Source organism: Diabrotica undecimpunctata, chromosome 1, assembly GCF_040954645.1.
Source record: "Diabrotica undecimpunctata isolate CICGRU chromosome 1, icDiaUnde3, whole genome shotgun sequence".
In the NCBI taxonomy this organism is placed as follows: domain Eukaryota; kingdom Metazoa; phylum Arthropoda; class Insecta; order Coleoptera; family Chrysomelidae; genus Diabrotica; species Diabrotica undecimpunctata.
In genome coordinates this window covers 20,627,384-20,751,863 of record NC_092803.1, presented here as the reverse complement: position 1 = coordinate 20,751,863, position 124,480 = coordinate 20,627,384, and the positions used below count along the sequence as shown (strand labels likewise).

Below are 124,480 nucleotides of genomic sequence, written 5' to 3'. Positions count from 1 at the left end.
ACATTTGTGATATGTCAACATATAATGTGTTTCCCTATATTTTTTAATGAGAATAGTGATATATTTTTACATATACCTTTATTCACAATCATATTTTACCAATAACTTTTGATATATTTGCACTTGTATCACTATTCACAAATATTAATCATAAAATTATATAGGGAAGACTATTATAACTAGACTTATTTCAGTTTTCTCTATAATTTTTTTTCCTGTCTGGCAGATGGAGGCAAAACAAATAGTACTAGAATATTTATAACATTTTTCACTATATTAACTGATATTAAATCACTGGGCCTGCGTAGCGCAAGCGGTAGGATGCTTGACTCGCAAGCCGGTGGTCCGGGGTTCGAATCCCACCGTCGGCAAGAACATCTAGACATTTTAAAAATGTCTATAGGCCCCAGGTCGACTCAGCCTGAATAAAAATGAGTACCTTGGGTAAAACCAGGGGTAATAATAGACGGTTGAAGCGTAGCACTGGCCATGTTACCTTCCTTGTATACCGTAGGCCCTAGATATAGCAGACTACCCTGCTATACTCCCAAAGCCGCGACAGCGGTATAAAACGGGAGACTATTATATTTAAATGATATTAAAAATACTTATATCATGTAACGCAAACAAATAACACCTGCTTGCCTATTAAATTGACTTATATCACTTCACCCTATCAAAGATACATGCATTTGAAAGTGGTATCTATGTTTAACTCATTTTTTACATTTTTCGACTTATATCACTTTTCCCCAACACCCGCCAATTGTTTACTATTAATATTATTATCATTATGTACGTATTATTTGTTTTATATATTGTATTTGTAAATTACATATTTATTATTGTAAAAAGGAAAAACACTTTTAAATAAATAAAAGAACATTTAACAAATTGTTTTACTTAACATTCATCTGAAGAGAACGATCTAAGAATTTTCTTCTTTATAAAATTATATGGATCGACGGTAGAGATGATGGGTACATGAAATAGGATATTCATTGCTGGTTCGTTAATTTTGAAACGGCATTCGATTGATATGCCATGAAAGAGGTAAAGGGCGTATTCTTAGAAGACTAGTTTCACATTTTAAATACGAAACGTTTTAATTGTTTAAAAATCAGATAAAGTATAAATAAATTTTCTAGGTTATAACTATAACTATCATGTGGATATAGAAAAGGTTAATGCGAGTGAATAATAAAAGTAAAATGTAATAGCAGGTCTCGCAAAACAGAAAAATAGAAAACAAAATAGGTATATCGTTGGAAGGCAATCGTAAATACGTATTTCTGACTATTATTCGTCTTCAGTACGGTGCAGCGAAGATAGAAAAGGAGCATGTTAATTTGGGAAATGTTGTCCATCAACATCCAATCATTTATAAACTCTTTTAATCAGATTTTCATTAGTAGATCTTGATATTGATTCTCCATCTATTCGTTAAGAACTTGAAGGACTTTATTTATCATAGCTTCCTTAGTAGTGACAGGTTCAGAGAACACTTTATTTTTAAAATATCCCCAAATATAGTAATCTAACGGTGACAATGGGATTGTAGTGGCCAGAGAAACGGATCTTTATCTATCGCTAAATATTTCATCAAGCAATGTGTCGACTCCTCGAATATTGTGAGCCGGTGTCCAATCTTGTTGAAGCCAAGCCTCGTTAGCCTCAATATGATGTAAAGCGCGCAGAGTTGGTACAATTACTTGCCGTAAAATGTTGCAGTGACCCTCTCCGTTTAAATTTTCGTCATAAATCATGAAAGCGAATATCTTATTATTTTTCACAGCACAAAAAAACATTGGAGAAAAGGACGCTTGAAATTGACTATTCCACGAGAGCTGAGGATTTTTGTGACTCCAGAAGCACAGAATAATAAACAATCAGAATGCCCACTCTGCTTGAAAAAATAAGTACGCGCATCTCGTTCGCGCAGACGGAATCAGCCATGTTTTAGTGGGAACCAGTGCTGTTCAGTGACATTTTATCTGTTGTGCATAGACAAATTAACCGGGTTTAATTTATTTACGTCAAATAAAATTTTAAACATTTCCATTTACCATTCATCGTTTTCATAGAGTAACTGTAAATAACTGAAAGAAAGTGTGTGAAGATGTTATCAAGATTGAAGATAAGTATTTGGAAAGTGAACGTCGCATAGATGTAATTACCGAAGAATTAAGGATAGATTTAAATGATTCTAGTGATGACGACACTGCATCTGATTATTAAAGTGAATAATATAATTTAACATTACGATGTACCTACGTGAATATAAGTTTTCCAAACTGTCCTGTATGTATGTATTATTTTTTTTACTTTAATACAATCATTTCGTATATTTTTCTATACAACTTTGTGACGTCTAAGTGAGTAATAATATAAATAATAAAGGTTTTACAAGTTAAAACAATCTTTGTAATTAATATTTATTAATACTGTAATACGTATCTATGGTTTCACATAGACAATATTATGTATGTGACATATTATAATATGTATTAAAATGTATATTGCCAAAACTATAATCTAATATCATTGTTTAATAAATTTGTGTACCTATCCTTAACAATTTGATTTAAATTTTGGAACGCCACTGCTTTGTTTAGTGAGGCTTTACTGTTCCTAGAAATTTCCGCCATTACAGTTAAAACATACTCTAACTTTACCTGAACGTTCTCTATACTTTTACCCATGTTATTCCTTATAAAAGAATTCTTTTCTTATTAACCTGTGGTGATATGATTTTTAATTTATTGCCGTAGAACAATTTTCTGTTTGCATAGGACTTTTCATCGTGAAAATATTTATCTGTTACGGTTTGTATTTTGAACCGTTTCTTTTAAAGCACATTCATTCCCGTTTGACCACTTTTACGATTTAATAGCTATACTGGATGTATGTTATCTACTTTTCTAATAGCCTTGGTGAATAGCATTTAGTAGTGTTTATTTTTCTAGAAATTAATAACATTTTTATATTCAAATGTATCAAAGACTCTCAACAGAGATAATACTTTTTAGTAGAGAACAATTTTAAATGATGAATAAAAAATCTCACTATAAACAATCATTCTTAATCACCCTTAAAGAATAGAGGATAATTTTGGAAATAACAAAGGTTAAATAATTATCAAAAATATAAAATTTATTTTATATCTACAAAAAATCAGGTCCAGGATTGTTAAATTTCTTTTTCCCGGGACTCCTCTTTGTGCGTCTTCATGTGTTTGTTCAGGTATGACTTCTCTAGAAAACCCTTGTCGCAGAATGTACATACATGACTGTGGTCTCCCTAGTGAACTTTCTCGTGCACCTCTAGATTATATTGGCTATTGATAGTCCGCGCACAGAAGCTACGCATATGCTTTTTCACCGCTGTGGATCAGGACGTGATTGTTCATCACAGAGCGGTGGTAAAACTGCTTAGGGCAATCGAGGCAGTGATAGGTTTGGATCCTTTGCGCGTTCTGTGTTTATGCATGTGCCTAAAAAGGAAATAACAAAAGGTATATTTTACAAAAGTTATTGTAAGCTTTTTTATAATTTTCAGAGATTTTCATCCAGAAGAGCGTACAATGTACAATAGTGGCCAAAATTCTAGACACTTTACAAAAATTATTGTTTTTTCAGCAACACGCGATTTTTCGAGGTCATCGGGGAATATATGCAACGAAGGAGCTGATGCACTTGCCAGAGGAACATCAGCTACAAAATACTTCGGTCCAGAATGGGCTGTGGGAGTGCCAAAAAGCATCGTCCGTTACTGGAAAACAGCAACATAACTGTCACTGAGAAAATATAGCCGGTCAAACACATGGCAAGATGTGCTAATAGGATTTAAGTACTGCGACAAACAAGCAGGAATCAGCTCAGAGTCATGACAGACTTTCTTATTGGACATGCACCGGTTAAGGAACATATGCACACAATGGGACTGTATCATGGAGACTTAAGCTGCAGACTTTGTAGCAGAGAACCTGAAACAGTCAACCGTATCTTGCATCACTGCAAGACATTGGATCGCAAGCGGCAAACACTTTCTGGGGACAATAAAATGACTCCAAATTTATATGATACCCATCCACTGGACCCGTATAAGCTGATACAGGTTTCCATAATCCTGAAATGGGTATCAAAGGAATCGAATATGTACAATAAGCCAATTGGCTGCAGAACGACCTGTTTATAACAGACGGCTTCCAAGGAAAAAATAATAGCTAACGGCCGTTATTTGATTTATTTTTAGATGGTTTATCCTCATAAAATGGGCGTTAAATATTAAATAGAAGCATAAAACGATACAATCACCCAGAATAGATAATCTTCTAGCTGAACTATATAAAGAAGGTGGTCACGATACCATAATAGACTCCGACAAACTTTAGTTTGGGAATATGACTCATAACTCGACGATGCGCAGTGATTCTTGTTTACTAGTGTTACCATGGAAACGGCCAGTGTCGTAGTTATGTATCGCAGAGAGTGCGTGTTGGATATTTTATTATTTTATTTTAGATTAGTGCTTAGTATGTTGTTAGTGGCAAATAGCGAATTAATAAGTGATTTAGTGTATTTATAGTGTGTTAAGTTTAGTTATTAATAATAGTTATTTAACAATATGGCTTCTAAAAAGATAGGAACAAAAAGGCTGAGATTAAATAGCCAAGAAAAGGCAATAATTTATAACGTTATGTACTAAATTTATGGAACAAGAGGCGGCACATTTCGAAGCAACCGAAAACCTGTTAGTAACTTCGTGAAAATGAAAAAGATTTTATGCAGCAAAGATCTGACATTGTCACTCAGAATAAGGCTAATTATATGCTATGTACACAGTGTACTCTACTATGGAACTGAATCATGGACATTAAACCGGAATACAATAAATCGACTTAACGCGTTTGAAATGTGGACATTTAGAAGATTGTTCAGGATTCCACGGGTAGATAGAGTCACGAATACAGAAGTGTTAAGGAGAATAAGAAAGAGGGAAATGGAAAATACAATAAAAGAAAGGAAATTGCAATATCTCGGACATGTGATGAGAGGCGAAAGATACAACATGGCACTTAAAGAAGAAGAAAAAGCAATATGGAAGGCGAGAGCAGTCAAAGTAAACGATGCCCAAATTCTTCGATGGAAGAAAAAACTATTATATACATCGTGTACTGTGGACTCCGTGAAATGTTGATCAAAGATGTAGTTACCTGTGTACAGGTGGATACACATATGCGAGCAGAACTGTTCGCGAACCGTTTGTGAACGCTATATTCGTTAATTTGTACGACGGGACGAACCGCTTGCGAGCTGTTCGTTGCTCGTCAGTAACCACGGCCTGTCGGTTTTTGGGACGAACACAAAGAATGTTCGCAGTTAAATTTGGACGCTGTTCGAGACTATAAATTGTTTCTGCTAAGTTTGCGATGAGATCATTCGGTTAAACAAAATGCCGCCTACCGTGTAAACAAAATACCGAAATACTTAGAATAACGAAGTAAATTAATTCTCAGTTTGTTATTAGATACTTAGGGTATTGGATAGTAATGAACATACAAACATATTTTCAACGAACTGTTCGCGAATAGCTCACGAGCAGTTCGCGAACAGTTTGGCTCTCACATGTGTACCCATCTTAAGGATTTAACTAAAGTACAGAATAAATAACAATCAGAATGCCCACTCTCAGATGTCGCCTTTGAAGTTTGTCAGCACGCGATCGCCATATTTTAAACGGAAACATAGACTCGAATTGAGAAATTTGTGACAAGCTACGACAGAACTGTAATTTAAATTTTTCGAGATTAATAATTTAGTACATTTGAAATAATTTAATATATTCTTCAACTAAACGTACGAATAAAATAGTGCATATTATGTCTATAGTTGCCGTAAATAAATTAAACCTGGTTAATTTTTCTATGCACACAAGATACAATGTCACTGAACAGCACTAGTTCCGACTAAAACATGGCTGATTCCGTCTGCGCGTACTTATTTTTTCAAGCACAGTGGGCATTCTGATTGTTTATTATTCTGTGGCAATAATGACTACGAAAATAAATTTGGAAAGTGTGTGGCACCCTTGGTACAACTGCTTGACACTTTTCCAAATCAATTTAAAAGTTTTAATAATTTAGTACATTTGAAATAATTTAATCTATTCCTCAACTAAAAGTACGAATAAAATAGTGCATATTATGTGTATAGTTGCCGTAAATAAATTAAACCGGGTTAATTTTTCTATGCACACCAGATAAAATGTCACTGAACAGCACTGGTTCCGTTTAAAACATGGCTGATTCCGTCTGCGCGAACGAGATGCGCGTACTTATTTTTTCAAGCAGAGTGGGCATTCTGATTGTTTATTATTCTGTGACTTAAGTCTCGACGTGAGCGGCAAACAGAATTCTAAAAAATTTTAAACAAACTGAAAGTAAATCGAATAATGTGTCTCTTGAAAACATTAAAATCAGAGGTAGAAAAAGCATCCAGCTTTAAGATGACACCAAATATGCTATTCGCAGGTAATTCCACGCTTTCTTTTTTCGGAACGAAATCCTTAAAGAAAGTTTAAGTCGAAATAAATTCCGATAATTCAATACCCAAAATATCACGGCGTGTTTAATTGCGAACATTAGGGCAAATGAATAATGAATATAAAAGAAATAATCATACTCACATGTGAATGTTCCAAACGTAAGACCCACATATATTGGACACATGTTTGATCCTAAGGGTGCTTCGACACCTTATGGGTATTTATATCCATAACGGTAACATTACATTTCTTGTAATAGCCGGGCGTGTTCTTAGTCCGAACCAATATGTGTAGTCCGAGTTTCCACCGTCTCAAACAACTTCTGACAGTACCTACATCTATAAGAACCGGGATTCTTGCAAATGTAGCTCTTAAGGCTTTTTGATCTCATTACGGTTTGGTGGCAATATGTGCATCTTAAAGGAAAAAAAACGAGGGTTGGAGAAGGACTATTAAAGAGGGAGGACTTAAGGTTAACCGATCGAAAACGGAGTATACATATATGGTTGGGAGAAATAGGAATGGTTGGGGATATTGACTTGCTTGGAGCCGAATACAATCTCAAAAAAGCTTGAAATGCTTTACAAAGACTGTAATGGTTTGGTCGTGTAGAATTGAAAATTATGTGGGACGAAAAATAGATATGTTAGAAGTTGATGGAAGGAGAAAGAAGGCCCGATGGATAGAAATGAGTGAATTATATATTTAATAATAGAATAAGGACATCATGTTTAAAGCAATTCACTTTACCACCAATATGAAGAGTATAGAAATACCATGAAAAACGTAGAATCATAATAATAATAAGGTACTGGATATCTGCAGGGTTTCCAATAGGCACGTGATGTATTTAGGATGGAAGAAAACAGGGTTCCAAAAAAACTGTTGAATGCAAAAGTGTAGAGGAATAGATCACCTGCATGTAGATGGCGCTGGCGTCAGGGTTTGGTATTAAAACATAACCTTATTTTTATTCTGCCATTTATTTACATTGTTTGGTACTCGTTTCCTAGTTGGTATGCAATTTTGTGAATGATTTAAGTTTTAGTAAGTCATTTAGGACATTCTAATTATTTGGACGTAAAAATGACGTTGCAGGGTTCAAAAGCCGCAGTCAGAGTAGATGGAGAACTGACTCCCCTGTTTAACATCAACATGGGAGTAAGACAGGGAGATGCCCTATCAACCATGCTATTCAACCTAGTTCTTGAGGCAGTCATCAGAAAAACCAATATAACCGGCCATATAAACACCAAATCAGTACAAATTACTGCATATGCAGACGATGTAGCCATCATTAATAGGAATAAGCCACGACTAATGGAAGTGTTCAAACAAATTGATCTCCTGAAGCAAGAAAAAGAGGTCTCAAAATAAACGAAGCAAAAACGAAGTATATGACAGTCAAAAGAATAACTGACAATGAAAATAATATCACAATAGACAACTATACTATCGAACGAGTGGATGCCTTTACATATCTCGGCACAGAAATCAATCAGAAGAACCTCGTAAGTAGCGAAATTAATGCACGTATTTCCAGCGGGTATCGTAAAAGAATTATGACATCGAAATTATTAGATAAAAGAACCAAAAGGACTATCTACAGAACACTGATTAGACCCGTAGTAACCTATGGATGTGAAACTTGGGTAATGACGAAAAAAGATGAAGCCCAACTCAGGACATTCGAGAGAAAAATACTGAGGAAAGTATATGGCCCGGTACAAGAGGAAGATGGCACATGGAGAATCAGGAGAAACGACGAGGTTAATGAGTTAAATGAAGGTTATGACATTGTAAGATTTGTGAAAAGTCAAAGACTGTCATGGCTGGGACATGTGCAGAGACAAAACGATGCAAAAACAACAAAGAAAATGTTACAATGGAAGCCCATAGGAAGGCGAAAAAAAGGAAGGCCCAGAACGAGATGGTTGGATGACGTGGAAGACGACCTGAAAACAATGAACATAAGACAATGGAGAAGAAGGACACAAGAGAGATCTGAATGGAAGGACATAGCCAGACAGGCAAAGACCCATCCAGGGTTATGATGCCAAAAGAAGAAGAAGAAGAAGAATTATTTGGACACTTTTACTAAAACTGTACAGTATGCCTTACAATTGTTGTGTGCCACAACGCAATTCAGTTTCCAATAAAACTGACAATATTCCCTCGAATAAAGTTTTACAAAAACGATAGTTGATCGCTATCAGGTCTGAAAAAAGTATCAGCAATCACACAAAAATCTGTTCCAGGCACTTTTCAAATTAAAGTTATACCATTACAAGTATGAGATAGTTAAAAAAATACTTATCCCAATTTCCTATATTGTCATTGTCTTATTTTTCTAGGACAATGGAGGATCCTTAAAAAGGATGCAGTACCTTCAGTAAATTTACCAAAAAAAAAGTTGGAGACTCCAGTGAAGGACTCTGGGAGAACAAAAGGAAACAAAGGGGGCAAACAGAAACATAATTATTACAAACAGTTAATCATACACAAAAGTGGGGTTCAATAGACACCTGCTAATGAAAATACATCAGATAGTTCAAAAACATGTATTATAACTGTGATAACATGGAATAGAAGTCAATTAATTTCTTATGACTTTTTGTCAGAAGAAACATTTTACTGGTTTTTCAAAAAAATTGTTTACATTTTTTGCTGAAGAGTTTGGAAAATCATACATTAAAATTCATAGTGGAAAATGAACTGTTAATAACGCTTATGAAATATAGACTTAATTTGTTTTATTCTACATTGAAGCATTTTTTGCTGTAGACACTCGAACTGTCCAAAAAATATTTGTTAAGTGAACCAAGCATCTTTACACTTGTTTAAAAAAATTAACTTTTGGAACATTGCAACAACTCAGAAGACCAGTACAAAATTATTCTGGACCATACTGAAATTGCAATAGATCGAAGTAATGCTCTATTATATAACAGACAACATATTCTATATATTATGGAACCAATACCTTTAAAATACCAATAGCATGATCTGAAAAAGGTGAAATTATATATGTATCTGATGTTTATGGAGGCAGTATTTCAGACAGAAAAATTATACAGTAGAAGGTATAATTTTAGGACTTATTGAAGAAGGAGAATTTATTTTAGCGGACAGGGGTTTTGATATATCAGATCTTTTAGAGAAAAAAGGAATATATTTAATTATACCTTCATTTAAAAAAGGTGTCCAGTTAACAGAAGAAGAAATAATAAAAACAAGCGCCATTGTCAATCATAGAATAATTGTTGAAAATATAGGATTGACAAAAAAACATAGAATACTGAAAGATAGAACTTCTTCCAAGTTATTCCGATATATGAATGAAATAATTTATAACTGTGTGATTTATAATTTTAAAAATAGAATAAGTAACACTTTGTTAAAATTATTTTTCTGTCTATAGATCTATCTATATTGATCAATTAAGTTCCTGGTGGGACAGCATTTTTTTATTAGTTTTACATATAATATTTGTGATTTGTTACTATTTATCAACTATAATTGGTTTTAAACTTGGAAAATATAAGACTTCAACAGTTTTTTTTAAACCCCGGCGTAAGCGCCCCTTACGGATATTTTTTAACTGCCTTACGGCATGTGATCTATAGACCTAATGGAAGACCGAAAAAGCGATGGGAGGATGATGTGGATGAGGACGTAAGAAATCTGCTTGGCAGTGGATCGTGGAAAAGGATTTCTACAGGCAGTAACGAATTAAGAGGTCGGATGAGGGAGAGCCATAGGATGGAGGAATATCTGCACATTGACAAGAAAATGGCAGATAGAAAAGAAGGGCTATGATTGATGACGATGGGCTTAAGACCGCCACATCTGAAGCAGTCCAATCCAAGATCTGAGTTATTTTGACATTACTTACTTGTAGGCAGGATCATCATTATGAACCACTATATGTGACACATAGAACTTTTCTTCTTAAAAACTCTACCACACTTGTAATAGGTGTGGTACATTGGCAGCAACATGATGGTTCAAATGAACGATATATTCAGCGGCTTTCAACTTCTTCTGGCAGATGTAGCAGATATGCAATATTTCTCCCTCGCCTCCCAACAAACCCTTATCAGTACTAGGAGAGGCTTGGTATTTAGTTTTAAGTATGTATTTAGGACCGCCTAAGTACTTTTGCAACTCCTCGTGGCCTCTGATATGAGGAAGAAAGTCAGCTAAAGTTAGATCTGTGTAGCAGATGGGGCACATGTGGCTAATATGACTTTTGAATTTTCGTGTTTCTGAACATCTTGGAGAATTGGGTCTATTAGGAGCTTCTCCGGTGCTAATGTCTGTTTGTAGTAAAAGTGGTTTCACTTTCGATACACACATTATACTTGGGTCAGATTCAAGAGGATCATCATCAGAAACCACATCTTCCTTGATACGGTCTACCAACTCCCAATTAATTTCTTCGGAACCCTGCAGATCATTTAAAGTTTCTTCAAATAGATCTTCTTCCACTTTGCACTCCAGTAAAATATTGATTTCAGTATTATCTCTCTCAATAATGTTGTGTTCGTTGATTGCTTGTTTTTCTAGATGACCAGTAGAATGCAACTGTAAGAAGGAATTGGCCTTTTCGAAGGCATATCGAATTGTAGCTATGAAAATTATTTGATTTTTGCAGGTTTCACAAATTTGATTCGGAACATTGTCAGAGACTGCAAGCTGAAAATAAGAAGATGTAATAACAATACAATCTCATCTAATACTTATTTTACTTAGTTTATGTAATTTACTATCTCATACTAAAATTCGTATGGAACTGAAAATTAAATCTATATTAAAATAGATCATGCAATAAGAGCAATAATAGTATGCTTCAGAAGTTACAACCTTCAGAACAAGAACAATAGAAGAAAAATAACATACAGGTCTTTTGATCGATAATTTAATCCTGCTTTATTTTTATTTATGTAAAAGATTATGCTTCGAAATAATTAACTATACTCTAGATTCAATATAATTGTCAGTTTATAATTTCAAAAGCATACACTAACACAGAGAGCTTTACGACAGAGACGAGAGCATTTTAATGGTGGCGTGTAAATTTCTTAGGAAATAATTACAAATACCACTCCCATTAAAACCTCCAATAAATATACAGCCAATCAAATACATATTCGAAAGGCAACAAGTCTCAGAAAACTATATTAGGGAGATTATAAGAAAACTAAAAAAGTAAAATCTCCAGGCTGCCACTGCTTTAGTGTGAATATTATTAGAGAGTTTTCAGAAGGGCTGCTACCGATTTTAACTAAATTAATTAACTTCTCTTTTCTCACTGGATTAATCCCAAACTCTATGAAAATGACGATATTGGTACCATTGTATAAAGGAGAGGACTCAAAGCAATCTGGAAGTTATCGGTCAATATCTCTTATCAGTCCTGTCAAAGATCTTGGAATCATGTGTAAATAACCAAATTGTACAATTCTTTGATTCATCCAGTTACTGGTTTAACAGGCAATATGGTTTTAGACATGATTCAAGCATAGTCTCAGCTGCTACTGACTTAATTACAGATATATACAACAAATTAGACAAAGGGTTAAGTTGTGTATTTGTATCATTGGATTTGCAAAAAGCTTTCGATACAATTGACCACGACATATTTATTTTAGTGCTTGCAATATGGGATAACTGGAATGGCTTTAGTTTGGTTGAAGGTCTATTTGAGTGACAGAACACAAAAAGTACTATGTAACCATGTGCTAAGCGCAGCAGAAGACATTGCATGTTGAGTTCCTCAAGGGTCTATATTGGGTCAACACTTTTCCTAATTTATATGAATTCAATATCTAATTTACCGCTTCAGTCCATGTTTATGTTGTATCTGTATGCTGATGACACTGGTCTAATGTAAGCCAATAAAGATTAAAACATAATGTAGAAAAGGGCTTAATAGAGATAGATGAGTGGCTTAAGTATCACAAACTCTCACTTCTCTCTCACTCTTCACTCATTGAATAAGTGTAGTTATATGATAATTTCAAATGTAGATGTACAGTTGGTTCCTAAAAAAACTGATACGACTCTTAGTAAGATTTGATCATTTTGAGCAGTGTATTTGATTGGTAAATATGACAGATATGACAGATAAATAATAAAATAAACAAACAAACAACAAACAACTGATACCATATGTTAATTTATAAATTGTAATAATTATTAAGGTCTAAATTTTGATATTATTTTGTGTTCAATTTTTTCACATGCGAAAAACAATGTCATTTTTTCGCTGTATTACTAGCTACCATTCTACTACAATTTTATAAGTATTTCCCGTTCTCCAACCCTTCCTACTCACATTTTAACCCCACTCCATTAGAAATACAGATAGTTGTAAGATAGCAAAGAAGAAAGACACTCTCTTCCCTGTTGTCTTTCGATGACCTTTTACCACATATCCTAATTTATTTGAACCAGCCCTATGTAATATAGTCCTCATTAACTAAAATTATATTCATAATTTCACATAATGTACACCCTTTTTGTACATTTTGAATTCCTGAATTTTATAAAGAGTATATAAATGATAGTTTTAACATAAAATAGGGTTAGTGTTATTATTTTTATTATTATTAAGGAATAAAACAAACGACAATAACTTAACTCAACAATATATTAGAGCAAGAATGGTAATCAAATTAAAAGATAACTGGAGAAGCAGCAAAACATTTTAACATAAGCAGAACCATAGTTTTTCTATTAATAAAAAATGGAGGGAACAAGAAACTCTCGAAAGAAAGCGAGGGTTTGAAAGACCAAAACTATACTAAATTTAGATACCTATGTAAAAATAATATTAATATTTTGTAATATCTGCATCAGCATTGATAACAGCTTGTAGTCTTCGGGTCCATCTGCGTGAAAGGAACTATGAAATTGTCTTCTTCAGAGAGCTTTTCCCAAAACCTGTTGTATACCGTGCCACAGCTGTTCAGCATTTTGAGGTATACAATTACGCCGATACAACCGTTTTATAATAAATCCCCACACATTCTCGATTGGGTTTAAATCTGGACTATAGCTGGGCCATGGTAAGGTTTCGATGTTGTTCTTCTGCATCCACCGGTTTATTATATTTGCAGTGTGAACAGGACAATTATCTTGTTGGAGGATAAAATTATTTTCTAGATACAATTGTTCTACACTGGGAAACATGATGTTTTCTAGAATTTTCAGATAAGTCTGCCCAACAAACCTGCCATCAATACGCCATACCATTCCCATTCCTCTAGATGAAATCCATCTCCATACATTGGCGCTAAAATGACTAACTGCTGGATATCTGTCAACATATAGAGGATTAATATTACACTGTCCCAAAAATCTTGATTTTGTAGGTGATGGTTTAAAGCAAATATGTCTACATTGCTTCTGTTGTGGTGTAAGAGCTTGTTTTTTTTTTTTTGGTGCAGTTCGGTACCTAAGACGCGATGATCTAATTCTGCTTTAAGTTGTTGTCTTTTTTCCCGAGAACTGTGATATCATCATCATCATCTTGGTGCTACAGCCCTTAGAGGGCCTCGACCTTCTCAAGCTTTCTACGCCATTCTATTCTGTCCTTCGCTTGCATTTTCCAGTTACCGACTCCGATCTTCTCGGCATCTTGTGTTACCCCGTCCATCCACCTTAGCTTTGGTCTACCCCGTCTTCTCATTCCTACGGGTTGCGCTGTTAGAATCTTTTTTATCATGTTTGACTCAGGGGCCCGGGCTACATGTCCTGCCCACTGCAGGCGGTTTCGCTTAATTATAGTGGTAATATCTTTACCACCAAACGTATGCTTGTAGATATTCTGCAGTTCAAAGTTATATCTACGCCTCCATACTCCGTTTTCACAGACCGCTCCGAATATCTTGCGTGGCACCTTTCTTTCAAAAATGGATAGAGCGGATTCATCTGTTTTCGTTAGCGTCCATGCCTCTGATCCATATGTGAGAACGGGGACTATCAGTGTTCTATACAGCCTTATACGAGTTTTTTGAGACAGACGTTTGGTAGCTAAGTACTTTGATAGACCATGATAACACCTGTTTGCAATTATTATTCGCCTTTTTATTTCCTCAGATGTGTTATTATTGGGGTTAACCGATGTCCCTAGATATATGAACTCTTTGACTGCTTCGAAGTTTTGGTCATTGATGATTAAATTTGTGTCAACATTTCCAGCTCTTGTGTTTGTGTTAGTCGCCATGAATTTGGTTTTATTTTGATTTATCTGTAACCCCATTCGTTCTGCTGCTGCTACTAGCTCGGTTAGGATTTCCGCAGTTCTCGCCCTAGTTCTTGTTATAATGTCCACGTCATCTGCATATGCTAGAATTTGGACTGATCTATTAAATAGTGTTCCCCTGCTATCTAAATTAGCGTCTCGTACAACTTTTTCTAAGGCGACATTAAAAAGCTGACACGCCAGCGCATCTCCCTGCCTTAACCCCCTATGTATTTGAAATGGGGTTGACGAGTCGTTTTGAATTTTAACTGCTGATAGCATCTTCGCCATTGTCACTTTTATCAAACATATGAGTTTTTTTGGAATTCCCAACTCATTCATAGCGTTGTAAAGACTTGGTCTTAAGACACTGTCATATGCCGCTTTAAAATCGACAAAAATATGATACATATCTATGTTAAACTCTTGCGCTTTTTCGAGGATCTGTCGTAGTGTAAAGATCTGGTTAATGGTTGAACGTCCACGCCTGAATCCCGCCTGATATTCTCCTAGAAACATTTCAGTATAAGGCTTTAATCTCTCGTGCAAAATATTTGACAATATCTTGTATGCTGTATTTAGGAGAGTAATTCCGCGGTAATTATTGCATTCCAGTTGGTTTCCCTTTTTGTGTAACGGGCAAATTAAGCCTAAGCTCCATTCTTCAGGCATTTGCTCCTCAGACCAAATTCTACAAACAATTTCTCGCATCACCTTGGTGAGCTGCTCTCCACCGTGCTTAAATAACTCTGCTGGGATGCCATCGCTACCTGGGGACCTATGGTTCCTTAGTTTTTCTATAGATATTTTCACTTCATCTACCGAGGGGGGTTCCACGAGTTCCTCATTTCGATATTCCAGCTCTATATTGTTAGTAGGTTCCCCTTCCAGCAACTCTCGAAAGTGCTCTACCCATCGTAAAAGGATATCCTCTTTGTTGGTAAGTAATTTACCTTCCTTATCATTACAATAGTTGATTCTTGGTTTGAATTCTTTTCTAATACTATTTATTTGATGATAGAACTTTCTTGTTTCTCCTTGACTCATATGGCTTTCGAGCCGTTCTAATATGTCATTTTCCGAGTCTCGTTTCTTTTTTCGGTGTATGCGTTTTTCCTCTCTCCTTAAGTTTTTGTATCTATCTATTGTTGTTCTAGTTTTTCGTTGTTGCATGGTCCTAAATGCCTCGTTCTTCTCATCTGTTATTTTTTTGCAGTCTTGTCGAACCAGTCGTTTCTTTCTTGGGTTCGGGATATTCCCAATGTGCTTTCGGCTGCTAATTTCAGAGCCTCCTTGCAGTTGTTCCACATTTCCGTGCTTGATTGGTCGACTGCCCAGGTGTGTTCTAGGGTTTCTTTTATATGTGACTGGAACTGTTTCTCTTTGTTTTCATTTTTTAGCATATGTAAATTATATTTTACTTGTCTAGTGCCCCTTTCTTTCTTGGCATTGGAAATTCTTTGTCGTAACTTGGCCCTTACCATAAAATGGAGTCAATATTTGCGCCTCTGTAACTTCTTACGTCCATTAGGTTTGTAAAGTGCCTTCTGTCAATTATAACATGGTCAATTTGATTTGTGGTGCGTCCATTTGGTGATATCCAAGTTGCTTTATGGATATTCTTATGATTAAAACATGTACTTCCCACAATTAAATCTTTGGAAGCTGCCATACTAATAAGCCTTAAACCATTGTCATTAGTAACGTCGTGAAGGCTGTGTTTACCAATATAATCTTGGTAGCATATCTCTTTTCCTATCTGGGCGTTCATGTCTCCAATGATTATTTTAATATCATTTTTGGCACAGTTATCATATGCTCTTTCGAGATCTTCGTAGAATAGATCTTTAATTTCTTCGTCTTTTTCCTCGGTTGGCGCGTGCACGTTGATCAGGCATATGTTGAAAAATTTTCCTTTTATTCGAAGGATGCATAACCGATCATTTATGGCTTTAAAACCAATAATAAAATTTTTGATTTTCTTTGATACTAGGAACGCGGTTCCGAACTCATGTCGGTTCGGGTTGCAGCTGTAATATATATCATGTTCTTTTTTCTGCATAATGCCGGTTCCTTTCCATCTCATTTCTTGAATGGCTGCAATGTCTATTCTATATTTTAGGAGTTGATCTTGCAGCAGCTTCAGTCCCGCTGTCCTATACAGCGTTCTTACATTCCAAGTACTGATCTTTAAATCATTGTCCTTAGTTCGGTGCGTGGGTCGTCGTCTTGAATTCAGTCCGGCTTTTCTATCTCGAGATTTCGTAATAGGTTTTTATGGGATGAGGGAGTTAGCCTCATGCCCAACCCCCTTTTCGGAGGACCATTTCTCCCTTCCTCGTCAGCCCTGACCCCACCTTCCACTGGGGTTGGTTACCCAGTCTCCAGTAGGGTTGCTCAGGTTTACCGGGGTTCACCCGTGTGATCCGGATCACACTTCTCGGAGGTGAGGATAGGAATTGAGTAGGAGAGGCTAGAGGCGTTATCTGGAAGCAACGCCTTATGATGCGCATCACTACTCCATTAAAACCCCGAGAACTGTGATATAATTCTGTCTTTTCTCGACAGTTTTCGTATCTTCAAAAGGATTCTCTCTGAACCCCTGAGAGCCACAAAATGTCAATAATATTAATTCCTAAGTTATTCATAATTATCCTATAGAAAAAAGTATACTTGCTTCAAACCTGTTTGATAAAATTTGGCATCACGGTTAGTCATAAGAACCTGTACTGTAAAGTCAAGGTGGGACAGACATTAGAAAGTAATAATTGTAAAGACTCTTCAGTGAGAAAAACTATGCAATGTGTTTTTAGTTACTTTTCTGTTTTCTAATAAAATGGGAATAAATTTCTAGTTCATTAGTCTATGAGAGCAGCCCAGGATAGAATCCAATTCAAAGAAATAGTTGCTCGTAATGAGAAAACGACTAGTGATAGATGTTTTTGTACTATATTACTCAAACTTAAACTAAAAAATCGATTTTTAAAAATCTTATTTCAATAAATAATACGAAATACTTACTGGAGTAGACAATATTGACTCGAGAACTTTCGATATCACTATCTCAGTTGCTTGTGCACTTGGTAAAGTAATCTTATCGTTAATATGCGTCAGATTATTAGATTTTAATAAGCAAGTTGCTTGTGAACTTGGTAAAGTAATCTTGTCGTTAATATGGGTTAAATTTTTGGATTTTAATAAGCAAGTTCGGCATAAGTCTTTAATATCTCTCAAATCTATAATGTCCTTCGGTTGTCTATCTAGCAAAAAAGAGAATATGTGTTAAAAAATAAGAGAATTAAATTTAAATATTTGGTTAAAAAAAATTACTACCAAAAAATTACCAATACCACAAGTAAACATAATAAAATTATTCTCAAAACAGCAATATTATTAAATTTACTTACTTGTTCCTGTATTATCCGTTAGAGAAGGTAAACCAGCAGGCTGTTTCTGTAATGTTTTTAACTTCTCCTTAAGATTTTTATTTTCCTGGCTCAATCTATTACAATGTCCTTCTATAGCATCGCTTTGAATGATTGGTATATTTAGACCATTTAGCACTAGTGCTTTCAAAGGTCGAGGTTTATAAGATCTATGTTCTGGTGTGTTTGGTTCAATCTCAATCTCGATATTTGAATCATCCCGTGAAAGTTCGGATATTAGATCTAAGTTTCGTTCGATCTCTTGGTCTTCAACTGAGGTATCTAAAAAATAAGTTTTCTTTACATCATCATCATCTTTGGCTCGACAATCCTCCGTGGATCCTGGACTGCTCTAAGATTAATCGCCTTTCTGTTCTCTTTTATAAAAATTAAAATTTGAATATCTAATAATGGGAAAGATAAACCGGCAAATTTTTAACTAAATATCACATCTTGTTAGATCACTTACAAGACGACTAAGTGTATATAGGGATAAGTAGACCCCTCATTGTTGATAACAGACTTCTCACGAGAGTCCATGAGCAATATGAGTTTAGAGCATATTTAAAAATATCAAACTATTTTTTAATGTAATACTGGCTTGAAAAAGGAAAAAAAAGCAGTTGTTACGTGGTTTTAATTATGCGGCTCAGGCAAGTCAAGATATACGCTTGGCAATGAACGTGTTAAACGATTAGACGTTCAGAAATGTAGGAAGAGCTCCGATTTTGGGTCCCTGCTGATTCTAGCAGACATAAGAGTTTGGAATATCCTGGGCCCAGAAACGCTGAAGGTAATTTAGTATCACGAATAAATGCTATCATTTTCAATTTATAAGTCGTGTATGTTCGTTTAGTACACCTTTGTAGGCCTGGCACCGTTGTCGGCTTTTCAATATTCCGATTTTTTTTATATATTAAATTTTTTACATCAAACATACATTTTAACCTCAGGAGGTAAAATTACTGTATTTGGTATCATTGTAGAGCCAGTAGATGTTGCCGGTGTTAATACTTAAAATAATATTTCGATGCATAAAAATATCGATCGGTTTGGGTCAAGTTCAAATAACGACATTAAAACTACCTACCGGCTAGGGGTCAAGAGGTTTTTTATCTTCGTTCAGTTGTTATATTTATTCAACCTAGATTTTTTTTCCAGAGAATTTTGCCGGGGAACATTATTATTTCAATTTACAATCTGTTTAATCGAAGCTATCAGTGAATAGTTTGAGATAAATATTACGTTTACATGGGATTAAGTCACAATTATTAGTTGTGATTGTGATGAGAATCGCATTTTTAATTAATTAATGTTTGACATTTTGATTTCCATTCCGGAAATCGTTCTCAAAAAAACGTTTTTTGTACAAAATGTGTATACACATTTTTACATAATTTGTAAAATATACAAGGTTAAAAGTAGTGGAAATCGAAACGTTAATTAAAAATGTAATTTATTTTGTATTTAACCTCAATCAAGTAAGATATAAACAACAAACAATTATTAAATTGTATTTTACATGTTTTGAATAATTTTAGCTCTCATCTGATGAGCCAATGAAAATTGGCGAAATATAATGAACTGTTGAACAGAGTACACTTGGCTTTCAATCAGCTGTATACCCAATTAACCTCAACCCCCTTTATATATATATATATATATATATATATATATGTATATATATATATATATGTATATATATATATATATATATATATATATATATATATATATATATATATATACCTCTACCTTTTAAAGGCTCTAAAATCTCTCTTGTATAGACACAAAAATTACCTTGGATTAAATCTTTAAGCGATGCATCTATAGTCCCTTGTGTTTGTAAACTTGAAACCAACTTAATTAGCTTCGTTATTTTCTGATCCTTGCGCCTGATTGTTTGCTGTAAATCTTTAATTTTTTGTCTTAAACTGTCGCATGTCTCTGGAAGTGCAATGGAAACAGTTTGCAGACCAACACTGGCAGAAGCAACTGGCACTTTCAGCAAATTACTTTCTGGTATTTTCCTATATTCCTCATTATCTAAAACAAAAGATGTAATTTTTTATTTAACTTTAAGTTACCTATCTATGTATGTATCTATTTACATTGTTTAGTTCTATATATTTTAAATATTAAGGTTAGACACGGTTCAAACAACACACTACTAAACTACATCTCCATTAATCTACATCTCCACCCGCTGGATCTTTGCACAAGTGTGACCTTATTCACGAATTATATTTTATATTGTTACGAAAGTTCCATAAGGAAATAAAGTTATTTTAAACAAGTGTAACATTGGTAACAGCGGTGGGATCAAAGACATAAATTTAGTAATTGTTAATGATAAATACAAGATCTACTGATTTTGATAAAGAAATGGATACCGGACCCCTCGCATGGTTTTTAAAATGGAAGAAAAAAAGGAGATGCGTAGGCAAGAGAAAAAGGTTAGGCTAGAAGAGGAAGAGAAACTAAGAGAAAGAGGAAAGAGGTGAAGCGTAGGTAGTTATAGGGAGTTAAAGGAGTAACAAGAAGAGAGGCATAGCAAAGTAGAGGTAGAACTCATGAATGGCTTATCCCAAATTCACGAAAATTTTCAGTTAGAGGTAAGTTCAATTACTAGTAGAATAGATAAATTATAAGAACAACAGAACGATGTGAAAACTGATTTAGAAAATAATATGAAACAACAGCAAAACGATTTAAAAAAATTTATTTAGAAAGAAAAATAGTTGAGTTAGAAAGAAAAATTAATACTCTAGCTTCTTTATCTAATATTGTTTCAGTAACTAATGTTGAATCTGAACATGCATCTTCCATAGTTGAACCAGGCACAAGTAGACCTAGCAAAATTTTAAGTCCCCCCACATTCGATAGTCAAACAGCACGGAAAACTTATCGTTTTATATTCGAAGCTGCAGCTAGAGCAAATAGCTGAACTGATAAAGAAATGGCAGCCTCCTTGGTAGTGTCGCTTTGAGGACAGGCAATTTCTCGTTGAAGCTTTAGATAAAAGATATGGCAAGTATCATCTAAAGCAGATGTTCCAAAGTGAACTGAAAGTTCGATATCAAAAGCATAACAAAAGCCTGCAATAATTTGAAGCCGATATTAAAAGATTATTGCATCTGATGTAGCCTCAGGCACCTATAGATTTTCTGGAACAAATTGGTATACAGGCATTTATAATAGACTAAAAGATGTTGACATGTAACAAACTTTCCGATTACAACATCACAAAACGCTAGATGAAGCACTAATCTCAGTCCATGCCCAAGCGACGAAAAGCATTTCCAGATCTAGCCCAAAATTAAACGATATATGATTTCGAGAAAATGAAGGAGCCACGACAGTAGATAACCAACAGTCTATTTTATCTCAGATGTTGAGCATACTACAGAATCTTCAACAAAAATGTTAATATCAAAACAGAATAGGGCATTTCCAATGGAGTCAGTCCCAGGCCGCCCAGATCGACATTTGGAATCCCATCACATAGTCCTACTAGACATACTAGTAAATATAGGTCTCTAAGCAGAACAAGAGGAAGGCCCCGTAAAAGATGGATAGACGACGTAGAGAGGGATCTTAAAACCATGAACATCAGGCAGTGGCGAAGGAAAGTATCCGACAGGGCAGAATGGAAGAACATTGTTAAGCAGGCCAAGACTCACAAAGGGTTGTAGCGCCATTAGAAGAAGAAGATAGGTCTCTAAGAAATCGATTTCCCACAAGTGACCAGAGAAGTGAAAAAGATACTCTGGAATCAGAAGCTGCACATTTGATGGAGCAACTAGCAATTAGTGAAAGTGAAACAGAAAAGTTAAGAGAACAGTTGAAAATTTTGCAGAATAAACAATTAAAAGAATTCCAAGACGCCTCGAACGAAGGACCACACTTTCCAGAGGACCACACTTAAACAGGAGGAAGATAATGATCAGACCCTGGCAAAATTCCCTAGAAAACCTTAAAAAGAGTAAAGAAAGATAATGACTTAAAAGTCATACGAGAATGGCTTAAAAATTGAGTAAAACCTATTTGGCAGTTAATAACCAAATACAGTGGAACTATAAAGGCGTACTGGGCTCAGTGGGAATCTGTATCTTTCCAATGGACTATTATATCGGAAGGGGAAAGTCCCGATTGAGTATGTACAGTTCAGCAAGTGATACTGCCAAAATCACACATTCAAAATGTGTCACAAGAACTTCATAGCAGTCTTTCGGGAGGACATTTTGGAGTTAAAAGAACACTTGTTAGGGTTCGAAAGAGATTTTACTGGTTTAGGAAATGCGATTTATGTAATGGTAGAAAAAGCCCTAGAACAAGAAGTCGTGGTCAATTGGCACAATAAATTTTCGGAGAGCCTTGTGAACAACTTGCAGTGGATTTCTCGGTCCACTTTCGACAAAACTTTTTTCGAAATTTTCAAAAACTTGTTACCTAATGTGTATCACAATTTCTATTATTTTTTAATTGTCTAAAAAAAGGGAATCTATAATGGAAATTGAACCCTGGTCAATAGACCAACTCTAACCGTTTTAGCAACTCTACACACAATAATTGTTTTCGGCCAGAATGTAACTTTTAGTTTAGTAAAATATTGTAGTTGAGTTATTTTTATTATTAGTTTGATTTATAATTAAAATGGCCACTAATTAATGTTTTTCACTAGCAACGACCTTAATTTATTCAATCATTTGTTCTCACATGGGAAATAAAATCTAAAATAAAATGTTTTTCGATGTCATACATATAATTATACTTAAGTAAACTAGACACATATAAGAACTAGCTTTATCTCATTCTATCTCACAACTTCCATCTATTTTGCTGGGTCTTAACACAACACACTCATCACTATATATATATATATATATATATATATATATATATATATATATATATATATATATATATATATATATATATATATATATATATATATAACATAAGAGAATTCAATTTTAATATTTGGTGAACAAAGACACAAATGTGGATTACTACTAAAAAATTACCCAATAACACAAGTAAAAATAATAAAATTATCCTCAAAACAGCAATATTCTTAAATTTACTTACTTGATCCTGTATTATCTGTAAGAGACGGTAAACCAGCAAGCTTTAACTTCTCCTTAAGATTCATATTTTCCTGGGCCAATCTATTACAACATTCTTCTAGAGCATCAAATTTAATTATCGGTATACTTAGATCTTTAAGCACTAGAGCTTTCACAGGCTGAGGTTTATAAGATCTATGTTCTGGCACGTTTGGTTCAATCTCAATCTCGATATTTGAATTAATCTGTTTAAGTTTGGCTATTAGGCTTATGTTTGTTTCGATCTCTTGGTCTTCAACTGAGGTATCTAAAAAATAGTTTTATTTTACAAAATTTACAATTTGAATATCTAATAAGGGAAAAGATAAATCCGTGAATTTGTATAAAAAAAATATAGCACATTGTACTTCATCTATCTATTTGCCTGGTAGGATAACTATGCCACCTATGAAAGAAATCTGAACTACCAACATCTGACATTTTAATCTTATTTTGTTCTTGAAACGATATGATTTATTACTAATTTATTCTACAAATTGATGATTAAAATATCTTTACTCGGAAATTTTACTACTTCATCAGTAATTAACTTTTCGAAAAATTTCTAAAAATATAGGTTACTGTAATTATAAGGTAAGAGTTAAGCTAAATGTATGTCATTTAGCTTAACACTTATCAAAAACAAAAGCATCCTAAACTCGTTAAATAAAAATTTTTAAATTGAACTTAGGTTGTTTTAGTAAAGAAATTTTAGGTTTCAAAACAAAAGTATTTATTACTAAACAATTTTAATATTATACAGTTTATTTTGTAAATTTGTAAAAATTTTTCTTAGTTGCTTAGTCAGATGAGTTGGACACATAATATGAATGCCTGACAACATGATTGCTAAAAAGATAACTACAGGAACACCTATAGGAAGAAGAAGCAGAGGCCGACCGCGAATTAGGTGGTTGAGACCGACTTAGGGATACTAGAGATCAGAAGATGACAGCACATTGCCAGAAACCAAACAGAATGACAACTAATCTTAGAGCACGCCAGGATCCACAGAGGATTGTCCAGCCAGATGATGAATACCAAGCTATATATTTGGTTAAAGTGGATGAACTACTACAGATGAACTGAATAACCATAAGCTAGGAAACTTACTTATTGTATTACCAACAAGGACCTCCTGAGTAGTTATTGCAGTATCAACAGGTTGACTTTTTACCAAAGTATTGAAAGCCTGGACATTCGTCTCCTCCTCTTTTTGGACATCACTCGTCTTCCTTAACTTTTTTGGTTTTGGCTGATAATACTCTGGAAACGCACGAAATACTGATGGTACAGCATTAGGTTTCAATTGGCTCTTATAGGATCCAGGCCTAAAATAATACAAAAAACATACAACTGACACATAATTAAATTGTGCAACCTTATATTATAATTTGGTACTAAAAATAGTTTACCAAGAGGGTACGAAGTCTACGAAACTGAAAGTTGTATCAATGCATTCGGCAGCACTTACTGATTAATGTTTTCGCGGAGATTGCGTAAACACGAGAGTTTACAACTTCCCACGCTTTTTCTGCTCTGCATTATATTCCTTAATAGTTCGTATTTTTCACCTCTATGATGTGCCCAAGTATTCCATCTTCCTGATTTTTATGGAATTTAAAACATCGCATTTTTCCTAGTTATTCGGAAACTTGTGCATTTGTTTAATGATTAGTGTATTGTATTGATTAATGTACAATGCTTTTATTGGAAGGTTCACTTTTATGTATTTTCTTTTTAAAATATGAAGCTGCCGCCACGAAACAACAAGAAATGTGTGACGTCACAATGAGAGTGGTTTTTAATATCCCCTGCGCTTGGAATATAATTGATTTACAATTGCCCATAAAAAGTAATTTTAATAGATTAATAGAGTTTCCATTTAACTATTTCGGATTTATTGAAATATAGGTGTTTTATTCTTTTGATTAAAAAAAATAATAAATAATACAAGGAACAAAAATAAATATGTAAAATAAATTTGTGAATTTTTGTATTCTTCGCTTTTTAACACTAGAAAGTTAACCTTTGTAAATTTTACGAACTTGATTTGTCTTATTTGGCGCCAGTGTCAAGGAGGTGATCGAGGATTTCTCTAGTTGCACATTAATACATGAAAATAATTTATCATTAATATCTGCAATAAAATCGCAAAACTAATAAAACACAAGGTTTTAAATTACATTTTTTTCTTATTTCTCTATCTCATTGAAGTGTTTCTTAATTCCAAAGTACATTCGAGATCAAAAGAATAGATGTTTGATTTTATTGTAACATTCATTTTTCTCAGATAGAATAGAATAGAAAAAGCTTTATTCTCAGGATTCACAAGTTACACACAAATATAAATTGTCAATAGAGAGAATGGTGTCAATTGCAATTTATAATGGTTGCTGTAACAACCTACACTTATAATAAAAGTAATATTAAAATATAATAATAATAACAGCGAGATCTTCACCAGAAAAGCATTTTCTTCCCTCATACTCAAATTTTACTTTCTGTTTGATAGCCATGAACGTGAATGAATAACCTAACCTAACCTGGCCCTCTAATACCATATCTGTAAAGCTTTTCCATTAGTATGTTGTGATTTAAAGTATCAAATGCCTTTGATAAATCTAATAATATGCCCATGGATATATCTTTGTTTTCATAACCCTCATTTATCTTTGTTATAAAATCATAAATGGCAGTCTCTATAGATTTTCCCTTAAGGTACCCATGTTGTGAATGGCATAACCGTCCCCGTTGATTGAATAACCCAAATAGATCAGCAACGCATATGGAGAGAAACGTGCAACCCAAAAAATTAAAATTTCATCAAGAATCAGCGACTCTAGTGGATATTTCGGGAAACAACTAGTTACGAATTTGCGCTCATACGAGAATGATCGTAGAAAGAGGTGACGTTACCTCCCCTATCGTTCCCTACCACAACCAATTTACGGCAGTACTTACGAAGTGTAATGAGTCAGAGAACTAAACAAACACCATACCAGCGTTATCTGTATTATGATTTCTAAGAAATATGTCTGTGAAGCATTTAGCAATTCGCGAACAGTTTGAATTTATTTTGTCAATATTATATTTTGTATACAGATACGATAAAGATCGAACTGCAATGAAAATTATTTGATATGTAATTTAGAATGTTAACAATTATAAAAACAAGGGGTGCCCGATCTAATTTTGTTGTGACTATAATTAATTAATAATTAAATAATAACTTTTTTTATAAAGAAAATTTTGCGGACACATAATATTTTAGATTCATTCAAAACAAAAAAAGGCTTTTTTTTGCTTATTTTTCTCTTAAGCTGATCTTTTTAAGTTATAAACAATTTAAAACTGAAAAAATAACAAGGGATGATGATCTTCAAGGCTTAGAATCATAAGTTTCACTTCATTTTTGAAATTTTAAAGTATCTAAATTCAAGCTCAACATTATTTTATCAGGTCTTGATAAGTATTTTGGACTTTCATTTGAAATCATTGTTTTTTACTTGTTAATGTAGCCCAGCCCGATCGCCTGTCTTTCCACAAGGAACCTTTCTCATTACCAATTAAAAAATATTTGCAAAAATGCAAAACATGGCAAACATTCTTATCTTGACTTAATAGAAAAAATTTCGAAAGTTTCTACTTGATGATTACAAAATTAATATTTTTGCTTGTGTTTTTGAGCCTTAAAAATCGAAATCTTTCGTTTTTTTCTTTTTAGTTTTAAATTATTTAAAACTCGAAAACAATCAACTTCAGAGAACAATTACAAAAGACCTTTTTTGTTTCGAATGATAAAAAAACCTAACATAATACCTGCCCAAGCCTGATTTTTATTATACTTATAAAAAAAGTTATTGTTAATAATTTTTAATTAATTATATTCAAAACAAAATTATCTCAGGTACACCTCGTTTCTCATAATTTTGTTAACATACTGAATTACATATCAAATAATTTTTAGTCATTAAAAATAATGGTGCAGTTCTATATTATATCGGATCCTATACTAATCCAGTAAAATAAGGCATAAAAGGGGGCAAACCTCGGAATGAAAGATAATAAGCTGAAAATTTGCATACGTCTTTATTTTGATGGTATAAAACTTACCTCAAAAGTCTCATATAATCACGTGTCCGCGACTTAAGATATTAAAGGTCAAAGGTCACGAAAATGAGTTTTCTGCAAATATCTCGTTTCCCTTACACTTTATGACATTTAAGGTGGTAAGAAAAATTGTAGAACGGCAAATTCTCTTCAATTTTTATCTCAAGTACTTTTATGTACCTTCAACCCTTCTTAAGATAGAGCGAAAAGAGTGGGGGACCGCTTACCTGTTTATACGGTAACGGTATAGACATGCTTATCGACAAATTAAAAGCTGTTAATATCACTACAAAACAAGCCAGAGATGATGCTGATGTTCTCATTGTAGAAACAGCTATTGCAGAGTCTGAACATGTAGGAAAAACTTCCGTCATTGTAGGAGAAGATATTGACTTGCTAGTTATCTTGATAGGACGAGCTCAATCACATCAACAAGAAATTTTTTTTAAAAAAATTGGTAAGGGTAATGCGGAGACAAAATTATATTCATCGAAAAGTTTTGATAAATACCCTCATTCTAAGAAACACATCTTATTTTTACACGCGTTTAGTGGATGTGATACGACTTCTGCGATTTATACGATTATCAGTCACCTCAACTATTTCAACAAAAAAACTGCTCTGTACAAGAATTATTTTAAAATGGAGTACGTATTTTCTTAGCAGCGTATAATGCTCCAACATCAGAAGACGATATAGACTCTTTTCGATACACCCAGTTCATCAAATCAACAAGACTCAACAAACCAGTGCAGTTATCAAGTCTTCCACCTTCAAGTGCAGCAGCTGGTCAGCATATCATTCGTGTCTATTATCAGACCCAAATTTGGTTGGGAAATGATTTAGAACCCCAAGAATTCGGCTGGGTAATGCAAAATGAATTTCTGGAACCAATAACAACATTATTACCGCCAGCACCAGAAGAACTGCTGAATACAATATTTTGCAATTGCAAGAAAAGTTGTGGTTCTAATTGCGGATGCAGGAAATCAGGATTGCAATGTACTTTAATTTGTGGGCAGTGTAATGGACAATCATGTCTAAACGCTTCATCAACTTCAGATGATTTCAATGAAGAAAGTGAATATGCACCTGATATTCTTGAATATTTTTATTCTGATACTTTAATAAACGAGAATGATGATGATGAATCCGATATTGAGCAGTCAGAGGAAGTAGAAGAAGAAGAAGAAGACGATGAAGAAGAAAATTAATACAAAAATATTAACCATACATAATAAAAGAATATATATTATATTTGTAACTTTAATAAATCGATTATTGGATTAATAAATAAATATATAATTTAAAAAAATAATAAATATGATTTTTTCAGTATTTAATTAAATATAAAAATGATTATTGTTGAATTCTGCACTTGATGATGATGATGATGAATCCGATATTGAGCAGTCAGAGGAAGAAGAAGAAGACGATGAAGAAGAAAATTAATACAAAAATATTAACCATACATAATAAATCTTGATTTTTAACGGGAAATTTAAATAACACTACACCGTCTTTTCTCGATAGATTACAATTTTTATACACACAACGTGTCGTTGTAATTTTAGAGGAATTCATTTTTCACCAAACAAATAAATCGACTAGAACACAAACAAATTACGAAACAAATTCAAAATGCACAGTTTGCAAGTATGATTATGTTAAGGAATTAAAGTGGGAGACCAATATTTACGTTGAGCATTAAGGGGAAATATTATGAAGAGAAGAAATCTTTTATGTTTAACCGTAGTGTAATTTTCTCTCCCGAAAATAGATGGCGAAAGTGTTTTTGAGAACAGAAAAGTTGCTACGTTTAATTTGTGTACGGCTGCGGATCTATTTAGATTATTCAATCAACGCCGTCCCTCACTATAGAAAAAACTGAGAAGCCTGACACACATGACTGTTTCAAAAACCTTAGAGAATTATGGTAAGAGGCTTATTGGACAATAATTTTCTAGTAAAGGACATCACCTTTTTCATACACTGGCTTTACTACAGCTATTTTTAAGTTGTCTGGAAATATCCCATTTATGAAGATACTGTTTATTATATGACATAATGGTATAGCTAACTCATATGCACACAGTTTTATTATATTTGTAGGTATCCCATCATAACCTGAAGTGAATTTATTTTTCAATTTTCTAATTAATTCAGTTACTTCATTTATAGTTACTGGCGATAGAAAAAATGAGTTTTTGTTAAACTGTATTTTGGTCCTGAATTCTATTTTTGGTATATTTTCTAAAAGATGTGTAGCAGTATTTAAAAAATATTCATCAAAATTATTACTTACCATGACTGATAGAATTTACCTGTATGTTTTGTTTAACGATTTTTCATAGAATTATTGACTTATTTTGACTATCATATATTTCTTGCCCATACTGCATTTTTTCGTGAATCCACAAGTATTTTATTATACTGACGTTTTGTTTGTTTGTACTCATCTTTTTAATGGTCATCTGCTCTACTTAACATTAGCAAAAGGTGTAAGCAACTTTTATATTGATTTATTTCATTTGGTTTCATATTTTTCTTCTGGAAAGCATTGGTCAAATAATAAAGAAATGATTTTAATAAATACAACCCATTGCTTTTCTATATCCCAATTTGGTACTGAAAAAAGCTCCTCCCAGTCTTTACCTTAAGGCATTTGCCTAAAATTGTCTTTACTGTATGAATCAAAAATTCTTTTCCTAATTTTTATTTGAAAGTTATTTTTTGACCAAGATGATCAGAAATATGAGTATCTAATACTTCTGCTACATAAAGTTCACAGTTTGTAAAAATGTTATTAATTCACGTTTTTGTAGCTCTACATATGCGAGTATATTCAGAAACTGATGGCAATATGTTAGATGTTTGAAATAAATGGAGAAAGTCTGCTCTATCTTTAGTTTTACTCCTCAAATCTATATTAAAATCACCTGCAATAAAAATTAGATAGCTCTCACCTGAAATATACATTAAAACATTTTCTAGAATATCTAAAAATTCCTGCACACAAGACTTTGGAGTACGATATATACAAAAAATTAAAATTTTGCAATTTAAAAAACACACTTGCTACACATGAACATTCAAAAACATGTGTTTTTGCCTTAGCACTTACATCTTTTCTTATCCTCCATGATAAGCTTTCTTTTATATAGATTGCTGTGCCCCATGTTTGCCTTCATCTCTACAGAAGACAGAAACTAATTTGAATCCCATAAAATTGTAATTTTGTAATTGGATATTGGATTTCCAATGTTCACTTAAACAAACTGTGATGCACTCATTATCTTGGATTGTATCCATACAATTTCCCACTGATAAGTCAATCAGTCTTTGTAAATAATTTCAGTTCAGATCAAATTCCAATTCAATAATAACCGAAGTTCAGATCCATTGAAATTATTAAATATAATATTTGGCTCATGCATTTTTGCCACCAATTCTTCTGGAGATTTCCCTAGGCTGCCATTGAATACTTCCAATCCAATCAGATCCATGTGTAAGTAGAAATATCCATAGTTTCATGTAGATCTAATTTTTTGCATATATAACCACTGACATATTCCAGTGTATCATACTGCAATTGGTTTAATTCTTCAGCTTCAGATAAAGTCCCTTCACTCCTTCCAAACTATAGTTTTTTAAACAGTAGCGAAATTCCACTGCATCAGGATGGTGATGTAATCCAGCAGCCCTCCTTATGTTGCCAAAAAAATTTTCAATACATCTTAATTTAGGTTGTACATAAGGATGTCTTATATTAAATTTGGTTTTTATATTGTCAAATAAAATTGTTTAGGCATTTTTAATTTGAATTACTCCTAAAAGTAACAACAGAATTTAATTTGATCACAAAAAGATAATATTTATATTGATTATTTGCTCTAAAACTTATTTTCAAAGAATTTAATAGTATTATATTTTCATTCAGGCCACTGATCATAGCAAAATATAAAACATTTTACATACCCAACTGATTTTGTAGTTTCTGTTATATCAGTTTTTCGTTCTGGACACACTGAGTTCCCACCTTGTTCTGCAGCTGTAGAACTAAAAAATAAATGTTAGGATATTACTTTCATGCCATAATACTTAAAAAAGATTTAGCATACAATAATAAATGTGTACCTAGATTGTGTAAGTATCTGTTCCACAATCTTCTTTGACTCCCTTTTGGAAAACCGTTCCTGTCTTTTCAGTTGATTTATGGATAAACTTTTTGATCGTGGCAAATAAAGAGAAGGAACAGCATCACGCTTCAGCTTGGGTCCCTTCTTTGATTCATATTGCAGCAATTCTTGTTGCAAATTTCTTTCAAAGCTTTCTGGCTTAAAGTGTTTGGAACAAATCCTTGAGGTTTTAGTATTAAATTTGCCTTCGCGGCAACAAGCAATAACCCACAGTTTTTCCACTACTGAGTCCTTGGGAAAACCATAAAAGCTAACAGATTTATCGACACGTTTTGTCGTCTGATTATCACTTGAACAACCAAATACTGCACAACGCATTTTACTTATATAGTCTATTTCTAGTGAAAGTCTCTAAAAAACACAGGAGTATGAATATGGTTGAGTATTAAGTACTGACTCAATAATAATTAAACATACCTTATTTTTTATAACTTCTAAAACACAAAGCTTGTATTATGAAATCGCAGAGTTCAAAATATTCTTAATAATAATTCCTTCACACTAAAAGGCTACAAATCAACTTAACACAAAAACATCTATCTACAAAGACACCAACCAAAAGATAAAAAGTCAATACAATAAAATTACCGTTATAAACAATGTATTACAACGGCAGCCACTCTCATTATGACGCCAAAACTGTCAATGTCAAGTCAATAGACGATGACCCGGTCGTAGGCGTGCGCAATGTCAACATAATTTTTTGTTTACTAACCCATAGATAAAGAATATATATTACTGAATACTAACCTAAATATCCAAATAAAAGAATGGGTACATCAGAGTTGCCGATTTGTACATAATTATCAGATTTTAACATAATTTTTATTGCATTCTGATAATAAATATTTTTTTAACATAATTGATAATTTTAACATAATTTTATGCGTATGCCTGTGAGAATCATCTCGATAATTTGGACATAATACATTGGCCTTTGGCCTATTATATATAAGATTTAAAATCAAAATAAAAGCTGACAATAATTTCCTGTATTTAGAATTGCCTAACATAACTCTGATTCTTATATGTAGCTCGGGAAAGTACAGTATTTAGTCTTTAGTTTAGTATTTACAAGTCTTATTTGAAAGATCCCTACATGGTGCAGGTAAGGGTCACGGTCCGTGGACATATAGGCCGTATATGCCCCCAACCCAAGCTAGAGGGAAATACATTTTTAAAACAAATGCAAATAAATGTTAACTAAAACTAAGAATCTACAATAAAAGTGTTAATTAGTCTTAGAACTAAGAATCTGTAAAAGAAAGTTATTAGTTATCACACCTAAGACTAAGCAAAAAAAGGAAAAATGGAAAGTTCCAAAAATTTAGAAAAAGGTGAAATTTCTACTAAGTCGATTTTGTCCAAGTCCAAAAGGGTAAATAAAATGTTAGAAAATTATTCTTATAGAATATATAAGTTATTTTTTATACCAAAATATTTAGTAGGTAGGTAATTATGTTCATCAATCTGCTCTAGCAGAGATAAATCCAGAAAATTCAAAGCAATTTCTAAATTTACTAAATATATACCTCGGTGTAGAAGTTATTCAAAATATTGGAAAACTCAGTTAAGAGAAGAAAACTGACTTTTATACTAGGTGTCGACAATTTTTAATTGTGAGTTGCTTAGAAATTAAAAAACGATTTGATTTTAGAAGTCCCTTATTATTACATATTGCAACTTTTATATGTGCATTTCCTAGAATTGTAAATAATAATGACCATGAATTAATACAAAAGATTGACGATGAATGGCGATTGTATTGTCAATCTTTTGCAGAAATTCCAGAGAATATTAAAAAAGAATTTAAAATAGGATCGCTATTTTTGGTTGTTTTATTACGTTTTTTATAGCCATTCACGTCTGGTGCTTTTTCATCAATATTTTTTTTGAGTAGTATGTAAGCAATTCCACTTCGTAAAGCTTTCCATTTTTTAGTATAATAATGCTAAAATGCTTTAGCAAGTTTTATTTCTTGTTTTTTAATTATTTTCTAACAATTCTATTTGTTTAGCTTGTCTTGACTCTTCTTTTATACCAAAGTTTACGACTTCTTGCTTACTTCTTTGAAATATTCTATCAATGTCTGTTGTCCTGTTTTGAGGATTTGTCCATCCTGTCCTATTAGCCTTGGTGCCTCCTAATTTCCTATAACTCACTCAGATTGCTCTTTTTGATATTTCACTACGATTTGCAAATTATTTTATAGGGGGTCCTTTATCGTTTCTGGCATTTTTTATCTTGAAGGTTGTATTATTTTTCGACTTTCTTTTTCTTCCCTATTGTTTGTTATTAATTTTAGTTTTATCTTCTTGAGGTTTGAATTCTTCCTCATTTTGTTTGCAGCGACGGTTTGTTTTTATCCCTTTGCATCCAATTATGTTCTCAGCCATTTTGAATGTGTTCCATATGTCTTATATGCTATGTTGTCTATATTCGAGAAGACTGCCTATGTAATTTTTCAGACACTTCTATAATTTACCTACTTTCCTTCATCCGAAAGTTTTGTTATATCTTAACTTTGTCCATTTTCTTTTATTACTTTTAATTATTTTTTTAGAACTATTTAATTGTCGTTAGTAGAAATCACTTTTCGAAAACCGTGTTATTCTTCTATAAATATGTTTTTGACTTTTTCAAAATTTATGACATATATGTAACCTGTACACCTGTAATATAGACCTACTTAAGTCTAGATCTTTCATAGTCTGTTTTGTCGTTCCTGTCCATTGCCAATTTGCTGCTCTAATCTTCCATACATGTTTTAAATATTTAAATGTTTTAACATAAATAATCTCTTTACACTGTAGTGTAGGTTGTATAATTGGCAACGATTTTTACCAACAAGCTATTTAATCATTGTATTTGTTTGGGCCCAACATATTGAAGAAAAAACATAAATACATGTATAGGTTTAACAAACTCGTAAAAAAACAGATTTATTTGTACAAAAATAGATTGTTATAAACAAAATCATTTCATTAAGTCATAATTAACAAGAAGGCGATTTCTTTCTTTTGGAGCACAATAGAAAAAACAAAACTCACATTTTGATCTTTAGTTTTGGTAAATCATAAAAGTATTCATCTACTATCTTGGTAGTGACTTCTTCCAATGTCTTGGGCTTCCAGTTGGGTTTCTGGTCTTTGTCAATTAACAAAGCTCTGACACCTTCATAGAAATCATTGTTTTTCAAGAAGGTCAAACACATATTGTATTCCATGTGAAGACAGTCGTCGAGGTTATAGTGTTGCCCTAATTCCAACATTTTTAAAGACACTTTAAGACTAGTAGGAGACATTTTTCTTAAAAGTGCTAAAGTTTCTTGAGCCCATTTGCTGTCATCCCTTTCCAATTTAGCTACGATCTCCTCCATACTAGGAGCTGAGAAATAATCATCTATTTTTTCTATGACTTGTTCTAATGAAAATGGTGGTATATCCTTCTTGGAAAACTTGTTTAGAGTATTTTGTATATCCGCATCAGTTGTACAGCTATTTAACAAGGCTTCTTCTAACTGAGGAAGATCTTTACTATCACAAATATGAGTAGCAATTCCTGCTTTAAGTATATCAGATCCCTTTAATCTTTGGCCTGTTAGTGCTAGATACCATCCCAACTTGCCTGAGAGTCTAGGTAGGAAATGTGATCCCCCAACATCTGAAAAATAAAGAGAATTTGATTTAGTACATAAACCTTGGAAATTATGGAAAATAAATTGCTTGACAAAATTACTAGAACATTTTTTTTTAGGAAACTATACCTTTATAATATAAATTCAAACAGTTTTAATAGGCAAATATTTAATAAAATCTCGAAATAGGTTCTAAATATCTTAAGTTATTGTTAATGACAGCCAGTAAGTTCCTAAAATAAAGCAAATCAAAATGAAGGAAGTTCAGGAAGTTAAAAACTGGATAACAAAGATAACAAAAAATAATTATTCACTATTATTTATAAACAAGGAACTTCACAACATTGACGAAAGAAAACAACAAAACTATTGACAAATTCGATAAGTTGTTTGCATTAGCTATCCATCCATCGAGATCAATCCAATCCTGTATTCTAATTTAAGTCATAGATTCATTTTAAAGCTCTATGGTTAACATTTTAATTTTTAGCAAGTACCAAGACATAAAACCATTAAACATTTAAACAATGTGTGCAGAATATAACAAACAATAAGACATACAGACACAGGCATTAGTCAGTCATAAAACTATTGACAGGGATTCAGAAAGTTTATCAATATCTCAAAACACCCAATCAATTTTATACTTAAAGAAAAGCTTCCGCATTTAAACAGGATGTGTATTTTGGCACATATTTGAAAACTAAAAGCAATTAGAAGAAAACAGTTCCTACTGTTACTGCATAGCCAATAATCTTTACCATAGTCGCGATAAAGCATCAGGAAGAAATAATTCCAGACCTCTGCTTATAAGTGCGCTAAATAATTTATCATTAAACTTATTATAATGGTAGCCAATAGGCCCCATCTATATCAAGAAGCAACTAGAATAATATCACATACCTAAACATCTCTACTCTATCTATAAGATTATACCTATTCAGTTTTCATGCATTCCATTGGGGTTACATAAATAGTATATGTGATGATAATTAAATAATTTTGCATATGTCAAAATTATACAGTGTAAAATCTGTTGTAAAAAATTTAATTGAATAATATGCAAAAATATTGTAATGAAAGTTAACCAACTTACACTCTCCACTCTTTATATTCTCTCGAATAGTATTTTATAACAATATCTAGAACTGGCTGAACAATCTATGAACAAGTAAATCACCTCACTGGCAAGGACTATATCAATATTAAGATTCTTTAACCCTCATATTATTATTTATTATTATCTGACATATGTTTTTTTTTTTCATTTTTGAGTTATTACATTGGATGTAGTTAAGCAGAAAACGTCCAACCCACAAATTGTTAAAAATGAGTTCTTTACACCAGGGACCATATAATTTCTTACTTTATAATATGCAGAAACCGTCCAAGTGAAAACATACATACTATTTTAATAATCGTCGAAGTTCTAACCCACAAACTGGGTTAACTGAGATTTTCATTGATAATAACAAATCCAAGTGGGTTGAATTTTTTCTAAAAAATGTATGTCGATATAAGTAATCGTGTTAAAAGAGTGGTTAAAACATGCTAAGTGGGTTCGGTCACTTTAATGCTCCATGAGAGAACAAAACTACTGTGCATTTTTTTGTGTTGAAAACATCCAAGTGAATTGGATGTTTTCTACTTATAAATTTCGGTGTACTTGTTAAAAATAAGAGTGTAATCAGAAATCGTTGAAACCACTTGGTATCATTTTACATTTACTATTTCATTAATATGTTAAAAGTAGTTTGAATCTTCGATTTCGGTTGATAATAAAATTTTATTATGGGAATGTGCCCTGTTAATGTTTAAAACGTGCCTTGAGCATGTAAACACTGGAATTTGGTAGATAAAAATTAATTTATTATAGGTACTCATCTTAAACATAGTAATCACTTCCCTTTAGTTTTAACTAAATGTACATGTAAATGTATTGATAAACATTTCTTTTTATTCAGTTTTGTCTGATTTTTCTGACTGTTCGGGTTTAAAAACAGTCAAACGGGTAAACATCATTCAGAGGATAAAATTAACAATACTAAAAGCTATTTGCATCTAATTCCTTCAGACGCTAAACCATTTTATGAAAATGTTATAGGTGCGTTGATGGATTTAATGTTCCAGTTCTAGATTTTGAGGTCGATACCCACAATAATTCAAACTTTTTTTAAATTTACAAGCAAAACATTATAATTTTGTTTCTTTGGATCATTAAAAATTTTATAAAAATATGACATTATTTATTTATTTGAAAGATTCCAACCCACATAAGTATGTTTTATCGAAATTTTTTTCCGATTTTTGTTTTTTGTTAAAAACGTTCAACCAAAAATTTTCAAAATATCTTCGTTTAAACTTACATTAAAAAAAAATACAAACGAGGTGCCTACGAGATGAATATCATTATCTTAAAATCATTGCCAGTCTAATAAATTATGCATAGTTTAGTTAGGGCACATTAAAAACTTTTAAACTCAATTTCCCAACAATCACTTTTTTTGGGTTGGACGTTTTCTGCTTAACTACGTCCAATTAGTCCAGGATATGACAGTTTCCTGCTCAAAATTTTGATAGTAAGTCGGAAATAGCTCAAAGATCAAAATCTACCCTATACCAATATGTGCTTCTCCTCTGGGGCTATTTAATGTATAAAAAACCATGGTAGTTACTCAAATATGAATTTTAATGTAAAAATGTTCTGTAGAGTTTTTTTTTTCGAAAAGTCAATATGCACATAAAATAATTTAATTTTATATAAAAGTTTACTGAAGACTGGATAAATGATGACTTGAAAAACTTAAGTATAGACAACCTCAGAAAAAATGTTTGTTTCATGTGGGTGAAGCAAATCCCAGGTAATGAAAAAGTATATTTGTTAACCAAAGATGTAGTGGGTCTAGAATATTAAAAATTATACAAATGGGATATAATAACATCTAGAATAGAAAATTTAAAACAGAACTAGGAAACTGAATGCTAATCATTTTATAATAATAACCAGAAGACTTATTGCAACAAATCCTTACATAAACTATAGAATAGAGATGTGTAGTTCACCATCGAAATAGTTCAAATGAACGATTCTTTCAACTGAACTAATTGAACTAGTTCATTAATTTTCATAGAACTAGTTCACTGCAAACGATTTGCATTATAAATTGTGTCTCAACTTTTAAAGAAGAAAATAATGAATGAATGAGATCATATATTTATTATTTTGTGAATGGGATGGACTGACTAGTTTAAAAAAAGAAGTGCCGATTAGCCTCAGATAACAGATCATAATTCTTATGAACGTGACAATAACATAAACAGTCTTATCTTAATATCATAATAGTTCGGAGTTCAGATCTTATGCCCATGCATTGGCTTGAACATTGACATGCTGTGTTGTTTCTTGTATTGTAATTTTGAAATAACAATTTTAAGTCGTGGTTAAAATGATTGATGCATCTACATAAAATATAATTTTATGTTAAAGTGAGAATGAAAATGTGTTATTTAATGTTTCTAGAAAATTCACTGATTTTTTTTGTAAGGTTCTTTTAGAAATAACCTAATATAGATACTTATGAGTTTATATATACGTAAATATAAAAATAAATCATACGTGAACCATATTTATATTTAAAACAGTTAATAAAAAACAAGTCTTTAATAATTTTTTGCAAATAAAAAAAATGTTATTTGCAAAACATTGGAGAAATAAATTTAAAACATTTAAACCTAAACATATGATCGAAAGAAATGGTTCCGAATCCGAACTACTTGTACGGTAGTGAAAGAGTGAAAGACTGACTGAAAACCGAAGAAAACGCGCGGCCGGCGCCGAGCTTGTGTGATGATAAGACGAGACATCTGGCAACCAGTTATGTTAGGGTTGGATTTCGATTTCGGTCCTACAAATAGTTCTTTCGCGAACTAGTTCATGTTTGTGAAATAGTTCTCTTGAACTAGTTCGTCTAAAAGAACTAATAAGCACACCTCTACTATAGAAACACACTCTTCAAATGTACCAAAGGCAAATTATAAGTATTTCAATATATTACTAGGATGTAAATTTACACAGAAGGGCAGCCGCTGATACAACAGGCAACATATATTGATATAACATATAACAGGCAACCTGTTTTTGTGTTATATAATATACATTTGGCTGTTTTGTTTGTTTTTAGTAGTCACTATGATCCACTATTTAGTGTAAATATTAACCTAATTGTTTTCTGTGAATAGGGTTAAATACAAAATCGATCAGATAGAGAAAAGAAAGAAGAGATAACCTTATTAGTTACATTAACACCATCACAGCTAGCACATCAAATCACTATTTAAGACAATTACATTTTCATTCATGACACTACAAAGATCCTAAACATTATAGATGTTAATATCCTTACCTGGGAAAAATCCAATCTGTGTTTCTGGCATGGCAAATAGTGACCTTTCTGTAGCTATCCTATATCTGCCATGTACTGACAAACCAACTCCTCCACCCATGACGATCCCATCGATAAACGCAATATACGGAATTTTATAGGAACCGATTAAAGCATTCGTAGAATACTCAGTCTTGAAGAAGGTTTGTCCTAAGGTTTTTTCTCCTTTTAGACCAGCCTCAGCCACAGCTCTTACATCACCGCCGGCACAAAATGATTTCTCTCCCGTACTTTTGATTAACACTAAAGACTTCTTGCTCTCCCAATTTTTTAATACTGGTTTGATGGTCTCTATCATGGATAGGTTGAGAGCGTTCAACGCTTTGGGCCTGTTAAGCACTAGAACACCTTTGTCGTTCACTTCTTGCACGATAACCTCACTTGTTTGAGACGACATACTTCGGTTTATTGAGTTCAATAGGAACTTTAAGCTTCTTATAAGAGAACGAGGTTGTTTAATCATAGTAATCAAACTTATGAGTGTGAGACAAGTAGACGTTTATTTTGAGTGCACTTAACAACGACCTTGGATTTTGGATTGAGTGAATTACCTCACTGTTAAAAAGCGTTTTTAAAGGAAGTATTATATTATAATTAGATGAGAAATTAATAACCTAGTCGTTTAGTGTTATCTTTATCTACATATTTTTTTATGATTTTTTTGACGTATTATGACGTTTTATAGTTTTTTGAATTGACCTTTGAACTACTAAAATAAACGTCACGACAGATATCAGATATATTTCCCTCCGAAGTTAGCAAAAAGAGATTCAAATATCATTGACGTACGTAGTATTTTTTCGATGTAATGAAATCTTTGAGCATAATTATATTTTTTTATGATTACAAATAGCAATTATATGAACACGAGAGTTTCACAATAGCATATATTTTATGCTATATTTTAATGTGTTTATTCTGTCAATTGCAACACTTTTTAACCCATTTAAATAATACAAATTGTATAAAATGGTTCTGAAAATTATAATTTATGATATCATAAAATTATATTTTATAATTGTTTTTTGACGTTTCTACCTCTAATCCGGAAATCGTTTTCAAGTAAGGAGAATAATCTTTTTTAAAAACGATTTCCTGAATTTCAAGTTCAAACGTCAAATAACAATTATAAAATGTAATTTTCATTACAATGAATTGTGGCTTAACCCATATAAACATATATTTAACAAATATATAACCAAAGAATATAGACGCATAATATAATTACACCATAGTATCAAAAAGAAATACACGGTTATTCGGGTGACGTCACGACGCCATTTTTGTTGGTTATGGTTATATCCTAAAATATTTCAACCTTTTTGATGCAAGAGAAATTCGAAAAGGAAATTGAAATAAAGTAATTACTATTATACAAGGTATGTTTCAATTATCCAACTCTCAATGTGCCTTTATATTGAGTAGCTTATTCATAACATGATATCGCATTTCAGTCCTATAGTTTTTTTTCTGGTCCTACCGTAAATCATAACCAATTAATATTTTAAGCAAAAGCGTTAAGATACGTAACTAGAAATACCATTATTTTTATAGAATCCACTTTAAAAATCATTTAGGATAGTTTCATTCAATTCTACAAACACATTTAGTTGATAATTAAATAAACATTGAAAAATAGTTAAATTTATCTTTAACTGTTTTAGGAAAAGGTTTGAACTAATTATGCCTGGAACTATTTGTGCTGTTTCGACTTGCAAAGAATATCATAAATCTTTAAAAGATCAAGGCCTCAAACTCCATTCATTTCCCAAAGACTCCACAATAAGAGAACAATGGTTCAAATTTTGCAAAAGACGTGGAAGATGGAATCCTACTAAAAGTAGAATATGTTCTCGCCATTTCAAAGATGAGGACTTTGTAAAAGGTGTAAACATCTAATACTAATGTCTGCTTCATATCTACTTTAGTCAAGTTTGGAATTACGAAACTGATATTTATGATATACATATTTTAGGTACACACAAGGGTAAATTGAAAAGAACTGCAGTACCAACAATTAGATGCCCCAGTATAAGCCAGCATACATCTAATATATTAAGAAAAGTAAATAATGAGTACATATATAACTCATGTAAAAAAAGTAAATATATAATATTTATTTTAATTTATCTCATTCTGTAGATTAAATTTGGTACTGTATTTCTAAGTATATAACTCTATTGTCATAATGCTTGTACTACAGTCCTTAGATGGCTTCAGTAATTAGTACATCATTGTCTTAAATTTATGTAGCTAGTCAGCTCTAACCATTGCCAGTTCGTTCCACCCTAGAAGGTTGCTCTGCTGTGATCTTGCTAGATGTCCTGCTCATCTTAGCTTTCCTATTTTTATGATTACATCTTTACAACCAGATATCTGTTTGTATTTGTGGTATATCTCATAGTTGTGCATTCTCCTTCAAATATTGTTTTGACAGATGCCACTGAATATTCCTGTCAGGATTCTTCATTTAAATATGAGTAAGAGGTTTCCATATGTCTTGGATCTTGCCCATATTTTCAATCCATATGTAAGCACTGGCAGTATAAGGGTTTTATATATTGTTATTCTTGTTTTCGGGCTAAGTTTTTATCAGTAAGTATGTACACAAAAAACATGTTTACTTGAATGGATATGCCGAAGTAGAAGGTTGTTCATGCCATTGAATAATTCATACAGATTTCATAAATATTTTCTACTTATTCATCTTCATCCAATTTTCTTGTTTGCTCCATAAATTAGATAACCTTCATGTTTCGTTTAATCCAAGACATTTTAATTTAAAAACAACCAACTGTGGCATAGGCAAAATCTCTTATAGATTACCTGTCATTAGATTAATAAATATTTGTTAACCCCCATTTTTTACCTTATGACAAATAAAATTGTTATTTGAATTTTTCCCAGAGTTAGTTTGGGTTTTGTAAGAAAACATGCAAAATGGAAGATCAAATCTAGCCATGTACAAAATTGACATGTTGGAAACATTGATAGGTGGAAAGACAATTAGATTGATGTTATCTACACTATTTCTCTAAGGGCTTTTCTCTAAAGTGTAGAATCTACTGTTTCTTTGTGTACAATTACTTAAGGACCACCCTGTATATATATATATATATATATATATATATATATATATATATATATATATATATATATATATATATATATATATATATATATATAAGAATTAAGGATCCAGCAGAAGAGAAAAAGCCTATTACAAAAGCCATTCTAATATATGTAAAGGGTTCAACAGAGAAAATAGGGAGAGTGCTAAGAAAACAGAAAATAGAAACGATATTTTAATACCGACAGAAATCAAATCTCAACCATCTTACCATCCGCCAAAACAAAAATATTGTTAGAAAATCAAGGAGTATACGAGATTCCATGTAGGGACTGTGACAAATTGTACATTGAATAAACCAACCAAAGAATCAATGTTAGACGAGACGAACATCGAAAGGAGAGAAAAAACGTCGTCCCTTGCCCAACATGTCTCAAACACAGGACATACAATAAATCTGAACCAAACGATGATGCTAGCTAACATTGAAATTAAAAGAAAACGCGAAATCAGAGAATCAATAGAAATAGAAAAAAATCCCAACAGTCTAAACCAAAGACTTGATGCTCAAAGGGTTCCAACAACATGGAAAGCGGTATTAAAGAAAAAGTCTAAAATATACCTACCTACACACTGACAGGTCAATCATAAGAAGCCTTGCAGCTATAAAAAGTAATCGTATCGACCAGGAGAGTCAGTTAACTTCAAGCATCAGCGAGAAGCGCTACTACCTGATTTGACAATGGCAAGTGCGACCTTGCCGAAACGTCGTCATAATAATGGTTTTTATCAATCAACGCGGAGTCAAACCCGCAGAACTACAGAAAGCACGAAACTCCCGCGAAAATTTCAAGTGTAACATTATATATATATATATATATATATATATATATATATATATATATATATATATATATATATATATATATATATATATATATATATATATATATATATACTTGCACTTAAAAATTTCAAATTTCAAATTGGCACGTATAAGCCGCACTCGCTGTTCCTAGATGCAAGTTGGTTTTTTCTTTCCCAGAACATACGACATGGTCCTTTGTTTGCTATTGACTTTTGAATGTACTGATACTGATCATTGTTTTTAAAAATAAGTTAATACAATAGCTATATCTTCTTTTATACATGTATTTTAAAATTTAACGGGTTTATGTTTATCTTACCTTAACCAAACAAAACTATTTTTTAGATACCTCAGTTGAGGATCAAGAGATCGAAAACAACTTAAGCCTAATATCCAAATTTACACGGGAGAATTCAAATATCGAGATTGAGTTTGAACCAAACACACCAGAACATAGATCTTATAAGCCTCGATCTGTGAAATCTATAGTGCTTAAAGATCTAAGTATACCAATAATTAAAGTTGATGCTCTAGAAGAACAGTGTAATAGATTGAGTCAGGAAAATAAGAATCTTAAGGAGAAGTTAAAGAAATTACAGGAACAGCCTGCTAGTTTACCGTCTCTAACGGATACTACAGGAACAAGTAAGTAAATTTAATGGTGCTGTTCCAAGAATAATTTTATTATTTTTACCTCTGTTATTGGGTAATTTTTAGTAGTAACCCACATCTATGGTTGTTTTTTCACCAAATATTAAAATTGAGTTGTATTTTTTAAAACATATTCTTTTTGTTGCCAGATATACAACCAAGATATATTATAGATTTGAGAGATATTAGAGACTTATGCCGAACTTGTTTATTAAAATCCAAACATCTAACGCCTATTAATGACAATATTACTTTACCAAATGCACAAGCAACTGAGATAGTGATATCAAAAGCTCTCGAGTCGATATTGTCTACTCCAGTAAGTATTTCATATCTATATTTTACATATTGAATTTTATTATATATATATTTTTCAAAAGTATTCACCAAGTGAATTCAGAGGTTCATTTGGTCATTTATGTTATGGTCTCCAAAAAAAGGAAGTCTGCTACTTCATTTGTTTATTGAATACATTTCACTTTGTGCTGAATTACACAAGAAGATTTGGAAATGCTAATGTCGCTTTTATGAAAAGTTAGACTTTAAAGACAGCGGCTGGTCTGGCCAATGTATCAGGAGTTACACTCTGCACAGAGTATGTGATGAAAATTAGTATGTTCAAAAGGGGTCAATGGAGGTTTGGTATTCGAAAACAACTTTCATACAGTTCTGGTGTTTTTTAGGGCTATTGTAACGGGTAAGTTTCTGAAGAGTTTCGTGAGCTTATTCGTGAATTGTGGAAATTAAGGAGAGAAGCATATTTTGTGGATCGTTCTGGATTGGACGGGGAATTAATCAACTGTATGTTATCAGAAATGGATGCTAATTTTTCGCCATTGGGGGCTTCTGAAATAGAATTCCCGTAACTTTTAGAAAATAGATATTTATTACTGAGAGTGATGGAATAGGAATTACCTGGTTGGGTGTGCAAAGTGGTAATTTAAGAAACGGTTGGTAGCCATTTGATATTGTTGGTTCAGTTAAAGTGACAATATCAAATCTGAAAAGGGAAATTGCAGTAAAAATTACAAAGAAACTGTACGACGCGACGTTTTAAACAAAAATGAAGGTTTCACTTTATTGCGTTCAATAAATAATATAATCAATACTGGAAACTTTGATTGAAATCATTAAAATGGATCCTTCTCTAATAACAAAGTTTAAATATGACTCAATTACGTCTTGTGGCGTTGGGAGATATTTTTCTTTGTATAAACAAATATTAATAACTAGGAGACATATTACTTTAGAAAATATGATTATTTATTGTAACAATAAAAATATGTAGAAATTTATTTGATTGTATTCTTATTTAACTTGTGGTCAAAATAAAATATTTTACGATATTGTATAATTTTTATTCTTAAGAAATAATACTACAATTTGTTTTAAATTCAAACCACACTGTATTTAACCTAAACTTTAAAATTATTTTTATAATAATAATTCACATATCTAGATTATAAATGCATAATTGCATATTATTTGTGCATATTCAGCAAGTTTTAAAATGCATATTATAAGCATATTTTAGAAATTTTTTAGTGCATATTTTCCAGTCTCTACAATAATAACTAATAAAACTTGTAATGTATTTATTTTTTGTTAATACATTCGGAAAGTACGAGAGTAATCCTGCATCATACGCGGATAGAATATTGTAAGTTCGTAATTAATTTATTCCCATTTTTTTTTTGTATAATACAAAAGTGATTAAAAACACATTACATAATTTTTCTCACTGATGAGCCCTTACAATTATTTTCTAAACTTTAACAAATTTACACGTCACCATTAAAATGCACTCATCTCTCGTCAGAAAGCTCTTTGTGTTATATAAATAAAAAAAGGACGTACCCTCTCTTTTACTAGAGGATCAGAAGATATCTCTCTATAATATTCAATTACCAAAATTTTTTGATCAGACAAATACAGTCACACCTACCCCCTGGACCTTTCCTTCTGCAATATGCAATACAATAAAATTGACCCCCCATGCAACAATTTCTCAATCATTTTACAATATACTTGCTTCTTTCCCAGATCATTGTCATATCTATACAGATTCATCCAAAACTATTGATGGAGTGGGATCAGCAGTTGTAACTCCGAACATTGTATTACAGTTTAAATTGTCATCAAGTGCCACCAATCACGCACTTCGATGTTCATCGCCCTTCCTTCTGGAACATATAATTAAATTTAATTGGTTGAGAAATGAAAAGGTTTCATATAAAAGTTAATTTATCTTTAAATATTGGACATTTTCGGATCTCGAGTGAGTTGTGATCGTAGTGTCTAACTCATGGTTTTACCCGTGTAGGGTAGCTCCCTAGAGCACTTTGCTCGAAGGGCTCTGTTTCTTTCTAAGACTCTGAAGCTGAGTTTTTTTCTTCTTAGAAAGAATGTGTTTTATTTCAACCACCTAATAAAACCACAATGGCATTGTCTCTTCAAGATAATGCCACAATAAGAGCGTACCGGCCAACTACGCAATATAACACCATATTGCGCAATAGTTGGATAAATTAATAAACATGGAAACTTGCACCAAGTTGCAATCAGTTTTTCATACGTTTATTAATTACACCGGAGACGACAAAATTATCTTCCAGTTGCAGTATTTACTCTGGAGAACTATACTCAATTCTGCAAGCCCTCATTTATATACGTACCCAAAAAATTACAAATTCTGTCATAATTACCGATTCTCTCAGTGCATTACATACGATAGAACAGCTATAAAAAAGTAATCCCATAGTTATTTTAATAAAAGAACAATTACATTTGCTAAACAACGCGAGGCAGCAAGTACGCTTTATATGGGTTCCATCACACATTGGACTTAAAGGAAACGAACAAGCAGATTTTCATGCCAGAGAAGCAATACACAGTGCTTCTTCAGTGTTAGTCAACTTAGTGGCTGTTTCCGACTACAAATAGTTCCTTAAAGAAAAAGTGACAATGAATGGAAAAACGAATGGATTCTTTCACAATCAACTCTACATATCGTAAAGCTCTCAACCGAATCTTGGTGCGAGATAAATTTAAATCGCCAGCTGTTTGTTAACCTAACCCGTTTACCTATAGGTCATAGCAGACTAACTCACAGCTACCTAATCTTCAAATCAAATTGTCGTATTTGTGATCTTTGTAACTGCGATATTAATGTAACACATATCTTAATAGAGTGTCCTAAATATATTAGTGAAAGACAAAAACACTCACTACTTAATAATATAAAAGCAGTCTTAGGAGCACATTGTAAATTTACAAATATGTTTGATTCATCATCAATCAGCCAATCGCGTCCACTGCTGGACATAGGCCTCCCTCAGTTATTTCCAGTGTTCTTTACACTGGGCCGTTTGTAGCCAATTTCCCGCTACATGTTTTATATCATCGGTCCATCTAGTCGGTGGTCGTCCTCGGCTTCTTTTATAGTTTCTGGGCCTCCATTCCCTGGGCAGGGCTAAGTGCCCTGCCCAGTTCCACTTAAGCGTCGTGGTTCTTTCGATGACGTCTTGAACTCCTGATCTTTGCCTGATTTGTTGGTTTGTTATGTGGTCTTGAAGGCTCACGTTCGCATTGCACGTTCCATGGCTCGTTGTGTAACTCTGAGTTTATTCGCAAATTTTTGCGTGAGTGTTAAAGTCTCTGCTCCATAAATTTGTACAGGCAAAACACATTGGTTATAAACCTTTCGCTTGAGACACATGGGAATTGAACTTTTTAGAATATGGCTTAATTTGCCAAATGCTGCCCTTGTCAGGCCTATTCGCCTATGTATTTCATGTGTTTGATTGTCTCTGCTTATTTTGATCTCGTGCCCCAGATATTTGTAAGTGTCTGTTTGTTGTATGGTATTATTGTCTATAGTTATATTATATTTCCACTCATTACGAGATTTGTCATAAGTTTAGTTTTCTCAAAGTTTATCTTTAATCCTGCTCTTTCAGACAGACTTTTAAGCGAATGTATCAAAGAAACTGAATCCTGTAAGTTATCTGCGATTAATACAACATAATCTGCAAACCTTAGATGATTTAATCTTTCTCCATCTATATTGATGCCCATATCTTGCCATTGAGTGTTCTTAAATATCGACTCTAGAGCTGCCGTGAACAATTTTGGTGAAATATTGTCTCCTTGTCTAACTCCTCGACCTAAGCTGAATTTTTCTGTGTCTTGTAGTCGTATACTTGATGTAGCGTTCTCGTAGATATTTTTTTGATTAGTATCGTGTACTGTAATCTATTCGGTTTTGATTTAGGGCTTCCAGTACTGTTTTAAACTCTACAGAATCAAAAGCCTTCTCGTAATCGACAAATGCAAGAACCAGTGGTATGTTGTACTCGATGAACTTTTCTATTAAGATCTTTATGGTATTCAAATGGTCATTTGTGCCATATCCTGCCCTGAAGCCTGCCTGTTTCTTGGGCTGATAGAAATCAAGTTTAGGTGTTAGTCTCTTTGTTAAGATTTTCATAAAGAGTTTGTACATATGTGTCAAGAGGTTGATGGGTCTATAATTTTCTAATTTAGTAATATCGCCTTTTTTGTGTAATAAGACTATCACTGCATTGTTTCAGTCTTTAGGAATCGTACCCGCATGTAAGCATTTATTACAGTTCTCGTACTGATTTTAATAAAATTTCTCCTCCTGCTTTTATTGCCTCAATAACGAGTCCATCAACACCAGGCGATCGATGGTTCTTCATTTCCTTTAAAGCTGCTCTTCTGACACAGTAATGGGTAAAAGTATTTCCGATCCCTGATTTATGAGAGTCTTTACTCGTGTCGGGAAATTGTCTTGTGGTCTTTGGATGGTATAGAGGTCTTTATAAAACTCTGTGGTTATTTTTAGAATGTTTTGTTCATCTGTTGTTGCCTTTCCGTCTTTACCTCTCAGTTTGTATATTTCTTTTTTACTTTGTGTGAGTTTTCTTTTCATTATCTTTAAACCTTTGTTCTCTTCTACTGTTTGGGTAATTACATTGGTATTATATCTTCTTAAATCTTTTCAAATTTCTGCTGAAATTCTTTTATTTAGTTTTCTATATATTCTTCTGCTATATTCTTCTTTGTTTCCCTTTTCGTTCTCGCTTAGGTTTCGTCGTATTTCCATGAGAGCTTTTGTATCTTTGCTAATCTTTTCACTTTTGTTATTTTTCTTGCAAAATTTGAGTTGTGCGTTTCTAACCGAGTCTATTATTAATTTATTGTGATCGTCGATACTTAGAGGTTCGGGATTATTACTCTGTAAAGTTTCGGCTATATTTTTTATGTATGCTTCTGGCTGATTTGGTGAATTCCAAACTATGCGTTTGCAACTGTTTATCATCTTTACTCTTTCTTTTTGTAGGTTTATCATTACTCTAGCTCTTACTGGTCTGTGGTCGTTTACACTGATAGTTTATTGAGTACAGTGACATATTGAATAATTTGCTTTTTGTCTGTTATTATATAATCATATTCGCTCTTAGTTCTTCCGTCTGGACTAGCCCACGTCCATTTTCTATTATGTTTCTTCTTAAAAAAGGTGTTCATTGTATACAGTTTGTGTTGCAGTAGAAAATTGGTAAGCATTTCGCCTTTTTCGTTTCTTACTCCGATTCCAAAATCTCCAATTGCCACTTCTTGTTCGATGTTTGATTACTTGAAAGATAATGATGTTTTAAACTAACTGTAACAATTAATGTTTTGTACACCCTATTTACAAATTGTAAAATATGACATTCTTGCCTAATTGTGAACCTAATAATTAATCAAAAATACTGTTTAGATTTAGGTATCTACATATTAACTATAGTACTGTAATAAAATAGGGTGGCTCGCTGTAATAATTTAGGATTGATGCTGTAAATATAAAGCTAATAAACCCCTCTAATAAATTGTCACCACTCTAATAAAGGCTGTCACCATTGTAGAAGACGTCTGTCTCAATATCCTTATCAATGCATCTACAATTCTTAGGGGATACTTATCCCTGCGAGCGGGGCAAGGCTTACTGGTTCCACTAGTCTGGACTGACTGGTTCCGCCCTCGCGGATTTACAAGAGGGTAGGGAGATTTTTGGAAGGAAGGGGATTAAGGACTTCTCGGTCTCAGGTCCTGCAAAGAGTGAGAGGCTATGGGCTTACGTTAGAAGCCGGAGCACTGCATAAGCGGAAATGTGTATCTCTTCTAGTCTACCTGTAACGGCCAGGAATAACAAAAACAAATTTCGAGTTTACAATGTATTAAACAGACTGTACACTACAAAATATCAGTTATGACCAATAATATTTCGATCAGTCGCGAAGGGAGACGAGAAGAGACAAAGCTAGGACTTAAAGGTCGGACAATTCCGTATCATTAGATATACCTTGGGTTAGTATATAGACCTTAGTTACCTTAGTGTATTTAGGCTCTAGCTAATGAATACGCCTCCAGTCCTACAGGGATTCGAGATCCGTCAGTTTTCGAGAAGTCAAAACGGCGCGCCGTCGCGAACCTTCGAATCTCCAGTTACCGGCACTTATACGTCACACTATCCCGTCGAGTTAAATAGCGCGCTCACTGGCTGCGTATCGTCCGATCTCCGCACTTCTTGCGTAGAGTGCTCTAGAGTGCCAACTTCCCACTAGTCCGCCCCTCGCGTGGGGCCACTCTCGGGCGCCGCGCTCTTACTGGACTCTGGCCCCCGCTTCGTTCCGTTTTTTATCTATTGCCAACTCGTACCTTAGATTCTTTTGTCACGTCCGAAGTGGAGATTTGTTTCTACGTTTTCGCTGATTATGCCATCTATTCCATGTGTTAAACTGGATCACGCTATGTAAAACTTCTTAGTCAGCTCAATTCTTATCACTTGTTTAACAATTCGTACCTTGTATTAATTTCCAACAAGGTCTAAGTGTCGTAATTTTTTAAACATTCAGGCTTGTGTTAAACTGGGTCAATTGTTTTGTTTTTAATTTGAAATGTATACGTTAAACTGTGTCGAATTTATTCTTTATTAATTTGGAATATATAATAATTACTTAAATAATTATTACTCTTTACTAGGCTAATTACCTCTTAATTTTTCCTTCTTTACTTCCTTGCTATGTTTACATTACAGTACTGCTAATAACCCAAAGTGGTTGATGCTGTTATCAATAAAATAAAAAAAGCTCTCTGTAGTATATGCTTTTGAAACTATAACCTGACAATCGTATTGAATTTAGAGTGTAGTTGATTAATTCGATGCATAATAGTTTTACAGAAATAAAAACAAAGCAGGATTAAATTATCGATCACAAGACCTGTATGTTATTTTTCTTTTATTGTTTCTGGTTCTGAAAGTGGTAACTTCTGAAGCATACTATTATTGGTTTTATTGCATGTTCTAGTTTAATATAGTTTTATGATTTAATTTTCAGGTGTATACGGATTTTAGTATGAAATAGTAAATAAGATAAACTAAGCAAAATAAGTATTAGATGAGATTGTATTGTTATTACATCCTCTTGTTTTCAGCTTGCAGTTTCTGACAATGTTCCGAATCAAATTTGTGAAACCTGCAAAAATCAAATAATTTTCATAGCTACAATTCGATATGCATTCGAAAAGGCCAATGCGATCTTACAGTTACATTCTACTGGTCATCTAGAAAAACAAGCAATCAACAAAGAAAACACTATTGAGAGAGATAATACTGAAATCAATATTTTACCACAATGCAAAGTAGAGGAGGCAGATATATTTGAGGAATATATAAATGATGTGCAGAGTCCCGAAGAAATTGATTGTGAATTGGAAGACGGTGTCAATGAAGATCTGGTTGCAGATGATGATCCTCTTGAACCTGACACAAGCATGATATATGTGTCGAAGGTGGAACCATTGCCGCTACAAACAGATATTAGCATCGAGGAACCTCCTAATAGACCCAAGTCTCCAAGATACTCAAAAACACGAAAATTCAAAAGTCGTATTAGCCACACGTGTCCAATCTGCTACACAGTTCTACCTCTAGCTGACTTTATTCCTCACATCACCGGCCATAAGGCGCTGCAAAAGTACCTACGCGGTCCAAAGAACATACGTAAAACTCGATACCAAGCCTCCCCTCGTGCTGATACGGGTTTGTTGGGGGGCGAGGGAGAAATATTGCATATCTGTTACATCTGCCAGAAGCAGTTGAAAGCCGCTGAATATGTCATTCACATGAATCAGCATCTTGCTGCTGGTCAGTTCACTTGTGGTAAGTGTGGTAGAGTTTTTAAGAAGAAGAAGTTCCTACTGTCACATATAGTGGTTCATAATGATGATCCTCCATACAAGTAAGTAATATCAAATTTACCCAGCTTTTGGATTGGACTGCCTCAGATGTAGCGTTTTCGAACCGAATTAGCCCATCCTATCTTATCATTTTCTTGTCGATGTGTAGATGACCAGTATTTCATTATTATTTTTGCGATTTTGCGTTTTTCATGGTTTTTTATACTCGCTGTGTTAGAAGTGAAGTGATTTTGCTTTAAAACTAATGTTTCAGAGATGGCTAAATATACATCAAAATAATCTAGGGAACAAAAACAGAAATGCGAGATTTCAAATATATTTTTAATAAAAAGTTATAAACAAGTGTTCCGAATATAAAATAAACATTTTTTCTTAGAATTGCCGCAGTAGCTCTTAAGAAAATTAAAAGAGAACTCTGTAAGTCAAAAAATGGTAACAAAAAAAAAATTAAAAACTAATTTGTTGCCCCTCGACTCCCAACAAAGTAGTCTTTAGGTTAAGTTAGTACAGTGTATGACCTCCACGGTTGTTGATTACTGTCCTACATCTTTAAGGCAAACTCATGATCAGATCGTCAATGTCTTGCTGCGGTATTCTGTTCCACTCCAATGAAAGGACCTCAATCAGTTGCTATCTTGTACTGAACGCAATATTTTGTTGTAAAATGCGTCTGCCCAATATATTCCATACATGCTCAATTGGGTTTAAATCTGGCAATTGTACAGGCCATGGTAAATTCTCAATTTCATTATCTTTGAGGAATGTTCGCACGACCCTGGCAGTATGCGGAAGCGCATTGTTGAGCATTCATTGAAATTGGGGATCAGCTTGTTATGCAAAGGGTACAACAGTAGGTTCGAGAATAATATCGCGGTAGTCTGTTGCATTTAGAAACCGTTCCAGACAAACGAGATTTTTTCTTACACAAAGAGTGATGCCACCCCATACTATTATATTGCCGCTTTGCTGTATATGAACCTCCTGAACGGTGGCCAATCGTTCTGCATTATCAGACCGTCTCCAAATTCTTGTCCGTCTTGTATCTGGTGCAAATCCAAATCGGGACTTATCTGTGGACAAAGTAGAGGGCCACTCACGTCTAACTCAATTTGCATGTTCTTGTGCCCAATAAAGTCGATGAGCGCGATTTCCTCTGGATAACTCAGGTACTCTCACAGGTCTTCGAGCATTTAACCCTACTTCATGCAGTCTAGCTTGGCCACTTACAAATACCTGATGGGTCTCTTGTAGCCTCATTTGTAATAGTGATGCAGTTACGTGCGTTATCGCACAGCCTGCGGTCTAATAAAATGGTCTTCAATCTGGTTACTCATCCTCATACGACCTGTATGACATTCAACAACACCACCAGTTTCTTAACATCTTAACTACAAACATTAATCATACTTCTGTTCTTGTGGAGAACCTCAGTAACGTCATTTTGACTTCTGCCTGCTTAAAGCATCCCGATAGCACGCCACTGCGTTTCGCGATTTAAATGATGTTTCTCCATTATTAGCATTTGCAAATTTAAATAAAAATCCACATAGACATCGAAAATCAAGTACCAATAAAGAAATATTATTTTTTATCTTGTAGACAAAAAACACATATTGAAGTTTTGGTAAATTTTTTATAGCCATTCTTATCAGCATTACCGTCCAAGTTGGTGCAATAATCGAAAAAAAAAAACAAAAAAGATTAAAAACAAATTTATTTTTGTATTTGCAGCTAACATTGATAGATATTTATATAGGATAAGATATTTATATAGGTGTCCCCTAGCCTTGATTATTTTGAAGTGTATAGTAAGTAATTATCTAGTTTAATTTTATTCCTATTTCATAGATTCTTAGACCATTCTGTGACATTCGTGTGATTCTTTATCACGTAAGGACATTTTTAAGATATAATAAACGTATAGCTACATCGCTCGTAATGTTTTCTTTGTAAGCTTCACAAATTTCACGATGATTATTAGTTAGTTTCTCAGCTTCGAAATTAGAAAGCATAAACACTTCTGACCTTTTCTATAACGACTTGCGATTTCTTGCTGGCAAATATAGATGCCTTTCAAAACAATGCTTTAAACATATACTTAAAAGTAGCTTCTTGAATTAACTACACTACATTACTGACCCACTTTTTGTACTGCTTGATCATAGGAACTTGACATTTCAGGTGTGCTACTTGCGGTAAAGGTTTTGTTATCGAAATAAACTACAAATGCCATTTGCTGACCCACAAAGACGATGAACTGCCATACACGTGTCCAGAATGCAACAGAAAGTTTTCAAATCCTAACCATCTCAAACGTCACATGACTATCCACACAGAAAATATCAACTATTCGGACAAATACAAATATAAAAGGTAAGAATGACATTATAAGCAGATACATTCACTTTATTGTTTGCTATTATGATATTAGGTCAATTAAGTTAGGTTTTTACTCAACACAACTGTATAGACGGGACAGTTAAAATGTGTAGTATGAGATACTAAAAAAACAACTCTCTTCTTGTCGCGAAAAAGACAAAAGTTGATAATAAAATGCTTCTCGTACACAATACCCAACAAAGACCACGTTGCTCAAGTCAGGGAGCTTTATTGGGGTGGGTGATGATACAGGTGGTAAAAAAATCGGTTGCCTGTAAAGTCGGTTTTACGGGCGAAGATTTTACGTGACAACGTCTTTTTCTCGGTAGAATATTTATTGATATGAATATTATTAAATTGCACAATAGGAACAAGGAATTGAATGAAAATAAGAATTGCACAAATTTTAACTATAGAAATATATTTTGTTTACTAAAACATTGTACATGTAAACTTAAACTTAACTAATTCTCTAGTGCTGCGCGCGCAGCGGACCGATCATGTTTGAGTGGGAGAGAGACGCAAGGCATTCGCCGGTCCGGCGGGCCTCTCTCTCGTTCGGTGACTCATCGTAACAGACGTGAGCGGGCGTTACACTTTTTCATAAGTGACTCCGAGCCACAACCTAATTTAAGACGTTGTCACGTCAAAAATTGTAGATCAAAATAGATAGATAAACGATAGAAATGAATTAAATAACAAAATATAACAGTTTGACAAAGAAAAACTAGAACAGAACGGAATACAGCTAAACTCTAAAACAAAATGGACCCCAATACGTTTTAACCTGAAACTTATGAAGGAACTCAAAAATAAATAAACTAAACATACATTTCTCTCAAAAACATCAGAAAAACACGTCAGAAAACATATCAGCAAATTATCAAGAAAAATCATGTTAATCGACATATTTAATCATAAGCTACAAGAAAAAGTTAAAATAAAAATAGATTTATATCGTCTCTAACCAAAAATAAAATAATACGCCACAATAAAAAATAATGTTTATTAAACTTTCAAACATGAATTATAAAAAAAATAGATTATACCACATATCGTCATCAAGAATCTTATATTTTAAAACAGATTGCAGTCATTTATATAATTTAAATAATAAACAATACGGAAATTACTTTAATCAAAACTTTAATATCTCTTAATATAACAAAAAAATTATAATCAAATGAATATTTGACTGTAATCTGAAGGAATTTCATTGGCAATTGTTTCGTTTTATTCTAAAATTATATGTATATATTACAGGATCCAACTTGAAAATACATTACATTTTGGAGACGACTATCGCCGTATTCCCTTTCTCCTTCGCCAATCTTGCCGGTCCAAGGCATGCTCCTCCTCCAAAACTCTCGATTCCATCGCTCTTCTAATTCCTTCATTCCATGAGCGTCGAGGTCTACCTCTTTTTCTTCTTCTAAGGGGCTTCCATCTGTGAAGTTTTTGGGACCAACGTTCGTCAGGTATTCTCAATAGGTGTCCAAACCATTTTAAACATCTTCTTTCTATTCTGTCAATGACCGCTTCTGTAGCATTCATATTATTTCTTATAGATTCGTTGGTCTTCCTTTCCAGCCTTGATGTTCTAACACTTCTTCTCAAATAATCCATTTCAACTGCCAACAATCTTCTCTTCAGGTCTGCATTAATTGTCCATACTTCAGAGCCATAACAAAGAACTGATTCAACCATGGTTTGCCCTATTCTTTTTTTGTTCCTTTTGGAAATGTTGCGATCCCACCACAAGGAGTTCAGACATCCTACAATTTTTCGTCCCTGATTAATTCGGTGTTTAATTTCGGTTTCTCCCAATCCGTTCTTATCAATGAGTGCACATAAATATTTAAATTTTTCCACTTGTTGGATTTCCATGTCCTCGTCTATCAACACTTCAAACTTTGCATCGGAATTGATAACTAAATATTCTGTTTTCTTCATGCTGACTTGTAACCCCCATTTTACATAATTCTCTGTATAGACACTTTATCATAAATTCTAGATCATAAGAATCTTGAGCTAGGACGACTTGGTCATCCGCAAAGTTCAGGGAGAACAGTACGTCATTTCTTATGGGGATTCCCATTCCCTAGTAGTGTTTTTTTTTCCAATTTTGGAGGGCCGCCTTAATATATAAATTAAACAGTAAGGGTGACATACTGCATCCTTGTCTTAGTCCTTTAGTTACTTTTATTGGCTCTGATAGTCCATTTCCGATTTTTAGGTAGGTAGTGTTATCACTGTATACTTCTGTGATTATTCGAAAAAGGTATGGACTAATGCCGAGTTGTAAAGCTTGCCACAATTTAAGTTTTGGAACTGTATCATAAGCCTTTTCTAGGTAAATGAAGGCTAGACGTACTTCGGTACCAACCGCTATTCTTTTTTTTATTAATTGTTGGAGTATAAACAAGTTATCAGTGCAAGATCTACCAGGCGTAAATCCACTTTGGTCTTCGCTAATTAGATGTCCTACATCATCTTGTATTTTTCCATTTATTATCTTTCCAAACAATCTCCCGAAAGTAGATAGGACACTTAATCCTCTGTAGCAGTTAGGATCTTTTTGATTACCCTTTTTAAAGATGGACACTTGGTGAGCGGTTTTCCATTCAGATGGTACTTTAATTTGTTGGCAGCATTGATTCATTAGAAAAGTTATTCGTTCTATTAGGAGTGGACCTCCCGCTTTAAGTAACTCTACAGCTATATTGCCAGGTTCTGGAGATCTGGACCTCGTTGTTAGTAGTATTAATGTTACTATTTGTTTGTCTCTCCATACTGTATTCCTCTCTCATATATTCCAATCTCGACTCTTGGAGTAAATTTTTTTAGTGATTTTCCCACTTTTCTATAGGAATTAAGTTGCTTAAGGAGTTATGGGTGTTTTTCTTTAGATTACTGATAGTTCTCCATGCTTCCATAGTCTGAGAACCACCAATTAAATTTTCAACTTGGACACATTTTTGTTCCCAGAAATTGTTTTTTTCTTCTTTTATTCGATTGCGTACTTCTCCGTTTTTCCTTTGATACGTTACTCTATTGCTAGATGTTTTATTTGTTAGCCATTTCTTATATATTTTGCTTTTACTTGTATCATTTCTTTTACGTTTTCTGTTATCCATGACGGTTCGTGGTGTTCTTTGTCGTTGTTCTCTGTTCTTAATACTTATGAAATATTATTCCAAAATTAACGTTATAAAATTATATTGTTACATTTAGCAACATATTAAAAAAACGTTCCTTATTATCAATAAAAAGAAGCTAATGTCTCTAACAGCAAAAAAACATTATCATTATAAAATATTGCACTCACATAATAGTTTGTTGATCTTAGAAGATATGGCCATAGGCCTGGAGAAAAACAGATGTTGGAAGCCAAAGGAACAGGTGGTGAATTACATCATACCCCAGAGGTGGTTAACCCAGTCAGCAGAAATCAGATATTATAAAATAATTCTGTGACTGCAAGCAGCAAAAAAATTGAATTGCCAGTCGGGCTCTATAAATATTAAAAAGAACGACTTACCACAAAATTGTGTATTTCTCGATCGTAACTAAACTACAAATATGCACGTCTGAATACATATTGATACAAATAATAACTGGCAACTGAGAACTAAAATCGGATAGTAGTTTTTTGTAAATTAGTCCTAAGCTAATTCATTTTTAGATAGCGGATGTGTAGTTGGGTTCAAAATATTTGTTCTTGTTGAGAAAACAAAAAATGCTTTAACTAAAAACCAATAAAATTTTGAGATGGATTATGTATAATTAATACTTGAATGGAGTGGTTTAAAAGAAAACGTATTCGTTTATGGAATACTATAGCCCCAAACATAATTTATTACGAAAAAGGTCTTTTAAGAACAAGAGTCTTTTAAACACTTACACGTATTCGAAGTGATAAACATGAATAATCCCAAGATATAGTTAACAAAAAATTGATTGGTCTATATTTCGAAATATTGTTGTATTCGCTCTATTATTATTTTTTTAATTTTGGAATTACCATACCAAATTAAACGGTACTCCTGTATGTATTTATTATAATTTGTACTTTTCGTCCAAATATAGCTCTGTGTGATTTCTATCAGATGAACAATTGCTATCAGAATTTTTTGAATTGATTGTAAATTTTTTCGTTCAAGATGCACACATTGCTACCAAAGCGTCAAGACATCAAAAAGCCTTAACAGTCACGTCTGCAAAAACCCCGGTTCTTATAGATGTAGGTACTGTCAGAAGGTGTTTGAAACTTCGACAGCTCGGACTATACATATTAGTTCGGTTCACAATTCCACTAAGAACACGTCCGCCTTTTGCAAGAAATGTAACGTTACCGTTATGGATATAAATACCCATAAGATGTCGAAGCACCCTAGAATTAAACATCTGTGCCCTGTATGTGGGTCGTACGTTTGGAACATTTACGCGTGAGTATAATTATTTCTTTAATATAGGAAAAATAAAACAATGAAACATTAGTTTTTTCAAAAGCATAATTTTAAAAACCAACTTTTCTTAATACTCAATTTCTTTAGACTCTTTTTAGTACCCTGGTATACGATCTGCACACAATTTGGATAGTTTAATTCGAGAACACACTTAAACCTCAATTTTTATCTGAGAAAAATATTTCTCAGATAATAAATTAGATTGGTTCATGCCACACCTAGAACCACTTTAATATTTTTATGTTTGAAAAACTTCTTCAAATCGCAGCATATATGGAATGCATTATCGTTCAAACACTTATCGATGTGACTTAATTGAAGTAGACATACGTTCGTATCGACGTCATCTAAATTGTTTTTTTTTCTGTTTTGCATTTATTATGTTTTGTATGGAAGGACGAAAGTTCCCCTTCTTCAATATTATTTCTTTTGCTTGAAAATATTTTTAACTCTGTCCTTGCATATACCAACTGATTTTGCAACCCCTTTCAATATTTTTTACCAACGAAATACTTAATATACGTTTCTGGATCAATTATGGTGGCACTTTTTTAACATTTTTTTCTATTTGTGCAAATATTCGATCAGGGGAAGGCAAGAATGACCGACTATGGGATATACAAGTTCTAAACACTTTATTTGAAGTAGAGCACAGCATTGTAGCCAGTATTGAACCATTCCAACCATTGTGATATTCTTATTCTGGCCTCCACAACCATCAGCCACCACTAAACTGGCCTCCACAAACACTAAACGCACTTTCTCTACCCCGTTCAAAGTTCATCAATGTGTAATAAACAGCGGAAACAAAACTCATTTGAACTCCTCTGGCGATCATTCTCTGTCCATATTATAAACTATTTTACTGATTCAGGATTAAGTGGGGACTTTGAATTTCCAGTTACAACTGTAAAATTGTACAAATTTATTTTCGTATTAAAATAGCACGTCTGGTCTGGAATCTTTGGTAGTGGTAGATTCTTTTGGGCAATCAAAGGAAAATATTGCTACTGTACGATTGTCTTCTCTTAATAACTCATAAAACGCTTTACTACGCAGTTTGTGTACGCGCTATTCTGTCATTATGTTTATTTTTTCTTGTGGGTTTGTGATTTTTTTCATTTTTACTGAAAATTGGAGACATTGTGAACATACATCAACTTTTGGTGATCCAAAACCAATGTTGTATTGTACAAAAATATTTCTGAAGAAATATTTTTGCGTCTTACTTTCAGATGTTCCTCCGTTATAGACATAGATCTTCCACAGTTTCGATATATTTAGTTCACAAGGCAAATATCGTCTAACAACTGTTTTATTCCTGGCATAATGAGTTTCGCAGCAAGTAATAGATTCAATGAGATATGTTATAGCTTGCTTTTTACAAATTGATTTTTGTGAAGTTCTGTCGCCCCCTCTTCTTTCTGCTGCCAAAACTCCTGCCGATACTCCTTTAATATTGTTGTGAATTTATTTAACTGCTATGTCTTTATTTAATTTATAATGTCTTTATTAATTTATTATATTGTTCTTATCTTAATTAATTAAAAAGCACGATAATTTATATCAATTTATTTAACGAATAATACATAATTTATATAGGCGAAAATTCCTCTATAAATATAAAATCCCGCTATTCGAGAACAACGGCGAAGCGACGATCTCCCATCGAAGTAACCAGAAGCTCAGACCGGTCTTATTCGGCCTACCTGGACACCTCGAGTCGGATGATTCATCATAATTTGGGTCTAGATCCTTCGCCGAAATTTCTACAACAAAAACAGAATTAGTCATAATATATTTACAGTTTTGTAGGCCATGATATTTATTATCGTAACAATATCCTTTCAATTCGTATTTTTCCATTACCCAGTATCGCTACGAATGTTTTTTTACAAACAGGAATTGATCCTCTTGAAGTATTGATGGCGTACTTTGGCTGTTTTTGGTTTATTTAGAACGTTTTCTTTAATTTTCGTACCAGATCTTTTTGGAATATTTGTCACGCAGTGCTTCAATACAAACATGTCTTGATAGGATTTCGATGGTTTGCTATAAAAGCTTTCGTTGAATTTTCTGATATCGGTCATTGTCAACGAGGAACATTGATGAACTTTAGTGTTATGAGCATACCTGGGAAATTCAGGAAGGCATCGCCGTTTTTTATACCTAAATACCTACCTTTACCAGCCGGACTTGGTTCTATAATAATGTTATTCATGTTTATGTTATTCATAACGTATGTTTACCACGTTTGTGGTAGTCACATTCAGATTGGTTTAAAGGCAAATGTCTGTTTATGAACATAAGTGTCAAAAAAACGGATTCCTATCAATGTTTTCATATGGGATCCATAGATAACTCGATTTTTTTTTTATAAAATGTCAAATTTTTGGTTTTGCTTTTATACGCTTCATATATTGTGCGCTATATCTCTTTGAAAGTTATAAAAAATCACACGATAACTTTTGTAAAATATAAATGTCTTAAAATTCCCTTTTTATTATAGTCACATGTATAGACACAGAGGATCGAGAAACAAACGCAACGGATCCACCACCTATCACTGTCCCGTTTGCCGTAAGCAGTTTTACCACCGTTACGTGCTGAACAAGCACATCCGGATCCACAGCGGTGAAAAACCATACATGTGCAGCTTCTGTGCGCGGACGTTCAATAATCAATATAATCTACAGGTGCACGAGAGAATTCACGTGGGAGAACGTAGTCACGTGTGCACGTTCTGCGACAAGAGTTTCCTAGAGAAGTCATATCTGAACAAGCACATGAAGACACACAAAAAGGGATCTTGTCAAAATAATTTTTATTATCCTGGTCCTGATATTTTGCAGGATGATGGGGAATAGATTTAAAATAAATTGGATATTATTTTTGATAATTATTTATTCTTCCATTCCTTTCCAAGATTATCTAATTGTTCTGTAAGGGTGGTTAAGTACCATCGTTTATATACAACAATTTTCAATTGAAGGTGATTCATTGGCAAAATCGCCAAAATATTTTAAATATTTACTATTTATTTAAACATAAGTAATTATGTAAAAATTAAATCTAATACCGATATAATTATTAAATTATTATGTGTGTTTTGACAGATATCTTATAGTTTTCTAACAAAATAAAGTAAAATTTTATTGGTATTATAGAGTGCCTAATACAGTACTTCAAAAAACAGAAAACTTTGCGAAATAATTATTATATTCCATTTATATAGGAGAACTATAAAGCAAAGAAATAATTAAATAAGTTTTTACATTTTCTCTTCCTTGATTACATGGGCTACGGCTTTAGTCCAATCTTCTTTCCGTGTCTGTTCCATTGCGAGTTCAACAAACGTTGAACATCAGAAATTTTATATGTCACGTTTTCACGAGCTACGTAATCCTTTACTTGAGCCAGATTAATTCTATCGAGTTTAACTCACAATGGTAAGGAGGAAGTCTTAAAATGGTGTTGCCTTTAGCACGAGCCATTGTATCTACAACATGCTGGCGATATTTGTCTAATCACACTTATAAGCTCAGCCTTAACCATGTCCTCGGAAAATGGAATTGCTTTTTGTCGTAACAATGTACAACATGCAATTGTACAACAATCTACATTTGGCCTTTGCCCAATCCCTGTCACCTTTTTTCACATACAATACAATTGACGTTCAATTGTTGACACGGATACTCCCGTTAAAAATTAACACTGAGCTACAGCTTCCATTGTACGAAGTGTATTTGTTAAATTTTCATACACTCTACAGACAATCTGCTTTTCTTCTACCGACACAATGCCACGTTTTCAGTGGTCAAAAAGTTCCATGTTTGTTGCGATGTGTTTGGGTTATCATTCTGCAGCAGAATTGTCCTGATGCCGATTCGACATTGTTTGGAAGCATAGCTTTCTTATCGCGGGCTACGGACGGAGCTGTGGATCATGCACAGGTATGAAAAAAATAAAACCGACCGAAACGATAAAATATAACAATCGCGCGACCATACACTACATGGAGTAGTAAACGCGGTCCCATGCGTATTTCTTCACAAAATAAAATAAATCGAATTGAGTTAAATTAAAAACCATGGCTCTGTATGTAGACGATCAGAAAGCTATGCTTCCTCTCATCGGGTCACTCCCGGAGTGTGTGTATACCACTTCGCATTTAGAGTTTAACCATTTTCTAATGGAATAGTAGCCGCATTTCCAGTATTCGAAACAAAACAGTCGTTATTTTCTTGGAAACATTGCAACATCGCATGATTTGTTGCTTTTACTTCATTTTAGAACACTCAGACCGTTGATTCTAATTTAGTTTTCGGATTTTATCCATAAAACAAAATTCCAACACAATGTAAAGTATTTCTTTGCTTTATGTGACACAATCTTGTTTTTGATCTTCAGTTAAACTGTAGAATCCAACGCGAACGTGATGTAAAATTAGATTTGTTCGTTTCATGTCTCTAAACGTGATTACAATTTCCTATTATTAATTACTATTTGAATGGGAATAAGCCACAATTAAAGGTTAAAATACGTTTATTGACGTTTCAATTTCCACTTCGGAAATCGTTCTCAAAATACAAACATTAGTAAATTAAACAAATTTTGTTTTTTCAACAAATGACACAAGAAAATAGCTTCAGAACAAAATTTCCTATTATGTTGCACGTCGATCTGCCATCGGTGTTTTTTGTATAGCAATCAATTTTGTAACACAGCATGAATGTTTGCTGATGTTGTCAGTCCACCTTCAGGAAACTCATCACTAAAGCTACCGCGACCAAATTAAAATTGTTGATCCGGCCAAAACACAATTATTTTGTAGGTACCTTTATCCCTAAATGCAGTTTTTAGATCATTGATAAATTGTTTTTCCCATTTTTTTTTCAATATAAAGCTAAAGCTAACGCAAAATCATTGGCAGAAAATACCTTCAATCCATTTTTGTTTTTGAGTATTGTGTACTGTAAAATAATAATATAATTTAACAGCTTAATATTATTATATTTTGTCACTTTTCATTCTAACCACAAACGTTCACTTTACAAATTTTTATGTCATTATCTGATAGCTGCAGTGTTGTCACATCCCGAAATTAAAACAACCCTCACATACAGAAATCAGAAAGTAAAAAAAGAAAAAATAACATCATTTTGAAAGTAAATTAAAACACAGAACACTATACAGAGGGATTGAAACAATGAGTAAATCTCACAAAGAACCTGGGAGCAAAAAAGGAGATCAACCAAGATTTTCAGAAATAGATTTTTTATTTTGCAGTCATCTTTTATACAGTTTTGATTGATTCGCCTCATTTATAGGTACACATAATATATTCTAAAATGGTTGAAATCTTTACTTGACTCCCTTAGGTAATTGCAATAGAAATAATTTATTATGAATGCGCAGTCCTGGTGCTAAGGTGCCCGCCTGCAAAACTAGCATAGGCGTCTTTCGGTTTTTTTTTTTTAAATTTAATTATATTTATTTAATATTTTGGCAATCGTACAAAATTTAGTAAAACACGATGTAAATAGTTTTAAAACAAAAAGAATTTATTCTTCTTGTTTTAATTATTACAAAATTATAATTATCAATAAGATTATTCATTATATATCATGCTATTGAAATTATATTACTAAACACACATAATACTAAATTGACAAAGCTCCCGATAAACTAACAAAGGCTCATTTTGTCTTCCACCAGCAGTGAATGCTCCCCACTGAACTGAAAATAAAATACTACCTCCTACTATTTCCTACCGTATGTCTTTCTCCGTGAAAGTTGGTAACAGTTATTGGGTAGGTACATTATTTTATATTTTATCTTGAGTTGGCTAGGAAAGACTGACATAACATTAATAAAGATTTATTTCTATTATGCACATATTTTTATTTATGTACACAGCATATACAAAACAATTATGCCAACAATTTGTCGTACTGAACTAATACCTTTTGATGTCTGCATATATGAACTTAGAACTAGACTTAACCAAAGCGAGTAGAGGTATATGGGAACGCTACGATATTGAGTCCGAATTTAAGAAAGAACAAGTGGGTATTGGTTGGGCTAAGTTGATGAAAAGGAAGAAATAAAAAAGTTACCACCTATAAAGGTTTAATGAAAGTAATAAAAAACCTTTTTGAAGTTATACTTCTATACGCGCGCTCCACGTTGGAAATTTGTATGGGAGTGAATCTGTGAAATCATTACATATGTAAGATAATGAGTAAGAGAGAGACAGAAGATATATTTTCTCTCTCGAATATAAAAATGTTCCTTTTGTATATATAATTTAATATTATATACGAGTATATTATATAAAGATATATATACACATAATATTATACATATAAAATATTTATTAATATTATTATTTATGTGATATGTTTTGCATTATTTATTAAATGTTCATAATTATATTATTCTTTTGTATTTCAAAATAATAATCTCAATAAGTCACTGTATGATCCAGAACTGTCAATTTTGAAATACATTTGTGTCATGTCCTCGGTAGTGTAGTAGTCAGTATCCTCGCCTGTCACGCGGGAGACCGGGGTTCGATTCCCAGTCGGGGAGGACTTTTTTATTAATATTATTACATTATTGTCATTTTTAAATACTTATGAATATTGCAGTTTAATTTTTATTGTATTATTATATTAATAACAAAATAAACAATGAATTTTACTGCAGAGTATGTGTAAAAAAATTTTGCATTCAATACTTTTCATACATATATGAAAATAAAAATATACATTTTCATCAAAATATTGATTCAATCTTTCATTGTTAGTAAGTTGTTATTAATTCTGTTTCTCTTTCTGCTATGTCTTACCTATAGAATTACATATGTAATGATTGTGCAGATTGACTCCCAAATAAATTTGTAACGGCGAATGCGTGTATAGAAGTGTAACTTCCACCGGCAGTCCCACTGGACTGCCACACCCGTTTTTTTTTGTTATGTTTGGTAGATCCGATACTCTATTTCCATTTTTTTCTTCCGAGATCGAGCTTCCGCTGCTTTCAGAATCCTATTTGTATTTTTTCCTTACTATTTCTATCTTTTTAGTATCACAAATTAACTTTAAATCGATTTTTAACTATTAATGTTGACTAATTACAGAGAGCAAGCCGATATAAGTCCTTTCTCTATGAATATCAAACGATTACCGTATCTTTCGTAATTTTAGATTTAAGCTGTGGTTTCAGAAGACTGATTTGATTTTAAGAATCGTTGTGTGAGCTGTTGGCTCACACAAGGCGGAGTCGAAATTCACGTAAATGCAGAAAGGTTCTATTGTAAACCAAATTTCGTCTACTGCGCATGCATGAGTCATAGCCGTTGAGATAATTCACAATCTCTAACTCTCTCAATGTTTTGTTGATCTATCCGTAGAAAAGTATTGTCGTGACGTGGTCATCTGATTAGACATAACAAATATCCTTCAGCAACTTCTCCTTCAAGGAAGAAGGAAGGATATATACTGGCTAAAATAACCAGTTTACAACAGATAACGCTTCCAAAAAATGTATTTGATTTTGCTGTATTATACACCATTTTTAAATTTGGTTCTCTTGCAGTAATGCCACACCATACTCATTTACAATATAAAATGAGCTTACCTAGTGGAGGTATTTTCTTGGGGTTCTAAAATTAAAGACATTCAGTAAAAAAAGCAACAACACCCACTGCTCAATATTTATTTTGTAGCTTCTAGGAAACAACTTCATTCGTCAAATACATTCAACTCCATAATTAATAGAAAATCAAATACATTCAACTCATTACTGAACGTTCAGTAATGCTTTAGACCAGATTAGATATATAACACTAAGTAAAAAATAACTAAAAAAATCACAAAGAACTAAGTTAAATAAACATTATTAGTTACTTATATGCCTATAAAGTAAAATACTTCAGAGATGTAAAAATATAATTTAACTAACTATATCTGTGTCTTCACCATCTTTCCTGAATCACCTGAAACAGAAAACAAAACGTAAGTTGTGATTGTTCTATGTATCATTATGTAAAAAGCATTTTACGATAAAATTATCGTGATCAGGCCACAATTCTCGTGTAAAACAAACGGTGGTGCCAAGCAGTCATGTCTCGCGAAAAATCATAATTGCATTATCCCACTTTAACATGCAAAAGATATTCAAAATGTACTTCAAAGTAAATATTTTATCAAGTATAAAAACAAACCAATTATTCATATCTGCAATCGAGTATCAACAAAAAAATGTTAAGTAAAATGACTTAGTAAACACGAATAAATGTTTCACTAAGTTTTTTAACGACATACAGAACTAAAATTAAATATTCATGTACCAATCATATCTGTAATATTAAAAAAATTAAATGCAAACTTACTTTCTGAACCATCTTGTCCTGAACCCGATAGACGTCTTTTCCGCGTGATTCCAACTCTCCTGAACGATTTCTGAGGCGTTGGCAAAGGATCCATACCTAATACCTAAAGAAAAAGATCAAATTTAGACAACAGTTACAAAAATGCCATCTTTCTTCCTCACCTTGTATATTTGTCTATAAGCTATTAATCTAAGGGCGTATTGTGCAGAGCAGGTGAGATCTTCCCTCTGTTGAGCGTTCAATGCTCCGGAAGCGTCGGGATTATCCTTTTCGCACGGATCAGCCAAACCGGGACCTCCCGGGAGAAGCAGCCCGCTAGCCACCGCTTCCATGACGCGTCGAAGGGCATCTCCTGGTGACAGCTGGGCTTGTCCAGGCACTGACGAAATCACTTTCTCGGCAAGCAGCTCCATGGCCTTCAGACATAATAAATAACAATATTACAAATACTCATAAAAAATCACAGGTGTTATTTTTAGAAAATTTAACATGAAAATAAAATACAAGCCTGAAAACGAGTTTGGGAAAAGAGTAGGTGCTATTTTTCATGTATCTTTGTACACTTAAAATTTTGTTTTACTAGCGACTAGCGACAAAAGAACCATTCTTTACAATTACTTCTTAGAGATAATTTCTTTTAAACGTTGCCCATGGCTACCATTAAGTTGGTTCATTCTGAAGTTCCAATTCTCGATAACTCATTCCAGCATTTCGATTTGTATTTCACCAATGACTCGAGTAATAGTGGCCTCCAATGCCTCAATCGGTTTATTCTGGTTCTATATCTGGTTTATTCATGTAGACTTTGGACTTTAGGTAGACAAAAAAAAAAGAGTCTAGATGCGAGTTGTCACAGGATCTAGTAGGCCAATTCACTGGTCCAAATCGTGAAATAATTTGTTCACCAAATCGTTCTCGCAGTAAAGCCATGCTTTCACCGGTTGTATGGCAAGTGGCGCCATCTTGTTGGAACCAAATGTTGCCGAGACCACGAGCTTCAATTTCATGTACCAAATAGTCCGTTATCATGGTACCATAACGGTCTCCATTCACAGTAACATTCTGACCGGCCTCTGTTTTAAAGAAATATAGACCAACGATTCCACCAGCCCATAAACCACACCAAACAGTTGTTTTTTCAGGGTGTAATGACAACTCTTGAACTCCTTTGGGTTATTCATCACCCCAAATACGGGCATTTTGTTTATTAACGTACCCAATAAGCCAAAAATCGGCCTCATCTGAAAACAAATTTTTTCTCGAAAACAGTGGATCTTCTGAAAGCTTATCAAGAGCCCATTGACTGAAACGGTGACGACTCGAAAGCTCGGTCGGCTTCAGCTCTTGCACTTATTGAATTTTGTATGCTTTTAAACCAAGATCTTTACGTAAAATATGCTAAGTTGTTGCATATGACAAGCCAAGCTGTTGAGAACAGCGACGAATCGGTTCTTCATTATTTTCGAGTACACTATCCGTTATCGCCGCTATATTTTTTTCAGTACGTGCTAAAACGTGGTCTATTTGGTCGCGTGTTATCCCATAATGAAAACTGGGTTTCAAACTTACTAATTGTAAAGCGAATTGTTCGTTGGGTAGGCCGATTATATGGACCATAAATTGCTCTAAGCATTTTCAAAATACAACTTAATAATTCCTAGATGCTGTGCCGGGCAAAGTTTCCCATCATGAAATGTCAAACATTACTGAACAAAAGCGAAATGTCAGCTTGACAGTATTCATCATGCACGATCTCCAATCAAATCCCCACCAAAAAAGTACCTCTAAATGAATCACTCTTTATATGGAAATAAACTTATCTCTGTATAAATATGCTGCGTTATTAAAAATTCCCGCTGTTCTGTCCAATATCAGCTGTTCTATAGCATGCGTCTAAATGCACAACAGAGACTACCCAACCAGCGCGTTAATCACTTGTGACTACTGCTTACGTCGAGACATGCAACAATAGTATAAGAGAGACTGCAACTGTAGCCTTGCACAGTGGTACTGTAGACTGCAAGTTTGCACAAGTAAGAACATTATTCTGAACCTGTTTTCCTATGATATCGGAATTTACCAAACATTTGGTTTGTAAATTAAATAACCACAAATTTTAAATCATTATTTTAATTCGGTATCACGTGTCGATCATAGATTAGATTAATCTTAGCGCTAATGATAACATATTTAATTTTAAACATGTCAGTGAGAAAAGCAGCCATGTTTTGGGAATTTTCACCCATTTATCAACAATTAACGATTGAAGATTGTTAAGTAGATTTCGAGCAACATGGACCTATTAAGTAAAACTGATAATATCAACACGAAATGGCATTATATTGTCTTCTAATTTAAGAAAGCATCGAAATATACCTTGCGAGACTTTTATATGGTACTAAAACTTATTAGGAGTGGTTTTCTAAGCAGCACTCAATGTGAGGCCACGACGGAAATATATTCTATATAAATTTAAATTTACTTACCCATGGAGACAACGGCGACCACGTAGGAACTCTCTGGCACAAATCTCTCAGTATACGAATGATGATGACACAGGAATGCAGACCAAGAGCCCTTGCCTGGAATCACAAAATGTTACCAAAAGCTGATTCGTTTCTGTCTAAATATAAGGGTTCTACTAAGCTATATTAGCAAAAGTTACTTTTTTTACAAATCCGACACATTCTTTAACATATGAAGGAGACTGCTAGATGCCCCTTTGATTAAAAATGCCTCTTAAAATATACAGCAACTAAAGATGCGATCTGTCCTTGTAAACTATTGCCTTTTTACTTGATTCTATTGTTTTAACACCATGTTTTCTTTTTCAATTATTTAAGTGCTTTTCACTTCACATTTTTCATCAATTACGGTGTTCATTTTCGTCTTCGTTTGTATACAAAGTATAAAAAATCGAAGCAATTAGAAGTTAATCCTTAACCAGTAATGTGCAGTCTATAAGATTGATTGGACTTTTTTTCAGTAACTCAATACACTCCTTAAGATCTGATGTTATCTATTCTTCGAGTGATTAAATACCTATCTCTCTCCAGATTTTCACAATTATTCTATCACATTTTTTTAAACTACAAATATGTTTAATTTCAATTTAGTCTGTGAGACTGTAAGATTATGTTTGTGATTTAGTTTATTGTTCATTAAAATGCATTGAAAGAATTCCTTTTTTCGCATTTAATATGCTCCAAATCAATTTCAAAGAAATGTGTAAATATGACCCAATATTTAGCATGCTAACAGTTTTCAGTGTTACAGTTAGTTAAAACAGTGTTTTAATAAATGTGAAATACTCCTTTATAAGTAAAAATAGAATTCTATAAAGAATTAAAAAAAAAAGACAAAAATCTAGCAAGAGTACCACCCTCGGGAAATTTATAGAACAAAATACATTGAATCAGAAATTATGACATAGTTTTTAGTTAAGCGGTCACGGATAGGAATCCACTATTTAATTTTTTTTTTAATTTCATACACAAAAATAATATCCATAACGCAAGATCAATTGGAAACACTTTCCACTGGAGCTAATGAAGTTGGTTTGAAAATCAATATTAGTAAAACCAAATCCATACGAGTAAATGAAAGAAATAACACTATTTACTATCAACAACATGCAGATTGAAAATGTGGAAAACTTTACGTATTTTGGAAGTGTCATAACAGAAAGCGGAGGAATAGAGGACGATATTCGCATGAGGATATGAAAAGCTCAACAAGCATTCCAGTCATGTCTGTTCGACTTTACGGATGTGAAACCTGGAAAGTGACAAAAACCTTCACAGATAAACTGCAGGTCTTTATTAATAAATATATACGACGAATTGTTCGTATTTTCTGGCCTAACATCATCAGAAACGAAGATCTAATACACCTGACCGAACAAAAAAAGGGTAGAACATCAAATAAAGTCCAGAATGTGGGGTTGGATTGGTCACACACTCAGAAGAAATAATTCCAGTATTACAAAGATTGCCTTAGAGTGGAATCCCCAAGGAAGAAGAAAAGGAGGTCGCCCAGTACAAACTTGGAGAAGATCCATCATGGACGAGATAAGAGGCCAAGGAAAGTCTTGGAATGAGGTGAAGGCCTTAGCGCAAAATAGAACCCGATGGCGCGTTTTCACTGAAGCTCTATGATCCACTTAGGAGTTCAATAACCTTATAATATATAACGCAAGTAAGGTACTCTCTAATTCAAATATAATATTTTTATATTTCGTTCAAGCGAACAAATCTTCTGTAAATTTAAGTAAAATTCCTCTTCTTTCTTTCTCAAAAGATACATTAAATTTAAAAATAATGAACTTTGCCCTCCTTAATAACACCATCTGGCAATACTCAAATGTTACAAATTTAATTGCTGTATAAGTTAAAAAGGTTCTTTAAAGGCAGTTTGTAGCTTGATCTCCATATTCGGCGTTCTATCCTATATTCCGCGAATCTTACAAAGTACGCGAAATTACTAACAAAAACGAATCAAGTTTTATCGCAATAATCGTTTAACAATCTTTGTTAAGAACACTACAGTAGAACCCCTTTTTTCTACAGCAATTCTTATGAGATGTGATGTTTTCGTTTATCTCTTGGTTTCGTAAAAGCTGAAGTTAAAAAAAGTTTAAAACAAAACAAAAAGAGAAGGGAATAGAAGTGAGCCAATAGCAGTCGCGGAAATCAAAAAGAAATTTGCGATGTAACTCCGATTCCCTAGTTTCGATCACTTGGAAAAACTCACATCATCATTTTGTTTACAAAATAGTTGATAATCAGTAGGTTTCCGTTTTCGTGTCGTATTTTTTATTCTTTTCATTAATGAAATTTGAAAATTGTTCGAGGGCTATTTTTTTGTATTTTCTCGCATACGTAAGTTTAAGAAATGTTTTATGTATCTAAATTTGACGAAACCAAATACAGAAAACGGAAAAGATCCCAATAAAAGTTTGTGTTTTTAAAATAGCACACAATAGTTATTTTGTTAAAAAATAATTTACAAGGCACCTTTATAAGATTTCGAGCAGTATTTTTCTTTGGTGATTTTGTTTGCCAATCAACAATTCTATTTGCACTCTAGAATGCTAAAAAGGAACCGTGGACAAGAATTTCGAGAAAAGAGTTTTAAAGACATTTCTACATAGTTTTAAAAACCATGTTCCATCTGTTTTGAGAAGCTCGCCAGTGTTCCCTTTTTATTTGTCTAACTAAAGTATTCGCATGATTTCTAATTAATTTATAGTGGTTATATGCCAGTTGTTTTCTGTATTGTAAAAAGGCTTTCTCTTTTCTACACATTTTGTCTTCATTTCCTCTCTAAACCATGGGGTTTTCTTTTTTGATATGTTAGTGCGTGTTACTTTCCTCTCTTTAAGTGATTCTGCGTTAATCATGTTATTTTTGAGTTTTTCTCGGCTTTCCTCGATGTTATCGTTTTGTAATATTTCATTCACAGTAACTTCTTTGATATTCTCACGTGACCTAACGGTGCTTGAAGTGCTAGTCAAGACAAAGATGCGATCTTCAAGAATCAAGTACGAAAAAAATTCATTTTCAATCATTATCTTCAATATTTTAAAAAATATGCAGTCATATTTCGAAATAATGGAACCGGTAGCAGAGAACCAAAAACTTATTTTCTAGATGTTTCTACAGATTTCAAAGAACAGGCAGCATTTATATTCATACTTCAACCTAGCGATATTTGCAAATGCACTAACCTACCCAGTAGTAGAATGACAAAAAGAAAAGGCCAGCAAAAGCCAAACAAGGTAATTTTTAACACAGTTCAAATTTCTAACCAAAAAATTGATTTAATAAATCGGTAGATAACAAAATAAAAAAAAAACTTAAGAAAAACAACAAGTTAACCGAATTCAATTTACAATTCAAATAGTAGAATGACCCAGTAGTAATAAGTAAGTTAATTTAATAAATCAATGGATTAAAAAGATACCTAATATGTAGCAATGCCATTTGTTTCCTACAAGTTCACACATTTTATATGAAACAGATAAAATCGTTAAAACCGCTAAAAATTTTATGTTGAACCAGAAAAAAATTAGAACCTTAAAATTTACAGTAGAGACCAATAAATGGTTAACAAGATCCAAATTTAATATTCAAATAGTGTTTAAAAAGATCAAAATTTATGACACAAAAAGATAAAATGCTTAAAAGCTTTAAATTTATTGATGTAACCGCACCCGGTATATAAAATCATTAAATGGCTTCATATTAATATAAGCATATTAAAAAGTCACTATCCGAATATCTAATTTATAGACTAGACCAAGAGACGGATAATAAATGAATGATGATCGTGAATTTTTTGATCTATTCTGTCAGAACTCGAGGATGCCAAAAGGTAGTAGCAACAACTATTGTCAACAGTCAAGAAACAATATTTAAGAATCAAAATATATGACCAAAAAAAATGTCTCAAATTATGCAGACTGAAAATTTAAAAGCCTTAGAAATGGAATTGCGTCAGATAGACGCAAATGTCAACTGTTTAGGGTAAGTTAGTCCCATAAAGAGTGCCTGAAATAATTTAATAACTAAATCAACTATAATTAGTAATTTCTAAAATAAAAACAAATACTTTTTCTTTGAACCTTTCCCCTTTCCTTATTATTTTTTTAAATGCTATTAATATACTTGATATATTCTTAAAAAATATTCGTAAAGCCAAAGTGCAATACACGGGTGTGAGAGAAGACACAAACCTGGAACCATTTGGTATGTCTGAGGGCTGCCAGCGCCTGGAGACACTTGCCGCGTGACAGAACATCCCGGTCGAACCCACCGCTTGCAGCTTCTAGACATCAAGAAAAAGGGTGTTTGACCATCGCGAGCTCACCATCGCCACCGCCAGCCTGGGCTCCAATATATAAAGTGGGGCCCAAACTATGTGGCGGCGATGAGCCGGTTGGTCAAAAATCCTTCAGTCCCACACCACCTAAAATCACCACTAAAACAAGCATAAAGCACAGTACATGTTTATAAGTATTGGACTGAAGATGTTATTTTAAAAACGGATCAAAATAGTGGATGTTTCATTGCATTTCTAGCCTCTTTTAAAATTTGCATAGTTTATAAAGCCCGAGATTATATGTTTACCATATCAAAGAGAAGAGAAGCACTGCTACCAGAATATCACCAAATATTTACAAAACCAAGAAATTTTCTGGAGAAAATTTAATTGAAAATATGATTGAAAAATGAGTGTTTAATCGCAAGATAGTAATAGTATGACTAAGCACACTTAATATAGACGACTTAAAACCTAGAAGTTGGTATGGTCCGGAACTTATGTTCCTGTGACATTTCTATATTATCTACTTATTTAATGAGAATAACGCATAATTTTAATTAAAAATGTTTTCGGTCTCAAAACTTATGTTGAAATCGAAACGTTAATTAATTGTAACATATTTTTTATTAACATTGTAGTTTATTCATATTATATACACTAGATAATCTAAAAATCGGTATGAAAAACTCTCGACAAATTCGGTAAAACAATGGAAAATCATCGATTGTGTGTTGTTACACCATCAAAATATATAGAAGAGAAGCATAATTTATTTTGGAGTAATAGTTTCAACTTTATCGGATCATTTTATGATAAACATTGAACGTGTTAGGTGTAAAATAAATATTAAAGCTGTAATAGAAGGAAAGTTTTTGAAAATAGTAAATTTTTGGTCAAAAATCTTGGAAAATCGAAGAAAACGCCTCTAAAATCTGCTTTATAACTTACACAAATCAAAAAGGTTCAAACTGCAATAAAAAAACCCGATATAAACAATAAAAATGTATAAAAAACTGAAGTTCCTCAAGGTGGTTAACTAAGCCCATTGATGTTTGCCATCTATGCAACTCTTCTAATAGAAGATCATTGTATTATTGAACATATTGTGTTTCTTTTCTGTTGTGGAATCTTCTGTTAGCTAGTATCAGTCGCGTCGTTAAAAGTCACGCCATATTCAGGCGACTGATACAGAATGTTGAATACAACTGTAAAAAAGTCCAATATTTATTAGGTATCACCAAGGTTTAAGCTGTGTATTGGTATAAGGTAAATATTCATAAAAACTAACATAGTACTTAAGCTAAGTTTAACAATAATTTGGGGAATTTTAACAAAGCTTGAGTCCAAGTTCAGACAAATAGAAAATTGATCTTGTTTTATATAAAGTACTGAGAAATTCAGGCTACAATTGGTGTGTAACATCACCAAATCTTCGAAAACACAGTTAAAGAATTAGTACTTTAAAGATCAATTAAAATCGTGAAATATTCCGACCATTTAGACGTAGTCGGAACATTCAAAAAACTAAAATCTGTACAAAAAATTTGACTCGGATAGGTACAGATAAAGAATCCATAAAATAATAAAGACAAAACGAGTATATTTCCACATATTTCCAATAAAAGCTTACATACAAAATAGAATTCCCTTATTGGAAATATGTGAAACTTATTAAAGACATGTTTGGGATGATATAAACAATAAACTGCGATCAATGACCCTGTTTATGGTAAGAGCGTGACCAGTTAGAAGCAAAGATTAGATTAGGAGCCTTTCGGATCATTTATGATTTTCCTAAATATGATATCCTTAAAGAAATGGAAGATAAACGAATCATACTTTAAACTGAATTACGCAGACAGAAGGCTTATGCCCAGAAGCTGGTCCAAATAATAAACTATAAGTTTGAATCCAAGCTTTGTTGAAGATCCCGTTAATACCATTTTTTTTCAATGCTAGTAGTGTAACTTTCAGTTGTAATGGTAAAGCACAATAAACAATATATACCCAAATAAACAAATATTACCTGGCGTGGTGAATACAACAATGAAGTAGAAAAAATAAAAAGTAACTTTAGTATTTATTCCATATTAATAAAAGAACCATCACCAAAAATGTTTACCCTGATAGTATTAAGAGTTATAATTTCTGTAAACTTAAAGAATCATTTGCTAAAAATGCTGAATAAACTTTAAATTCTGTTAAAGTCATGTATATTCTTCAGAACATCACACTTATCGATTTTCCTCTTTTGTATTTTCTGTCAATTAAATTTTAACTGTCACTGAAACCTTCGTATTTTCAATTTAAAGCATTTTGTTTCCCGATATTGTTCCACTGTTACGTTCAAACTCTATTTATTCAGAGTCTTGTCCTGTCCATAAAATTCTTTCTTAAATAACCTCAAGCTTACTCCACAGTAAAAATTTCTATTTTAAATAAAATAATTTCAAAGAAAATATACAACTGAAAGTTATTGGTCGCCTGTAACAGAGATGCATGAACAAAATGTTAAAATAATTCTCAAACACCAACCGGCGGCAGTAGTTCTAAAGTGCTAAAATTTAAAGTTCCTTGAAACATTGACAGTCGACATATCAAAAATGATACAAGGCTCTGCCCTGTCAAATTTTAGTGTTCTGTTGAATGATTTTATCGAGGGTTCACACAGCGATGTTTCTCATAAACGCGACCTTTTTGACATACATTTATGTAGCAGATCAAAATGTAAATTCTAATTCAGTGTTTTTTCTTCCTGCAAATAACATTCATGTTGTTTAATTCATGTTATAAAAATTAAAATATGGCAGACTCATATGAAGACTTTTTATACATTATAATGTAATTAAAATAACAAAAAATGTGTTTATTGGTCTACTACTTAATAAAATCTCTTAGCAGAAAGAAAATTGTTCTTATCGTAAAATTTAAGTCTTTTGAACTGCTTTACAATCTCATTCATTCAGAAATATCTTCTTTGCAAACGCACTAGAAAATTTTTGCAGTAAACACTCAGTTTGCATCATGGAGAAATAATAGAATCAATATTAAAACTTTGCTTTTGTTGTTTTACAAAGTAGACATTGTTTGAACCCATTGAGCATTTTTGAACTGATGATTAATATTATCTACAGCCAAACATATTGTTGATTACAACTAACTATTGGAGAGAAACGCAAATAAAAACGTTTGTGAATTAATTTAGAACTTGTATATGTGTGACATAAGAAGAGTAGAACAATCAGAAATGAACATAAAGTAGCATAAATGTTTTACCAGAAGACTATAATAAAAATCATGTGTCTTATACTGCTGTATACAATATAGTTCAAGAAGATTGAAAATTCAGAAATGTATTTCAAATAAATATAAAGATTGGCAAGAACAAAATAATCACGTGAAACTTTTAGTTTTTATTTTCAGACGAACTTTGGCTGCAAATCCTCTTAAATTAAAAACATGCAAAAGCCAAAAAATATAGTTATTAATAATAGTATAAATTTTCAATAAAGAAATAAACAACGCAGAAGTTTTGGAACTTAGTTTCTTGGTGAAGAAGTTCTTCAAAAATTTGTTAAAATTTACAAAAGACGAATAAAATAATCTGAAGCCAAAGATATTTAGTTAATATTGCCATATCAATGAAAAAGAAGGAACCGAAGGCCTCAAACTTGTGTATTTCACCTTCATTGATGCCACAATTCTTCCTCTTCGTCTCCAAATCCTTGATACAGCTTCATTATCAGCAGTACCTCTAGAAAAACAAATGCAAAAAAGGAAAATCCAGCTTAAACCCTGCACAGTACTGTACAATCATACTCTCTCACTTCTTAATTTACCCCACCCCTTTACCTGGTTGTTCCCGAATTATGGGACTCGTGAACTGTACCAACACCGTCAAACTATCTCCGGCGATGATCAAGCCTGCCTCGGAAGCGTTGATGGCCACGGTGTAGCCACTCTCTGGGGCCACTTGCTTCAGGGCAGATGGAAGGATTTCTACGACTTTCTTAAGAAGAGTGAGGGTAGGTTTATCAGCACATAGTACCACCAATTCAACATTTGTGTCACCTCGAAGGAGAAGGCCTTTAGCAAGATGTCCGACACGCATAACACCTTTTAGAATGCGGTTCTGATCACCTTGTTGGAAGGAGAAGCTGAAACAATATGATTTTATAGTTTTCAGAGTCTAAAACTGTTTGGTTGTTCTTACAGTTGATTGTCACGTCCATCCTCTTTTTGTTGTGGTTCTGCTTTTTCATCAGGTTTCACATCTGGAGCTTTGTTCTTACCATCACCCATTTGATCTGAAACAGCCTTCAGTGCTCTCTCTGTGTGGGAAACGATGCGTTGAATGGCCTGTAGCTCTTCCTCCTTAGGATAAATTTCTGCATGTCTCGCCATAACATGTTTATCATCGCTAGATTCAGTTCTACGAGTCAAAACACCCTGGAAAAACTAGAATAGAAAAGGTGGTACTGTCTATCATGTGCAAATCATTGTTTTGCACATACAAATATGGTTTTATACTAGCTGTTTACTTACTGGTGGAGCTTGACCTCCAGGGAGGAAAGGTCTGCCTCTTTGGAAAGGCATATTTCCATGGCCCATCATATATTCATCTTCGTATCTTCTTTGTTCTTCCCAATACAGACTTTCATTTACATCAGGATAATGACGACGAGCCCAAAACTCTTCTCTTAGTGCCTAAAAACAATTATGTAAAATAAAAATGCATATAATTTCAATTGTACTCCTATTTTTATTTTCACACAATTTAAAATTGTATGACCTTGCAAAACCAGTATTTTTTCCAACTCATAAAATACAGGGTGAAGATGGTCACTTATCCTCTATGACAGCCTAAAAACACTGTTAAACAATTGGAATATTTAACAAATGGAACAACTGTCAAGTATAAATTTATTTTATTCAATAGTAGTGTAAAGAAAAAAATTGGTATATATACTTACAGCTCTTCTCATTTTCTCTTCCTGGATTCTTCTTTGTCTTAGTGATGGTTTAACGTCAACTACTAATTCAGGATTGACCTTTTTCTTATACTGCAACCTATGCCTTCTGCCCTTCATGTGCATTTCTTTAGCATTTGGATCATTAAATCTACATTCACATAATTTGCAGTTGAAGCTTATAACCTAAAAACAATAAAACAATACATTATAATATACAACATATAAAAAGCTATATAAATCAATATTTTATTTACATTTCTTGATTTCTTACCTTGCCATCATCACTCTTGATCTCCTCAATATAATCTTGTCCTACAGGCTGTATATCTGGTTCTGGTATTTCATCATCTTCATCTTTTGATGCATCTCCATTGCCAGCAGCCACACCTAAGCCTCCTGATGCTACAAAGTTGATTTTAGGAGTGGAAGAAACTGATTTCTTGGCTCCTCCAAGAACTTCTGGTTCTTGTGGAGGTATAGGCTTGCCTAATTTGGTGTGTAGCAATACCACCTTCTGGTGTTTGGCTCCACGGATGTGGGCAGCATAAGCATCATTACCTATAATAGAAAAAAAAAAAGATATTTATTAATGTTTTATATTAAGATGTAAAGATTAATGATCAACAATATACTATTTTTTCTATCTACTGGTTTATCAATAAAGATGCCACAATTATGTGGGTGAATGAACTTACCTGTGCAAGTTACATCACATAACTGACATCTTAGAGAGTTCCCAGCACGGTTTTGGGTAGTAACAGCAACAGAGGCTGCCATTTTGGTGGCTGCTTCTCGCTTTTTGTGTTTTTGTCCTTCTAAATGTTCTCTGTAGGTCTGGGGACCAGCACAACTACAAGAAAGAAATGAATGCTATAGAAAAAGTTGCAGAGCTTGTCAAATCCTTATATAGTATATGTATAGCCTTGAAAAGCTATTTAAGGTTAATAAAACTGAAGATACTGTTAGAGGTTGATTATGTAGGTTTAAGGGTGAAAAACATCTTACCTGATTTTACAAACATCACAATAATGCAACTGTTGAGGCTTTGGAGGTGCTTTTGGTCTTGCAGTTTTGGCACCTATACCTGGTTTCTTGTAGTTTTGCCAGCCGACAGCTTTCTGTTGGGCAGTACCTGACTGTTGGGCTACATACATGGTAGCTGCTGAATACAGGGCAGCATCATATCCTGAATATGTTGTGGTAGAATTAGTCTCTACACAAAATTAACAATTTTGAGGATTGAACGAAATGATGTTACCCAAGGTTCATGCATTAGATATTAGACAAATGATAACATAGTGAAAAAATATAGTCAAAAGGCAAAAACTTACGAATCACTAAACACAAAATTAAGACTTTAAAAATGTGTATTAGATACCTAGGGTTACACAAATTCATGTGATGATCCAGAGCTTTTTCTGTAATCTTTTTTTATCCATTTTTAGGATTTTCATAGTTTCCCTTCCATTATTGGCAACATAACCTTACAAACCTTATATTTTCATTCACCTCAATCCATCATGCCTTTCAATATCATCAATAATTATTAATCAATAAAACCATTATTGGTGACAAAATATTTTGTATACCTGAACCTTGAGATCCCATTTTTCACAATACAAAATACCAAAACTAACACAAATGTTATTAGGAAAGGCACTTACGTTTGGCTTGTGTTGTAGGTTGAGCAGCTATTGTAGTCTGTGCAGCAGCAGGTTGGGGGTAGGTAGTCTGGTAAGCTGTTGCTGTGGGCTGGTATGTGGCTGTGTACTGTGCAGGCTGCTTGACCACTGCCGCGGCAGCCACTGCCGCTGACTGAAACAATTTTTTTATATTACCAATACAAATGTTTGCTCTTTATTTGATCATTTATCTAATTTCAGGGCGAAAAAATGTTCTGGTCTGGGATAGATACAAAAATCAGAAACAAAATATTTTTTTATCTACATATTTGTGCAATATACAGGGTCTCCAATGAAGTCAGCACAATATGGGAACCTTTTTTATTTTTAGTTTAACGAAAAAAGTTATTCTTTATAAAAAGTCCTGAATAATCTAAATCCTACAATACAATCATCAAATTCAGTCATATATGCAGTTTGTCAAAAAATATCAATTTTATGTAAGAGTTAACAATATTTACAATTCACATTTTTTGACAAACTGCGTATATCTGAAAAATTGAATATTTATTGTATTTTAGGTTTTAAAACATACAGAATTTTTATAAAGAATAACTTTTTTCCTAAAAGTAAAAATAAAAAAGTTTCTCATATGGGTCTAATTTAGAGCTTCTAATCCCAGAATACAAGATCTCAATATTGTGGGATGCCGCGTCATTTTCCAATCTCGCGTGATGCGGGATTACAGGCGCGGGATTTTTGGACTGAAAAAAAGCATACATTCCACCTCTTGCCAGCGCGAACACTCCGTGACAGGGATATCTCAATAATATATTCTCAAGGAAATATATTGAGGAAATATCTTAAGCTATTCTGAGCGTTAGTATGAACATTAAGTATGTTTTTAGATCATGATTTTGATACTTTAGTAAATATAGAAAATATATTGAAGCTGGAAAAACTTGCTATTGAAGTCCTTTCAAATTTATGATCAAGAAACTGGAAGATAATCATTCTAGCCTTCAGAATTAGCTTTGTCTTTGTTCCAATGTATTTTACAACGACATATAAATCTGACTCAACCACTGATTTATCTCCAAAATCCTCATAATTACCATGCATCATGTGCTCTTCCACCTAAGTTTACTTCCAAAAATGAAATTAACGATTTTGTAATGAGAATGTACTTCTGCCTTTTAAATTCATCCGTTAGCAATGATGACGAAGAGACAGATCAAGTAAGAAAAATCAATGTAGAGGTTCTGTAATCGGGTTCCGATCTTGATCTTACATTGCAATAGGAGTTGAGTTAACTATATCATCAGCATGTAATGTACTTTGCCCATCACCATCTCGAGCACATACATTTTAGTGAATAAAAAAAGAAATCACTATGAATCGGGGGGGTCAACAGGAAAATATTGTATATTTACATATTATTAGAAAGCCTTAAAAGGAATACTGTCAACAAGTGTTGAAGCTGAAAGGATATTTTCTGTTGCTAGCTATATTGCCTCTAAAATATGGAGTAGTTTGGAAGATGACAGTTTAGATATGTTGTATTTTATTTGCAAACATTTTCAATTAAAAGCTTTAGCTAAATAATAGTAACCTATAGTTAAGTAATATAGCAACTAAATAAGTAAAGTAAACTGTATTAAAAAAATCGGTAAGATAGTTTCGAAACAAATTCAGATTTCTGCTTTAATCTGGAGCCTTCTAAAAATTGCAAGACATGACCAGACGACGATAAAGATGTTAAAAGAGACATGGGGAATCTAAAATTTGCATTCCACGACATGTCTATTCATCTAGGCAGAAATCCTAACGAATTTGTTTCTCGTACTCATACAGAGTAGATCCGAATAAAATGAAAAAGACAGAAAAGATGTGATTTCACGTTCAAAGCGTCTATGTATCTATTGATACGTATTTCGACTTAAAAAGTCTCATCAGAATAGTTATTCATAGCCGTTCTTAACGTGAAAAATAATCTTCTGTGTCTTATTAGAAGCAACAATAACATGGCTTCATTATGGACGCAATAGCGACATCTGATAGAAAAATCGGTAAGATAGTTTCGAAACAAATTCAGATTTCTGCTTTAATCTGGAACCTTCTAAAAATTGCAAGACATGACCAGACGACTAAGAAACTATCTTACCGATTTTTCTATCAGATGTCGCTATTGCGTCCATAACGAAGCCATGTTATTGTTGCTTCTAATAAGACACAGAAGATTATTTTTCACGTTAAGAACGGCTATGAATAACTATTCTGATGAGACTTTTTAAGTCGAAATACGTATCAATAGATACATAGACGCTTTGAACGTGAAATCAAATCTTTTCTGTCTTTTTCATTTTAAACTGTATTAATTTTCAGTTGAAATGTGTTTTTTGGTTGATTTTTAAAATTTTGTTGGTGCATTTTTTAAAGATAGATTCTTTTGTTTTTTAAGTATTTGTTACTGTTTTCTGTGAAGAATAAATGGTGTGATTTGATTGATCTCAATTAATTGTTTCATTTGCCTTCTATAAATATAACTATTTTCAATATATGGGATCTCGCAAATACCGAGATCTCATGGTACTGGAATCTCTAGTCCAATTTAGTCTGCACCATATGGAAAACTTTTTTATTTTTAGGAAAAAAAGTAATTCTTTATAAAAATCTGCATGTTCTAAACCTAAAACTTTTTTCTTAAAACTAAAAATAAATAAGTTTCCCATTTAGTGCTGACTTAATTAGACACACTGTATAACGCAAGTTTCTTTTATATTATACAGTTAATTGAGAGAGACAAGAACTTTCTTTCGCCCTAACATAATAGAAATGTCTTACTGCTGCTGCCTGTTGTGCCTGCTGTGAGGTAGTTCTCTGTGTATAAGTAGTGGCATAGGAAGCAGGTTTTGCAGCAGCTGCTACTGCTGCTGCAGCAGCAGCTGTTTGATCATAACCACTTGTGTAACCAGTTGCAGCTGTTTGACCTGTGAAATAAAACAAAAAATATAAAATTTCATGAAAGATGATGCAGTCAACAGAAAAAAAATTATGTTTCAAGAACTGTCATTTGTCATAATTAAAGGAAAATTGATACAGTAGACTCCCTCTATAACGAGAACTGAAATGGCAATTACCTCATTATAAGCCGATCTCGTTATATCAAACAACAATGATACTGTGCATACACATGAATATGTAGTTTTCTAAAATATTAACTTCCTATAGTGAAGCCATTCGGAGCAATATAAGATGCTAAATATTGTTTGAATGGCATTTTAAAAAAAAAAGTTTTTTACTTTTATTGTCAATGAAATACATTAAAACAAAAAAGAGTTGTTTACTTTTATTGTCAGTGATATAAGTTAAAACAAAAAATCTGTATTCTGTAAATCTGTATAAAGCATATTTTCATAACATAAACTATTCCTTCTGCAATTGGAAGAAGTCTGTCATTTTTGACTGCTTTAAATTGTCCAGTATTCTATCTACAATATTTTCTAAAGATGTGAAACAGTTGTATGCCTCTTCATTTGCGTTTTGTCTTTGGATAAAGTTTCTTACAACATTTAAGGCACTTACCACATCTTGTCTATTAGGACTTTCTTATTATTATATGCGAATGGTCAACCCTCTACGGCACTTGTGAATCATAAATTGTAAATTTCTGAATTAAAAGAAGTTTATTGCGGACGGCAGTTAAAAAGGGTATTTATTTATAGTCACAGCCGTCCAAAAACGTAGAAAAACACGTTTTTCGATCTTATCTTCTCTCGTTATAACCAAATTTGCCTCCCTATAAAGGGTTATAGTTCAATAGAAATTTTACAGGACATCTAATGTACCTCGTTATAAGCGAAACCTCATAATAACTGTGTTCATTTGTTTATTATAGAGGGAGTATACTGTATTATTTCTTTATATGAAAACAGTGTTCTGTCATATATGGGAAACAATTTTTACTGCAGCAAAGTTAGAAAAAAAACTGCATTACAAAATTATAGAAAAATAACTCCATTAGCTTGTTGAATTTTGTAGTAGTAAATGCAGCAGTTGATGCAATATTTTATACTAATACTTTGTCATCATTCTTACTTAATAAGTCAAACCAAAAAAAAAACATTTTGTGGTAGCATTAGATGACAAATTGAACAGATTTCAGCAGAATTTTTTTTAGGTTAAGCCTCCAAAAAAGACTTATGTGACCTTAACACTCTCGCCGCCAAGTGTACCATTAATGTGCACTATGTATTGACAAACATGTAACATTAATGTACACTTACAGTGTTTCACGTTAACAAAATAATATAGTTTTGGCGCACGACGAAAAAATTTAAAATATCATTGGCAGTGACAGTGTTAAAAAGAGATAAACATAGTTTAAAAGCAGTAGTCTTTGGGTTTTTAGTAAACAGGGTAAAAATTATTAAGAATTAATGGAACCTCTTGGCTAGACAAACCAAGCATTACTTTTTTATGATATCCACAAATAAATTAAAAGAAGAATCCAGGTCAACAAAGATTTTCTCTAATCAATAATATAGTTTTTGTGTAATTATACAAATTTGTTTTCTACCTTATCTTCACATGCTTTAAAACAGAAAAATAATAATTTAATAGCTCACCATATCCATACTCATAGGCGGGAGTAGCAGTAGTCCCTACAGCAGCATAAGTACCTTGGCTGGCTGCAGCTGCAGCCTGATATGCTGTGTCATAGCTGGTGGGTCTTTGGGTACCGTACGTAGCTGCTGCAGCTGCTGTCGCAGGAGTAGCTACAGCGTAACCAGCCTGACCCGCTTGGTAGGCTCCAGTAGTTGCTCTGAGGATGAGATGTCTTATTTTAAGAGTGTTGACACACTGACAACAAGAATTATGTGGGTATTTTAGTAAATCAGTATTAGTGTAATCTGAACGTATATTTTTCCTGTTAGTTAGCTCATAATATACTAAAAAAATCAAAGAAAAAACATGTGCAAAATGGAGGCAATATTTTATTGATCGTGGAAAATGACGGGACTGATATCAAGGACGCCGGTAACAAACTTTATAAACGTTTTTTTTTAAACTGTTCAGATTATGTAACAAAAAACTAACTTTCTAAAACACTCACACTAGGTTTAAGATTTATTTCATATTATCAATACTTACCCATACTGCGTTCCACCGTGAGTAAATCCAAAATAATTATTCGTAGCCATTCTTTAACTCACTCCAACAAAAATGCGATCAACTAGAGCTGTAAAAATTCGAAGTGCGCATGTGTACGACCTCCAAACGGAAACAGGAAATGTTTTGCTTGTCACAAACAGTACAATGGTTTTATGTTGTATCCCTTACTAACACATGTAAATAGTTTTTATCCTTTGAATACAATTTTTTTTTTAAAAGGTTTAAAATATTTTTTTAATATCCTAATTGTTAAAATAAGTTAGAAATAAAAATATACTCTGGTAATAGATTAAAGATATTTACATTTTCGTATACTTTCTCATAACTAATAATAATGACTCACCTGATTTGATAGATCAAAGGTCAGAATAGTAAACTAAGCAGTGGTGTAGTTTTTAATAATAATTAATAGGAATAAAATGTTTTACATTCCAGATTTCTTTTCTATTATTATGTATGATATATATTTATTTATAGCTTTAATACAAAACAAAAATCATCAAAGTATAACAACAAATTTGACTAGAAAAAATTTATTTAAAATAGGTAATTTTACTAATATATCCAACCATCAAATACGTATAATAAAACTAAGAAATTGTTTTAATCTTCTGTAGTAAGCGTAATACTATGTAAAATAAATCTTTTAAAATTTGATAAACAATAATCTAAGTATTTAAATTATTACTAGAAAAACCCCAAGAGACCTCTTTTTATATGTTATACATAAACAAAAAATATTAGCTAACAACTGTTGAAAAAAAATACAGTACATTTAATATAGATATTATGGTTTAGAATGTAAGTTGACTTTCAACAAATAATTTGGAGAATAAAACCTCCTCAAACAGTCTTTTATCGATACTATTTTATATTATGATTCTGTTTTAACTACCAGAATTTTATTTCTACGAAACAAATCTTCAGATTCCTTTTGAAAAACCGATTAGCTAATTAACTAATTTACCAAAATGATATTCAAATACATTCAATGTAATTTATAGGACGATTTAATCATTTAGAGCAATGAGTCAAATATTAAAGGAAGTGCTGGTTTCGCCTTCTTCATTTTTTATTCAAATCACTCAGAAAGATACAACATCCCTGATTTTTGTTCCATTTTGACCGTCGACACAGCAGCTATACAAAAAGTAATGAGTTGTTTGACTAACCTGTGTAAGATAAAGGAAATCACGTCGTATAATAAATACTTAAAAACTCAATCGTTACAAAAATTTAATTAATCTGAATATAGCCAAACTTGCTTGGAAGACAGGTGTGGAATATTTGGAAGTACAACCATAAATGAAGTGAAATTCATACACTTCGAAAATGTTTTAACGATTTAACGACTTTAAATGACTAAAACGTTGAAATCTTAAGACGTATTAAAATTGCAAATTTAATAAAACTAAAAAAAATTATTTTGAATTATATTGAAGAGAAGAATTCGTCTTGGGTGGGCAGCATATGGAAAACTGAGAGAAACTTTTAAAAGTGACCTGCCCACATGCCTGAAGAGAAAAGTATTTGATCAATGCGTCCTCCCAGTGTTGACATATGAAGCAGAAACACTTATTTGACAAAAGCCTCGGCTACCAAACTAAGAGTTACACAGAGAACAATGGAACGATCGATGTTAGGAATAACTGTGCGAAACAAAATAAAAAACGAAGAGGCCAGGAGAAGAACCAAGGTGACTGAGGTCATCGAAAGGATGGGTAAAATAAAATGGAGATGGGCAGGACACATGGCTAGAATGACGGATGGGTGATTAACAAACAGGTTATTGGAATAGAGACCAAGGAAATACAAAGAAGCGTCGGTCGACCACCTACACGATTGGCTGACGATCTAAGAAGACAAATAAAAACTGGATGAGTGTTGCGCAGGATAGACGGGGTTGGAAACATGAGGAAGAGGCCTATGTCCAGCAGTGAACTTTTGAATCTAGATGATGATGAAAAAAATTATTTAATAATAGTGATAGAAATCTCTATCAACGAATAAGAATGAAAGAATATGAAGATCCTATATAGTCCAGTGGGATGTCATTTGAGCTTGCATGGCGAGCTACCCTAAATTTTATTGTTCTAACCTTAGGGGTGGATTAACCAAGTTAAGACCTTGTTTTGTCGAAAAGTTTAAAATTGCCGATATAATGAATAAAAACAATTCCTATATAAACAGTTGCCGCGAGGCCTCACGCTCGCGCCTTTACCGCATACGTACGACCTCAAATATTGATTTTAGTAAAAAAATAAAAGAGATCAAAATTCCATAAAATATAATTTTCTCCATTTTTGTTTTTGTTCATTTATGACATTAAGTTAATAATAAACGAGATAATTCAATAATTGTGCTTCCCCGTGTGCACTTTTAAATTCAAGTTGGCAGCTAATGCAACAGTGGGATTCATGCCGGCGATAAATGCCGGCAATAAATGCCGGCGGGAGCCAGGTCTACCTCACCTTTCGGCATACGACCTTTAGCTAGCCACTAACCCGAGTCTGACACAATTTGAGGGTGGCGCGATGCAATGAGCAACGCTGGGCTACACCATCCCTGTAGTACCTATGTTGTGGTACAAACATCCGTCCTTTATCCCCCTCTGGGGCGGAAAGGTGAACGTAGGTCAAAGCTCGACCTCGCACGTGGACAGGTAGCCGCCCAGGAGCTCTCCTCTCTCATTCTTAAGTTTTCCAAGGTGGGTACGTGCCGTAACCCCACGCCCTTAATGGGAAAGGGTGTATGAGGGACGCAACACGTTCAACCTCATCTTGGTTCTGTGAAATGAGAGTAGAGTCGTCCTACGAGAGGCTCGTCTCGGATACTAGGAGTATCGACCAGTGACCGTAACGCCAAAGCGCCCTGCGTGCGTTTCTAGAAGCCCGACACTCGAACGACGGCTCTCCACCTCATCATTCCTTTCCATTAGTCGCCTCTCACGATAGGCAGAGATAACTTGTCCCGGTTGTATTCCCATCTCCGCGAGCCGGACAGAGAACAGTGAGATTCAGTCGCGATTTTAAATTTACACTAATATTGCTCCTCCCCAGGTTAGAATCATAAAACTTAGTAGCTCGTCATGCAAGGTTAGGCCTTTTTTCGTCTAACCCGCCTTCATTTTCTTAGCCTTCTGTCGTCCATTTTTCGAAATAGGCCTCTCTCCCAACTGCTTCAATCGATCTCTATTCTGAGCAACATACATTTATATACCATACCCTACTGGACAGCCCTTCTTGCAGATAGTTAGGAAGAGTTAATTGAAGTTGAATTGATATAATACATAGCAACCATCTACAAATAACCACGATTGGCCGGTTTGAGGTTGTGTAGGTTTATAGACCAATTATCTAAAGTTGTGTTGCAAGAAGAATTGTGTTTAATTCCATTCTTCTATGCCCGGTTTATAGCGTCCTGCGCCTTTCGGTTTCCAGTTCTCAGTAGATTTCGAATGAATCTCCAAGCCTCGAAGATTTGCTTCCACCTAGACATGATTCATCTTTCTCGCGTTTTCGTTCCCATGTTTGGTTTTAATGTCTTATAACTCTTCTTAAACACACATGGATATATGGTTTATTCTATGGGTTTATAGCTATTTATAATTATTTTCCATGTGATGGGCAATCCACTGTGTAATTTTTGTGGGAGCTAAGCTTCATTCATTGCTATAAGAATCTTAGTTTTTTTCGTTATTTTGTATATTAAAAATTTCCATTTGGACTACCCTTCATATTCCTAATGTTCCACCACTGTTTGAAAAAATTATCTTTGACTTTTTTCAACCGAATGTGTTTAATCTGACATTGACAGTTATTAATTTAATTCTTAGGAATCGTTGTCAGTTGACTTTCATACTTTTTACTTTGATTTTATACTAGAATAATTTCTCAACATTACTGTTTAGTGCCGGCCTTTAAACGAATGCGATTCTAGACTAGTTGTTAATTTAGTTATCTTTGTTGAACATTTTAGAAGTTTACAAACCACAATGGCTGATTTATTGTCCGTTCCTCTGAAGAAACCCAGTGATGTAGACATCATAACTCCTTTAAAGAATTTAATACAGTCCCGGTACAGCACTGCAGATAAGCCTGAAGATTGTTCAGAAGCTATAAATGAGTTTTCCAAGCAAAGAAATAACGCTATCTGGAAGGCGTTTGAAAAATACGAGAGCTCATTGGAAATTATTTATGGGTATGATTCATCCGTGTATTAACTAAATCCTTGTCACCCACAGTAATAAAAATATTAATTTTATAAATTATCTCTTGTAGATACTATGATCAAATAGTGGCTTTAGAAGGGAAAATTCCCCCACAGGAGCTGCAAGTGCCCTTTAAGTGGAAAGATGCTTTTGACAAAGGAAATCTTTTTGGAACCAGGATGAGTTTGAGTACGTCCAATAAAATATTTGTTTATAGTTAATACCAACTGGTTTTTTTTTAGCTATTTCTTCCTTGAGTTTTGAGAAGGTATGTGTCATGTTCAATATAGCTGCTTTGCAGAGTAGTGTGGCTGCTGCCCAGAGTGTCGAGAGTGATGAAGGACTCAAATTGGCAGCTAAATTGTTGCAGGTAAATATTGACAACTACAGTATACTAGTTTTTTTAAAAACATTCTCTGAAACAACTATATTCATAATTTTTTTTGGTTTGTATTTTTATCATCCAAGTTTTGTTTGCATATACTTATTGTTGTTGATGTAATTTTGATGTTTTTTCTTGTTTTACCTACTACTAATAGTACTTGTAGTTATTTTTATTTGATTTCACTAGTTATTTTATGAGACTCCTCTTGTACTGTATATCTTTCGTTGGAAGTGTTGTTTAGTCAGGAGATCCTAAGGATTGTCTGACTGCCAGTATGTGCTAGTTCATTTAGCGTTACCCAGGGTGCACGTGTAGTATTCTACTACAGACGCGAACTAGCTCTACACCCCAAAAATATTATATGTAGAGATTGACATCAGTATGACATGTTGAAATCATACCAGGAAATTTTAGAGAAGATTCCACAATAGAAATAAAGATAGAGAATGTGTGTGATACATTGTTACTCTTAGTTTTTTTTCTTAAACATCTTTCATTGCAGCTTTTATTGCTTTTGTTTTATTTTACCACACAGTCATTTTCTCGCTATCATTGTTGTGATAATACTGTATCATACACATAATTGTTTTATTTATATTCTCTTCTAATTCCAATAGTTTGGATTGGTTTTTATTATTGTTATAAGTAAAAGAGGTCTCCTGTTATTCTCTGATTATCCACATATTTGTGACCAATATGATAAGATGCTTCCTGAGCCTGACAAGCTGGTTAGTGCTATGTATCTGCATGCAAGTAACTAGGTATAAATATAAAGAAATTAGTACTAAAACTCTATTAATTAAAATAAAGACAAATATGCACAGTCCATTGTATCACCCCTATCATAAGAAATGGGCCCATAAGGATCTAGCCTTCTGCCTAGATCCTTTGGCATTTCTGGGGCCCAGGAATATGAATCTTATTAGATTGCACTAATAGGCAGTCATGGAAAACATCTTTATTTTTCATATTGAGAAAAATATTTCATTTCATTGAATCTCAAAATGTGGTTTCTATTTTGTTTTTTATTAATTTCGTTTTTTTATTTATTTGCGATGTCACAATTCTGGTATTAAACTATTAGCAATTTAAGGCCAAAATGCACTATTTTAAGAACTTTTGTCTATCAGTAAAAAGTAAATCATTTTGAACAGATTTGGAGGTAATTATTTGATAAAACAGATTTAAAGCTCTAAAATGACAATTTCCAAATGTTGATTTACTAACTTGATGCTTAGGAAACTGTAAAAATCTTAAGAATTCTTAATTTTCAATAAATGTTAATAGTCATTGTAAAAATGAACCCATAACCTTGATATTGTGTGGAAAGTTGAGTCTTATAGTGTTAAGAATGTGGTTAAAATTTCAGAGTGATTTAGTAATTAGTTTAACAGTTATTCAATTTGTTTTTCCTAAACATTTTTTTTTAATAACTTAAGTCAGAAAAGATGAACTTAACAATGATTTTCTATTCTACTCAAACCTGAATAAAAATAAAATTAAATGTTCGTTTTTTACAGTATGTCTGAAACACGGAAAGTAAAATTTACATTATCTCAATTATTTTTGTGGTTGGAAGGTCGGCGGAGATCTTTAGTTGAGGGTAAGGCAGTTTTTGGAGCTGGCCACGTTATATTTTGTAAATTACTTACGTTTTCTACTATGAGACCTTTAAGGCAATTTAGCTGATGGAACAGCATTTTTCTTCAGTCTTCTCAATTTAGTTTCAGGTGTTACTATAAAATAAATTAAATATAAATGTATTAAAATACAAATAATATTTTAATCAACATCAACACTTACTTGGAAAGTAATCGTTCTCAGTAAAATGTAAACTGCATAGTCAAGTAGTTGGTTATAGGTTTGCGAATTCGCAAAATGCATTGCCAAACTTTTCTCATATTCTCGTCCAGCGGAAACTTACATATGGAATATTTTTTGTGAATTATAATAGGATGAACATTGAGGAACACTGTAATAGTTTTTTAAAGTCGAAGTTATTGTTAATTACCGTATAAACCGGTCGCTAATATGTATACAAATTAATGAAATTTTCAAGGTTTTCCCGAAGTGGATGCTTTTGAAATCTACCACCAGGTGTCGCCCACTTTGCGGTTCCTAGCGAATAGAGGGGGGTCTGGAATCTTCAAAAGACCTCTCAGTCCAGGACACCGCCTGACTGAACTTAGTGCAGGATTCGTTCTTCGTACTCCCGGCGATAGTTCCCGAGGTACTTTAAAATGCGGTACTAGTCTACACCGAACGCCTATCTGCTAAACCCGACCTTACTCTGTCATCCAACGATGCGGAAGCGAAATGACCGCTGTAAGGCCGGCATCACTTCCGAAGCACTACATCACTTGCTATCCTATTTACCTGCTTAATCCCCTTAACAGCAACAACTTTTTGTGGCTTCTGGACCGTCATAGCGGACATTTCGTCTAGATTAAATACTCTTCTTCCATCAGCAAATGCAGTTCTTGAATAAATGGACTAAAGGTTTTCAAAAAAGATTCCTACAATATTTTATATAGTAAAACGCTAAGCCCTTTTCTTGTCCACCACTTTACTCAAAAACCATATTAGATAATTAAAATATTTTTTCGGAATATTATTAGTATTACGTATGAGATTGTCAAGATATACTTTTGGTACAAAAATTCACTTCCGGTTTTGAGATGACCGGAAGTTAAAATTTACTTTAAGTTTTAGACCCCACAATGTATATATGGATCGAAAGGTCTCGTCGAGACGAATCTAAATATGTACTTCCGGTTGAGATCCGACACCGGAAGTGACCCGAAACGCGCATAAAACGTCAAGATAGAGCAAATCTGACACAGGATTCGTGATCAGCATGCAAAATTAACTGCTAAATTTCATTCCGGTTTTGAGGTCGACTTCCATAATCACTTTTTTTTTTACTTGCATTATTATTGATGAATGTTATGTATATTCTTGCTTATATTGCTTGTATTGATCTCTTAATTTTTCTCGCAAAATAAAAATTTCATTTAAAAAACTCGATGTCGAGTTGGTCCGCTAGTGTCTATTAAAAAAGGTAGCCCTATACAAGCTACAGCCTTCTGGCTTTCTTAATGAAAGTTGTTTATGTCGGTCGCGAAATCCCCGAAACCATTTTAACCCTGCCCTCTCTTGGTTGTGGCATTTTTCGGGTATTTTCTTTTTATCGTGGACAGCCATTTTGTAGACAAGTTTATGACAATCGGTAACAGACAACTCATAAAACATTCGGGAACAATCTATTATATATCGTGTTCTAGGGAAGCTTCCTTTTCTGTTGTAAAATGTGTTCATATGGATATTACTGACATCATAAAATTCTTTAGCTTTCTTTGTGTAGCTTGCCAAAGTTTGAAAAGCAGTACCTTTTGTGGCAACTACTTTTCTGATACTTTCACCATTTAGCACAAGATTAACTGCTTCTTTCATTTTTTCTTCAAGGCAGTTTCCTATTTTTCTTTTTTTTTTTTGGTTCCATATTTGAAAGCTCACACCCCTCGATTAAAATGTAATTTCATTTTTTCTTCATCAAAGCATTCATTCATTCTTAACTGTTAAATTTGTATTCATTTTAAGTCTAGTCGGTCATAATTTTGGTCTCAAAAATAGGGACCAGCGAGATATTTTTTTTAGTAATAATTATAAATATGAAATAATCTATGTGGTCGTATAATTCGAGAATTGTTGGTAATAAAATATTAATTGCTAAAAAGAACTTTCCAAAACATTTCGTCTTTTATTGCTATAAACGTTTTATACTACTTTATATATATTTTTGTATTTTTACTGGTAATTAAGGTCACGCTGACTTAAATGATAAAATATTTATGTAGATAATATCTGGTGGATTCTCCACAAATTAGCCATAAACTAAACCTAGAGGTGCTTTTAATATATTTTATATTAAAATTGTTCTTTTTCTGATTTGTAGAATGTCCCATAGTTTTATTTTTACAGTTTGTGTATTTCAGTCAGAATGCACAACATGTATTTATTTGTAGTTAATTCATTTCAAACATATTAAACATAATAAAAATTTACCAGTAGCAGTTGAGTGCTCAGTAGTAATCAAATAAATATGTGACATTATGCATGTTATCAATGCATTTCTTCTCTAAGAACGTGCCTTGTATAAAAACAGCTTCAATATTATAAGAATTTGTGTAGGGGGTCTGGCAATATTAAAACCAAATGTACAAGGCATTTATCTTTATCGATTGGATACTTGTATATGTGAGGTGTAGTTTACATCAATTTAGACAGATCTTCAGACCTTCTTAGTCTCAGATGTTATTGAACTTAACATATGTTAAAATTCAGCGCAAAATAAGAGCCCCATATTTTTTTGTTTTGCTCAAGGTACAAAAAATGCTTTGGCAAACTTTGGAACGGTTCAAGATATTTTTTAGTTTATTTTGATAATCATTTATAGGATAAAATGAGAGTCTTAGTTTGGCAATATGCATCCAAGTTGTTTTGATACAGTTTTCTGAAATTTTTAAAACTATTCCAAAAAATTTTTTAAAGATACCAATCCCAAAAATTTTAATTTGTTTACTGTTCATTGGTACTATAAAGTACCTACTACATTCCCTGGAAAGGAGAACTTCCACTTTTCAGTTAAAAAGATTTGCTACAATGCAACAGAACCGTCTAGAACAATTTGGAAAATTCTAGATAATTATGAACTGCAATTGAACCTAAAACAATCAGGAAGCTTCTAGATAATTCTATATGTATTTGAATTGACATATAAAAATGATGATGCGCAAGCTTACAGTTCAGTTGTTAACAATCAAACAAACCTGTAATGCTTTTGTTAGGATGCTGATGATTTAGCTGAATAGTGTTTTTTTTTAACTGTGTTCTGTCTTTGAAATTTAGTTGTGTTTTAAATTGTTTTTTTTTAATTTCTGGATTGTTTTTGGAAATATTCACCGATGTCTTCTGACTGGGCAACAGGAGAATGAAGTATGCTGATTATTTGAATATTGTTCTGAAGCTATTTTCTTGGGGCATCTTAATGCAATTTACTATTTTTGTTGGGAATCCCAAAAAAGTAAATTGCATTTGAATATGCATAAGAAAGTGATATATAGGGCTATTAAAAAAGAGTTTCAAAATATTGGAAACAAGTGTTTCAAGACTCTTGTTTTCTAAATATTTCAACAGAATATCGATGATGGTAGCAACTGAGTAGGGAGTCGCCCATGCCGTGGATTATGATGAAAATTTTGTATCTACAGAGGAACAATTACAGTCAGTTCCCGAATTAGTCAGCTATAAAGGCTGGTGTTATACTGATTAAAAAACCATGATCTTTATGTGCAGGTTCTAAAAATTATCCGTGTCTCTGTTAAAGCAAACATTTTTGCACCACATTCCATCTGCATCAAAATACATGGTGAACAAAATAAGATCTGTAAGGTTTACAAAAGGAGTGTTTATAAAACCAGATCTCTATTATAGTTATCCTGTGAATGAAACACAAATTCAAATTGCTCATTCATTTTATCTTGAAGATAAATAGGACTGTTGCTCGCCACAGTTCAAAAAAGACACTATCATTGTAACTGTTGCAACAGCTGTTAAAATCACAGTAAATACGCAACATATAGTATATAAATATATACATAAGTGTGGTCCTACTTAACTAGAATTTTCCCATTCCATTCTTTATTAATAGTTCTCTCTATTATATCTTTAATTTTAAAATTAATACAATTGATACCAAATAAATTACTCACGATACCATCTTTGATTTTTTTAACAAGGTTCATGAGTTTTTGTTGTTTTCGTGACATTAAAAATACATAAAAAGTTCAGTTACTCATTGACATCAAAGTGATTAAAAAACTATGTATCTATGAATAATTTAAATTGTTATCAGTTGTTGTATAAACAAATTTAAGATATTGTTGTGTAAATACCACAGAATGTCGTTAATAATCAATTTCACAATAATATTAAATCAGCAACTGAATATATTTAAAAAGTAGATTGGTCTTCATGATCTTTTGTAATGTTAAATTTTCTCTTTAACCATTGTTTGATATTGTTTTTATCCTCGCCAAGTCCTCTAGTCTCAAAGTTTTAACTCTGTTGTGATCTTTTCTTAGTCTTCTTAATATAATTTTTATCTCATGCAATTATAGCTATATTCCAAAAGCATCCTATGTTCACTTATAAGTAGAAATGCTTTATTCTTCATCATCCAGCTCGTAGCATCCTTATTCGATTTAACAAAATCGATGCTCCTATCGATGCTCTAAACCCATGAAGCAGTTTTGAAATTGAATTTTTGTAAACAAAAAGAGAAATCAAACGATTTCTACCTGGCGAAACCGAATGTTGAATTTTTGTAATTTAAGCATCATTTTCGGTTTGGAAACATACGATTTGAAAATATCATTCTTGGGCACAACAAAACACCAAAATACTAAAAAAATTCTGCAGAAAAAAAACTAGATATTTTTCTTTGTAAAATTTGAACATAAACTCCTTTAGAGCAACCGCATAAAAAATATAAAAATAATTCCATGAAAGTGAAAGATTTCTAATTGACGTTGACCTCGAAACTAATAATCCTCAAACACACATAAGCACACAAGTTCACAGCATAACAGTTATTGGCACAATGTTGCTGTTCATGGTATGTGCACAATTCCACAGAAATGAAATGTTCTAACTGCTTTGTTCTTTTTTCTAGATATTTATTTTTAAGCCATTGTCTCCACTTATCATGTCTATTCTAGTCATAATATTTTCATATCATCAGCTTATCGGACGTTGTTGATTTTTTGTCCTCATATTGTTACTCCTTGCCATTCTTCAAAATTTAGGCGCATAATGTTCACTGTTTATGTTAAATATAATGGGGAAGATAATGAATCCCTGTCGAACTCCGGCTTTTCCTAGTTTGAATTAGAGACCGACCGAATGTGATTTTTTTGGCCGAAGCCGATGCCGAAGTTCGGCCTGTAGGATACCTTCGGCCGAAGCCGAAGCCGAAGCCGAAGGTGACTAAAAATTATTATTCCTATAATTATACCTATTATATGTTAAAAATTTAAATAATGTGCATTATATTTTTATTACCTGATAAGTGGTAAACAAAAATATAAAATTATGAGATAAAAAAGTCAAACACTTATACATTATTTGGTAATAGAAGCGATAAAAATAAATAACATTAAAAAACATTCATAGTCAATGGTCGATGTTTTGCCATTTAGGTATCTAGTCAAAACACCAGTAATCGCGAGTTTTAACAAATACAATAAAATTATAATTATCAGAATTTTACTACGTGAGAAATATTCAAATGATGATCTTTGAGACATCTTGGCCTATTGTTAAAATTTATATCCTATCTACTACCTGACCTGAAAGTTTGTAAAACGTTTTAGTTAAGGGTATAAAATAGGGTGTAAATATTATTCAAATTATCAAAGACTCGCCGAAGCATATTGTTCAGAGATTATTTCATTTCTATAGTATAGTAGTATAGCATACTGACAGAGCATTTTATAATTCCACCTTCGGCGAAACCTTCGGCTTTGTTTCGGCCGAAGCCGAATTTTAGCCGAAGGTTTAAATATTGGCCGAAGGTGGCCGAAGCCGATGCCGAAGCCGATTAATCGGTCGGTCTCTAGTTTGAATGTATGTTATTAATTTTTACATTTTTTATATTATCTATAGTTGTAGTTGTGTAGTACATTTGTTTTAATAGAAAGATAAGATGTTTTAAAGTACTCAAAAATGTACAAGGTTTCCTGATTGAATTCTCGAGCGTTTTGAACAAATACCCACTGTTCTTGGGGATGAAAAGAGTATCGATTTCAGTTTCTCATTGATAATAATGAGTATAATTTTTGCTTGTGTAGTTGATTACTACTACTGTATAATACTTTTTATAAATTGTTCTCGAACATTTTTGTATAATGGGATAACAAGTCTTTACATTATTTTTAGCAAGCCTCTGGAATCTTCAACTATTTGAAATCAACAGTGATGCTCGCCCTTCAACAGGATCCTACTCCAGATCTAAATCCAGACACTCTTGGTGCCCTCTCTCAACTGATGTTGGCCCAAGCTCAACAGATCTTTGTACATAAAGCCATACATGGTCAGTATATACATGACATAACATAACTATAATAATTTTTCCTTTTACAACGTCTAGACAGTTTACGAGCGGAATTCAGAAAGTATTTGTTGTTGTAGACTTGTTAACAATAAAGAAATAAATATTTTGCATTGAAATTTCAAGATATGTGCCAAAATATGTTATCTACATAATAGTTGCTAAAATTAATGCACTTTTCAAACCTAGATCACATAATTTCATCCTTCATTTCATCATTTCAGAAGAGAAATCCGTTAATTTAGTGAAAATTTGCTAATATAAGGGTGCTTTGTCCGGAAGAGTAGGGTGGAAATCATTATATCCTATTAATATGACAGGAGCAGGTCTTAAGTGAGTCAAGTGGTATGACACTGCAAAGTTTCTTTGCTTCAATAGTGTATTGAGGCAATCTTCAGTTTCCCGCTTTCACAATTCGGTTAAGAAAGGATTCGCCCTCGGTTTGAAAATCTTTGGGACATTTACTTGCAACTAAAAGACAGTTTTCTAAGCCAAGTCCTTGTGACACGATTTCACCTAGGAGATTTTATGAAATATTCGCATTTTAAGTCAGCAAAGTGAGGGATATAACGATTTAGCGAATCTGACACGAACTAGTTGATATCTTAGCCTAATGCCACGACATTCCATAACGGACTAAAGCCTACACAGTCACTCAGCCCGAGATATTTTTTTTGTTGTTGCGGCTGAAAATGTTACACTATATAATAGTGATTTAAAATATTGCCATATTTTATTATTCTAAGGGATATTTAGTCTTTTTTCAAATTCGATACACACGGTTCACAAGTAACGAAAATACCGATTATAAACCAAATAGCCTAGGTGTATTAAAATTGATTCACGGGTTTTTATTATGTTTTTATTAAAAATATTACACATTAATGTTTAAATGAAGCAATCAACTATTTTAGGATAATATTATGTATCTTAAAAAAACAATTTGAACACATAAACTTTTTCTCAAGACAACCTGTACACCTGGTACTACACTGGTTAGAATTCTTGGTTGCATGAGCTCTTCCGCACCTCTCAGAAAAGTGGCTGTAGCATACAACACAACGCCGTCGTTTGTCGTATTCTTCGAGTTTATGTGATATTTCGTACTGTTGCGTGTTCATGTTTTAGGCATTTCTGCTACAAGTTTTTCCCCGAACGTCGTTATGTCCATTTTCGTGTGCAAAGTTAGCAGGATTAGTGCGTTTACAACAGCGGCACTGGTAAGGATTTCAATACCTACTTTACGATACCATTTGATTGATCTGCGGACAGGATTAGTGTAAGCTGATCTCTGATCCGAAATATCTATATAAGACTTAACGGAATTATATTCCACTATTGTATTTGGTTCCTTTTGGTACCTGTCTGTGTCTGTACCGTAATCATTTCTGGACAAGATTTGGTTGTTAAAATACAAACTTCTCGTTTGTCAACCCATTTACCAACAATAACTTGTGTTGCTTTCAAGAGTTATCATGTCCCCTCTTGATAGTTTTTTTTCAAGGATCACTTTTTGATTATATTTTCTATGTTTTCGCAGCGTCCTTATCAAATGTATATTATTATCGTTGAGTAAATGGGCTAAACCAACGCTTGTATAGTAGTTGTTCGTTACTAATGTTCTACCACTTTTAAGAAGAGGTTGCATCAATTCCATTACCACTTGGCTAAACAGGCTGAACAATTTTTTCGTTTTTTATATATTTTGATCAAATGAAAAGGCAGATATCGAGCACAGTTTATTAATAGCTTGACTCCATATATTCAGATGCCTTCATCAATATCTTTTAGAGCATCTTTAAAAATGTGCTCCGAGTACAGATTTAATATCAGCGGTGAAATTATGCACCCCTGTCTCACTCCCCTTAAGATTTTGACCTTATCTGTATACTCGGAGCACCGCTGATTCATTCCAATACAGGTTAGCTATAATTTTTAGCCCTCTTCCGTCAATCCCTGTTCTCTTCAACACTTCCATCATTTGTTCATGCCTGACTCTATCGAAAGCCTTCTTGTAGTCAATCAGGCATGCAAAAACATCACAGCTGACATCTCTACATTTCTGAAACAATATCTGCACGCTAAATAAAGCTTCTCTCATACCAACGGCGTTCACAAATCCAAACTGATTGGGCGCAATTTGTTCCTCGCATTTCCGGTAAATTCTTTTGTGGATGACTTTTAAAAACAGCTTCAGCAGATGGCTCATTAGGCTTATGGTCCTATAATCTTCACAAAGTTTTGCTCCTGGTTTTTTAGGCAATGGTACGAACTCCGATTTGAGCAGCTCTCCTGGTATTTTTCCTGGCTTGTATATTTCATTAAATATTTCAGTTATTATTTTTATTTGTTCTGCATCTAATAGCTTTAACAGTTTTGCAGGAATTTCATCAAGTCCCGGTGCCTTTCCATCCTTCATTTGTCTGACGGCTTCCGTTATTTTTTCTGGTAGGATTTAGGGACCTGAATTTTCTTCGATGGTGGGCTCTTGTATTGTTCTAAGGTCATGGAAAAGTTTCTCCAAGTATTCTTCCCATACTTTCTTTTTATCTTCTTTGGTTACGGCAAGATTACCTTCATCATCTGTTATTTTTCCGCTGTTGCGTTTTCGGAACTTTCTAGCGATCCTTCACCTTTCGATGAACATTGAAGTTATCATATCGACTCTGATACTCCTCTATTTCTTGACATTGCTCTGTCAAATTGTTGGATAGACCAAAATTGACGAAATGCCCTGAAGATGCTCTAGGAAGCGAAAGTACTTGGGCAAGATTTAATTAATAAACTGTGCTCGATATCTGCCTTTTCATTTGATAAAAGTTCATTTATTCGAGCATTCAACCTTATATCAATTTTATATGTTTGTTCATCAGAATTATCTGAACTCTCCGAATACCAGGGATCATTGATATAATCATCAATCATCATCGTCTTCAAATTCAAATTCAGTTAAATTTTCAGCTATAATTTCGAGTTCCCTTGCTGAAAGCACTTTATTTTTTCTGTTAGACATAACTATTGAGATAAGGGCACGATAACTACACTTCAGACTGCAATAAGTAACTGCTGTCGATTCAAACAATACAAAATATATACTTGTCGAGGTCATTGATATTATGTACGACTGTTGCCAAATTATTTCCCCAAATTTCGAACTGAACTTAAAATGTAGTCGCCACAGCCCAAGTCTACTGAAACATCCATATAAATGCACAGTTAGCAAGCTTAGCTGATGAACACAGATCTTCAAACATTGGATATTAGTATGTATCAGATATATACGTACGGGTTCATGTCAAGTTTTTTTTTTGTGTATCTGATTTAATACACATGGGGTTTAAAGTGTTTAAAGTTTAAAGAAAAACCCTCTGTCACAAAGGTCCTATAATTTTACGTTCTGGTCGTCTGTCATATATGGATGTAGCTTTAAGAAATGAAATACTTTGTTTCTGTTTTAGATAACATGAAAGACGTAATTGTAGCCAAACTGGCTTCGCAATGTGAAGATCTATATGCAGAATGCCTTAAAATATTTCAAAGAGATAACCTCAAACACATTTGGGATAAGGATTGGATTACAACAGTAAGTGGAGAAGGAGAAAGAATTTATTAAAATTATTACAAATATCAAAACAATGATAATTTATATGGTTATTTTTAGATTGCTGGTAAACAAGCAGCACTTGGAGCTGTAGCTGAGTTCTATCAGAGTCTAGTGTGCAAGGCCAATAAAACCATAGGACAAGAAATATCCAGGTTGAGGGTAAGGATCAATAAACACAGAACAACCATTCACACCTTTAAGTTTAGCCACTAAATTCGTTGATCATATTGTTTTTCCCATAATACTATATTTTTACATATATTTTTGATTTTAGAGATCTAATGAACTCTTCAAGGCTGCACAGTCCAGATCTGGCAGGTCATTCTTCAATGAAGTAGCTTCTAGGGTAGAAAGAAACCTCAACGAAGCTATAAAAGATAACGACTTCATTTACCACGAGATTATTCCAGACATTAAAAGTGTTGAACCAATCGGTAAGTACTTCTTACTGATTTAAATATGTTTACCAGCGGAAAAATAATATATAAAAATATATAAAATAATATTAAACAAGAAATACTAATTTAAACGTTAATAGTAACATTTTTTATCTGAAAGTTTAGGTTTTTGAACTAAAATATTTGTTTGATTTATAGGTAAAGCTCAGCCCGCCAAAGTGCTACAAGTAGCCCATCCAATGAGCCAAAATTTCAACGACTTGTTCACTGAGTTGGTACCCGTGGCAGTCCATCAGGCTCTAGCTTCTTATGACATCAGAAAAACCGAAATAGTCAATACTGAGATCACTAAATTAAGAGAATCGTCTCAATTGTTGAACGGTCTTTTAGCCAGTTTGAATTTACCTGCTGCTATCGAGGTTACCGGTAGTGGAGATGAGGTACCTCCGTCCATTTTGGAAAAATCCAACTCCATTATTACTTTAGGTATGTATAGATTACTACTAATGGATCATTTCAAAGTACTATTATTGTAAAAAATAATATCGAACGTACTCAGTTGCCAGTTTGAGATATACTTGGCTGTTTTTTTATCTTTCAATCCCCTTTTTCGAGTTATCTTCGGTAGGTACTTGGTCTTTCATGTGTAATTCTTTATTTTAGGAGGCATAGGTGAGCTAGAACGCATGGTCACCGAGCTACCAGAACTGTTGAAGAGAAACCAAGACATTTTAGATGAAACAGACAGAATGTTAAATGAAGAAAAGTCGTCGGACGATGCGCTTAGAGCCCAATTCAAGGAGAAATGGACTAGAACTCCATCTGATAATCTTACGGAAATGTTCAAGTCCAATTCTGCAAAATATAGACAGATAATCAATAATGCTGTTCAAGCTGATAAAACTGTGAGAGAAAAGTTTGATACCCACAAACAAGGTAAGATTTACTGTTTTTTTATGTTAGACTGAGATAGACTGAGAAATCAGGACCGTACGCGCTTCGTTTCAAAAATCTTTACTCATTAGTTTAACTGAGTTAAATCAGAGAATAAACTAAAAAAACAAATTAATTTTATTAAAAATGCCTTTATACATAAAATATCACTAATACCTCGTAAATACTTATGTACATATATACAAAAAAAATGCAAATAGTTTACCCTATACGACACGATAAATATATATGTCGTAGGCAATCGTTGTAACACGTCATTCCGTGAAAAGCCTAGTCATTACACGTATTGCCGGCAAACGCTGTATTACAACCATTATTACTTTGTTTGATTGAAATTATGCGTCATTTCACGGACTGCCGTTTACGCTTTAGGCAAACTGTCCGAATGATTGAAAATTACAGCGCCTGGTAGCAAGTTTAGTGTCTAAGTCATAGCCAACTAGGTAGAATATTTTATTTAATATTTTATACATCAACAACCTTAACTACCTAAGTATTTTGATATCTTATCCAGTAGTAACAAATTAAGGATCAGTCTAGATTATTATGTATTTTTTTTTCGAAAAATTATTTTTGATTGAATATTTTCAAGGCCAACCTGATAAAATTTCACATGCTTTTTGTTGCAATTAAAGTTTGCCTCAAATAATCACGAATAACTCACAAATTAAAGCAGTTAGATATAGGGAAAGTTTAATAAATAATAAAGTATTATAAAATATCATTTCATTATGATACTAAAATAGAGCATTTAAGAAAATGATTATTCCAAGTCCGACCCTGTATATCGAAATTAAATATTTCGCTATGTCAATTTTAGACAATAGTAGATTATATTAAAAATCTTTTGAATATAAAATATATTTTTTGATGTCAAATCTCTAATTCTGCAGGGTGTTAATTTTGCTACGAAATTAATAAAAAAACGTATTTGTATTTTAAACTGCCTCTTATAACACTGCCCAACCTTATATTTAATAAACGAGAACATCGAAAAGAGTCTAAAAATGTAAAAATATACAGGTTTTTCCATGAAAAAAAAAAAAAGAAGTTTGTTCCACTCCGCCAATATGGGTGGCCCTGTATATTTGAAAATATTTTTAGAGTATGGTCCTATCTGTGATCTAACTTTTTCCTCGCACTAATGCCGCACCCTGTATGAGAAAAAATTATTTCAATAATAAAATAATTAACTTTTTTTTATTTTGTTAGGTATGGAACTATTAAGTAATGGCCCAGGAGCAATACATAGTGCACTGCCCAGTGGAACCGGTGGAAGCGTTGGAAATTCCTCTGCCGTTGAAACTTTGAGGGGATTAATGGAAGAGGTGATATTAAAAAATTCAAAACGATTCGATTTTTGTAATATCTTTTTTTTAGGTGGACACAATTAAGGCCGAAAGAGAAGCCATTGAGGCTGAGCTGAAGAGTCCCACGACCGATATGAAAGATGCTTTCCTCGGTGCTCTAGCCAAAGAAGGCGTCATCAATGAGGCAGCTATTTCTTACGAGAACCTAGGCAAGATCTACGGTCCTCTACAAAAACAAGTCGCCGAAAGTATCGAGAAACAAGGATCTTTGGTCCAAAGAATACAAGTGAGTCTTTGAAAGAATTTTAATATGCCAAAAAGTCAATTTTAAATCAATAAATAATTCAAAAATGATATAATTTATTTTTGCTTTTTTTTTTAAAGTGTGTTTACATTTTTTTATTGTTTTCAGCAAGCTCATTCCCAATTCGTCTCTGAAAGGGGCTCTACTGCTGGAGGAAGAGAACAGATGATGTGTTCTTTGGCCTCTGCTCACGACGCTTTTAGGGATTTATTGAACAACTTACAAGAAGGTACCAAATTCTACAACGACCTGACACAGGTAAAATATGCTTATGTTATGTTTGGATTCATTTATGCATTTACCTCAACAGTGGAGTATTGGATAAGATAAGTAATAAGAATTATGGATTGACCGACAAGATCTCCAGAAATTATCCCATCTGATTTTGAAAATAATACTGGTTCTAAATTTAGAAATAGCTTGAAACTTTATTTGTACTAAAGATTGCAAAGTTTAAATATCAGGTTTGATGTAGGTACTTTTAAGGATCAGCTTTGTATTTGTGAAAATGATTTTTCACCAACAAACGTGTATAGTTGGCAGTAGGAGCGATTACATATTTGACAGTTGACTTACTTGCCTTTGGTCTTATAGGCATCAGTTATGTTTACACTTTTAGAGCTGAAAATTCTGAAAGGTGTTGTTGTACCCTCAGATTGATATCAAATTCTGATCTTTCTGTATTTGTACTCTGTACTGTATCTCTGACCTGCTGTTTACTCTTTATTTTGATTGGTAACGTCTTCTTTCGTTATTGGTAACTAGATCTTGCTTCATTGTATTGGTGTGTTTCCTATACAATTTATTTCATTTCGTAGGATGAGAGCTGCTCGCTTGACTTTACTCTTTTTACTATCTGTTTCTTTCGAAACAGATAGTAAAAAGAGAAAAGAGGAATTGATGCATCTTTTCATTAAACTCTGTGTTTATTGCCCAAGCATGTTTGCATATCTGAGATATATCAAAGTCTCCGTTTTTAATTTAAGATTCGCGTTTTGAATAAAATAGATCGTAATGTATTGGTTGTTGGTGTAATATATCTATTTCCTACCCTTTTTAGTTTTTCTAATAAATTTTTTACGTATGGGATTGTTGTTTTCTCCGATTCCCTTGTTGTGAGTGTTAGAATTAAAACAACCAATACGTTGAGATCTATTTTATCCAAAATCACCAACAACATACAGGACATATCAAGAATTGAATTTATAAATACACATCAAAAATATCTAAGGAACACAGTTTTTTTTCATATGTACATAAATTTTATTTGGATTTTAAAAAGTGACATATCGTTATAATGCCTGATTAATCAGCAATTAATTCATCTTAGTTTCGGTCTAATATGATTTCTCTATGATCAAATAATCAAACAAAAGTTACGATTGCACTAATTTAATGGAAATTTTTAACATAAAAGTCATTAAAAACATAAAATTCTAACAACAAATGTGTTAGTAAATCCAGTAGCATTAATTACAGCTTCACACCATCTTGGCATTCTTAAAATTAAATTATCAATTTTGTTTTGAGGCAATAGAATCCATTCCTGTATAATAAGATCTTAACGAACTTGTGAAGTATGAAAATTGTGCAGATGAGGAGCAATCCATCTCTTAAGCATATCACATACATGCGTGATTGTGCCAAACTGTAATATCATCATTATGAAACCAATATCTTACTGTTGCTGCAGTATGTGGCCTTGCATTATCTTGCATGTGACGCAAAATCAGGACCTGTAGCAGTTGCAAATGTATGGACAACAGGTTCTAAGATACGATCAGTATATTGATGGTATTGGTAAACAGTTCGATGATGAAAAATTATTCCAGTCCACATCATAACCCATAAATTACTGTATGAACAAACACCCTGTACGTGCCTGAGTCTCTCTTGTCGACCAGGACCTCTCCGAACTCTCACTCTTCTTAAATCAGGGTAGAGTAACACATAGCTTCATTTGTAACACAGAACTTCATTCTTGTTAGCCCCAATGCACATGTTGTTGTGCCCACCTTAATCTGAGTCCACGTCCATGACGTAACATGGGAACCCTCAACAGCAGGCAATCTATTCATTAAAGTTTGGTCGCGTACAGTAATGTTGTGGATATTTTCTAAGGCTTCACAGAGTTCACTTGCAGTTACATGGATATTTCGACGAGCTAATCCTATCTCATACCGATTCTGTCGAAAAGTAGTTGCACGTTGATGACCTCCATGTCTTTCAGCGACATTACCAAATTATTCATATCGATGCCACAATCGCGAAATAACGCTCTGAGACACGTTAAGATGATGTGCAATATCAGCTTGTGAAAGACCAACCTCAGTCATATTCACAGCACTTACCGTTTGAATACGTGTTAAATGCCAACGCTCCATGATTAGCTTTACGTTTAATAATCTTGTTTTAGTAACCTTTTAAAGTAAATACAGACTATCTTTAAAATTTGAAGCACTTTTCTTTACAATTTGAAGCAATTAATCGTACAAATGTGTGGCGCTGTGTGTGCCTCAATAAAACAGTGCAATTGCCAGATCAATTTTCATGGCATACCTGGATCCGTACAGAAGTTTTAAAATCGACTGGTATGTATTAACAAAAAAAAATTTTATTGAAAAAAATTGAGTAATAGTTGTTCTTTAGACTTTTTTGATATGTGTACTTGGGACCTAAATGACCAATGGGAAGGTCACGTGGTCGATAAACTCGGTTCATTAGAAAGAGATGCAGGTACTGTTTTGCGTCAGTTTTCTATGTCGCACTGGGGGAACGGCCTGGATAGCAACAGTCAGTATTAAAAACGATTTTCGGACTGAAATTTAGTATCAGGAGGACTTATCATCAAAAGTTTTGTATTATTTCCGAGTTTAGTAAACTTGAGATATTTTTATGGGTTCTAGATGCTGGTAACCTTCCAAAATAAAGTATCAGACTTCTGCTTCGCCAGGAAAACAGAAAAAGAAGAACTACTGAAAGATTTGACTCAAGAAACCAGCAGAGGAACTCCCATACAGCCTTCTACGCCAAGCTATCACACAGGTGCAGTATTTTCTAAGTATTTCATATTGTTTTTTGTTTTTTTAAGTGTGCATATTGACGTGAGATCTTCTAAATTTTCAGAACCACCGAAGGCTCCCGAACCATCTCCAGCTGCACCACCACAGCAGTCTCAAGCTTCGGGATATCTACCGTATCCAGTGCAAGGACAAGGTATGCCGGTACCATACGGAGCTACACCTAACGCTCCTTATCCTACGTATGTGCCTCCGCCAATGCCTCAAGGCTACAATCCCTATGGAACCATGCCTTATCCATGTAAGTATGATATACTTCACACTTCATTTAATGTTAATGCTGCGACGAGACCATCATTGACTGGACTATATATTCGAGTCAATGAAAGGTAAAAAAATATGCATGGCCTGGACTATATAGTCAAGTCATTGAAATTTAAATATTCCTAAGTATTAAGAACAACTTTTCAGTAATTTTTCTAATATATTGTTTTTCAGCTTCATATCAATTCCCACAAGGTCCACCAGGCAGTTACCAGAATATCCAACAGGCTGCTCAAGCGCCATTCCCTCAACAACAGTTTGGCCAACAACCCGGATATGGTCAACAACAAGGAACTTACCCACCTGGAGCTTACCCTCCAGGAAGCTACCCCACCTGGCGTTAAGTCCTGTGTTAAATTTGGCCTCTAGTCCAGCATATAGCACTGCACAACGTGAATAACAGATCTTGTATCAATTATAAAAAAAGATAGACATCGGTTATATTCAACAGAAATTATAAATACTCGATTTTTGACTGCGCGTGTTTCGCATTACATTTTTGTACGGACACTGCCGTAATTCTTGAAAAAGAAAGAATTTCTCTTTTAGTACTAGCATTAGAAATGTGACAGTGATGGTATAAATAATATTTTTAGAGGTATTCTGATTCTAGAAATGCATTTATAAGTTCAGTTTGTATATTTCTTTATTCATTTTCGGCTCGTTGGATATAACCGACTTTTATTTTTAAGGAAAATGCTTAAACCCTGGCTTATAAAGTAATTTTTCAATGAATTGGGGTTGAAATTGTATTCTATTTAACATTGTGGTATCTTATTGATATATATTTGATTATATTCTTCATTATTCTATTTTAAAATCATGTTTTTTAATAAATGAATATAGTTTATGTCATACACTGTGTATTTTTTCGAATCGAATGAAGCAGCCGAAAATGTGGACGTACTTGGGAATAAAATACTCAAATACGAAGAAAATACATCACTATATAACTTACTAAACATTTGAATAGGGTCATAAAAGAGAAAAAGATAAGAAAGCAATGAAAAATTATCATAGGAATGCCAAAATTTATACAGAAGATTCAGAATCTTCAGAAGGTTCTAGAATGGGATTCAGGATGGGCCACGAGTGTGACTCATGACAAATCGCGATTGGACGCCCCCTAGCACATTGAATCATTTGTATCTGTTTATGTTACGGGAATAATCTCGGTAATCGCACCAATCGAGCAGAAATTGACGTGTGGCCATTGTGTGGTAATCTGTAAAAAATATCAAAGAAGTCATTGGAATGTGACATGCAGACCAAACTGGTAAAGTAGGGAATGTGCAAAATTGACGTATCTGAGCTAATAGACTAAACAGCTGTGGCTTGTCAAGATGTATATTTCAGTAAAACAGCGAATGTGCAGGTCCAATATTTACGACATCGTTCACTGTTTTTAGTTTAATGAATCTACACCTACTTTACTATTTACAACGCTAAACAGTCAAATATGAATATTCGATAAGTAAACAAGCGAATTTGCCACATTCGCACTTTTACCAAAGTGTATTACAACCATTATAGATCTTCAAAATAACAAAAGTGGCATATCATTTTGGAATTTTGATTGGAATTGGAACTTACATGGTAAAGTGAGATTTCTCAATTTCCGTACTGTAATTTTAATTTTGTGGTAAGTCGAATTTATTTATTATTTATTTGCAGCAACCTAATGATAATGTTGGTCTTGAAATATCGGCTAGAAGCAGTGATCTTAGTGATAGGCCTACTATAAATGATAACCGCAACCCAGCACAAAATCAGAATCATTTATCGCCAAAAAAGTGAAGTATCAAAAAATGGTGTCTATACAAGACAGGAGGAAGCATCCAAGAGACTAAAATGTCTCGAATATTCAAAGGTAAAGGTTTCTCGTTACTTTAAATATTTCAGAGTCACTTATAAGAGAAGCTCTTAAAAAGGTTAACTCTAGTGAAATTCTCTTATCTGACCTACGAGGTAAAAAAGATCCACCAAATAAGGTAAACTCTATAAATGAAAAATTCATAAGATATCACATTTTATCGTTCCCAAGAATGGAATCACAGTATGTAAGGAAGAAATCAGAATACCAATATTTAGCCAGTGACCTAAATGTAACAATTATGTTTGCATTGAAGAAAACAAAAATCCAGTATCTTTAGAAAAGTACAGACGAATTTTTAGTGAGTAAAAACTGAAATTTCACAAACCTGCTAAAGATCCTTGTAAGAAATGTATTGCTCATGATGAGCAAAAAGGAGATACAAACTATGATGATACTCTCTATACTAAGCATATTAAAAGCAAGGAAGCAGCACGAAAAATTAGAGATCAATACAGGAGGATGCAAAGGACCAAGAAAGTGTTTTGGCAATACAATTAGATCTCCAAGCCGTTCTGAACACACCAAAAGGAGCTAGTGGACCATTCTTCTACGTCAGAAAGTTGGCTATATACAACCTTACCATTTACAATCTTAAAGATGCCAGTGTTACCTGTTGTGTCTGACCCTAGCAGTGGCAATAAAAAATATAACCACTTACCCTTCAAAAAAGCCATTTGGTTTAAGTACCTGTCAACTCATCCAGATGCTGTATTCATGAGGACGGATTACTCAGATGACGCACCTTCTGTGCAGTACATTACAAAACGGATGAAAAACAAACGGGGAGACCTTCTTCTAATAATTCTCCAATACAACCTTACAAATCGAGCTTCCCAATTGCTACCAAAAAACTAAAAGACCTTCAAAACGTTTGTAAGGATATTCAAATACCACCGTGTTTACCATGATTTCTACACAAATCTTCCCTCTGATGACAGTGTACGCGATGCCCTTCCAGCGCCAGATGCCTCTGAAGAATCTGGGAGCGAATCATAACAACTAAACCAATAATCTTCTAAATTTTAAAGTAAAATTACAAAATAGTTTAGCATTTCATTAAATTTTGTTCAATCTTGAAGTTCTCTATTCTGTTCACCCACCTCATGAGCAAACCAATCAATAAGTGATATATAAGTACATTCTCCTTTAACACAAATGCAGATTCGCTATTTTTTATAGCCTAACATTCTAACAGTAGTAACTTAGGTAAACTAACGAATGTGACTTTTTCAGTAACTATGGTTACTTAGTCTATTTTCATTATTAACCTTTTTTATTCATTTTTTTAAGGTTTCCAGATCAGATGTGTAAGGACAAATAACATAACAAGCAGCTTTTTAGTCGAAGCCCAAAGTGTTTTTTAGCTCTTCTGAAAAGTAGCGAATATGCACATTCGTTACTTTACCAATTTGGTCACGATTACAATCTTTTAGGTAATTTTTAGTAATAAAAGAAAAACTGTAGTTGTTTTATTTTACAATTTATTTCGATTCAAAGTTGTCAAGGGGATAGTGTTGCTTGTAGGTCCTCAGGTGTTGTGCCATTTCAGTCTTTTGTTTCCTAAAATTATAAATATATAAAAACATTATTACATACATGTTATGTTAAATTTATGTAAAAGAATGTTGAAAATTCATTACCACTCTTTTTATTTTAATTAATTTTTTATTTAATTAATCGTAGGATAGAGTCGTAATATATTAAATATTGCAAGATAATCTAGAAAAAACAAAGTTCCTGCAACCCCCTAAATATCACAACTGGATATAATGTATATTATGATACGACAATAAACAACTTTATTAAAAACGTCTAGAGTTCTACATTACTTTCACACTCACGTTGTTCATATTTTTCGGTTCTGTAATGAAATTTTTTTACTTGCTTTACAGCATTTTCGAAGAAAAGTTATTTCCACTAGAAATATTTTTTAATTGTGGCCGTAATAGTTATATAAACGTAAAACTTTAAATCCGTGAGATTCTTGGCGATGGTGTCTATAAAAAATTCAAGTTTAAATCGAATAACTTTAAAAGTTCTACCAACTGTTTTTTGTATAATTACTATTAGTCCAGTCGTCAGAGAGTTGAGCTCTAAAAATCATACGAACAAGCTGAATTTTGCGTAGAATATTAATTTTGGGACCCTAAAAAGGTGTACAAAAGTTTACCACTTTTCCCCCCGGGCCTCCCCCCAAAAGTCCCCTCGCAGGGGGATAAAAACACAAAAAATCGATTTACCAAGAATCTTTACACCATAGAAAAAAATGTTTCAAATAAAAAATGTAGCTGATATAATCGCGCCACGTTTATTCATTTAACCCCTGTATAAAATTTAAGTTTATTTGAGACAAAATACAAAAACTGCATACGAAAACTGAACTCTTTACCTTTAAAACGCATCTTGATTTTGTCTGTAGGTTACTTGAATAAAAAGATATCGAATTTTTACCGTCGAGGTGACACCAATTTTATTGAACATTGATTTCGCGCGCGCATAACTGGCATGCAAAATTGACTGTCGCTTCAAGCATTGTTTCTAACAGAACGGTTCATTCCACACAAAAAATGCTTATAAACATTTTTGTTTAAAATTATCTTAGCTACATTTTTGATTTGAAACATTTTTTTCTATGCTGTACAGACTCTTGGTAAATCGATTTTTTTTGCGTTTTTACCCCCTGCGAGGGGGGTTTTAAGGGGAAACCCGGGGGTAAAAGTGGTAAACTGTTTTTGCATCTTTTTTGTGGTCCCAAAATTAATATTCTCGGTAAAATTCAGCCTGTTCGTATAATTTATAGAGGTTCATTGGCATTTTCGCCTCTGACGACTGAAATAGATATATTTGATTTTTATCTCACCAACTAAGAATGATACGGGACGTAATCTAAAAGTTCTAAAACTGCCTACTACGCCAATACGAGTTTTGCTTTTGTCGAGGTTTGCTATTAATGTACTCTTAAACCACTTTTAAAAAAGAATACTTTATATATCCTGATGGTAGTTTAAACTACTATCATATACATCCTTCGCAAACAACAAGAGAGCTACTTCTACCCAGCGTCACTCTTTAGCGCAATATACAATACAATTTTTTTTCCTCGAATGGAGGAGCGTCCACATTACATTTTAAATTTCTATCAGTCCACCATTTTTTTTTATTATTTCGTGTCTTCATATATCACAGTCTTCTAATATTATTTTTGATCTCTTTGTATAGTGTATGTTAGTTAATTTCTTTTTATTTTGTAAAATCTGCTTCTTTGTAATACCAAAGACTTGTTGTTATATCCGATTGACTGCGGCGCTTTCGATCCGACTCGCGACTGGACGATATATTTTTTTTATTTAGGTAGATAATAGAGAAGTTTCCGAATCCGGCTGAAATCGAATTTGCCGATAGCTCGCCAGAATAGTCCACTACGCTACCGAGACAGTATTTGTTGATTGAACATTGTTGTCAAATCTCTTGAGAAAATGATCGTAAACTTAAAATATATTTTGCACATAAGGGCTGCTACATGTCGAGACATGTAATGTAACACTCAAAATTGGAACAAAGACAAAAGGAACTATGATTGTTATTAAAACAATATACTTACTTTAAGTGAGCGGGAATATATTTGTACACGTCATCGAACATAATATCCCACTTGGGTTTTATTTTCTGTTCTCCAACCTTAAAAGCCTCCATAACATTCTTCCTAGCTGCGTCTAACCATTCTTTATCCTGCTTATCATCCCACAGTCCTTTGTTATTTAAGTAATACTTCAGTTTATCTGTAGGATAGTCATTTTTGGCCCACAGCTCCACTTCTTTTGGGTCTCTATAGGCAGTACTGTCATCGGAAGTCGTGTGATGACCTACCCTGCAAAAGCACAACAGACAAATCTAACCTATACATAATAGACGGAAGTACGGCTGTTTTAGAAATTAATACATACCTATAAGTCATAGCTTCTATAAGAACTGGTTTGCTTTCCTTCAGAGCATACTCTTTCGCCATCTTGGTCACGTTGTACATAGCCAAAACATCATTACCATCCACTCTTAGTGTATTAATTCCATATCCTGGACCTCTAGCTGCAATTCCATCTCCTTGGTACTGTTCCTCAACTGGAGTCGAGATAGCATAACCATTGTTTCTACAAATAAATATGACAGGGCAGTTTAAAGTAGCAGCGAAATTAAAAGCTGCATGCGCATCTCCTTCTGATGCTCCCCCGTCACCGAAGTAGCATGCTACAACTCTGTTTTTTCCTCTAAGAGCGTACGCAGAACCTGAAAACAAAGAGTTGTGTTGTTTAAAACGTAGTATAGATTTAAAAACAAATAATATGGATTAGAAAAACAGACAGACTAATAAACACCACAGCTAACTTAAGTTTATTTCTGTTTCTACTGTGATAAAATTTATAAGAACTGAAGTTTTAAATGAAATAATGTTTTAAAACATAAAAAATAAAATGTTTATATTAAATTAATATTAAGATGAAAACAGTGTCCTCCAATGTTAATGGATGACACAAGAAACAGCGACAGTCTCAATAACCCGAATAATAAGATACTGAAATGGAGGAGGAAGAGCATCAGCGTGCAACTAAATAGCTATTAATAAGTAAATTCTATTCCTATAGGACAGCTTGTAGATTTTAATATTTAATTTATTTATCACTTTTAATTTATTTTACTGTTTTATTAACCATTAAAAATATTATTTTTACCTGCAGCCTGTGGAATTTGGGTACTCAAAGGACTGGAAATTGTTACAAAATTCAGCTCTTTGCTTCCATAATGTACAGGCATCTGTTTTCCCTGTCCAGGATCATCGATATTACCGTAACACTGATCTACGAACTGTTGCAGAGAATACCCTCTCCACATCAACACCCCCACTTCTCTGTATTGTCCGTAAACTACGTCACTGGTATCTAAAGCTGCCGCGCTGCCAACCTGGGTAGCTTCCTCCCCGTAATTGGTCAGGTAGAAAGATATCCGTCCTAAAAATTTAAGTACTCAATTTTAATATCAGAAACAGTAAACACAGAGATTAGTAAAAATTATCGAGCATCGAATGACCCGACAGAATTCTTGGATGTAATAAAAGGATATGAGAAGAAGAACACCTACTGATCCCAAATTTAGCATTTTTTTTACATCAGAAACAATCTACAGTCCATCCGATGGATGTTAGCACAACATGACATACATACAACATATATGACATTATTTTACATCGCAAAATAATGTTACCAGCCGCATCAATTTGATTTTCCAAAATAGTTGTTATTAACGGGTCTATTATTTCTCTAAGCAGAATTAAGTAGAGCTCACCAGTTAGATGTTCCTCACTTTCTCGGGATACTGTGTATGACCTTCCTAAAAATGTCGCGGATTTTCATCACTCTAGTAGCGACAATTGTGCGTGTTAACATGTCCATTAAAAAAAGAAACGTACACTTATGCAAATATTTTGGTCTGCAATTATTAAATCCGTCATTGTTTCGCAAAATTCATTCCTTCTGTCGAAATCATCATCAAAAAGCTGTTGAAGAATTTGCATTTTATACGGGTGAAATTTATGTAACTTTAGTGCTTTTCTTAGTTACGTGAGACATTGCTATTTATAGCTTGCTGCAATGTGAAGTGATATGGAGAGTTCTGCAGTAAAGGTGCCTAAAACTTCTATTTGTGCTGCTTCATCCAAAATACAGTGATCATTTCTTTTTTTGCTAGCAATACTACTTCACGGGTTCTGAACTCAATCCTTAATATCTTTACGGTTTTACTAGATTTTTCCAAAAGTATTAAAAAGAAACATATAATGCGTGTGGTATTTTTGAAAGGGTAGTTGAACGACCTTTAAAACGAGATATCACTGAACCCCTCCTTCTATTAAAGATTTTGGGAGTTGTGTCCGCCCCCACTAGAGGGTTAATGTTATTTAGCTGAAAACTGGTGTACAAAAAGTGGACATCAGAAATAAATTTGATCTGTTTTTGCATATTTTGCATATTTTCTATAGAGAACAAATTATAGAGGGTGATACCTTATCAAATTTACATACTGAGTATCCAAGAACGTTCTCAAACTGGTGGAGAAAGTGTACATATACGGGAGTTGAAATAACGTTAAATTATATAAATGAAGACGAAGGGAAGAGTTTGAAAAGAGGGTAGAAATCTTACGCCCTATGTGACCCCTATGATATAGATATACTCAAAAGATAGTAGGGAAAGACGATAGTACCTACCTTGTCTTTGGGCTTCGTATAATACTTTGTCCAATGCACCTAGTAGCGTCATGTCTTTGTACATCTTTACCAGAATGTTATCGGGCAACTTTGGATCATTTTCGGGGTTGACAATATTCCCCTGTCTATCCAGGACTCTGTAAACTGGAATGGGTTTGTAGGAATGAGATCCAGTGAATTCCAGGTTCTCCGTCCATGTTGTTTTGGCTCCGGGAAAAAGAGGTCCTTCAGTAGAATATTGTCTCTATAAAGGTAAAAAAAATTTAAAAAATAAAAATACCACCAAGTTGTTTTATTATTGTAGGTACCTTGTTTCCTTCTACAAACTTTCTGTCAAATTTTCGCTTTTGTATTTACGTGGTTTATTATTCTTTTCATACCATACGACTTGTGCAAGCCTATATTTTAAACAAAGGCTGGTTGCAGTTTAATTTTTTTGTTTTTCTAGTAGACCTTTCTACACTTGCGATCTTAGAGATCTGTTGACCGTGACATTTTTTGCAATTTTTGAGGCAATAACAACTCTCAAAATTTTTAACAATATTATGAATTGACTGTATCCAGGAAATTAGTCTCCCTTCAAAAATCTACAGAAAATCAGAAAATAAATCTGCACATAATATCCAGAATTACTACCATAAAAGCATTTTATTATTTGAGCTTTCTCTGCGGTCGAATAAACAGACATGTTGTTTACAAAAATAAATTAAAAATCTACGCTGTTATCGCTTTAAATAACCACTGTATACTACATACTCTGCTGCAGTAGTATACCAGCAGAGTCTGTTTTGTTTATGTCCATCTTCAAATAAGTAGTAGTGTATTTTAAAGATTATAATGGAAAGAAAGACAGAGACTGTAAATTCTGACAGCAGTCATGAAAATACTATGCAGAACTTAAACGTGGGATCTAAGAAGAGAAAAAGAAGTAGTGGAAGGTTATGTGATGTTATGAAGCAATTGATGTTAGGATCACACGAAATAGAGCCAGATTGTAAGTGCTGCCGGTACAAATGCTTTCAAAAGATTGGAATTTTGGAAAGAAATACCATTATTAAAGAATTTAATAGAATGTCAAGCAGAGATGAGCAGAACAGTTACTTGACTAATCTTGTATCCATGACTTTAATAAAGAACCGCTGACCACGAAAAAATGATGCCAAGTTTCGCGATAAAGCATATTTTTATAAAGTAAGAGTTCAGCGTCCGGTTGATAACCTTCTTCTTCTTAACATGCCATACACCAAAGTGCGTAGGCGACTATCTCATTACTAGAATTCTGTTCTTGGCGGCGTGACACAGCTCGCCTGTATTGTGTATTCCTGTCCATTCTTTAATATTCCTTAACCAGGATAATTGTTTGCGGCCGGCTCCTCTCCTACCTTCGATCTTCCCTTGTAGGATTAACTGTGGTATTTCATATTTTGCTCCTCTCAATATGTGCCCAAGGTAACCAATCTTGCGTTTTTTAATTAATTCAAAGAGTTCTCTTTCCACGCCGGCTCTCTTAAGGACGTCATCGTTTCGAACTCTATCCACCCAAGGTATGCGATATGTTGATAACCATAGTAACTGTATTGAAGTGTCAGTTTGCATGAGAGCTTTTGTTTCATTACATGGCATTACTGGACGTCGTCTACAAACGATTCAGGAGTCTCTAAAGAAAACTGGTAATAAATATAATACCTTATAGAGGTAATAAATTCTTATTTATACCCACTTTTCTTCATTATTTTGTCTTTCAGATTCGTTGACAATTAGTTTGGAAAAGTGGAAGGACTTACAACACTTTAAGCAGTTTCGTGGTAATGCTGCCAAACATTTTTTCGATAGCAGCGCTCACAACACAACGGGACAAAGGACAATAGCTAGTCTTGTAAAGAAGAAAGAGGCTTCAAAAACATGTGCTAAGAAAAAATAATATAAAAAAGACAATTATTGCTATGTTTAGTAGCTACATAATTGTTTTTTCGACTTGCATTCTTTTGGTTATTGCTTTAATGACATACACCGTTTTTGTCATTTTTTTGTGCATTTTCGATCAAATCATCAAAAATAAAAAAATTAAAAAAAAACAACAGTCTATGAATATTTTTATCGTTTTCACTGATAAACTATGCACCCGTTGAAAAACAGTTTGACAACATTTATATTAGAACATTTTAAAATTAGTCTTTGAACTTAAAAATAAATTAACTTTTATACAAAATGAATAAAAGTGACCTTCATCGTTTTTGCCGTGTAGACTTCAATTGTTTTTCTTATTTTTATATTATTATTTGTAACCAATGTTAGAACAGGTACCTTTTGTGTTATTTTTCTTAAATACATTACCCCATTGACTATTTCACTTTACCCAACCATGCGGGGCAAAGTGGAAAAAAAGACAATGCCTGACAAACCCACGCATAATAAAAAATTTGCCATGCAAAGTAATAAGATATGTTTATACAAAATTTTATTTCGAAAAATTGTAAAATTTACTTAATTTCAAAGTTTAGCTATTTCAGTTTACCCCACTTTCCCCCACATTTGAAAAAATTATAGTGGATTAGAGAAAATACTCACCCAATAAAATTTTATCACATTAAATAATGGCTAATGATTTTTAATTGTTTTTTAAAGTGTTGAATTGAAGGTTCAATTTAAAATGGATTGTTGAAAATATGATTACTGACTCGTGATTGGTTAGATAAAGGCACGTGTAAAATTGGCATTTTTAAATATCTACAGTATGAAAACTTAAGGGTTTAGAAGTATTAATTTTTTTTTTGTAATTTAAACTTTATTATTGTTGTTCTCACTGTACTCTCACTGTTGTAAAGAACCGCATATTCGATCTTAAAATATACGGAGAGCTATTAAAATGTTGAGAACCGATATTATTGAGATTTACTTGTAGTAAACGATGCATTTTAATTGCACCTTGTACAATTAGCAGTCAAGTTACATTTATTCGCAACCTTCCTCAATTTTTTGTCGTACTGTAGTTTGCAGATGTTGACATGCATCAATTGAAGTAATTTATGTTTCTTACGCTTATACCTATTAAAACGCACTGTACTGTATCAACAGTCCTAATTTCGGCGCGAAATAAAAAACATTTTGAAATTAATTGTTCGGTCTAAAAATATGGTTTATGAAAATTATAGTAGATTTGAGGATTACTGTAAAGGCATGATATTACATAGTAAAAAATGAGTGTAATTATAGTATGTTTACTATAATTATAGTATGATTGCTAGCCTTGATTAAGTCACAAGGGTGCCGCAAATAAAAGTGGGTATTGTACTAAAACATGAGCTAAGTTTAAACTTTTTTGTAGACATTCTTTCTCTAAATACTTACCCCAACTATATCCACTCTGTGTTGAAATCTTCTTACCAGGGTTTTCCCGAACGACAGTAAACTTCTATTCACAACCATTTTCATAAACACACAATGTAGTTTTCGTTTATCACAAATTTAGATAAGAATTATGTATATATGTTAACTTAGCCTTGACACTTGTTTTGTAATATAACTTTTTGACGTTGCTAGTGGTAAGGAGAAAGTATGTATAAATAAATATCTCTTCGAAAAGGGTATTTACGGCGATTTGTAATGATAATTACAGGTTCATTGTAGATAGATTTTTATCAGTTAACTTAAGTCGCACTGTAGTATTTATGTAGTAGTAACATACAGATGGGTTTATGAGTATTTATTTATGGGTTACTAGAATTTGAAGCAGGTAGAACAGTTATTAAAGCTTATTGAATATTTTACATTCCGGTTTATACTAAATAAGTTATAGACGAAGAAGCGTTCATACAGGTATACGGATTAACATTTTACCCTACATATTTTCTTCGGAAGTCTTCAACGAATGTTATTTTTGTACATTTCAAAAAAAATTTCAACTAGTCTAACCATATTGTATCATTCGCACTTACTTCTTAAGGGAATGTGTAAAAGTCTCTTATTTTTAATTAAAGTAGCCTAAATTTTTAATCAAGTAGTAAGTAAATAAAATAATTACTTAGGAGCATTTGACCGTAAAGTAATCATCGCATGAAATGTATGACCTTATCGATACTGTCTATACGTGTGCCCACATAAAGTTAACCCATACGAATTCTATCCGCCAGTAATCGGTTTCTGGACATCACAGAATATTTTAGGCATCAATTTGACCAGTTTGGATTTGGACGGTGTTTGTGAATATAGTAGTTGTGCCCATACACTGTATAGGGTGATGGGGGGCAACTGGACCCAGGGGGTGTCTGGGCCATTCCTTTTTCATTATTAAAAGGTAAATGTTTTTAAGTTTCTTGCTGTTGACTATACTGCAAGAATGTGCCTTCCCCTCCAAAACATTAATTCTAACCTTCATAGTACTTTTGATTGCTGTGAGAAGTCCAATTTAAATTCGCAGTTATTTTTTATGAAATCAACGTGGGGTGCTTGTGATTTACATTATTGTTTTGATTATCAAGGTTTTTACCATGTATATTAGTGTAAAACTGTTGATTAATATTATTAACAATGTTTAAATTAGTTTTGCATGATTATTTTATTAGTTTTGAGGTTAGAATGGTTGGTCCAGTTACCCCAAGAGCTTTTGCTCTTTCGGGGTAACTGGGACCCATATCGGGAGTAAGTAGGCCAGAGCCTGGTCCAGTTTTACCTCAGGACCTAAAATTTTTTTCCATCCTTTACTTTTTCAAAGCCTAGGTTATATCAGATTGTTTTTGTTTCAGAAAATGGTACGAACGTATATAAGAAAAACTCAGAAAGGTGCTGGCTCTTCATATACCACGGAAGACCTTGATAGGGCAATTGGGGATATTAGAAATAGCATCAAGACGACACGGGGTGCATCATTATTTTACGATATTCCACGATCTACACTGAAGCATCGAGTTAAAGGAACGCGTGGGACTGGATTGACTTCAAAAGAAGGTTACGGTGATGGAGGAGTTCAGTCATATTTGTCGTCTCTTGAAGAAAAAGAAATTGCAGATTGCATAAGAATTATGTACAAAAATGGGTTTGGCCTATCCAGAGAGGAAGTATTAGACTTAGTACAATTTTATATAAGACAGGATAATATCAAGAGTAGATTTAAAGACCAGAGACCAGGCCCTGACTGGTTTAGATCATTGAACATGTTAGATGCGATTAGGTCATCTATAATTTTTTTGAAGTACATATTAACAAAAACTGTGGAAGAACTAAACCTTAAGGGGAAACCAGAACAGATATTTAATTGCGACGAGACTTCATTTTGCCATGACCGTAGTAAAACAAAGGTCATTGGTGCAATTGGTACAAAAAGCATACGGAAGACTAGTTCGTCTGGCCTAGAAAACACATCTGTTTTGTTGTGTTGTTCTGCTGATGGTCAAATGATACCTCTTCTCTGTGTATTTAAAGGTAAATACGTAATGGATAATTGGATTAATGAGAATACAATATCCCAAACTGCAGTTTCTACAACGTCTCGAGGTTGGATGGAAACTACTTTGTTTTTTAATTAGTTTAGAGATATTTTTTACCTAATATTACAAAGGAGAAAACATTTTTATTAATTTGTGATGGCCATGCTACCTATGTGTCCACAGATTTGATTAAGTTAGCAAAAAAAAACGAAAATACTATTAAGAAGTTACCTCCACACACGACACATTTATTACAACCATAAGATGTGTCAGTCTTTAAAGGTATCAAAAATAGTTGGGACAAGGCACTTGGGACTGCCACGTGGCAGAGGAAAATCCCTGCAAAAAAATTCCTAAAGAAATATTTGTACAAATGATAACCAAGTTATCACATGAAATACCTAGTATTAATATTATTAACGGATTTAAAGCCACAGGAATTTATGATGCCGATAAACAAGGTCCTAACAGAGATGCAATTCCTACATCAATATTCAAAAAAGATGATTTGCTTAGGTATAAAAATAATCTTCCCAATCCCACTACAGTACACTTGGAAGCACCTGTTTCTTTGAACGTCCAACACTCAGTAACTATCCCTTCCTCAGCCACAGTACAATCAGAAGACAGTAGGCCTACATCTTCAGCAGCACTACAACCAGATGCGAGTCCTGTTATAGCCACTGGAAATCAAGAAGACTACAATTATTCAAATGTAGGGCAACAAGCATCCCATCCATACTTCTTCAGATACGGTACAATCAGATGTCTCGAACGCCTTAATCCAAACAGAACAGCCAGAAACCTCTGTCTCTATCTTTGCAATGGTTGAAAGAACAAAAGGACTTTTTTTACAAACACGTAAATCATTTGAGGAATTGTTGTTAGAAATTATGAAAAAAGATAAAAGACCACAGAATTCAGGGAAGAAACGAGAAAGACTGGTCACTAACTATGAAACTATCACCTGCAATGATTACCTAATAAAAAAATAAGAGAAAAAAAAATAAAAGAAATTGAAAAAAAAAATATATGAAAAGAAAGGTAAACTAAGTAGGCCTACACTAAGCTTTTTTAATCTCAAGAAAAAGAACAGTTTTGTTCTACAATATTGTAGAAGAAAATGAAAGGTATTTAGATAGCGAGAAGAAATTTGAAATGTTCTGTAATAATATTGATGAGCAGACCTGTGGAAATTTTCAGCAAACCATAGAAAGAAGAGTATTTTCCAGGAAAAATCTTAAGCTTTACAAATGACCAGGTTGAAATTTCATCGATGCAGAAATCTTTGAAGTCTTGGAAGTGGCCAGATAAAGCAGATATTGGAAAATACGATTGGGATGACGTTATTGGTGCAATTGAAGAACCAAAAATTATTTCTAAAAGAAGATTTTTTCTTGTGAAAAAATTGCAGCATTTGTGGGACATTATATGAGATTATAAACGCTTCTTTACTAATCCTATTTTTCAATTTGCAGTTTCTGTTTCATGAAGAATTTTGTTTAGGAATATATAAGATACTAGTTTTGATTTGTTCAGTTTTAATAAACTCTTTAAATGTAAGTTTATAATCCCTTTAATGTAATGGCATTAAATACAAGTTGTTAGCTGCAAACTGTGTATAATTTGTTCATAATCCTTATCTGCTATACGAGACGATAGCCTTACATTGAGTCTGGTTTCAAATCCGCTCAATTTAAATTATTGTTTGAGGGTTCTTTGAAAAGTGTAAAGATATGCAATCAGACCCAGATAGCCCACAATGATTTCCACCAGCTCTTATGAGATTTTAGGCTGGCTGCTCCAATTACCCCTGTTAATTGAGTTAACTGG

The 124,480-nt window shown here is 33.2% G+C and overlaps 6 protein-coding genes, 1 non-coding gene and 1 pseudogene across 17 annotated transcripts; 3 read left to right on the top strand and 5 right to left on the bottom strand.

Moving 5' to 3' along the window:
* Positions 1 to 3,132: 3,132 nt before the first annotated feature.
* LOC140446150 (uncharacterized) lies at positions 3,133 to 32,290 on the bottom strand. 5 transcript variants are annotated; one of them, XM_072538693.1, is made up of 11 exons: positions 32,086 to 32,289; positions 31,581 to 31,993; positions 31,422 to 31,502; positions 24,444 to 24,661; positions 23,314 to 23,598; positions 20,023 to 20,268; positions 18,205 to 18,504; positions 17,819 to 18,057; positions 10,442 to 11,244; positions 6,688 to 6,962; positions 3,133 to 3,493 (listed from the first exon to the last, which is right to left on the bottom strand). In XM_072538693.1, exons 2-9 carry the CDS (start codon positions 31,958 to 31,960, stop codon positions 10,507 to 10,509), a joined length of 2,487 nt encoding a protein of 828 aa, XP_072394794.1. In that variant the 5' UTR covers positions 31,961 to 31,993; positions 32,086 to 32,289; the 3' UTR covers positions 3,133 to 3,493; positions 6,688 to 6,962; positions 10,442 to 10,506. The 5 variants fall into 5 exon arrangements, with proteins under 5 accessions (XP_072394794.1, XP_072394811.1, XP_072394787.1 ...); XM_072538710.1 differs by having other exon boundaries at positions 6,688 to 11,244; positions 24,456 to 24,661; positions 32,086 to 32,290; XM_072538686.1 differs by having other exon boundaries at positions 6,688 to 11,244; positions 32,060 to 32,289.
* A 2,264-nt stretch (positions 32,291 to 34,554) lies between these two features.
* Positions 34,555 to 40,382, bottom strand: Hibch (3-hydroxyisobutyryl-CoA hydrolase). Its single transcript, XM_072538674.1, has 2 exons — positions 39,683 to 40,382; positions 34,555 to 35,305 (listed from the first exon to the last, which is right to left on the bottom strand). Exons 1-2 carry the CDS (start codon positions 40,182 to 40,184, stop codon positions 34,689 to 34,691), a joined length of 1,119 nt encoding a protein of 372 aa, XP_072394775.1. The 5' UTR covers positions 40,185 to 40,382; the 3' UTR covers positions 34,555 to 34,688.
* Positions 40,383 to 40,581: 199 nt separating this feature from the next.
* Positions 40,582 to 62,307, top strand: LOC140446141 (uncharacterized). Its single transcript, XM_072538672.1, has 9 exons — positions 40,582 to 41,100; positions 41,386 to 41,606; positions 41,697 to 41,822; positions 44,005 to 44,304; positions 44,460 to 44,629; positions 51,811 to 52,616; positions 54,757 to 54,948; positions 59,118 to 59,402; positions 61,933 to 62,307. Exons 2-9 carry the CDS (start codon positions 41,405 to 41,407, stop codon positions 62,288 to 62,290), a joined length of 2,439 nt encoding a protein of 812 aa, XP_072394773.1. The 5' UTR covers positions 40,582 to 41,100; positions 41,386 to 41,404; the 3' UTR covers positions 62,291 to 62,307.
* Positions 62,308 to 67,129: 4,822 nt separating this feature from the next.
* LOC140446100 (zinc finger RNA-binding protein-like) lies at positions 67,130 to 86,542 on the bottom strand. Of its 7 annotated transcripts, none has more exons than XM_072538651.1 (16): positions 86,396 to 86,542; positions 85,870 to 86,066; positions 84,086 to 84,231; positions 81,284 to 81,440; positions 80,625 to 80,832; positions 80,315 to 80,469; positions 79,891 to 80,177; positions 79,620 to 79,802; positions 79,192 to 79,353; positions 78,860 to 79,104; positions 78,499 to 78,803; positions 74,558 to 74,649; positions 70,308 to 70,403; positions 67,983 to 68,237; positions 67,822 to 67,924; positions 67,130 to 67,425 (listed from the first exon to the last, which is right to left on the bottom strand). In XM_072538651.1, the coding sequence occupies exons 1-16, from the start codon at positions 86,443 to 86,445 to the stop codon at positions 67,391 to 67,393; spliced, it is 2,676 nt and encodes an 891-aa protein (XP_072394752.1). In that variant the 5' UTR covers positions 86,446 to 86,542; the 3' UTR covers positions 67,130 to 67,390. The 7 variants fall into 7 exon arrangements, with proteins under 7 accessions (XP_072394752.1, XP_072394758.1, XP_072394738.1 ...); XM_072538657.1 differs by having other exon boundaries at positions 81,284 to 81,434; XM_072538637.1 differs by having other exon boundaries at positions 85,870 to 86,081; positions 86,396 to 86,485.
* LOC140432966 (small nucleolar RNA SNORA79) lies at positions 79,428 to 79,560 on the bottom strand. Its single transcript, XR_011949869.1, has one exon. It is a non-coding gene; the product is annotated as a small nucleolar RNA SNORA79 (small nucleolar RNA).
* Positions 86,543 to 90,226: 3,684 nt separating the features above from the next.
* Positions 90,227 to 109,952, top strand: ALiX (programmed cell death 6-interacting protein-like protein AliX). Its single transcript, XM_072538625.1, has 15 exons — positions 90,227 to 90,616; positions 90,697 to 90,815; positions 90,869 to 90,996; positions 99,010 to 99,163; positions 102,640 to 102,764; positions 102,843 to 102,944; positions 103,060 to 103,219; positions 103,382 to 103,669; positions 103,847 to 104,119; positions 105,350 to 105,465; positions 105,518 to 105,733; positions 105,860 to 106,009; positions 108,658 to 108,796; positions 108,878 to 109,072; positions 109,270 to 109,952. Exons 1-15 carry the CDS (start codon positions 90,411 to 90,413, stop codon positions 109,437 to 109,439), a joined length of 2,541 nt encoding a protein of 846 aa, XP_072394726.1. The 5' UTR covers positions 90,227 to 90,410; the 3' UTR covers positions 109,440 to 109,952.
* Positions 109,953 to 112,435: 2,483 nt separating this feature from the next.
* On the bottom strand, positions 112,436 to 120,861 carry LOC140446084 (2-oxoisovalerate dehydrogenase subunit alpha, mitochondrial-like). The gene is made up of 6 exons (XM_072538613.1): positions 120,573 to 120,861; positions 117,225 to 117,468; positions 115,696 to 115,971; positions 114,916 to 115,252; positions 114,573 to 114,839; positions 112,436 to 112,531 (listed from the first exon to the last, which is right to left on the bottom strand). Exons 1-6 carry the CDS (start codon positions 120,654 to 120,656, stop codon positions 112,453 to 112,455), a joined length of 1,287 nt encoding a protein of 428 aa, XP_072394714.1. The 5' UTR covers positions 120,657 to 120,861; the 3' UTR covers positions 112,436 to 112,452.
* A 554-nt stretch (positions 120,862 to 121,415) lies between these two features.
* LOC140446076 (uncharacterized) lies at positions 121,416 to 123,611 on the top strand (annotated as a pseudogene).
* Positions 123,612 to 124,480: the final 869 nt, after the last annotated feature.

Excerpts from the sequence above, each read along its gene's own strand:
- LOC140446150 (XM_072538686.1), bottom strand. The coding sequence starts at position 31,960 with ATGCGTTGTGCAGTATTTGGTTGTTCAAGTGATAATCAGACGACAAAA. Across the intron at positions 20,269-23,313 it reads TACAGATAATACAGGATCAA|ATAATGAGGAATATAGGAAA; the intron begins GTAAGTAAATTT and ends CTTTTGTTTTAG. Across the intron at positions 11,245-17,818 it reads AGTCAATATTGTCTACTCCA|CTTGCAGTCTCTGACAATGT; the intron begins GTAAGTATTTCG and ends TCTTATTTTCAG.
- Hibch (XM_072538674.1), bottom strand. The coding sequence starts at position 40,184 with ATGATTAAACAACCTCGTTCTCTTATAAGAAGCTTAAAGTTCCTATTG. Across the intron at positions 35,306-39,682 it reads ACAGATTGGATTTTTCCCAG|ATGTTGGGGGATCACATTTC; the intron begins GTAAGGATATTA and ends TTTATTTTTCAG.
- LOC140446141 (XM_072538672.1), top strand. The coding sequence starts at position 41,405 with ATGCCTGGAACTATTTGTGCTGTTTCGACTTGCAAAGAATATCATAAA. Across the intron at positions 41,607-41,696 it reads AGATGAGGACTTTGTAAAAG|GTACACACAAGGGTAAATTG; the intron begins GTGTAAACATCT and ends TACATATTTTAG. Across the intron at positions 44,630-51,810 it reads AGTCGATATTGTCTACTCCA|CTTGCAGTTTCTGACAATGT; the intron begins GTAAGTATTTCA and ends TCTTGTTTTCAG.
- LOC140446100 (XM_072538637.1), bottom strand. The coding sequence starts at position 86,445 with ATGGCTACGAATAATTATTTTGGATTTACTCACGGTGGAACGCAGTAT. Across the intron at positions 79,354-79,619 it reads AAGAGAAAATGAGAAGAGCT|GCACTAAGAGAAGAGTTTTG; the intron begins GTAAGTATATAT and ends AATTGTTTTTAG. Across the intron at positions 70,404-74,557 it reads GACATACCAAATGGTTCCAG|GCAAGGGCTCTTGGTCTGCA; the intron begins GTTTGTGTCTTC and ends TTGTGATTCCAG.
- ALiX (XM_072538625.1), top strand. The coding sequence starts at position 90,411 with ATGGCTGATTTATTGTCCGTTCCTCTGAAGAAACCCAGTGATGTAGAC. Across the intron at positions 90,816-90,868 it reads TGGAACCAGGATGAGTTTGA|CTATTTCTTCCTTGAGTTTT; the intron begins GTACGTCCAATA and ends GTTTTTTTTTAG. Across the intron at positions 104,120-105,349 it reads GTTTGATACCCACAAACAAG|GTATGGAACTATTAAGTAAT; the intron begins GTAAGATTTACT and ends TTATTTTGTTAG.
- LOC140446084 (XM_072538613.1), bottom strand. The coding sequence starts at position 120,656 with ATGAAAATGGTTGTGAATAGAAGTTTACTGTCGTTCGGGAAAACCCTG. Across the intron at positions 115,253-115,695 it reads CCAAATTCCACAGGCTGCAG|GTTCTGCGTACGCTCTTAGA; the intron begins GTAAAAATAATA and ends CTTTGTTTTCAG. Across the intron at positions 112,532-114,572 it reads TATATTCCCGCTCACTTAAA|GAAACAAAAGACTGAAATGG; the intron begins GTAAGTATATTG and ends TTATAATTTTAG.